Source organism: Quercus lobata, chromosome 10, assembly GCF_001633185.2.
Source record: "Quercus lobata isolate SW786 chromosome 10, ValleyOak3.0 Primary Assembly, whole genome shotgun sequence".
Lineage (NCBI taxonomy): Eukaryota > Viridiplantae > Streptophyta > Magnoliopsida > Fagales > Fagaceae > Quercus > Quercus lobata.
Window position 1 is genome coordinate 64,576,051 of NC_044913.1, and position 120,059 is coordinate 64,696,109.

The following is a 120,059-nucleotide window of genomic DNA, read 5'->3' on the forward strand; positions in this document are numbered from 1 at the left end:
TTGGTGGAACAAAAAAAAAAAGAAAAAAAAGGAGGGAATGTTATGCGCCTCATTTAAAATAAAAATAGAATTTGAAGGGTGGGTGAAAATTGTAGATGAGTTGAAAAGACTCAAAAAAGTGAACATAAAAAATAAAATACATCAAAATGGCTACACATTGACACAACCAAACAAAAGACCTATAGGTTGATAGCTACCCATACATGTCTGTCTGCATCTATGCTTCTGCATACGTATGTTTTTTCTTTTGTATATTTGCACGTAACAAATACATAGAAATATCCTATTAAATATTAAAAGACACAAAAATAAAGGTAATGCAATATCTTTTTCATGTTTATCATAATAATGCAAATAACATAAATGGCTAAAACACAAAATTTTCATCTAAAACCTCATCCGTGGTATATCAAAACCACCTAAAGACAGCCTCCTTTCATCTTGGTACAACATTATTATCTTTTTGCAGTTTTGGATCATTTCAGCTTTCCCAGAAAATATTTATTGGATTTCAATAGTTGTTACTAGTTACACCAGAAGGAGTTTATTTATTCAAGAAAAAGAAAATTGCAATCTTGTTATTTTCTATAGTACCATACAGCATCAAGACTGAGGCAGTGACCAAATCAGATTCCCCTATACGAAGTACAATAACAGAAAAACATCAAGTGCTCGACCATTGTTATGTGGGATATATCTGAATTGAAATCATAGGCAAGTAGTTGCATCACAACAGCTATGAACATCTTTGAGAAACGCTAATTCTAACCACAACTTCAGGAGTCCATAAGGCGTTCCATGACCAATTTGACTAGAGTGGGAGCATCAGCAGTGACTGCAACCTTCACTGTGGGTTTATCAGTCCATTCAGTGACTTCACCAAACCTGGTTCATTGCAAAGAAAGTAATTCGAGTGAGTCCGAGCACAATTGCTTTCTCTCCTTTTCTTTTTTTCTTTTTAATGACTAACCATTTTTTAAAAGTTAGTTTTTCTATGCAAAAAGTTCAGGATACTGAGAAACACTATTTAACTCTACACTGTTTTAATCATAAAATTCATTATTATGGTCAGAACCCAATTATCTGATACAGGAATGGGATCCTAATGCAACACAAATAAAAAAACTAACGCAATTCAGACTGTGGTCTGCAAAGGAAGTACGGAACCAAAAATCAAGCAGCTGCATCTGCTGATTTTAGGTGTCCAGAAGTCCTACCTCTTCTGTTTGTTGTATAATATTGTTAGTCCTTTAGTGATGCCACTTGTCTGGACTCTAACCACACCCTCTGTGTAAGTCATAAGTGAAGGATCAGCAGCTGCAAGAATGGTTGCTGGATCATGAAGATAAACTCCTACATCAAGACAAAAACTGGCATCAGTAAATTAAACAATTACCTATCAACTCACTCAGTTTCATCAACTCTTTAAAATATAAACCAACCTTTTATGTTGTATGCATCGTGGTGATATGAAAAATACACGTCTAAGATTTTGCACAAGTACTGAGCAAATTTTCCATCTGACCTTGACAACTTCTCTCTATCAGCATCTATAATGTATCAAAATTGATGAATCAAATTCAAAGCAAATCCAAATGACAAAAACAAAAGATCAAAGCAAAAGAGGAAAACAAATATCATCAAATTACAATTTTAAGTTATCATTTCATATTCTGATTGGCAACTCTACATACAAAGCTACAACATTGTTATAAGGCGTGCAGAACAAACATATAACCTGGATAAAAAGGTCATGGGTATATTTTTTAAATATAAAGGGTAATATCTTACAAGAAAAAAGATGGAAGATTTCTTAATTCTTACAATAAAATATGATTAACAGTGCATAATACCAATTTGCCAAAAAGTACCTGTGAAGACAACTTGATGAGTAACATTTATGCCCACAGCCACTACATCTGCTCCGCTTGTGAATACAATATCTGCAGCATCTGGATCGCCAAAAATCTGGTCATCCAATTTTAGGTTTAGAGAGGGAGAGGGGGGAGAGAGTTGGAAACCACCACAAGGCGGGGAGCATGTTGGGGAAAGTGAAAATGGACCAGTGAAAGACATCAAAGATCTGCTCAAGGAAAAATTATACAGATTTCTCCATAAACTTTGTTTCCCAGGCTTCTTTATAGTCGATAAGTATTAGAAGTATGTGATTCATATCCCAATAGCTTAAACTTTTAGGACAATTAGTAATTTAACAATAAGTTCAAGAAGAGATCAAGTTATCAGAAAAGGATTTTTAAAATTCTTGAGGACAAAGGCACCCACATTCTCTATCTCCGGCTCTTACTAAGTAGGGCAGCAAAAAAATTGAGCAATACAAAAGGCACCTCATTTGCGGGTTTGGTAGGCTTGTATGTAGAACAGATCACTGAGCAATGTACATTTTGAGTTTATGAGTTGGAAATCACAGTCTGAATACATAAATTTCGAGCAACTTACATTGGCTTCTGATGCAGGATTCACATTCCCATTTACCAAAAAAGCACCACCGAGAAGAACAATCTGCCCAATGTTCTTTGAAAATGCAGGATCTCGTTGGATAGCCTACACCAACGGATATATAATTTAAAATATAATGGATAATATTCAATATTAGAGACCACGCCAAATGATCAGGAACTCTAACCAGTGCAATATTTGTAAGTGGGCCTAGTGCCACAACCGTGACTTTTCCTGGATAAAGTTTTGCTTGCTCAATGAGAAATTTAGCTGCTGACTGTTCAATTGGCTTTCCTTTCGGTGGAGGGAAATTTTGGTTGCCAAGTCCATCTTTACCATGGACAAAATCAGCAATGCGCAGTTTTTTGTTATTCTGTAAAATGAATAAAGAAGAACAAGAAAATTCAAATCATACATCAATGTCTACTTGTAAATGAATGATATGTAAATAAAAATGTGATGGTGCTTCAAATTCAGAGTTGAAATTATGTGAGCGAAACTACATAATCTACAATACAATTTCTCCTGGAACACGTTTAGCTGTTATCGTGAAAACTCGAAGTCAGCTTCTTCTGTGAGATAACCAGCTTTAAATGATGTTTCCAAAGAAAAATCATATTTATTGCAGCAAATGAAGCTTTAACAAACCATTCAAAGAAAAAAGAAATAAAAAACAAAACCTGTTTTTTGCTCTATTTACAAAATTAACAAAGGGAAATCTCAGGTTGTCCTTTCATTAGTTTTACTCATTTATGATACTATCTAGATTCTAAACACATATCATAGAGCAGTATGAGTTCAGCCTTTCAATCATCATGAGGCACATAAGCGAAAGTACGATAGGTTCAAACCCTTTTTTTTTTGCAAAAATATAAGAGGATCACACCTGAATTCCTGAATAGATTTCCCCATATATGTTCCTGATACAAGAACAAGTTTGTCTTCTAACTACCAAAACTATTATCTTTTTTTTTTTTTTTTTTTTTTTTTTTTTTTTTTTTTTTTTTTTTTTTTTTTTTTCGATAGGTCGGTATTATCTTTTATTAAAATAATTTAATAAAAAGTCCTATCAATGTATATTTCCCACATCCTTCCTCTTTTTGAAAGTTAACATAAACAAAAAAAAAAAAAAAATCACAAAAAGACAAAAATAAATGCTCAAAGATACAAATCTAAAGAGCCACTATAACATGGGACCATGGTTTTTTGTCTGTACATACAGTGATTGAGACATGAGATCCTTCAGCCACTGGGATATCAGTCCTTCCTGCAACTTCAAGCTACATCACAAACATATTGGAAGAGTTACTACGATCAGCCTCAAAGGAAAGAAAGGGGTTGTGGGGGGGGGGGGGGGATGTATGGTGTGGTGGTGGTGTTGAGGGGAGAATGTAATTCTAATAGTACACTAAAAACAAACCCCAATTCAGCTAACGAATAATGCAAAGAATAACTCATAGATTCAAAATGCCATAAATAAAATAAACCTCATTAGCTTTACCAAATGCAATGCATTTGTTGTGGCCAGGGTTGTATAAACATTGCCATATATAGTTGTAAGTCCAATCACCTCCACCTCCGGTGACTGTAATGCCACAAAAATTGCCATGGCATCATCTGTATGCATCATCAACTCACATAATGTCAGAAAGATGATAAATAAAATAACATATATATGAATGAAAGCCATTAAGACAGATGCAAATTCTGGTAGAGCTATTTTGTTTTCTGAGTTCCCATATGGGAAGCAAGGCATGTGGACACGACGGAGACACTCTCATGCATGTCCTCAATGTGTGGGGAGTAGAATATATAATTTTTTATTAAAAAAAATTCCTTTGATTTTAGATAAGTTTTTGAAGATTTTGATAGTTGTTATTTATTTTGAAAACATAGAATACGCCTTAAAAAAATTAAATATATATATATATATATACACACACACACAAATATATTAATCAATTAATTGTTGTATCCCTACCTATCATGTCCTAATTTTTCAAGAATTGAAATGTCCATGTCTGTGTCCATCTCTGTGTCCATGTTTTTTAAAATAAAAGACCCAAGATTCATTAAAATTTGCAGACAATTTCACTCTCAGAAATAAGGATTACAAGAAATCAGAACCGCCCTTCATTAGTACAGAGTAAATTGTTAAAAAAAAAAAAAAAAAAAAAAAAAAAAAAAACCATTACTTGGAACTGAACGCATTAAACCAGTTGCAGAACTGAATGAATCTGTGGTTCAAATATGATGAAAAGTCACTGATTTTATATAAATTCCAATTCATACTCTGCTGCTGCACTCAACAACCAAACAGAGCAGCAGGCATGACTTCTTTGATATAAAATTGCTGAATTACTAGTAGTGTCCTAATTTGTCCAGAATTACAGTGTCCCGTGTTGTGTGTGCTTTTTAGTATAAAAGTCCCAAGGTTTTTATTAGAATTTGCAGACAATGATTTACTCTGTCTGTGAGAAATAAGATTACAAGAAATCAGAACCACTCTCCAGTGGAATACAGAGTGAATTGATAGAAGTAAACGAACCCCTGAAATGCTATGTGGTTTCCTGGGTTCCCATATGATGAAAAGGTCTGTGATTTGATTAGAATTCCAATTCATACTCGGCTGCTCCATTTTCTCAGCAACCAAACAGAGCAGAGCATGACTTCTTTGATATGAAATTGTTAAATATACATGGAATCATTGACTTTTTTTTTATTAAAATCTAAAATATGCAGATAAACACAATGAAATGTAGAAATCTCGGATACCCAGATACAATAAGGTCCAAAGAAACAAACTTTGAAGAAAACGGGATTGAATGAAAAGAGATAAGGTGACTTACCAATACCAGGGTCAGTATCAATGATGATCTTCTTTGGCTGAGCTGCCATGGCGTCTGAGAATGACATAGAACTAGTACACAAATTGATTGATAGGTTGTTATTAAAAATGGTATTGAGTATTGACAAGGATTGACCGTGATTTATTAAAAGGGTCATGTTAACCATTACTTTTTACGATACTGATTAAGAATTCAGTTAAAAAAGTTTTTATGTAAAAATTAAAAAAAAATAATTAATATATTGATAATTTTTTTTATTTCTCACAAAATTGATGTTAAAATTTTCTTTAACTGAATTTTTAACTAATATCTTAAAGGTACTCGGTAGCATTTATTTTATTAAAATACTAGTCGCTAACCCGTGCGATGCACGGGAAAGCTATTGTGTATAAATTTAATGAAATAGAAATGTATGAAACACAAATTTAAGTTTAAAATAAAATGAAGAATTAAATCTTTAATATCCTCAACTATCCATAAAATGTATGAAACACAAATTTAAAGAACTACTTAATCAATATTTCAAATAAATTGAGAAAAAAAAACTTTAAAGTGTTTTTTGTATCTTCTTCCTTTATTGCTTCATAATAGTCACTGAATATGTTATTTTGTTTTAATTTTAAAATTTAAACTATCAATTAGGGTCTTGCATCTGACTGATTAATAAAATAAAAATTATGCAATGGCAATGGTTGGAATCTTGCTTATAATAACCTAAGAAAAGAAGTGGCACAATTTTATGGGACTTCATACTACATTATTTGATTAATTTTGCTGAAGGTAGCATTATGTATGCAATTAATATACAATTTCTTAAATCATATGCCATGTACACCCAAATCCATGTATGTTCATTTGGTGTGCTCACTTCTATTCCTTTGCCTTTACCTTTACTTGATTTTGTGGACTTGCTAATAATCCTCCAACAAAAGCAAAACTGTGAAGACTTGACTGGCATATGGTGGCCTTAACTATTGATGTTCCCTTTAATATGTTAATGATCAGTTTAGAACCCTGCATTTATGGTTTTCACATTTTTGTTAGTTCCACATGATAAACAAAAGTCATCTTTGATCTACTTGGGAACACTCATTTGCTATTTATCTTTATTGCATTACAGATATGACATGGCTTCAAACCATTAGCAGTAGGAGTTGCATGTTCCAAAAAACACTCATTTGTGAGCTATAATAAAACTCATTCGATTGTGAACTATAGTAATTATCATTTGTGTGCTGCAAGTACTCTTACCAAACCACAAATTTACTCTATCTCAGCAAATAGAAAAAGAGGGTAAAGCAAGGAAAAAAGAAGAATGGTTCATGTGTGAGTGATTGATGTTAATTGACGTGGTCGTTTGTCTTTGTCTTATTTGTATAGACCTCAATGTACAGCTTTACGTGTTTGTTTGAATGGATGTAAGTGCTATATAATGTCTTAGTTGTTACCTTAATAGAGTAAACAATTCATTCAGCCCAAGAAAAACAATTGTCTATGTAAATTAAATGAGGTAAATGTTCAAATAATTCAAGCAAATTTAATAAAATTAAATAAAAAAGGGCCCACTGTTCTTCCAAAAATAAAATTATTGGTCCCACTATCATGAAATCATTTTTTGTTGAAGCCTAGACAAAATCCTTCCTATGAAACTTCAAATCCAACTAAACTGAAAATACTCAAAAAGAACACGAAATTAAAACTCAAGAAGAATATCAAAATTCAATGTTCAATACCAATGCCACCACAAATGCCCTATCAAATCAGCAAAACTCTAATGTAATGAGACTTTACAATTGTAGACTCACAATTCATTTCCAATAATATATTGAAAAACACCAAGCCACCTTTAAATCACACTAAAAAAAAATTTAAATACAAAAGCTGTTGCTCTTGGCCTAATAAGTGAAACTTTTAAATTACATTAACACTTTTCTTAAAATAAGTAGGTTGCCGAATTAAATAAATTCTACTCATTTTTCATATCATCATGACTTATGATTGATACATAACAAAAATTAGTCAATTACCAATAGCAACTAAAACCAAGAGTCACAAACCATAAAGTGGCTATAAACTAATGCAAGAGTAAGTAAGGCATTTTGTCAAACACATGGTGTGCACAAAATTTCAATGTCTTAGTTATTAACGTTTGTTATTATTAAAAAAAAAAAATTAAAACAGAAATACACATCCTATTGACAAATTGACAGCTCCTGTAATGCATCAAATAACACAACAAACAGGCAGAACAAACAAATTGGGGAGTATTAAATATATGGAACTACATAACTAATCAAATTCTGTCATGAATAATTTAAAGCCAGAAACCCAACTCTTCCATGGGTTTTTTATTCCTCACCAAAATGTCTAACATTTTTTTTATGTCGCCAAAGCAAATGTGGTGTAATTTGGAAAATTGACTAAAGTTGTCTAAATCAAAACATACAATGGAAAAACAATATTTCTATCAAATTAGTGGAAGGAACCAAAAAGACAGTAGTGTGACAGTGAAGAATAGATTGAGCAATAACAGTAGTGTGAAAGTGAAGAATAGATTGAGCAATAACAGTAGTGTGACAGTAAACAATGAAAGGGAACAATGAAAGAAATCAATTTACCGTAGTGATTTTGCTAGCAGACCAGTGGTGCAAGGCTACTCTGTTCTTTCTCCTTAACCTTCGTTGGGTTTCTTTTCGCAGAGAGAAAAGAGAAAGCATAAAACAGAAAAATGAAAAGAAGAAAACAAAAAGTCAACAATGTTAGTGAAGAAGAGATTGAGCAATAACAGTAGCGTGACAGTAAACAATGAAAGGGAACAATAAAAGAAATCAATTTACCATAGTGATTTTCCTGGCAGACCGATGGTGCAAGGCTACTCTGTTCTTTCTTCTTAACCTTCAATGGGTTTCTTCTCACAGAGGGAAAAGAGAAAACAAAAAACGGAAAAACGATAAAATTCACTAAAATTCAAACCCAATATCACCGTCAATACCAATCCCAATATCTGACATATGAATCATACAAAATTCAAACCCATAGCTTTGTTTCCACTAAAATTTCAAATACACAATCCCAAAGAATCAGAATTTAAAATTCCTTATGAATTTCGAATTTGCATCAAGAATTAAAAGGCTTACAAATCAACGCCTACAGAGAAACTCACTAAAATCAAGTTTCTAAGTGGTAGCCACATGAATCTAGATAAGAATTCACAAAATTAAATCCCAAAAAAAAAAAAAAAAAAAAAAACCCTAACAATACCCAACAACAGTATTTGCAAAAGAACTGAATAAAAAATCAAAATATTACTTAAGCAACAACAGTAATTCAGTTAAGGAATCAACAAAAAGAAGCAAAGCCAATGAACATTAAAAAACAAATATTTAGAAAGAGAAAGAGAAAGAGAAAGAGAAAGAGAAAGGGAAAGATTAGATACATGATATTAAGACCATCTCACCTGCTTAACTTGGCCTGCGACATTGGAGATTCTATGATGGCTATGATGGGTAACGGCTCAGTTATGGGTGGGAGAGATGGCTATGGTCATCAGGGATACAGAGAGAACGGCTTGGAGAGGCAGAGAGCACGGCTGCTTTTAGACTTTTAGGGTTTTTTGTTTGAGAGATAGTTGGCTTTTAATTTTAAGTTTTTTTTTTTTTAATACTGTGCTGACATGGAATTATGTTTTTTTTTTAATACTGTGCTGACGTGGAAATTTGTGGGAGCTTCAAAAGCTTCGGTTTTATATATATATATAGATTATGGAGTACATGGAAAAAACAAAAATGTTAGGTGGGTTGTGTTGTGTCCCAAGGCCAAATGGCAAATAATTTCGAAGTAGTTGAAGAAGTTTGAATTTATATAGAATTCTAATAAAATTATGTAATAGATTAGGATGAGGATTAGGATTTAATTTCAATTTGTATTTACATTTAAGTAGGAGTTAGATCCTATGTTTTAGGACTTGGTTGTGATGAAACTTATCTCCTTACTAGTATTTATGTACGTAGGAATTATGAATGAAGCAAGCAGAAAATTAATAAAAAAAATGTCTATTTCCTATCTCAAGTTCAGGAGATTAGTCATCTCGAATTGACTACACGATCTTTTATTTCTCAATTCACAATAGGTTGTGGGTTTGTCGATTTATGTAAAGGAATAAAGAAGTCAATTATATTAAGGAAGAAAGTAGCTGGAGCTTCAGGCTCAGAGTGGTCTCACTCTCAAGTCTCAACTCTCACCTCACTTTACTACTTCAAGCCCCATGTTTATTTTTATGTTTGAGCATTGAAGACTTTTGGTTGTGCTGTTGGCCTGTTGCTGTGAAAGGAAAAGATAAGAGAAAAAATAAACAAAATATATTTATGACCCTTCTTTTGTTTATTTTTTATTATTCTATTTTATTTATTTCAGATAATATATGATAGGATAATTAGGATTCAACTTATAAAACTTCAAATAGTTTGATTCTCAACCAAAAAGAAAAAAGAAAAAAAAAAAAACTTCAAATAGTTTTTAGTATGGGTGCATAGACGAGATTCTAAACCTAAGTATTTTATTTGACCACAAGAGATTGCCTTATTGAATTGACTAGAGCTATGATGTATTTTTCATTTGGTTTGGGACTTTGGATACACCCAATTTTTTTTTACAATAGGTGATATAAAATATTTTACAATTTTTTCCACAGTTCTTAAGTGGTATGTCTTTCATTGGTGTTATAGGTGGTTTCGTGTGAGTGATGTTGTGTAAATCACAATTTAGTGCCTTTGTTAATAACAGTACTTTTCTAATTGACCAATCACAACTTTTAGGACTAAAAATGAACAAAAATAATGGAAGGACAAAATTGTTGTTGAAGGGTTAGAAATCGCGCAACATTGGGCTTGACGGATTCAGACTCATGGGCCGACATTAAGCAAAGGCCCAGGGCTTAGCATCACTTGAAATACCTAGTGTACACGTTTGAAATCTGATGGAATCCCAGGAAATCAGAATGTCCGCACAAGGATAATTCTAGAAGATCTGCCTTAATGAGAAACTCACTCTACAAGGAAATATTTGTCCATCACGTTTGGGATTGCTGGAAGAAGAGTCCAAGAAGGAAAAGACTTCTAGTCCAAGGAAGAGAAACCGACTTTCTTCTACTATAAAAGCTTCAATACCCTCGCAAATCAAGGTACGCAAAAAACACTCTCTCTAACACTCTAGAGTTGAGAACAATTCTAACTTGACCGTTGGAGGGTATTTGGTCGACACCACACTGGTGCCCACGGCGAGATCACTTCCTTCTTCTTGCAGGTTGTTAGTTGGAGCGAGCGTGGATTGTGCGGCTCACTGGTGATTTTGCGGCATCATCAGTTGGCGCTGTCTGTGGGAAGAGCGAAGAATTTAAGCCAAATTATCGCCTCCCGGACGTAAGAGTCGCATGGTACTCACTCGCTCAATGGCTACCACCAACAACGCCCAAGAAGACGAGCCGCTGAGATCTACTGCATTAGAAAGGCAGGTCCAGACCCTCATGGCGACGGTAGAACGACTCACAAAGCAGAATCATGATCTGGAGGAGCAGCTATGTCAAAGGGATGCAGGACCTAACCCTCAGGAGCAAAACCAGGAAGGTAATAGTGCCGAGCGAAGGGAGCAGGAGAACCTAGAGGCAGCAACGCCACGAGCCAACCGAAGCGGCAAAATGTGAGCCTTTCGTCTCTCATGGATCTTGCCCCCCCACCTATCATCACGGAGATGTAGGCGATGAAGGAGCAGATGGAGGTCATGATGAACGCCCTCAAGGGGCGAGTATCTTCTGATCTCGATGATTTAGTGAACAGAACCGACTCACCATTTACCGCGTCCGTCAACTCGTTTCCCCTGCCACCAAAGTTCCAGATGCCTCAGATCGAAAGTTACGACGGGGTCAAGGACCCCCTCGATCATCGAGAGACCTTCAAGACCCTGATGCACCTTCAGGGGGTACCAGACGAGATCATGTGTAGGGCGTTCCCGACCACGTTGAAGGGACCTGCGAGGGTTTGGTTCAGTAGACTGACACCGAACTCCATCAATACTTTTAAGGAGTTGAGCGCCCAGTTCACCTCCTACTTCATAGGCGGACATCGATACAAAAGGTCCACTGCGTGCTTAATGAGCATCAAGCAGCGAGAAGACGAGACGTTGTGAGCCTACATAACTCGTTTCAACAAAGAAGCCCTCTCGATTGACGAAGCGGACGATAAGATACTCGTAGCCACGTTTACAAGCGGGCTACGGAAGGGTAAGTTCTTGTTTTCCTTATACAAGAATGACCCGAAGACCATGACAGACGTACTCTACAGGGCTACCAAGTATATGAATATAGAAGACGCACTGCTGACCCGCGAAGAAAAGCCTAAGAAGAGGGAGAGGCAGGAGGATACGCGACAAGATAGGGGGCGAAAGGTCGCTAGAACCGGGGATCAACGTGATGAAAAGCGCTTCAGACCCCCCACCGGAAGATTCACCAATTTCACCCCGTTAACCGCCACGATCGACCAAGTATTGATGCAAATCAAAGATGAAAGAGCATTGACATTCCCTGGAAAGTTGAAGGGAGACCCCAACAAAAGACCAAGAGACAAGTATTGTTGCTTTCACCGGGACCACGGGCACGACACAGCCAACTGCTATGACCTGAAACACCAGATTGAGGCCCTAATCAGACAGGGAAAGCTACAGAGGTTCGTCAGCAGCGAAAGAACCGACGCACCGGAGGAACAGACCCCACGACGGGAGAATGAGCACCCCAGACCACCAATAGGGGACATTTGAATGATAGTTGGGGGCACAGCTGCAGCCGGGTCTTCCAAAAAAGCCCACAAAACCTACCTCAGGATGGTCCATAGCGTCCAACTCACAGGATCCGTACCGAAGATGCCGCGAATAGGTAACCCCGTCATAAACTGTTCAGAGGATGACGCTCGGAGACTTCACCATCCTCATGACGATGCGCTAGTAGTCAGCCTGCAGATTGGGGATTATAATATGCACCGGGTCCTCGTCGACAACGGCAGCTCAACAGACATCCTGTACTATCCAGCATTCCAGCAGATGAGGATTGACAGGGAACGATTGTCCCCAATAAACGCCCTACTCGTGGGATTTGGGGGCACAAAGGTATTCCCTTTGGGCGCAATAACGCTAGCTGTGACAGCGGGTGACTATCCTCAGCAAATCACTAAGGAAATAACGTTTCTCGTAGTCGACTGCTCGTCTGCCTACAACGCCATCCTTGGTCGACCAACTCTCAATTCCTGGAAGGCGGTAACCTCAACGTACCACCTAATGATCAAATTCCCGACGAAATATGGGGTAGGAGAACTGTGGGGAAATCAAGTAGTGGCCCGAGAGTGCTATATTGCCATGTTAGAGATGGAGGATCAGCAGCAGACAATGTGTATCGGGAAGCAGAAAGCATTAGCAGAACTGGTTGAGAAGCTAGAAGAAGTAAGACTTGACGATGCACGGCCTGAACGGACGACTAAAATCGGCACACTAGCCAGTTGGCCAGTACGACAGACGATCACGACTTTCCTAAGAAATAACCAAGACGTCTTCGCCTGGAATCATGAAGACATGCCGGGAATCGACCCATCGATCATGGTCCACAGGTTGAATGCGTCACCCTCCTTCCCTCTAGTCCGGCAAAAGGAAAGAGTCTTCGCCCAGGAGCGGGATAAGGCCATAGCCGAGGAAGTTCGGAAGTTACTGGAGGCAAGTTTCATCCGGGAAGTATACTATCCCGACTGGCTGGCGAACGTCGTTATGGTGAAAAAGGCCAATGGAAATTGGCGGATGTGCGTAGACTTCACAGACCTCAACAAAGCTTGCCCCAAAGACAGCTACCCGCTCCCACAGATAGATACCCTGGTGGATTCGACTGCAAGACATCAACTCCTAAGCTTCATGGACGCTTTCTCGGGCTACAACCAGATCCGAATGAACGAATCTGATCAGGAGAAGACCTCCTTCGTCACAAGCCAGGGATTATTCTGCTATAAGGTGATGCCTTTTGGACTCAAAAATGCTGGAGCAACATACCAGAGGCTAATGAACAAGATGTTTGCACATCAGATAGGCAAGAACGTTCAGGTTTACGTTGACGACATGTTGGTCAAAAGCGTGCACGAAAAAGATCACCTAGACGACCTCCAAGAAACATTCGATACACTTCGATCATTCAACATGAAGCTAAATCCGAACAAGTGTGCATTTGGAGTAACGGCGGGAAAGTTCTTGGGTTTCATGGTATCCCAGAGAGGAACAGAGGTCAACCCGGAAAAAGTGCGGGCCATAATGGATTTGGAACCACCAAGGACGGTTAAGGAGGTCCAAAGTCTAAATGGAAAGATTGCAGCTCTGAATAGATTCGTCTCAAGGGCGACGGACAGGTGTTTACCATTCTTCCGCACTCTAAGAAAGTCATTTGAGTGGACGGATGAATGCCAAACGGCCTTCAACGACTTAAAGACGTATCTCTTGTCTCCACCACTGCTCAGTCCTTCCGTGCAAGGTGAAGAACTCTACATTTATTTGGCAGTCTTGCATGCCGCAGTGAGCGCAGCTTTAGTAAGGGAGGAGGATGGGGTACGAAAACCTGTCTACTTTACCAGCCGTGCACTCCGTGAAGCAGAAGAGAGGTACCCCCAGATGGAGAAGTTGGCTTTCGCGCTAGTAATAGCTGCGCGGAGACTTAAGCCATACTTCCAGGCGCATACAATCATTGTCTTAACAAACAAGCCACTGAGGAAGGCCATGAATAGCCCGGAAGCAGCAGGAAGAATGGCCTTGTGGGCAATAGAGCTAAGCGAATTCGACATCTAGTATCGCTCGCGGACGGCCATAAAAGGGCAAGCAGTAGCTGACTTCATCGCTAAGTTCACACTCGGGGAGGACCAGTTGGCAGAAGTAAAGGAACAGTGGAAAATCTACACAGACGGATCCTTAAACAGACGAGCTGGAGGAGCCGGAGTAATGATCCAAACTCCGCAGGGGGACACGATACGATGCATGATCCGACTGGATTTTCCGACAACCAACAACGAGGCAGAGTATGAAGCCTTGGTGGCGGGGCTAGACCTTGCAAAGGCCGCGGGAGCAGAAAACATAATTGTCCACTGCGATTCACAAGTGGTAACAAGTCAGATCAATGGCGACTACGAGTGCAAGAACGATAGGATGAAGAGATATTTAGAAGAAGTGAAGTACCGAATCAACAGCCTCGAAGTCGAATTCATTCAGATCCCAAGAGAAGAGAACGGATGGGCTGACCAACTAGCAAAAGCTGCATCAGCCGAATTCGTGTGGTTCCCGAATAGGTATTATCGTTCGTCCAAATATCCTCACTTATCGATGACGGAACAAATATGCAGGTGGAGAACTCTGAATATAACTGGACTACGCCATTGATCACCTACCTAAAGGCCGGGGTGTTACCGAATAAGAAGGGCGCCGCAAGGAAGCTGAAGGTCCAGGCATCACGGTTCGTGCTGATAAAGGACATCTTATATAAAAGAGGCTTTTCTCGACCGTACCTGAGGTGTTTGTGCAAAGAAGAGGCGAATTATGTGATGAGAGAAGTACACGAGGGTATCTACGGGAACCACTCGGGTGCACGATCACTAGTACATAAACTAATCCGAGCAGGATACTACTGGCCTACAATGATGAAGGATGCGCAAGCCTATGTCCAATCTTGCGACAAATGCTAGAGGTTCAACAATTTCATCAAGCAGTCGTCCAAAGAGCTAACACCTATGACGGCACCCTGGCCGTTTGCACAATGGGGACTTGATATTATGGGCCCATTCCCTACAGCAATCCGGCAGCTAAAATTCCTGGTCGTCGGCATAGACTACTTCACCAAGTGGGTCGAGGCGGAAGCTTTAGCCACCATCACGGAGAAAAATATCCGGAGTTTTGTATGGAGAAATATCGTATGCAGGTACGGGATACCCAGGGTACTGGTCTCTGACAACGGTAAGCAGTTTGACAACAGCGCGTTCAGAGACTTCTGCGTAGAGCTAGGGATCAAGAATCACTACTCGTCACCCGCACACTCATAGGCAAACGAGTAGGTTGAGGTCACGAACCGGTCCCTGCTCAAAATAATCAAGACCCGTCTTGAGGGGGCAAAGGGCAACTGGCCAGACGAACTACCTAGCGTCCTATGGGCATACCGGACCACAGCAAGAACACCCACTAGAGAAACACCGTTCTGGCTTGCATATGGAACCGAAGTTGTCATTCCCGCAGAAGTAAGGCTCACGAGTTACCGGGTGAAGAGCTATGACGAAGATGTGAACAAAGAGGCTATGCGCCTCCAACTCGATCTACTGGACGAAGTCAGAGCGACAGTAGAGCAGAGGCTGGCATGCTATCAAAATCTCATGGCAAAACACTACAACAACAAAGTAAGGCATAGGGACTTCCAGGTCGGGGACCTTGTACTACGGAAAGTAATGGGTGCCGCCAGAGACCCCTCGCAAGGAAAACTCGGCCCCAACTGGGAAGGACCCTACAGGATCACGTCATGGCAAAGGAAGGGCACTTACCACCTCGAGACAATGGATGGAAAAAAGCTGCAGCACCCTTGGAACGCGGAGCATCTTCAGAAATACTACCCGTAGAGAGAAGAATATGAGAGGAACCAGCAATTTCCCAGTTTATTTTATTCTATTAGCTACAATTTACTAGTTTTTCTTTGACTTTTGCTACAATCTTTTTGTGCCTTTTTAAGCCCAGGGGGGTAGGTACTTTTTCTTCCAACGCATTTTTCTTTAAAGAAGAATATTCATAGACGACTTAATTTTCCACATGGGTATGTATCACGAATGGATATGCTACAGGCAACAACTGTCCACCAAGCGGACGGATCACCAAAACGGTGAAATAACCGTCCACATAGTGGACGGATCACCATGAACTGCCCACAAAGTGGACGGATCACCGAAACGATGAAAATATTTACAAGTCCATAGAATGGATGGATCAATTTAAAGGTGAAAAAACTGCCACAAAGTGGACGGATCACCATGACGATACAAGAACTGCCCACAAAGTGGACGGATCACCGAAACTGTGAAATTATTTACAAGTCCATAGAATGGACGAATCAATTTAAAGGTGAAATAACTGCCACAAAGTGGACGGATCACCATGACGATACAAGAACTGCCCACAAAGTGGACGGATCACCGAAACGGTGAAATTATTTACAAGTCCATAGAATGAACGGATGAATTTAGAGGTGAAATAACTGCCACAAAGTGGACGGATCACCATGATGATAAAAGAACTGCCCACAAAGTGGACGAATCACCAAATCAGTGCAGTTATTTACAAGTCCACAGATTGAACGGATCAATTTAAAGGTGAAATAACTGCCACAAAGTGGACGGATCACTATTATGATAGAAATAACCGTCCACAAGGTGAACGGATAACCTGAACGACGAACTAACCTGCAAAGTCCACATAGTGGACGGATCTCCCAAAAGGTGAGAAAGTTTATGAGTCCATATAATAGACGGATCCCCTAAAAAATGAGAGTTTACGTCCACAAAGTGGACGAATCACCAAAGTGCAAGACTGATTATACGTCACTTCCGAAAAGGACGGATAGAAGACAGTCCTTACGGGGATAAATGCTCAACCGTCAACAAAGTTATGCATAGACAGATGTTTATGCTCCATTCAAAAAAAAATTATTATTAACTATAAAGGTTGATATAAAGCAGAAATAAAATTTAGAGTAGACAGTGACGGATAAAACCAACAGAGTATAATTGTTTAAAACACAAAAGGAGGGACAAACCGTCCTCAAAATACCAAAAACATTACAAAAAAATCAACAATCTACATTTTTTGGGTCAGCGTTTGGGACATTCTTCGGCAGGACTGATTCCCCGTCACCCTGAACTGTTTCATCTCCAAAAAGGTCCTCCGTATTTTCAGAAGCGACGGGAAGAGCAGAAGTCTGGCCTTGATCGTCAACTTTGATCATTGACACATCCATATCAAGATAGACCTTCTTAATCTGACGGAGCGAGTCATCAAAGCCTTGGAGAAAAGAGTCCGCCAGCTCGCTCAATAAGGAGTCAGAGTCACGGTACTCCTGGACGGCTACTTCTTTAGCATGACGGACCCTTTCCTTCAATTCTTTGATCTCCTTTTCCTTCATCTCCAAGGCCGTCAACGCCTTATCTGTCTTCTGCTCCAGCTCTTTCCTTGCTTGCTCCGAGAGGTCCAGCTTCTTCTCCATAGTGGACTTCCACTTGTGAAGTTGACCAAGCTCTTCCTCCGTTTGCTCCGCCTTTGCACGCACCCAGTCCAAAGTGGCCTCACGGTTAAGACAGCGATCCATTAAGCCCTTCATCATGACCAAGGACTAAAAACAAAAAGAGAGCCTGTCTCACGATGTGTGTTAAACAAAAACGGAAGACAAACAAGGTTTGACGGGCATAAATTACCTGAGCAACAGCGAAGAGGCCCGTCTCTCCCATCGCCTCCGTCGAATGACTTCCTAGATCCTCGTAGTCTTTCACCGTGATAATAGACGAAAGCTTCTCTAATGCAAACTTAGAGTCGTCATGGAGGAGAGGAGAAGGCTTCTCCTGTTTGGTGTTCGAAGCCTTCATCAAACCCTTTCCCGTCCTGTGCTTAGCTGGGGTGACGGACTTCGCACCCTCAACCATCAAACCCACGACGGGTTCAAGAGAGATCTTTGGTTGTTTGAACGGACGGTCAGATTTTGTTGACGGCTTCCTCTTCGATGATGAAGTCGTCCCCTTGGGGACCACCTCGCCAGATTCCTTCTTCTTGACGGCTTGAGATTTGATCAATGCTCTCCTCTTTGCGTCCTCCATCTCTGCAAAATATGACGGATGAAGTTATTTAAATACGGTTGAAATAAATTGGTTAAGTAAAAATTGACAGGCTTACATTTATGAACCCTCTCGTCGTATCTAATGGCCTCTTGAGTAGGCTCAGGACCGTCACAGTACCAATGTATGGATCTTGGGTTCACCAACTTGGCCCAGGTCCTTTCCTCCGGCTTGGTCTTTCTGGAAATATTCTCAAGAAAACTAAATTCCTCAAGACTAACTTGTGGGCTCCGTCTACCTGCAAAGAGAAAGATGATTAAAAAAAAAATTTATTATAATGGACGGGTATGAAAAGGATTACAAAATTTGGACGAGTGCATACGTGATTGATTTATCACTCCCCAAGTTGTGTCAACAGGCATGTACTCTGTCTCCCTTAGACTGTTCATCCATTTGTCACCCTCAAGGAAGAAGTAACGACTCTTCCAGTCTCTATTTGAGTCGGGAGTTTCAAAGATGACCTTCAACAAAGGGCTTCTACTAGCGAAACTATACATCCCCCTTAATCTATCTATCTCATCTGGACGGTAGCAATGAAGGAACTCACGCACCGTCAACCTCCTTTCTCCATCTGACATTGCACCATAAAGAATCTCCATTGCTATGAAGACCCTCCAGGCGTTCGGAGATATCTGGGTGACGGACAGTCCCAAATAATGTAAGAGTTCTCTATGAAGTGTACTTAGCGGAAACCGAAGTCCTGCCTTCAGCACGTGCTCGTATACTCCGACACCTTCTACCCCTTCGTAGTAACACTTCTCCGACACATATGGTAGACGGATGGGAATGTTGTCTGGAATTTGGAAGTTGGTTCTAAAAGTGCTGAAATGTCTCTCCTTGATGACGGATCTGAATCTATGCACCGTCCACTCTGGTAGCGTGATGAACTCTTTAAGTCCATCAGCACCAATGATGGATCCCAATGCTTGATCCCTGTCATCATCAGAAGAACCTTCTTCTTCAACCATCTCCATATCCTCATTTGCTGAGGATGAAGAAGAGGCAGACGGACTCCTATCTTCGCCGAGACTCTCTTGGTCTTTATGACAGGACGGGTATACCTCCTCGTATTCCGTCCCGTCACAAACCACTGACTGGTTACTTGACGCACTAGACATTGCCTACAATTGACGATAAAACCTAAGACTGACGGGTCCAAAAGTATTGACGGGTGTGTAGGTCTAACAAAAATGCAAATACAAAACGTAACTTGAAAAAAAAATGAAAATCAGTACTCACCACACTTAGTAAAGGGTAGTTGACGGTTGAAGTGATCGACGGGTACAGATTCTCGACAGAGTGCTCTGACAAGGTTGACGACTTCGCTCTGACAACGATTTCTAGCTGAAAATAGTAGAAATGAAGGGAGACAGGTGCGCTATATATATGAGAGATGCACGGAAGACGAAGCTACGCTTCGATCTGATACACCATCCATTCCGAGTGTGACATGTGGCATGCCTCATAAATGTTGACAACCCGTCAGCACGCATCCACATATTGTACCCTTTGGGGAACCGTCAACTTCATGAATCTTCAGCCGTCAATATGATCAATCTAGAAACGTCAATTTTTCAACCATCATCATTAAAAATCCTTAATCGTCATCCCCAAATATGTTTAACCGTCACCCTAATGATCCGACCATTGAAAAACATGACGGACCATAGGGTGAAGGGGGCAATTGAAGGGTTAGAAATCGCGCAACATTGGGCTTGACGGATTCGGACTCATGGGCCGACATTAAGCAAAGGCCCAAGGCTTAGCATCACTTGAAATACCTAGTGTACACATTTGAAATCCGATGGAATCCCAGGAAATCAGAATGTCCGCACAAGGATAATTCTAGAAGATCCGCCTTAATGAGAAACTCACTCTACAAGGAAATATTTGTCCATCACGTTTGGGATTGCTGGAAGAAGAGTCCAAGAAGGAAAAGACTTCTAGTCCAAGGAAGAGAAACCGACTTTCTTCTACTATAAAAGTTTCAATACCCTCGCAAATCAAGGTACGCAAAAAACACCCTCTCTAGCACTCTAGAGTTGAGCACAATTCTAACTTGACCGTCGGAGGGTATTTGGTCGACACCACACCGGTGCCCACGGCGAGATCACTTCCTTCTTCTTACAGGTTGTTAGTTGGAGCGAGCGTGGATTGTGTGGCTCACTAGTAATTTTGCGGCATCATCAGTTGTGATCTAAAATTTTTGGGGACTAAAAATGAACTTTAAGAAAAAATGGACTAAAATAAAACTTGGATCAAACGTACATTGATTTTACCATGTTATATCAATAAAACATCATAAATCTTGTGTGTTTAAACTCTTGACAATTAGTAGCCTACTAGTAATATTATGGATGAGGTTGCACTTTCGATTGATTTTTTTTGGTTTTTTTTTTCTTTGTATTGAATAAAATGGGGATGGGGTGATCAACCATGCTACCCTACCAATGCATGACCATAATAGCTTCTACATTAGATGAGAAACAAATGTCTGAGGGACTTAAAATAGGGATAAAAGTGGCAAGCGTTTTCTTAGATGAGCTTAGCCATAGTCATTGGGTTTGAAGTGAACCATCTCTCGAGTTGATCATGTCAATTGACAAAACTTTTGTTATCAACCTTGAAATGGTCAAACTCTAAAAACCTTAGGGCCCGTTTGGTATATGTGTTTAAATACATGTTTTTAGTTTTTAAACAACATTACACATATTTCTACACACTTTTTTCACCCACACGTATTTCTAAAAAATACAAACAACGTTACTAGAACAACATTACCAAACGAGCCTTTAATTTTTGATGGTCAATCGAATTTCAGACGGATGATGCTTTCAACACAAGTGTCCCAGAAATGAACCAAAAAAATTAAAAGATCTATGAACAAAAAAAAAAAAAAAAAAATTTCTAAACATCTCAAAAGTCAAAGGAGAGTCACAAAAACCAACACATTGAAATAGTACATTACAAAACCAAGGATAATGAAAGAGATGGAATCATGTGGATCAAGCCTCAAAAGGGACAAATGAGAACTAGAAAATAAATGTGTTCAATCTCTGGTCCAAAGGGTTTAAGTTGGCATCATGAAGTCGAAGGTGACTAAGTGACTTTGAAGGGCGAAAGGTTTGATGGATGATGAAGCAGTGTTTAGCGAGAGAGACAAAATTGAAGGGAAAATGGAATATGAGAGTTTTTTTTTTTTTTTTTTTTTGAGTGACGGAATATGAGAGGTGGAGTATGATTTATGAAATATTTATTTTCCATAAAAATACAATGCGTGTCTTTGTATATGGTTTACGAGATGGTTTATTTAAATTTTCAAGTAATATTTTTGACCGAAAACACTATTTTTGACCATTCATCGGGTCAAAACTGCTCACAACCCATTAGATCATACTCATCAATTGGGTCTTTTGGATCTTTGCTAACCCCATCCTCTTTTTCTTTTTCTTTTCTTTTTTCACCCAATTTTTAGAGTATTTACAACAGTCTTTTTATATTTTTTTACTGTTTGAAGAGTATACAGTAACTTTTTTCTTTGACTTTGTATCTTTTCAAATATATTTTCCAACCGACTCTCTATCATATTTTTTTTTTATCTCATTTAAATATAATTTCTTCATTATTTCTATATTCTTTTTTTAATCTTCCTTTATTCTTTTTAAATCTTTCTACATTCTTTATTTATCCATTCCCAACAACTATATTTTTCAAATTTTCAATCGCTATATTTTTTTAATCTCCCAAAGTTAACATTTTTGGTAACATTTTAATTTGAAATTTATTAAATCTATGTTAGTCTTGTAATTTATCGAATCTATGTAATTTGAAATAATAAAAAAAATTCAATTATTTTTCCCTTTGAAATTCATCAAAATTTTCCTAGTTTTTAATTTTAGTTTATGGTTATTATTCATTAACTTATCATTATCCCTTTCTATTTTTTCTCCTAAAAAACCTATCAAATTTTAGTTTAAATGATTATTATTATTTATTAAAAAACATCTTAGATCATAAATACTAATCAGTAATCTTCTTCTTTTTTTTGTTAAACATGCTAATAATATTAGCAACAAACAATTTGTTATAAAAGAGTTTAGCTTTATCAAAAGCTAGTAAACTATCCACCATAGACGGTGGGTCATACAAAATAAGAAGTCAGTTAACTGAATAGCTCTCATTTTAGCTAACCTATCAGCACATCTATTTGCTTCACTTTATATATGTGTTACTGTGCAATTAGGGAATGGTCTGATCAGGTTCCTACAAACAATCAAAAGAGGTTCTAACATGAGATTTATAGTGGAAAGATTGGAAAGCAAAAAAAAAACAATCACTTTTGCATCTAATTTTGTATTGATATTGTCTAATTTCAATTGTCGAGCCAGAGAGAGGCCATCCTTAAGGGCCCAAAACTAGCGATCCAGTCCCCATTACTACGGCACAGCACCCCACCTCCACCAGCCTTCTTAGGATTCCAATAACAGATCTGTCTGTATTGTGCTTCACCCAAACCGGAATGGGCTTTTTCCAGCTAACTTGGGCTTGAATTCTACTTGGTTTGCTAGAGTTATCAGGTACAATAGCAAAGAATCTAGCTCCCTTCTTGATACAATGAGAGTGTATGTTTGGGTTGGTTCTCCCAAATTGGAAGATAAACCTATTTCAATGGAGTCAAATCATCCATATAGCTTGGGGAAAAAACATTCTTCCAAGGTATACGAGGCTGGAAGAAAAACTCATGAGATTCACAGTTCCTTTTTAACCAATCCAACAATGGGGTCCCAAAGAAATCCTGCCTTGCATCACTGACTCCCAAGTTCCTCCAAACATCCTTCGCCACACTATAATCTTGTAGAACATGGGTAATTGACTCAGCAAATATACCACATAAATCACAGGTGGTATCAAGATTAAAACCCCTTAAACTTAAAACTTCTTTAGTACAGATGCTAAAAGTGAGAGCATTGCCAAAGGAAGAATTATATTTTTGGCATAGTTTTGGCATTTCAAACCCACAAGTTAGAAGTATCCAGGTTCAAAGGATTCAAAACTTTAGCAGTCAGATAGGCCGATTTAAGAGTGAAATTCCCATCCTTAGAAAAAGCCCATATGAGCATATCTTCCTGCGAAGGGTTTGAAGCAAGAGGGATCCCTTTAATTTCTTGCATGATATACTCTGGCAAAAAAGAGGAAATCCCAACATCATTAGAAAGAAATTCTTTAATAGAGATGTTCCCTTCACCCTCCATTAGAGGGCCTTGAATTTGTTTCCTAAGAGGGCTTGAGGCCAACCAAAAGTCATCCCAAACACACACAGTTTCCCCATTAGAAATAGGCCATTTTAATCCTTTGTTAAACACCTCCCCCCTTCCTTAATTCAGTAATCTTCAATAGTGAAATCTCATTTTTATGGATCTATCAATTCATCATTAAAATCAACCTTTATTATATAACTCTCCTAAAAAAAAAAAAAAAACTCATTATATAAATACGTACAAATAGAAAAAAAAAAAAAAATCACTCAAAAGACAAACCCACTCCACTGTGTACGATTAACCCACACTTGATGCCACCACTCATTTTCACTCAAAAAACACCAAGGCCACACATTTCATTTGCATGAGAGAAAAAATGACACAGACAGCGCTAGCTCCTCCCTTTCTCTAAGGACATGCTACCCAGATGGGTTAGAATTTGATTGGTTTTAAGATTATGTTGCGTTTGTGTTTTGATTGCGTATCCTTCAGAGTTTATTAGAGACGTTTGAGAGAGAGAAAGGGTTTGGGTTGAGTTTTGTAGCCGTTGTGAATTGAATGTTGAGAGTAAAAGTTCAATATTTTTAAGTGGTTGGGTTGAATTATTTATTCTGGTTAATTCTTTTCTTAAGTGTCAGACAAACAAAGTGACATTTTTTTTGGTGGGTTTTGGGCAATGGGCTGAGCTCGTACTAAATGACTCTTATACCCTCATTTATCAGCTCAAGACTAAGGACACTGCAACAAATTTGGAATAAAAAAGATGGGTAAGTTAGGCAAAGCAAAAAGTAGCCTCTTTAGTCTTTTCTTCCCCTCCATTCAATTTCAAATATTCATTAGGCATTCGGCAAAAGCAGCACACACAGTACACTGCACTACAGTAGTAGTAGTAGATCTAATCACTCTCATTTGCTCAGAATGAACCGAACTTTCTCTTCTAAGATCCCAAAGAAACCTTCTCCAGCACCGCCAAAGGTCGATGGAAGCACTGACAAGACCAAGAAAAAGAAGAAGAAGAAGCAGAGTCCCACTCGAAACCCATTACAAGATTTCAATGCCATTTCCAGCATCACCAGCAGTAGCCATAGCAGTGAGGCTTCTTCTGTGTCCATTGAAGCTCCCAGAGGCTGCCTCAGGTTCTTTCTCTCTCACCATTCTTCTTCTTCTACTTCTAATTCTACTTCAAATTCGAAAACCCCTTTTGATAGATACAAAACTGTGTCCAAAACACCCAAATCAGCCCCTAATGTGATGGTTTCAAAGCTATCCAAATCTAAGCCCTCAAGGGAGAGCAAACTGTCAAAATCAAACATTGAAGAAAACCCAGATAGACCCATATCACAGAAAGCACAGAAAATTAAGAAAAACCCACCTTGCTTGTACCAATGGCAATCTGGGAAGAAAACCAGTTCCAAAACCGGGCAAAAATTGAAACTTTCTTCTGTTCTAAACAATAGTGATAATTCTGTGAATAAGTTGTCATCTGGGTCTGAAGTAGAAGGACTTGTGAGGGTGGTTAGTCATGTAGGTGAGGCCACTGAGCTCAAACCATGGGGTGCTGCTGATGCAACTTGTACTCCTTTGAGTAAAATAGCAAGTGGGTCAGGTTTCGATAGTGAAGTTGGTAAGGTTGTGGAGGAGAACTCAAACAGGAGCAATAGTAAGACACCTCCTGTTCTGCCCTCGGTGTCGCCTGAGATACAATGTGGATCATCTGTGGTGTCTACAACGATAACGCCTTCTTGTTATGCTGCTGGCCCCATGGTTTCTGGGGTCACTGACAAGAGGAAATGTAGGCCTAGAGGGATTCTAGCTATTGGAGAAAATGATGACTTTGGTAAAGTTAAGCCTTTTGATAGTTTTGATGATGATAATGATGAAGAAAATGTTTTAGGGGTTGGTGATGAGTCACTCATGATCCCTGAACCTGCTGAGGCTTCAGTGCATTGGCTTTTATCTCCATGTAATGAGGAGGATGAGGATCAGAAGGAGAATTCTGAAAATATGTCATGTGGAGCTGAGAGGCCGGCAGGGTCTGCCATACTTCAATCTCCTTCACCCTTATCTGGTGATGGGTTTTCTTCAGATATTAGTAACAATTGTAATACAACAAGTACTACTACTAGTAGTTGGAGAAGGAGTACTCATTTAATTTCTCCAAAGGGACTTCCAGAATTTGAAGGATTTATGGAGCCTCTGTGTGACCAAGAGGCCATTATGTCTTCTCATTGTGTGACACCAAGTCGTGAGGCTGTTCCCTTAAAAGAAGGTGGGAAAAACCATAATGATATTGAAGGTGAGAATTCTCCATTCTCCAAGGGCTCTTTTAGTGGAAATGTCATGCAAACCCCACAATCAGACTCAAGCTCAGGTAGACCTGTTGGCCTATCATGGTTAAATGAAGACAGTTACAAGAAACAGCACTTTGAAGCTGAACTGAATTCAGTGGCTGACATACTTCAAATGACAAGGTTGTCTCCCAAGAGACATTTATTAACAGAGGATACTGTTGATTCAAGTTTCCAGTTTGATTGTCTAACTAATTCTTCCAACTCCATCGATCTTACCCAATTTCAGAAAATTTTAGATGATCGAGCTTCATGGCTTTCAAATTCTACTTTTGATAGTGTGTCACAATCCCAGATGAGAATATCTTGGAGGGAAGGATTAGCTAGCCGAATTTATGAGATGGATGAATTTGATTGTTGCAGATGCTTATCAGATGAAGAGGAAGATGCCAGTGGCTGCAATGGTGACCAATTAAAATCCCATTGCAGTCCTGAGGCCAATAAAGATGTAGCAAGTAATCAGATATTTACTGGCACCTCGATGTGTACTGAATTTGTAGATAATGAACTAGGAACTGATGAGAACGGTAAAGAACAGTTTCCATCTCAATTACAATGTTCCTGTGCAGAATCCATCAGCACCGATGGAGGTGGCCTTGTTGCTTCAAAGGATTCAGATTGGAGTCTATGCTACAAGAACCACCTGTTTGAAGTATAATTCATTACCTTCTCTTTTATGGGTAAGTCTGACTAACCTGAGTTGAAAGATGGTTTTTCTTTGTGGTAACTGGGAATTACTACTTTAGGATGACTCCCACTCTTTTATTCTATTCTTTGAGTCATTTCAATTGTATTTTACTTGAATTTTCTTCAATTAAAACTTTGCTCTTCATTATATTATGTAGGATGTATTATGATTTGCCGGATCTGCAGTGAATATAATCTCAGTTGAGACTTGAGAACTTCTTTTTTTGTTGGTATATTGAGAAATTCTGTCATAGTTCTTCTGTGAACTAATAATTCATGTCATCAAGAAGCAATTTAATAATCAAGATGGTGCCACTCTTAATAACTGCTAATGATTTTTTTGGGTACATAAGTAATTCATTAAACACACTTAAACAGGAATAATGGAGATGGATCTTGCAGTGCATTGACCCTCCAAGTCCAAAAGGAACATTAGCAATATATCACTAGGAGGTTCAGAAAACAAAATACAATCTTCTTATTGATAGCATCTGTGCCTAGCTAATGTGTCAGCACAACAATTAGCTTCTCTAAACATATGTTTGACCCAAATGTAGGGAACTTTGGAAATCAATTCCCTGTAACTCATAATGTGTGCCTGTAAGTTTCTGTTAGGAGTGTCAGATTTTGTAACTATGTTAACTACCACTGCTGCATCAAGTTCTACTTCTAAAGAGCTCAAATGAAGTTGTTTAACCAAGAGTACCTCTCTAAGGGCCTAGAGCTTTGTCATTACAGTTGTTGTGACCCCTATGGATCCTAAAAACCCTTGTAACCATGTTAATCACCACAAAGAATGAGCTTTGAGATTTCATGAAATTTTGTAGAGCAATTTGAATTTCGAGTTTGTTTTAGTTGCCAGATCATTTTTTTTTTTTTTTTATACCAATAGCCTTATATTTTTCAGATAACAAATCCTTAAAAAGAAGGGAGCTCAACTTCTATAAGTTCTCAATTCATTATACTTAATAAGATGCCAGGAAGGGTAGAGAGAAATATGAGGTGACAATAGTAGTATCATTTATGTCATGCAATTTAGATGATAGATCTTGTGGGGTACTAGGATTCATGATTGATCCTAGATAAGGGAGCCAGATGAAAGATATGGAATCACAATGTTTTCTCTTTGACAATAATATGTGATGGAGGAACCCAATAATTCTAGTTTGAATGACAAATTCTTTTATAAGAACATGGTGTATGGTTAAGTCATGGATTCAAGGCCCTTTTGGAGCTTATGTAACTTATTAATGGAATAAAACTAAAGAAGATAACAATGGAGGTATAGAACCAGGAGAAAAGGTAAAGCTTATTATTGTTATTATTATTAACAAAGGTACAGCTCTATAAAATATAAATTGCAGTAGCCAATGTAATAATAATCAATCTAGTTCCATCATTAAATGTAATCAATCTAGTTCCATCGTTAAATGTTCTTCATAATCCTTGTGATGTTCTCCTTTTTTTTCTTTTTCTTTTTTGATAAATAGTTACAATGGGGGTGGGGGGGGGGGGGGTGGGGAAGGATAGGAGATTTAAACTCTGGATGTCTCCGTTGAAAACTCTAGAAGGTGCTAGTTGAACTATGGCAAGTGATGTCCTATTCAATATGTTAGAATTTCCACACGTGTAACTGTAAGTTGCTAACAATACTTTGGCTTGGTATTGGCCTTAAAAGCTATGATAAAAATATAAATGGTAAACATAATCGAAGCATAAAGAAAGAGGTTCAAAGCAATTGAGACAAAATGGAAGCAAGTGGTTGAGTTTCCAATGCTTTTCAATAAGGACCTTGTTGTGGGACTGAAAGAGAAAGTGGAAAGATTTGATTAAGATTGAGAATTGGGAAAAGGTTGTTGAGAGAGCAAACGAGTTTCTGCAGTGTTTCATTTCCAACAAGCCTTAAAAGGAGCTCTAGGAACTCTGACTAGTTCTTTGAACAATGAGTTACATTTACAGACCATCAATGCTAATATGAGCATGTTTGGGACGCTAATAGAAATAATCGATTAGTCCTTCTACTGTAGGCATTATTTTTTTTCCAAAAAAGAATTAAGAAATAATCATGGTAACCATTCAAGTAGATGAAATTAGTAAAATTATTTGGGAAATGTATTGAGCAATATAATAGAGAAGTATGTAATGTTTTCTCTTTGCTCAGATGAGCTGAATACTTTACCAGATCACTAGAAATTTTTGCAAAGCTTATTGGTAATGCTTGAGAACTATGGGGAAATGGGTTATGGTTTTATTTATATAGAAGTCTACTAGTAATGTCAGTGGCATATCTTTGAGGCTAGATGGTAATATGCCTTTTATGTTGGGCTTTCTTCTTCCTGGGTTAGGTAGGTGTGTGTACCCTTCTTGTAGTATATTTAAGATGTTGGTGAGAGTTTGAAAGTGCTGCTAGTGGTATAATGAAGTTCCTGGGAAGGACTAGTGTTTTGGAATTCTGTACCATCTTGTTTTATGTTCCTTTTATGGAGAGAGAGAGAGAGAGAGAGGAATAGAAGGATATTTTGACGACCAAGAGTTGTCCATGTAGAGTCTTAAATTTCAATTAATAGGGTTGTTGTATTATTGGATGTTATTGAATGCGCCTAGACCTCCAAAGCTTTCTGTTCTCATAGTATTTGTAATTTGTAGTTTGTACTAGAAACTTTAGGGTATACATCCTGTTTACTTCATTGGTTTTTCTTGTACTTGGTTTTTGTTTAATGAAATTTAAGCCTTATGGTCTAATGTAGAAGTCTGAGTATTGCTTATAGCTAATACTGGATCTGGGTATAGTTTGGAGTCAGATAGAGTCATACTCATATCAACGGATCTAGAACTAACTCCTCAAATTTGTAAAATAGACCCAGCAAGCAAGGAAATGAGCCTAAAATTTGAAAACGACTCACCAAGCAGGAAATTGAGTAGAATTAACTCCTAAAATGTTGAAAATGGACCTAACAAGCAGGGAAATGGGCTGATTGAGCCATGGCGTACTAGTAGAAATGTAGAATAATTAGTCGAGGTTTCTAGATATAAGTTGAGACCAAATGGCCTGTAGCTGTAGGGATCTTAGTGGTCCATATGGGCAATTGCATAGGACATAAAAGGGGAGCTGTCAAGGATGACTTTATAGAGAGTGTTACTTTGTTGAAAAGACCAAGTTTGTTTGAACAGGTCTGAGAACTGAATACCTAAACATTGAGTTGTTGGAATTAATATTTACTAGTTAGTAAGTTTCTGACCATTTTTTTACTTAAAATGGATCCCAGCCTTAGTTTCTGACTATATTTGCTTACTAGGAATCAGAATTTTGATCTTTTTGTTTTGTTAGTAATCTTATATTCCCTTACTAATGTCCCTACATTTTTCAAAGACAGCATAAATCTGTTACACTGAAAATTTGCTTGTAGTAGGCCACTGTTTCTTTACTCTCCTTTATTCGAGCAAAAACTTTTGTGACATCAATAAGAAAAAGGTTGTAGTCTTTTTTCCCCTCTTCTAATTACACCTTGCTGTTAACATTTTTTCTCTTAATTGCTTTCTTAAGGGAGTATCAAATTTGTAAACAGAATAAAAGCTGGTAGTGATTTTTTTTTTTTTTTTTTTCTCTTGATTCTTTTAAATTTATTTTTTATTGCTATTTGGTTGAAGATGACAAAATTGAAAATCAGCAATTCTTCCGGGATTTGAAAAGGTAAAAAGAACTATAAATTTGATCTAGTTCTCTGTTGTTAAATAATAATTGAATCATTCACAATATTGGTAATTTCGAAGATAAAAGAGCCACAGACATTAGTTACACTTTGTTTTTGCATTTATAATTTAATGACTTGAGACTGAAATTAGAGATTTTTTTTTCCCTCTTGATTTTAAGTCTTTTATTGCTGGATCCGTAGGGAGAACTTAGATCTAGTGTAGATCTGACATGAACCAGCCAAGAGATGCCACCTTCAAGCAAATTGACACTTACAAAAAATAATTTGAGAAGGAATTCTAGTAATAAACAGGATTACTGCTACAAGAAGTAGATTTTAGATTTATTTATTTATTTTTGGAGTGAGAAGGTAGATTGAAGTTGGGACACTAAAAAATCATTTTTATATAGTCAAAGAGACCAAAGATTAGTGAAATATGATAAATGAAAGACTAGTCTGGTTTATAACAAACAGGTTGATAAAATGGACTGATGCACATTATTTTTCTGTGGGCTTAAATTCTGCTAACCCCCTGATTGAGGATGAAAAACTTGAAAATCAGCATAGCTGGGGGTTGTAATGCAAAAGAACTATAATTTTGTTACTATTCTTTGTTATAACAAAACATGAAACAGTAATTGATTCATTTAAAGTATCAATCCGTTATCTTTAAATGGGAGAAGACACAAAGACATTAGTTATACTTGATTTTCCACAGATGATATCATGACCTGATTATTGAAATGCAATTATATACTTGATTTTGTACATATGATGTAATGACTTAATATTGAAATGCAATTATATGCTGCATGCGGAAACTACTTTTACAAATGACCATTCTCTAAGCCTTGTTCTTGTTGTTGACTTCTTGTTCTAATGGATTACATGACCAGAAAACCACTAAACCAACCCTTGAGGTTATACAAGACTATTTTCCATTGGCAACTTTTAACTTTGTTTAAGTAATAGTACATTGTCTCTCTTTTTCTGCTAAAAGATATGTCTTGTAACAATTTTGCTGTTTTAAATCTTTTTACTTTCTTGATATTCATTAGGGATGTATATCTGAAGTCTGAACACCATGGAAATGATTTTAATCCCTTTGTTTCTTAAACTTGAAGAAACAAAATCTAAATCCTGTTTTGATGATAAATCAATTGTCATTTGTCAGATTTTTTTGATCCTGATAAGATAAATCGCAGCTAGACATGTAAAATATTTGCACTTATAACTTGTCTGTTAAGTCTTTAACTAAATGTTCTTAAGCTTATCTCTAGATTTTTATCTCTTTTCATTTGCCTTGTCACCAAGAATATAGATCAACACTATCCTGAAACACACTCAACATTTTAGCTATATAATTGTATTTAACGGTAACGATCATATGGGTCAAGCTAGCCTAAGCATGTTGAAATATTCCAACACTAAATAATATGTATATATATTATCTAGTTTGCGTAATCCAATAGAGAAATATGTTCCACAAAAAAAGATAAATGTATATCTTAGTGCTATTATTAAAACTAGGAGTGCACGACTTTTATTAGAAGGAAATTTCAGCCACCCCTTAAAAAAACTGTAGCAATGAAAGAATTAGCACATTAAAGAACAAATAGTCGACTATGTTTGGTAGAGATCTTAGTCACGAGGACAGATTTAGTACATAAAATACAAACAAACAAGTGAACAACTACAATCATCTGGTTCAGTCTTCAGAATCAAAATCAACTTGTATTAATTAATGTAACACATACGTGAACGAGACCGTTATAATGACAAAACAAATCATATAAAAGTTACAATTTTCAATAGCAAGTTAGATACTCCTACTGTAATAAGAAACAAAATTTGAATGTTTTAATTACCATGGCTTGTTCAAGACCAGGGTCAACATTTCTGGGTGGCTGAAACTTCCTGCTTGGCTCTGACCGAGTTCTATAACATGTATCTACTTTTCTTTAACTCTAATTATGGCAATCTGGGTGGACATACTTCTTTGACTTGGTAAATTGGTGGTCATACTTGAGCAAGAGAAATATAAAAGAAGATATGCTTGTTATACATCAAAATGCAATTTAATATAATTTTTTTGACTTTATTTGGCGTGCGTGACTTCAATATACCACAATTATATCATAGATAGGATGATGCTGATGACAATAATAAATATTTATTGATATGGTTTTCTTTAAACAAAGCCTGCTGTTGAATTTGTTGATACATGAAAAACCAGTCAAATGCCAAGTTTTAGAGTAATGGTTTTTTTTTTTCTTTTATATTTCTTTTTTATATATAACTTTTTTTTTGAGAAGGTTTTTTATATATAACTTCAATGTCATTGAGTTGTTTGTACTTGGTTGTAATAAAATATGATCCGCAACTAATTTGGTAGTTTTTTTTATATGAATTTTCTAATATAGCATTATTTTCTGTTAAAATAATAATAAGTCTATCTATACAAATTATTTTAACAACTTTTTTTTTTTTTACCAAAATATTAAATTTTTGGTACACAATAAAAATAATAGTAGTAACAAACCCATAAATAATTGATTGATACATTAATCACAACTTATCAGCTTCATAAATTTATATTTATATATATATATATATATATATATATGAAAATAAGAAATAATATTTATGAAAAGAGTCTTTTACCTTATCTAGCTAGCGTGTTTGAAAGACATTTTGATACAAATGCCCCCTCCCATTATAACTATTAAAATATCATTATATATATATATATATATATATATATATATTCCTAAAAAAAGGTCATATTCATAGTATTATTCTGAAAATACAAAAAGATATTTTTGGGCAAATGATTTGTCTCCCTATCAAAGTCAAAAATCAAAATGACGTGTAAGACTTCGATGCTTCATTGTTTCTTAGAAGAAAAAGTTGGGAGAAGTATATATCACACACCAACCACCCCAATATGCAAAAAGCCCAAAAGTCCTGCATCTTTAATTAACCTCTTGCACATTGTATTGTCTCATTCCTTATTCCTTCCTTCAACATAAAGATAGCAAGGATATCCACACAAGTCTTAGATGGAGGGTCTCATCCCCATGGTGTTCAAGGCATTCAAGAAAAACAGAGTTCGCAGCCAATACAGGTGTCTCTCCTCAGGAGCTTCTCAAAGTTACAACATAACTGATTTCTACACCAATAGCCAGAGTCATGTATACATGTTGCCTTCAACTGAAAAGGTAGGTGGTTTTCACACAGAGAGAAATGGTCACAGGAGACACAAGTCTGTTGGAGATTATGCTGTTGAATTCTCATCATCTGGAGATAACATGAGAAGAATGGAAGTTGCACCTCCTGCCCCCCAGAAACTTGTGAGGTTTAGGAGCCACAGAATGTTCTCATGTGTAACTGGTGCCTAGAATTGCAACCTTTCTTGGTATCAACTAATTCCAAGTGTTGTAATATTTTGTTGATTTTGTTGTTTGTTTTTTTGGTTATTTTTTTGCATTTATATTTTTATTACTTATAGTTACATATCATTTCTCCACAATTGTTGATATGATCTGTTGTGATTAATACATAATAAAAGTGGCATCAATAGTAAGCTGAAAGTGAAATTGATGTTACTTCGATCACAACAATGATCAAATTATGTCAACAATTGTAAAAAATGTTGTGTACTTATTACTCAATATAATTTAGATGTAAATACTTCCATGTATAATACGCAACTTTATCATGCCCAACTGAGGTTAATTAGGCAAAATTGAGTCCGATCAAGTACTCTACCCAGCCTGATAAAGATGTATGTGATGTATATAGAACTCAATAGGCCATACTGTAGCTTTTGTAATCTCAAATTTATAAGCTACACTTGTTTGGTGCCTGCAAATAATTAAGCCATGTGAAGCTGTTGACATGTATGCTTGCTTGTGAGATTCGCACACCCAATGATCAGTCCTGAGATTGCATAGCTAGAATTTGATTATTGTACAAAGTTTGGACGCACTCTCAATTATTTATAATTAACTTTGCTTTACCAACATTTTTGTTGTTATCGATAAGGCGAATGTATTACTGAAGCTAAAGTTAAACGTGCATTTTGATAAAAAAAAAATTTACTTATTGTTTATTTATTGAAAATTGATTAAAGTATATAATTCTAACTTAAGGGAATGAATTAAAAGATTGTATATAAATGAATATCGAAAAAATTGATAGTAAGAAAGACCCTAATGATATTCTTCACAAAATTTATGTGAATATCATGAAAAACAAGTTGAGATTCAAGGAACTCAAAATGATTTGGCTTGCTATAAATCTAACGAAAAGGTTGTAGATGATCAATGATGTTTGCAGCACTGTCAAAGTGTCAACCTCTTGTTTGTTAGATTATCATATTGATTGATGTTGGGAACTTTCCTCATAGTCTCCTTTTAAGAATAATTCTCTGCAATAACCAGCTAAACACTAGAAAACAAGATACACTCATTACTAATTTAAATATATTACATCAAGTGGTTTATTAAACATTAATTTTTCAAAGTTCCACAGTGAAAAGCTATCACGCCATAGTCATTCCATGATGTATTACAATAATTGTCGAACCTTTACTTACCTAGTTCAACTCAAGCATGATTATGAATAATAATTACAATAACAGGCTTGGCGTTGTTACTTTGTTTGCACGGCTCTTTGTGTGTGTGTGTGTGATATTTCGATAGTTATAATCGGAGAAGAGGGATTTAAATCCTAAATATCTCTATTGAAAACACCAGAAAGTGTTTATCAGTTGAGTTTACAAAATTCTTGTGATTGAAAAGTTTCTTAATCTTTTTTTTTTTTTTTTTTTTTTTGAGAAATGAAAAGTTTCTCATTTAACTTCTCTTGATATATTTGTTGATTTTCCCTTAACTCAAAAAACTTGTCGCGTATAACTTATTATAAAATTGTAGTGAGATAAGAACAACTTGCAAGAATAGGAAATCTAAGGTTCACAATTTCTTTTTCATTTTCGTAAATATTCAGGAGCTAAGACTATTCCAATGTTCCTTTTCACCATGCATAAACTGCACCAGATAAGCTAGTAAAAATATTATATTTATAAATAATGGGGAACAAATATGCTAATACATTAGAAACTCATTGCCTATGGCCATGGATAAAGACCTTTCAACATTAAAAAATAAATAAAAATAAAAATAAATTCTGTAATAGTGGAGGTGTTTGGATTCCGGAATCTACATGAAGCTAAAGAGAACCATCTTTGACAATAAACTTTGTTCAAAATGCAGTGTCCCAAAACTATTTCTAGAGAGAATCCTTTTAATTAGATTTAAGGATGAATCTTATAAAATCCTCTACAACATTAAAGCACAGATTTAATTTAATTTATTTTGTTGGTGGTGTGGATTTGGGAATTTGTGTTTCCTTAATAGCACCTTATATATAGGCAGCTAATACTAATAGCTAGGGTTTATAATTGTAATTAGGGATGGGCTGGCCTTTGAGCTCAATTCTCACAACACAGTCCCAGACTGAGGTGTTTTTTTTTTTTTGAGAAGGATTTTTTACTACTAAGTTAAGTGTTGGGTTTCTTCTTAAAAAAAAAAAAAAAAAAAAAAAGGTTAAGTGTTGGGTTATTTATTTATTTACAATGGGTTGGATTGCATTTCTTTGAATTGGCCCTTTAATTTTTTAAGATAATTTTAACTTATAGCATTTGCTCATAACGATAGTTCTTTATTATTAGACCAAAACACCAATTGATTTTTGGTGTAAGCGAAGATTAAACTTCAAATCTCTTATTTAACTCATCAGAGACTTTACCAGTTGAACTAACTGAAACTCACAATTGGCCCTTTAATTTAAAGATGTGAGTTTGATTAAAATTATTTTGGTTGAACCAATTGGACCTAGCAAATGAAGTAAGGTTTCCTTGATAGGGATCGGGTTAGGATAAATAAACCTAAACCCCACACTTAATTTTCTCTCAACCTTAAGTTAAACTTAAATCTCTCTCTCTCTCTCTCTCTCTCTCTCTCTCTCTCTATATATATATATATATATATATATATATATATACACTTTTTTAACTTGCAGTTTTCCAAAAATAGCTCATTAACCTAACTTCCCTGTCAAACATAATTTTTGGGAAAGCCATATAATTTGGTGATCTATTGAAATTAAAATCTTGGCCACCTTGGAAACATTAATTGGAGGTTTAGGACCAAGAGATGACATGGGCTATTTTGAAGAACCTATCGATTACCAAAAGAATTGAGTCTTGTTTCCCAAGGCCCAAGGGTATGCGTTAGTTCAAATTCACAATCCGTAATCACATTTGACCAAGGGAGACTGGGCAACTGACTTGTTCAACATTGGCTAATTAATGGTCTTTTTCTCTAGGGTTGGCTAGAAGAATCAATGCTCAACCATTCGTCATTTATTGATATGTTGTTGTGATTAAATCACCATCATTTATGGCTTATTTGGATTGAGAAATAGTACAATAGAGTTGGCTGTTGGCTGTTGAAAATTAAGTTTATATATATATATATATATATATATATATATATGCAAAACTTAGAGAAAGTCTAATTACGCGACATATGTACCAAAATTTTTCTAAATTTAGGTGCCAAGTGGGGATCACACCACAAATATACTTACATATTTCCTCAAATGATCACATGTAAAAATCAAAAAATTCAAATTCAATTAGATTTTAAATTGAATTTCAATTAGAGTCCAATTTTGCACCATAAGTCCATCTATTTTTTTTTTTTTTTTTTGATGGGGAATACTTCAAAAACTTTATTAATCAATAGAGGTAGCAACTACATCCTGGTTGAGAGCTTGTTCAAGGAAACAATGAGTCTCTTCAACCCAAATAGATAAATCAGCAATGCCTAACGCATGTCTTGCAAGTAAATGGGCTGGCCTATTGCCATTACGACCTATATATGAAAACTCTACACATCTGAAAGAATGGGACATGGCAACTGAACTATAGACTAGCGCTGCTACTGATGATGGAGGAGGAGACAGGTCTTGAAGCGCATTAATTAACGTTAAAGAGTCACTCTCAAGAGTGAAATCTTGGATGGACAAATCCCTTGCAAACAGAAGACCCAACTCCACGGCCTTGGCTTCAGCTTCGACGGCACCCAAAGGAGCTTCAAGCTTCTTGCTACATGCACCGATCAGATGACCCTCAACGTCTCTAATCAAGATCCCCACACCGGCCATACGTTGCTCCTTGAACACAGCACCATCCACGTTAATTTTGAACCATCTATTTTTTTTTAATTTTTGTTGTAAGTGAATTATTGGGTACAAAAACCTAAGAGTCTAAATATATATATATATATATATATATAGAGAGAGAGAGAGAGAGAGAGAGAGAGAGAGAGAGAGAGAGAGCAAGACTTAGATACATTACTTAGGTGTTGTTCCTTAAGTTCTTCTTTTAAAATTCTATCATGTGACTTTTTTCTCATAGATGGAAGTGTATTTTTTAAGTTAAATAGCTACATGGCAAAATCTTAAGAGGGAAACTTAAGGAATAGTACCTAAGGTACTGTACATAAGTTTTGTTTATATATATATAATTAGAAACAATTACATATTATAAAAATCTATGGTTTAAAAAATGTGTAAGCTAATACCATGTATAATTTCAACCTCTTCTAAAAAATATATATAATTTGAACAATATAATTGTTATTGTTTTTAATTGTACTCATACATATGCACGGGGTTATAAGGAAGTTAGGTTCATGAGCTATTTTTGGAAAACTGCAAGTTAAAAATGTGTGTGTGTGTGTGTATAGAGAGAGAGCGAGAGAGAGAGAGAGAGAGAGAACGAGACTTAGGTATATTAATTAGGTGTTGTTCTTTAAGTTCCTCTCTTAAAATTCTATCATATGGCTTTTTTTTAATGGATGGAAATGTAGTTTTTAAGTAGTTACAGGGCAAAATTTTAAGAGAGAAACCTAAGAAACAATACCTAAGGTACTGTACATAAGTTTTGTTCATATATATATATATATATATATAAAATTAGAAACTATTACATATTATAAAAATCTATGGTTTAAAAAATGTGTAAACTAATACAATGTATAATTTTAACCTCTTCTAAAAAAAAATTATAATTTGAACAATATAATTATGACTGTTTTTAATTGTACTAATACATATACATGGAGTTACACACTAGTTTAATTTACCACATGTGTGGAATTTCTGCAACCAAAGCTTCCATGTTCAAGAGTTTGGCAAGCTATGAACAAGGGTAGAAAGGTGCTTATATAGAGGCGTCAAATGGATTCCGGGGAGGAATAGTAACCTAAGCCTTTGGCACGATAATTGGGCTGCAAATGGGCCATTGAGAGACCTCATCCAAGGCCCCCTTTTGGAAGAAGAAGAGCGCCTTAAAGTTAAGGATATTTTTGGCCCGAACGGTTGGGATTGGTCTAAACTCTCAATCCAAATTCCTAATGCTGTCCTCATGGAAATTAAGGCCATGCCCTACTCTTTTAGATCATCAAATGAGGAAGATAGGATGATTTGGAATGGAGCTAACCGAAGTGATTTTGAAGCTTAAGTCAGCATATAATTTAGCTACAAAATGTAGTGAGGAGGAAGAGGAGTTTAAGGGCTCTTGGGTTTGGAAGGTTGACACCCTTCCCCGGATCAAGACTTTCATATGGCAATGCTTGCATAATAGCATTGGAGTGGGGGGAATGTCTTGTTAAAAGACGCCTTAGCGAAACTGACTGTTGCCCTCTCTGCCAAAGGGAAGCCGAGACAATCCTTCATAGACTTAGGGATTGTGAGTCGGCCAAAATCACCTGGAGCAGACTTGGAATTCTGTCAAACAGCTGATTCTATGAGGGTAATCTTTATTATTGGCTCGAAAAGAATTGGAAAGACAATGTTCCAAGAGTGCAAAACCAGCCCCCGTGGAGAATAATCTTTCCTTTTGTTATTTGGCATTTGTGGAAACAAAGAAATAATTTTGTGTTCAGGGATCGGCCCAGGCAGAACAACGTGCACAGTGAAGCCTTATTTTATGCAGCTGAGTTTTTTCATTGTGTCATTAATCCCAAGTTGTCGGGTAGCTGATATATAGTGCAGGTCAGGTGGGAAAAGGCTCAACATGGCTGGGTTCGGCTCAATACAGACGTTTCAGCCTTGGGTAATCCAGGACGTGCGGGCTGTGGCGGTATTATTCGGAATGAACATGGAGATTGGCTAGGAGGTTTCTCAAGGAATATTGGCGTTACCACCAGCTTTATAGTGGAGCTTTGGGCTCTTCGTGATGGCCTTATTCTTTGTCATAATCTTAATTTGCATGCTGTAGACATTCATACTGATGCGCAAGCTATTGTTGAGGCTGTTAAGAATGCTTCTTATTCTAATCATATTGTTATGCCAATTGTTGATGACTGCAGGCAGCTGATTTCCCAGCTAGCCCAACTCCGGATAGGGCATTGTTATCGTCAAGCAAATGCTTGTGCTGATTTTCTAGCGAGGAAAGGAGCCCTTCAGGCTAATAGTTTTATTTTGTATCAAGATCCACCTGTGGATCTACTGGAGCTGATAAGCTTGGACAAACTGGGGTTGTATTGTAACAGGACAATCCCTGAACTCTCTGTTCCTCCTTAGTTTTGCTGTTGAATGAAATTTCCTCATTACCCAAAAAAAAAAAAAAAAAAAAAAAAAAAAAGCATTAACATTTGAAATTACGATTTTTTTTGTCATGCCATAGTCCACCAACTCATCTATGCGTCGAGTAAAGTATTCAAAAAGAGATTGCCCATTACTTTAAAACTAGTTAATATGGGTTGATAAAGCAAAACATGTGTCTAGGCCAGTACTCATTAAATATGTCACTTTAATGTAACCTGAATTGAAAAGGCATGCAACAAAATAGAATTTTTCTATCAAAGTCTAGTGAATCAACTTTAACATAATTAATTAGTTAATTAGAAGGTCTAGTTGTCTTTATGATGTACCAATTTGGAGTTCATTATAACCTGACTTATGGATTGCTTACTACAGAGTCTTAACACTTAATTTATAATTATGGAAATAAAATAAGCTGATTCTTTTTTTTTTTAATTGAAAATACTATTAAAAAAAGTTGGAGAATTAGAATAAGTAAAACGTAAACTAATTTAATTATTACGGGACTCCTAAACAATCGATTGAAACACATTAAGTAAAATTTGTAAACCATTTTTTGAGCGTGACCTCACTTAAACTAGATTTTTGAGCAAAAAGCATGCAAAATGCAATACAAAGCCAGCTAGTTCTCTGTTCTTTGACTAAGTTTAGCGAGACTCGCATAAAACGTTATGACTAAGCTGGGTTTTTTACTAAGTTTTGAGCAATAATAAGCAAACAATAAGTTCTGAGAAATAAGTTTCAATAAGAATAACGTTATTATAAACTGCTTCTTTTGTAGGATGACTTATGTAGGACCTGCAGACAGTAGATAAGATAATCAAAAAACCAGTTTATCAACGATTCCCAAACACATGCGAGCTACTGTCTGTACATATAAGCTATTTTGACACGATTTTTTTTTGGAATTCAGGATATGATCAATACATGATGTACCTAATAGTTATAACAATTAGAAAAAAGAGATTCAAACTTGGATTCTCTTTATAAAAATGTATATATTAAATATACTATACCTCTTAATTACAACGATATTGGTTATGAGTGTGCTTCGCCTGATCAAGGGGGTGGTTATCAATTTCAAAATATAGAAATAAAGATATAGAAGGATCATCATCAATCATAATAAGGTCATATAAGCTAAGTTGCACCGATACGGACACGGGTACGGATATGACACGGGTACAGATACGGAGGTATGACAATTTTTGAAAAATAAGGGTTCGACACGGCGTGGGTATGACAATTAAATAATTAATTAAATTTTATATTTAAGCATATTTTTAATATTTTTAGACGTAAAAATATTTAAAAAATAATTAATTAAATTTTATATTTAGGCATATTTTTATTAAATAATTAATAAGGGTAACATTCCCACCACCACCACTTGCTTTTTCTAACTGAGTAACATATTTCCATAGAGGAGCAGCTGACTCAATTGATTTTTCACTTTTAGTATTCATTTTAGTAAAATCACCTACAATATTTAACTTTAATAAATAAATAAAACTATAGCAAGACATACAAAAACAAAAATCACTATATTCATAATAAACAATATAATTTATAAGGCAAAAGGCTAAGTAAAGAAACAAAAAAATTAATATATATATATATACATACATACATACATAAATACATACATACATACATACATATATATATATATATATATATATATATACAATATAACACAGTGAGAGTGGGATTTAAAAAAAAAAGAGAGAGAGAGAGAGAGAGGAGAAAGTTGGACCTATCCATGCCGAGAGAGAGAGAGATCGGAAGGGACAGAGGGCACTAGCGATTGTCTATGGATTTTGTCGACTCGCTGATCGGCCCAATCTTGTACTGGCGAGGGACAAAGGGCAGCGGGCACAAGCTTTTTGTTTTCACTTCTCGCCGATCAGTTTCTTCTCACTTCTCACTTCTTTATTTTAGGATATATCACAAAATCAACGGTAATGATTTGTCCATCTGTCAAAATCTGGGAATTTTTTTTTCACTGATGGCGTGTCCACGCCGTGTTGGAGCCGTGTCAGAGAAGCGAAAAAAATAAAATAAAAGACACCACTCAGACACCAGAATTCGATGAGTTTACTTGTATCAGTGTTCGACATATGTCGGACACCGATACTTTGTCAAAAATGGCTTGTCGGTGCAACCTAGCATTTAAGCCTAAGAAACAATTAATACTCACCAAGTAAATTAAAGGTGTTTGAGGGGCAAACATTGAAAGAAATAAAAAGAGAGGAATTAATAATTACTGCATGCAGTATATCATGAACGTGTTCGTTGATGGTCATCTAACCATAATGTCATAATAATATTGCTCATATATATATGCATCTGATTAGAAGACCATCAAGGAACATATCCATGCCTGCACAACACACGTACGTTACCACTTCAACTTGAGAGCTTCAGCAAAAACATGTTCATTTTGTTTCAGATATGGCTATCTGCAGCTTTTTGTGTTGAATAGAACATCTACACTGTAGAGAAAAAGAGTATATCCTTGGGTATCATTCCCTTTAAAACGTATATACTTTGAGAATAAACCCTCTCTTCTTAGTTCTTATTGGTTGGTAGCAAAAATAAGGTTGGTATAGAGACTATAGACATGGGAATGTTGAATGGTGGTTGCCTTTGAACTTGAAAGTTGAAACCCCACAGCAAGAGAGAGAGTGTTGACTGAAAGATACGTTGCACGGGTCACGAAGCCAACATAGTACAGTACTGTTTAATTCCAGTTTCAGCAATGCCAAAGCCCAATGTCTCAAACCACAGTCAGCCCAAGTTTCTACTGTATCCATTTTCCAACCACAACAAATACAATAAAACCATGCTACACAATTGTTTTCCCCACCTTTTCAACAATTGCTAAGATAGTTGTTTGAAAAGGAATGTATTATGTATATGCTATTCTTTAAATTAAAATTAATATGAAAATAATTTATTTTGAATGCTTATTACTATCCAAAATATAATAACAATTGGTTTGAAATATGGCATTCTTTCTTATGTGTGGTGTTTTTTTTTAACAAAATATAAATTCTACTATAACCTAATCTAAGTATATAGGTATATGAAACTCTCACTTAAAGTTTTGAACATCGGCCCTTACTCCCTACACCTTACAAATATTTATATTTGTGGATTGACTATCGCGCCAAGGATGCGTAGTAGTTCATGTGTAGTTGTTTTAACAACAATTGAAACAAATTTAATAACACATGCAATCAATAATATAATTATTCCTCTTAATCTAGTCATAATAATTTAACATTAATGAATTCACTAAAGTAATAATATATGCATATTTTTAATTATATTAATATTAACAATTTTTATTTCCTAACTCATTTTGATGACATATAATAGGGTAAATATATTTTTATTTCACGTATTAGTTATTATTCGGGGTGCATTAATAATTTATATAAATTTTGGTTATTTTTCTAAGATCTATATATATTAGAAATAATTTGTTTGGAATATGACATTCTACACATGTAAATTTAATAACACAAAATTAAAAATATAAAATAATGATTGTACACTTAATTTAGTAAAAATAATTAAATATTTATCGATTCACTTGAACAGTAGGTTTATCTTTTAGTTATATTGATTTTAAGAATTTGCAATTCCTTTCTTTCTAATGGCACGACATATTTTTTTTCCCACCAATTAATAGAAGCAAGTAACATGGATGAGAATAATAATATCTTATCTAAACATATACTTTCTTTCAATAACGCTATATCATTTTTTTCACAATATCTTTTTACAAATGCATATTTTCTTTCCAATAGTAAACTGTGAGTGGTTAAAAAAAAAAAAAGAGTTATGGTTGGTATTCAGGAAAAAAAAAAAAAATGATTGTTGGTTCATGTAAAAAGTTGTGTCCACCAATCACAGTGAACAACTTGAGCATTTGTCAAATATGTTTTGATGAGCATATTCCTTAACTACTTTTACAGCTTTACCCACTTTAGATACCACATGTTCACACTAGGCTTCGTTACAAATTTTGAACCTAGGTACGTTTGACTAGTACAAAATCTAATGCTGCCAAATGAAGGAAAATAATTGACACACAGTTGCCTAATATCTTGTTTGCACTTGTTAAGGTTAATTTATTATGCTAAGTTTTGGTACTATTCGGCAAATTCTTAGGGTCACAGCCTTGAGGTTTTAATCAAAGCTACAGAATCACTAAATAAAATAAGATAGAAGAATGAAAAACATGAGAATATTTATGCCTTTTCTAATAAAACCAAAAATAGTTGAGGCTTCATGGTTGTTATCATCTAATGGTACAAACTAAAATATCCAATCAAAACAAAGATGCCAACCATACAAGATTAACAAATAATTTCATTCATCTGGAAAGAAAAAAGTAAAGTGGATAAAACCAAGAAAAAGTGACAACATATAAACATGTGAATCTCAACTAAGAATCATACTTAGGAAAAACTACCAGGCAAGAAAAGGTTCAAACATGACTAAAAACTACCTCTTCTTGTGCTTAGTTGTGCTGCAGGTGATGCCTCATGCCTTTGTTAATGGTGCTGGAGATTTGAAGAGTGCTAGGCTATGCAGCCAGTGCTCGAAATGTGACACAAGTGAATGCCCTCCAAGTGAAGCTTACCCTCACATGACAGCATTTGATGACACTCTTATTGCCGGTGCTTTGCAATCTGATTATGTGGATTTGAATGATAGAGGTGTTTACTCAGTTCCAAATATTAAAGGTGGCGAGTCAACAACATACAATGCTTATTATGGTTGGCAATCTACTTCTGGTTCAGCTTCCGGCTATCATAGGTAGTTATAATCTTTTGTATTGTATTAATATAGGTTATATTTAATACTTATAGGAGAACATGAAAAGGAAAATGATTAAAATTGTTTTAAAAGACAAATTAGAAAAAAGATAAATTGAAGATAGAATGAAATGACATGTCATTCTGACAGTGCCTTAGTGTCCAAGGTCCAAAGGGCTACATCTCCTATGTTGATTATTTTACATTAAAGCCTGATTAGTCTTGATTTTCAATCAATGAACAAGAAGAAAAATGGAACTATTGGATTTTGTGGCTTGCCCCAGCTGCGTGTCCTTTAATTTGGACCCTTCGTCACCCGTTGCCAATGGAGGCAAGCTAGCTCCCTATGCTGGTTGCTCCTTTCCCCTTTTCTCTCTTCCAAGTGGTTGGACTGTATGCACTGTGCTTCACTCCGCAAGCAAGGTCTCCAGTTCTAAGTCCAGGATAGCCCATTTGCGCCAAGTCTTCTTTATTGATTATTCTAACATCTAAACAGCAATGCCTTCAAAGACTCCTTACACTAGCAAGAGGGACAGTACAATTAGATCAACTAGTCATTGGCACTATCTGTGGTGCTTGATGTTTGCTGTTTAAACCCCAACTCCCCCTACCCTACTATTTACCGTTAAAAAATATACATGTTGTCATTGGCTCATTGGCTTAGAAGCTGACTCTGTTATAATAGTTCTCATTCATTCTCCTGAACATTTTGAGACAAATAGTGAAAATCTACCTTTTAGACTAATTAAAAAAGACTAATCATCATGAGCCTGTATCAAAAGGTTGAGATTTTCCAGAGTTGCACAACATTATAGATTGGCAAATGTTAAAGTTATCAATTTTACTACAAATATCTTATAAACAGACTTGTCATGACAATGAATGTGATTTATGGTCCAAAATTGACCGTATCTCATTACATGGACAAGACAATATTAAAAAAACATAGACTGTGTCCTTTATCTATGACAGGTTTGGCAATTATATGGATAAATGCTCTGGGGGTCAAAGCTATCTCACAGTGGACAGGCAAGGCAAAGTGAGCCTTCGCTCATTGAACTCATTGGAGAGCTTGGCTGAGGCCGACTGGAAATCCATCAACCCACCAACCAAGTTCAACCACCGTGAATTACGATTCTGGCTCTCACGTAGTACAGGACAATGTCTAACTGTGTTTGGAGGCAAGACAAGTAAACGAACTGTGGGTGTAGCTGAGTGCAAGATGGATGGCTCAAACCCGTATTAGCTCTTTGCATTCCGCTTCCATTATCACAAAGCCTTTTGTTGTTGTGGACTTCACAACGAGTAATTTCTTGGTTATCGAAAGTCACTACCAATTTCAATCACAATACATATCATAAAATGTTATAATGATAGAAGAAAATTGATATAATTTTTATCATTGCGATGTACCTTAGCATTCATGCCTGAAAATAAAGTATCAGACCCGTGAAATTTCATGAATGGCTTCAATTTTCCCACATTTTAACTACAAACAACCATCCAGCTTCTATCGCAAAACACTTTTCTATATACTCATTCTTGTCAATACGCTGAAATGAGAAATCAGACATTACCTTGGTTCTTACCAAGCACAAGATGTAGCAAACTAGCAATTCAATAAAAGTATGATACAATATTTCTTCTTTATAAGTTTTTATAAACAAATAACACGTTATTCATCGTATCAACTACCTGCATACCAGTAAATGTAAACTATACATCTCATTTTCAATTCTTCATACAAAGGTACATCAAGAAATGTGTAAGCGGAACAACCCCATCAAAAATATTTCTTCAGCAAGCCTAGAAAAATGCACATTAGTGATCATTTCCACACATAGTTCAACTGTTATATCAGGCTATCAGCGCACTTGACCATTGATGGGAGCAGATGGGACTGCTGCTTGGCTATCTCCAAGGCCATTTAAACAGGGTGGCTTGGCTGCCCCATAATAAAAGAATGCCATTATTTTTGAAAATTCATCTGCAGTTCGAATTTCTGAAGAACAAGCATATAAAGAATTAGAATCATATATCAGGGATGCAAGAAATTGAAGGTTATCATTCAATTTTAGAAATCACCTCTCTCACGGTATAAAATCTTCCCTGCCTTTGTGAAGATAATCTCAGGGAAAACAGACACTTGTAATGCAGAGACCAAGCCATCCTCAACAACAGCATCAAGCGCAACACACTATTGATATAACAATTACAAATATTAGAAACAATTATCTTGATTATAGGAATGGATGTTGACTGAAGCAATTTATTGACTTTACTCACTCTTGGTGACGGTAGTCCGCAATTCCATATGATCTGGACGGCTTTATCCAATTCGTCCCGTATTTTTTCATTTTCCTTTGGTCTGAGAAAAATAAAAGTAGTATTATAGCTTGCAAAAGTAACACAAATGCTGGTATTAAAATACAGTTTCAGATATTATTTTAAAAGAGTATGACAGCTTCAGACACATCACCCACAGTAATTAATCAAAATGTTCCAATAGTCCTCCAAAATCTTTGATATTTATCTCAAGAACAATGACAGCTCACTTAACTCTTCTTCTTTCCTCTTTTTCTTTTTTGATAACTAACTCACTCAGTTCTTCTTTTAAATCCAATTATAATGATCACTGAAATTGATCATAGAAACTTAAGCAATCAATCTGCCATTGAAAAAAATACTAAGCAACGAAGAAATATAAAAGACTAATTTGAAAAGATTGATCTATTCAAACACTCAACGATTGATTGATCTGATACAAGTTCAGCATTTGGTATACCAGCTTAACAGCAAATGTTGATAGACATCACAAAAATTAAAGCATTTAATACTCCACCACTAACCTTATGCTCCACATAGAAAATGTCAAAGCATGAACACTCACAAAGAAGCAAACTTACAAGGAAAAACAAATTCAATTCTTTAAAGGTACATCCAATACTAGAAAGTTGTTGACAAATCGATAAAAAGTTAAAAAGAAGACCCAGAGATTTCAAGTGACGGGGGAATGAAGGGAGGTTTCTGTGAAAAATACATGGAGGGTGAAATATTGGGAAGATATAACACTGGAAGTAAAAATCCATGAGAAACCTTCAAACATGGCTCTAGTAGGGGTATTAGATAGTATTATTTCATGCCAAATGATTTTACAGCATAAGAAACTATAAGGCATCAATTTCATCTACATCCTTTTTTTTTTTCAAAAATTTGACAAGATTCTAAAGACATCATTTTGGCTGTGAAATCTCAAGAGTCAATGGTGTGAAATGAATAATATGACTATTCCTGTGGGTAAAATATACCCTTCAAAAACCAAGTTAAGAAAGATACATTACACTTGATAAATAAAACACTGAAACTTTTACTCAAATCAATCATGTGTATCCTCAACAGGAAGTTGAAAAACATAATAATTTAATGTTGGTAAGGTAATATAGGAAAAGAAACATAACAGAAAAATAAAATTACTGACCTTTTATAGCGATGATGCACAAGAATGATTAGAGGACTGATGTCCTTGAACACAGTCTCTTCCCATTCTACAGATCGTATGTCTTTGATAGGACGTATATAATTATCATCTTTCCAGACTATTTCATTGTCACTATCATAATTATCATCATCATCTTTCTTGTTGTTCTTGATAGTAATCTTGTCAAAGAACTGACCCAAGCTGAATCCCCACCCATCAGAATCTTCAGGCCACTCAGGATCATCCTCATCCACGACAAGTGGGTACTCAGCCATAAGCTTCTGCATCTTCTTCCTCTTTTCTACAGGGTCAACCTCCTCCTCAACATCTGGTGTCCTATCAATTACTTCTCTAATCTTCCTCCTCCATTCACGTCTCTCTTCAGCATCCATAAGATGAGGATCATCCACCTTCCCTGAAGGAGGTTCATCCTCTTCATCACTGTCACTAGATGCTTCCCCTCGCTCTCTCTTTCTATCATTAGACTTGAGTTTTCCTACACTTTTAGACGCTCGTAATCTACTTGTTCTGATTCTGCCACTCTGTGTTTGGACAACGATTGATTCCATGTAACAATATGTTAACAAAATTTCAAACGTACAATAAAGTTTAGATTTTAAACATGACTTGAAAACACACCGGCAAAGGAGACTTCAGAAAGTTCGATGAGGGACTAAAAAGCTCCACTCTTGAGGAAGACAAGAACCTGTTGGATTGTTTTTCTTCAGTTTCAGGACTCATACCAGCCAGTGAATTGGGAAGTCTGAACATGTTCTCTTTGAGAGGTGAGAATGGATATGACAATGGTAGCCTTATGGCCTGTTGTAGTGCCATTTCTACACACAACTGGTTCCTAATTAGCATAATAGTTTAGAGTGAGTAACTAGCAGAAACAAACATATGAGAACGACCCAAAGCAGAAATAAGAGTTCAAAAGTTGTTTGCAATTCAAAGGAGTATCGAAAGTTTTGAAAAAAAAAATAAAGGGGTGGGGGAATTCCATTCATTTCGACATTAAAGCAAACACTTGAGCAGCATATAAATAAATCTTAAAACAAGCGTACACTGTTATTGTTTTGAGTAACTTACCTTGGTATCCTTTTTTTTGCTTTCCTGGAAATGAAGCTCAAGTTAGTTACGGTTAGTTTGTTCAGGTAAAAGCCCTTAGCTATAGCTACACCCCTCCCCTCAGAAGCAGAGAACTGAGAACAGAGGTTTAAGGTTTTTGCGTGTGACACGCTGAGGTGAGGCAGCTCGCAGCTCATATGATACGATAGTTATATTATTTAGAGTCATTTTAGACCATGTGGATAAGGATAGGCCATTTATGTAACCGGACAAAGTGTTCGTGCCGAAAACATTCAAATTCCTACTTAAAAAATTAATATGGTTATAAATTTTGAAAATTTAACAATTGGACTGCATGCATATCAAATTTAGTTTAAATCAAATTTTAATTACTATTCAATTCATAAATGTATTTTTATGCATAATTTAAGAATACAAAAACTTAAAATTTAAACATTTATATATAGAGAAATTGAAAGAAATTTACTCTAAACTAATTTGAAGAAAAACTTTAACATTTGATCCATCTAAGCCACCTATCTCACCACTGTTCATTTATTGAATCACTTGGCTTCCCTTAATTTACTAAGTTATTCAAATTTTATCATGTTATTAATATTTTAAAAAAACATTTAATTAATTTTTTTTTTTTTTGATAAGTGAAACATTTAATTAAATATTATAATGGGAATGAGCTTATAAACAAGAAAAAAGGTTTGTGCCATTTTATATGAGCCAACTAAGAACAATACCCTTTTTATTTCAATTGATTCTTTATTTGCAACTCTTTTTCCCAAAAAAGTCTCTTTAATTTATTCTCTTTGTTACATTAACTTGGCACTAATGCTTAGTGTTTAATTTTGAGAGCCATATGCCACCCAGATGGAAAATTATATTATAATATTTCAAAAAAATCATCTCATATGAATAGAATACCACACCATAAATTTAATTAGTGAAACATACTATTCATATAAAATGAAGCCAAGGGCCTTATAAATTAAATTGACACCTCCCTATGCAAAAAATGTTAAGAGGTTTAGGGAAAAAAGTTTCAAACTATGGAATTAGCAACATATTAACTATAATAATAATAATAATAATAATAATAAAGGGATGACATCATTATTATACTCTTGGAGCATTTTCATTAAATAACAAGGAAAAAGGTACATGTAGCCGATTCGTGATATACCTCCTAAAATACGCAAAAAATTCTTAGGTACTCTTAGAGTTCGAAGAAATGGTGCGCCATTCCTCTCACATTCATGATGGACTTACTATGAATTTAATGAATAAACCCTACCATAACTGTAAGAGAAAGTAGCGTCATTCTCCGTGTTCTAAGAGTACCTAAGAATTACTCCTAAAATACAATACAAAAGGTAGATCAGAATTTCTTTCACTGCTAAATTATCTAGTAAGAGGAGATAGCAACATTCTCCGTGCTTCGAGAGTAAGAATTACTCCTAAAATACAATACAGAAGGTCGATCAGAATTTCTTTCACTGCAGAATTATCTATATAGTCATACGTCTAGATGTAGCCAAAAGATGAATTGGATGGACTCATAATATTGGATCAGCTAGCCGTAGTCCTAGTCCTCTTCGTGCATGTACTAAACCTGTTACTATTTATTACATAGGGAAACAAAGGCATGTCCATACTGCTCAGGTAGAACATTGCATCTCCTCAAACATGAATCTCGAGCCTCATTAAATTTCTTATATGGACTTACCATGAACACCATGTTAATTTTTACCATTAACACTTGCTACTTCAACAATTGTGAAAATTTGAGAGGAAAATTTGTCTCTAGACTAGCTGGTTTTTTAAGCCCCCCAATAAATACATAAAAATAAACAGATACACAGAGAGATGGAAATATAGGAAGGGACTTCAATAATAACTCAGGAGACCAAGCAAAAACTACAAGATTGCATTCGCTTTTTTTTTTTTTTTTTTTAAGAGAATATTTATTTTTTACAGAAATAGGTCAAAGAACATGCTAAATGGAAAAGTGAAGGATGCATAAGCAATTCAATGGTCCAGAAGTGTTAAGGCATATTCGGCAAGTCCAACATCTCAGTATCATGGCCAAATAGAGATGGAAGTAGCCAAGTAAAGAATCCAACGTCTGTTTGTCCCTTATATTTCTGGTACGAGTATTCCACCAACATATTCCACAGGTCTCCAACAGTCCATTTTTGGGACAAAATCCACCGAGTCACCTGCCCCCAATGCCAAATGAAACAGACTCGTTAGTAAGTCTCGGAACCTGGAATAATGCACGGTAAAGTTGAAGGCTAAATTGGTAGCTCTTAGATGATAGAAGACTTTGGTCAAGCCAAAAGGTAATATATTCTTTGATAAAAGCTAGACATAAAACACCAAATGCAGCACATCAAAATTAATAGCAAGACCACCACTATTTTTGGCTATTACTGGAACTGAGCATAAAAGATACTGATCATCTTATCCAAAAGATCACAATTTGTAAGTGTAGATATAATTGTTGGCAGTGACAACAGTGAGAAATTCACAAGATATAATGCACATTTTCAAAACTGTTTAATAACTTAAAATATAGAGGGAAAAGGTTGAACATTAAGTGGCTAAGAAGTCTGAAGGACACTTGAATTATGCTAGATACGTCATCTGTGACATGACTATTTACTGCTAAACTTGTGACCAGAACATTTTCTGAGAATGCACAATAATATAGAAATGGAAAGCATATTGATTTTAATTGATTTAGTTCCTTTACACTACAGTAAAATATTAATAGTATTGATTTTTTTATAAGTAAAGCAATATAATTAAACTTTTACTGATAGTAGTGTAAAGCTGTAAAAGTGTAATAGTATTGATGACACAGATGCCCTAACATATATCCCAAAAATCATTGATGGAGAACTTTTAACAAATAAAGGACAGTAAATACCTGATCTAGGTTCTGCAATTCATCCAAACCAAATGTATAGTATGAAATGAAAGGTCTTAGAGCCTGAAAGATATGAACCAAGATCATAAGAAAGATCAGTATCTGTGAGAAAAAGAATCTGCATTTATTATCACTAAAACCAATCATTATCAATTTCAGTTCCCACACAGATGTCTCTCCTTGAGCACTATTGTGCATGGGAAAGCTGAAGATTTCTCACATTAAAATACGGTTTTTGGTCTAATAACAGCTGTGAAAGAGGCTTGTGTGCAAGAAATGAGGACCTCTGCTAGAGTGAACTATTAAAATCCATGTTTTGCCCATTCAATATATGTGATTATTTGAGAGAAGCAAATTATAGCTCAAAAGGGGAGAGAGAGAGAGAGAGAGAGAGAGAGAGACAAACAAATCTATACAACTATCTAAGTTCCATGCTTTGCCAATGGCACTAAAACAGAGATCTAAGTTCGACTTCCTTCTCTATCAGATCCCTTGCATGCAGATTTCATTCCTTGATTTTCAACTAATCACATTATAATATCCAATCCAAAATCTGCCCTGGGACCTAAAATGAGTTCTTTGATATTTAGAACAGACCCTAAGCTCTTCTGTTTGATCTACTAGATGGGTTTCTGAATGAATGTATCTTTTCATTTTTTGCAGAAGAGTATTATGAAAAAAAAAAGAAAAAAAAGAGGGGGGTGGGGTGGAAGGGGAGAGGAGATGCCATTTGGTATAAAGGCAATTAGCCTTTGATAGGACATTTCTAAAACCATCACTTCCTCACACATCAGACCTTGTCTCAAATCCCCTCTCAGTTTCAAAATATAGCAATTTCACCTACTCCCTTTTTTCCCCTGATTATGTAAAAAATTTATTTGAAAGAGGTGTACAACTTATCTGCTTAAAAATATGCAAAAGAAGAGTTTAAATAATTTCATCCTGATTTTTGTGGTGCCCTCAAAAATGATACAATGATGCTTATGATGTGAATCAGCATAAATGGAACAGCCCATAGCCACAAATTAATGGGAATTATAAACTTTAAGATTGGGTGAAGCTGTTTGTCAGGGTTCCAAACTGTTAATGAAAATACAGGGGGTGACGATTACAAGAATGAACCTATATGAAGCAAATAATTAACATGTTTTATAAGAAACAAGAGAGAAAGCACATTTGTCACTAAGAGGAAATACATTAAGGTGTATTTTGTCAAAAAGAATGTAACATGGGTTTATTTCTATTCCATCAGATGCTATATATAACCATCCTTGAAAAAGAAAAACAAAAGGATCACCTATTTGTTCCTTTTTTTTTTTTATAACTCAAAGTTAAAATTACCTGAGAAGCAGCAAGCCACTGAATTATGGTCTTAAGCTCCGGATCTCCTCCAAAAGCACCACAGCCCCAATTCCCAGTCACAATCCCAATATTGTTATCTTCATGGCCCAGACTCTCACAACCCTTCTCCTCATAATTACTGATCACTTGATTTACAGATTTTTCTTCAGTTGTTTCATCAGAAGTTGAGGCATTATCATGTGACTGTTGAAAAGCAGAAAACCAATAATCAAGCAAGCAAATTGATAGCAGATGCAACAACCAATTCTAACATGCACGAATGAGTTCAAACCACAATAAGCTAATAATAACTTTAAATGCTTTCAGATCAACAACAAAAGTTAGCAATGAGAATACCACAGAAACTTGCAGAAGTGACTTAATAACAAAATCCAACCACTAGAAAAGAAGTCATAGAGGAACTCGCACCAAAAGATTACTCCTGGACCTGCCAATGGGGTCTTCTATGTTTTGATCAAGCTGAGCTCTAGAACATCCATTCTCTGGAAACAGTCTCTTGTATTGCTGATATTTAGATGGAGCAAAAAAGCCACAGAATGCCTTGTTTATCTCCCTTCCAAAACAAATAAATTGGAATAATAACATTTTCTGATAAAGAAAATATATACAAAGAGGAAAAAATGTAAGAGAACTCCTATGCTATGAGATTGCATATAAACATTAATCTATTATAAAGGGAAACCATCCCACTAATGTCAAGAGTAATGATCCATATACCAACAATGCATTAATCTAACGGGTTGGGTTGGGTATAGAAAAATGCGTTTGTGGTCTGTAAAATGTTAATGATTGACCCTTACAGTGGATAAGCACCGTGAAAGCAGTGCCTTTCAATTATCGAGACTGTGGGGTTTCCCTGATAGAGAATGAAACTGAAGGTAAAGAGTGAAAACTCTTTGGCTTCTGGTTCTACTTACTTGGGGCCCTGTTCTGAATTAAAATTGAATCGAGGCAACATAAAAAAAATAAAATAAAAAATAAAAACATTGGCTACACGTATCCCTCTGAAGCTATTCAACTTCATTTATGTCCACAGAATCTGTTAAAACAAATGTTCACTGATGTCACCCATGTCCCTTAAAACTATCTAGTCCTTGCAGCGTTGCCAAGCAGAACCATGTCTCTTCATAGTTCATATGTGCATCTAGTAATTCTCAAGGCCAACAGTCAATCCATCTCATCCAAATAATTTTTCATTCTATCATCAACTGGCATTACTCAAGTCTTTTTTCTTGCCTAGCAGGCTAGCACTTAGTAATCATCATCTTTTTTTTCATAAGCTTTAGTAATCATCATCTTGTTTCAATTATTTGTCATCTTATAAGCTCAGTGAAGCTAGACTCAAATGTGTGTCGCAAAACTATCCAGTAATTATCAAATTTTATACATAACTCTCAGAAAACATCTCTCTTCCTTCTCTCCTAAATTTAAATAAACTCTCTCTTTCTTGGCTAATGCTTTGTTTAATAGGTCTCTTTCTTTCCTAGTACCCGCCACATTGAACTCCAAATTTAAGTATTGTCATTTTACAAGCCCAAAATCCTAGCAGCAAAACAAGATTGTAAAACGAATTTCATGGGAATGACAGGTATGAAAATCCCCCCCCCCCCCCAATAAAAAAATAATAACCCTAAAAGCGTGCCCCTAAAAGGAGTAAAAAAGCTGAGCTGACTCAGCTGAGTAGTGTGGTGGTCCACTTGGCTCAAACAGACATGATGGTAGACATGATTAAGATTTCACATCATTGTTCTCCAAATAAACCTATTCTGCATTCCCATGAATTATGTTTGTTCCAGTGGTGCTAGAAGCAAGAATTATCATACCTTAGGAGGCACTCTTGTTTGTACTGTCTCATCCTTGGACTGCATAATGCATCTATAGCAATGATCCTGGTTTTACGTCTTCCAAAACAGTCTACATCTTTTTTATCCACATAATCACCAGTAAAATGGAATGAGGAAGCATATCTACACCACATATGGATGATATTTGAATTAGTTTTCCATTGCAGCACAAGTTAATTACAATAAACATAAACTTTAGATCTCTTTTTATAAGTCAAAACTTGGACTTCCATAGCATCAATATAAGTAACCACACAAACATGGAATTTTAATATGGCACTGACATCATGGGAAAATATTTGCACAAATAATTCATGACATGTCTGGAGGAGGCATTATAAAGGGTTTCATTTACTTTTTTTGATAAGTAAATGAAAGGGTTTCATTTACTGAAGTCACTTTTAACATATTTGGCTCAACAAGCACTTTTTCACAATAGAAGCCTGGTCTATGGAGTAAATAGCATTCTGAAGAACTAAGGAAAATATTCATGAGTTTTCTTAATTTAATTTAAAATTTTCCTGAAAATGAGCACCTCATTAATGTTTTTTCATTCTTTCTTTTTGGGGGAGGTACTTTTCCACTGAACACTATCTCAATTTTAAACAAGCAATTCAAAGAGAGAGAGAGAGAGGCAAATAAGTCACCCTAAAGATAAAAATAAAATCAATAAAAAGGCCTCAAACCCATTGTTATGATTATTTCATCATCTCATTTACACTATCCTTGTAGTTAAGCATGCCCATTCATAATTTTCATTACAATCTTATACTTATAAAGAAAATTATATTAATTTTGTCAAGAACTAGATAAGCATGCCCATTCATAATAAGTAAATTCATTAAATAAGATAAGACTAAAAGGGGCATAACCCAGATATTCACCATGACTACTGGTTTTTCTAGACCATATGGAATACCATGTGCAAGGAACATAGACTTCATACAAGTTTTAAACAAATCACGATACACAATTTCCTATAAACCAATTTCTATTCATCAATAATCATATACATCACATTGACATAAATTATTCTCCATAAGAAATATAAAGATTAGACAAAGCAAAAGGAAATAGATAAAATACCATTGTTCCTATTAAATCAAACTTATGATTTACATTCCCTATGTAATACTCACCCAGTATAACTTGAAAACCTTTCAGCACCAATAATTTCTATGGCCTCATTATCTGCCATGGAAGGCAAGAAAAGCATACCAGCAATTAATTCAGGATTGATCATGAAACGGATTTCTTCCTACATAAGATGATAAAAACAAAAATAATCTACATTTTGCAATAAATTCATGGCCTGCATGACATACATATGCTGTAGGAACACATATCAGGAATGATAAATCTAAGCATATGAAATTAAAATGCCTGATAAAGTACAAACAATAAGAACCCCCCCCCACAAACAACAAAAAAAGGCATGTTCTTTTAATAATATTGTAAGGCATACCTGTACACAACCCCTATGTAGAGCACCACCTCCAATAAACTTGTTTGCAAAATCCACTTCAAGAGCTTCACTGGATTGATCTTCTATCAAGCCTGAATTTTGGACCTACAAGGATATGGAAACAACACAGGGTAATCTGTGCTTATCTTAAATCAACAAAATTAGATTAAATAGATCTTCTAAATAAGATTGTTTATTACATCTGTTTATCATTACCTCAAAACAGCATAAAGGAATGACAGAATTGCTCCAAAATTCAGCCTTGGGATAGGAAATGCATTGAGGAAGATGTTCCAAAGGAAGTACTTTCCGTTCAAATGAGACGAAGCCAATAGGCATATGTGAAAATATCCTTTCAAAATAGTGTATGATGCACCGTATCTTATTTTCTTGTTTTCCATTGTAATTGTCATATAGACTCCTGGAGATCCATGAATTTCAAACATATTGAATTCAGCGTGACAAGATATAAGTAAGCCTTCAGATAAAAAAAATATAAAATTCTAATAAATGATAAAACAACTTGAAGAATATAAATCAATTGTAAATAGAATAAAATAATAAACCCATACAATTACATGGACTAAAAAGTGTATAGCTTTGTCATTTTCTACACCGATCCTTTCTATCAACATTCAACATGTGCTAAAGAAAATCAAGAATATTTGGGTGATATAGGTTATACCATCCACATGTATGTTAATTCCTACCAGACATTCAGATGCAAAGGAAATTCAAACCCTCTACTGCAGCAACCTTCTACAGCATATGGTGTTCTTCTTGGAGCAATAAAACAAGTATTTGGGATTTAAATAGCACATGGTTAGTGTTATACTCTTCAATGTCACCTCAAAACTTTTATGCATATCAGTAAAAATGGTATCCATAGACAGCCACTTGTTAGCCAAACTTAACAATGCTGCTGTTAAATTTTATATTATCTAGACCAATCAGAATTTCTAACCTATTGAATAAAAATTTCTACTTATCTAGACCAATAAGAATGGCATTATCAACTATGATACATAAAAATGCTCTTCCTCATCCATAATATTATATCTATGAAAGGGATCAGATATATACAAGTAGAAAACTGAAACATATTGTCACAAGGATGATTCATATACTATAATTTCTTGAACAAGACAGATAAAAGATTTCACAAAAGAAAGGTCAAGCTCACATACGCAAACAATTGATCGAAGTTGATTGTTGGAAGATGTTCAACACCTCTATTAGTGACTGGGAACAGACAAAACAAAGAGCATCCAAGAAGAGCACCAATCAATTCCTGGACATCAAGAAATGTATTAATTTCATAGTTCTATCATAAAGAGAAAATAGTAACAAAAAAATGGTTGAATTTATATAATATTTAATTAAAAAAGTACAATAAAACAGCTAAGTGCCCCCACTGACTTTAAAGAGAAATTCATGCCCATTTGGAAATTCAGAATTCTTTTGGGGTATTTTGCATGAGGGCTGCCCCTGAAGTCCTTCAAGAATATCTAAATCAGCCATTTGAGTCAAATTTGTAATTTCAAAAAAATAAATCAATAAATAAAGAATTGCATACTTTCATGAAATGAAAGTACTGATCCTGATTCCCATAGTAGATCAGCCACTCCAATAACTGCTAGGTATGTGAAAGCCATATAATTGGTCACTTGAAGTTATCATACATATATAATCGATGGGACATCCAGTTTAGTTCTCCTGTGTCAATACTAAAATATGGGCTTGAAATATTTATATACACACGCATTCATCGGTCTCTATCATGTAAGAGATAAAAAATAAAAAACACAAGAATCATTATGCAGCAGCAGACATTCATATATCACATTCCATTTCTCCATCTTTAAACTGCAAATGTTACTGACTCTTACCACTTCCTTCTTTCTATTTCATTCATATTACCATGTAATGACAACAAACAATTCAGAAATACAGTAATTACAACAACTTATTAATTACAAGATTACAAGAATCGGCACCCATCTAGTAAATACATGGGTTGTATGAGCTTTGGGTTCTTCTATTCTATCATCTGGTAAGCTAAAATAACATGGATACCTGGCTGAGAAACACAATGCCCGGTTCTTGTGAACGCAATAAACGAAGACCAGTGTTGACCCCATTGATATGAGCAATATCTGCAGTTTGATAGTGAGTTTGTAACAAAGAGGGAAAGCGTAGGAGCAAATCAGCCAACGCTGGGACAACCTCTTCAAACCATTTTTTTGATTCCTCCCGGGACATCAACTGCACTTACACACAAAAACCAACTCATGATTTTGATTTGAAACAATTAACTTCTGCCATGAAAGGTGTTTGAATATCATCAACAACAGAAAACCCACTTCCAATTCATTGAAAAAAAAATTAACTTGAAGTTGAAAAGTGTTTCAATATCATCAAACAACACAAAACCCATTTACAAATTGATGAAAAAAACATAGCATGGCACTAATTTGAAAAGTGTTTGAATATCATCCATCAACTACACAAACCCACTAAAATTCTGATGAAAAAACATTAACCTGAAGTTGAAAAGTGTTTGAATATCGTGAAGCACACAAAACCCAGTTACAATTTGATACATAAAATAACATTCAACTTTTCAGGTGTTGGAATATTTGCATGTGAAAGTGAAAAAAAGAATAGAATTTACCTCGTCGAAGAAGAGGGCGTAGCCTTGTGGGAAAGAAGGAGCGAAGTGGTGGTTGGAGAGGGAGAGAGAGTGTCTGAGATCGGAAATGGCGAGGAATAGGAGCTCACCGGAGTCGACATGGCTGTGAAGGGGTCCTCTTGCCATGGCTTTCAGTGCTTCGACCACCTGAGATGGCCAGAACATAGTCGAAGACCGCATCACTAGTGGCAAATACGGTAGTATCGAGTTCAAGTCTTCTCTGCTCTCCATTCTATCACTCTGTCTTATGAGAAAAGTGCTGTAATTTGTAAAGAGTAAGTATTGGAAATGCGACTGTTGGAGTCAGAGAAAGAGAAAGAATTCCAGAAGAAAGAGAAAGACGTGGGAACATTTAGCGTTGCTTAAGCAAAACTTGTTTGGTTGCTCATTTTTCTTTTTAGTATAAAACAAACAAACAGTAGTTTGTCTATGTAACAGGAGTAGACAAAAAGACACATCATCATGTTTGAAATGAGTTCCAGAGTAGTCTAACTTAACCGGCAAAAATCTCTTTGTTTTGTGATTGGATAAGAGAAATAAGGTTTAAATTGTAATCACCAAAAGTTGATTAGTGTTTTAATTTGATAATAAGAACACCTCATCATGAAATGAACGTCATAAGTTAAAATTCTATCGTATCAATCAATCCTTTAAGATCACAAATAAGTTCTTTTAAGACCACAACTTTTATACCCTAACTTTTATTACAATTTTAACGTGATAAGATTATCGTATAAACCTATTAGTTTTGTATAAAAGTTGTGGCACAAAAAAGTTGCAAATTTTCTTTTTGATTTAATGCCCTTAAGAATCCCATGTTGCCCATCTCCTTCATTTTCTCTCCATTTTTTTTTATCTCACTCCTGTCAAACGAAAAGTAGATTTGTTTGTGAAGTCAGAAAAAATGCTGTTACCAATATTTTTTCTATCAAACATCTATTCACCAGAAGTAGGTTTTAAGAAAACCAATTGCATCTTTCCTTTTTCTAACAATAGTAGATGAATGGATTTGTAAGTTCTAATTCAAAGAAAATAATACTACAACATACGACTTTCATTTAGGTCTATTTTTATTTGACATTCACTACTGTCGTTGTAATGGGCAGAGTGATGTGAATTGTGCGGGTGCCGGACCATGCTTGGGCTAACAACTAGAGTGCTTTTGGTTGGGTGAATAGTGATAATAGAGAAAGATGAGATGAGGATTGATATGCATCTAATTTTCCTTTTTTCAAAAATATAATATATATTATTTTCTTCCTAAGCCCACCATTTTTATTCTTCCTTAAATAAGAGAAACATAATAGAAAAAAAATCTTACATATGTGATTTGACAATTTTATGATTTAATTTATTGAAAACAATTCAATACAAAATATAATGGTACTTTAATACACGATTCTTCTTCTTTTTTTTTTTTTTTTTACCCCACTTTTTATACCTCCTATCAAACACCTATAATAGATGACATTAATCTCTTTTTACATGTTCTCTTATTTCACTTTTCAATCCTCCCTGCCAAATAAAACCTTAATTAGGTATTTGAATCTTTGCGTGCAATCATTGTGTTCAATAGAGGTTCATATCAGAACATTTTAGTATATCCCACCAATCCAAACTATCATTCACACAATTAATCGCACAGTTCTAAAATAAAACAAGAAAATGGTTAGGCCCAAATCTATGAATCCAAAATTGCCACCCCCATGCTACTTAACCAAAATCCCAATAATCTTTAGCTAAGTTAAATACTAATACAAATCTGAATGATCCAACTTCATCGCATGTTACCCTCCCGCAAGACATCAATCATATTGTATATCAGCTTGTCTGCCTTTGATTGAACCTGCAATTACACAATATTTGCATAATCAAACAGTGAAAATGAGAGCACAGTTAAACGGACTCTGGAGAAACACAACAATCATAATCAGAGATTCATTAATATTCTTCTTACCACTAAACATGTTTTTATATAATTTTGAGAAAAGTAATTATTTTCTAAAAAGGATATTCATATTATCTTTGATCAATGAGATATTGCCTAAAAAAAGGCAAAAGAGGTAAAGGTACAGCAGTTATAACTTCTATTAAAGTTAGATTACATCAGGGTCTACATCAATATAAAACATTATAACAGAACATAAATATTTTCTTTAAAAAAATTGTAATAGAAATAAAGAGAGGAATGAATTAGCACCTTCTTAGCAAGGAATATTACAGCATCAACGGTGCCCTCTGCATATATTGATCTACCACAAACATTATGTTGAAACTCGAAGGAAACTCTGCAGGAAAAAGAATTAAACAAATCACTCAAAGCATATTAGCTGAAACAGTAAAAGAGTACAAGCCAGAAAACAATAAAGATAAAACTGAGGATGTTTATTGTTACGTTTGATCAGGTGATGTCAGATGATACATATGAAATGCATGACCAGACAAATGCTCCTCTGGAACTCCCACCATCTCAAGTTGTCGCTGGGGATCCCGTATCATTTGTATCTGACAAAATGTTTTAAACAGAACTGAGAGGAGGATTAAACTCAGAAAACATTTTGGATAAACACCATTTTTCCACAAAGAGTCTGTTTAGATACCACTAATTGCTGAAAACTGAAAATACCGTAGCAAAATGATTTTTAAATGAGTGAATAGTACCGTGGAACCCAATTTAAAAAAAAAAAAAAAAAATTTGCAGAAATCTGTACTTGTGGGTCCCATGCACTAGGAAACGCGCAAAATGAACTTCCCAAACGTATGCAAAGTAAGTTCAATCAGAAACAATCAGTCAGTCAGAAATAACACTCCAATTGGACAGATTTTGTACCAAATTGGAAAATTAAGCTTTAAAATCAGAATGTTCTAAATTTTATGAATAGAGAAGCTTAAGCCAACAAGCTAACAAAAAATAATTTAGATATCTGCCACCCAGGCTCTTCTATTGAAAAGAACAGTTTTCCTCTAAACTGGTTTCAAGGAATCTTCTCCAGCCCATTACAAGGCCACATAGATGATTATCCATGTATACTAAATAACATGACCCTTTAAGTCATTTAAATGAATCATATGATTATTAAATAGGTCATCTAACTAGGAAAACATGTGTGAATAGTCATTTGAATTGCCATGTAGTGGGTTGGAAAAAAATTTGTCCCTAAAAAATTGGACAGGGGTGCTGTAAGATTTTATACATGTCTTCTGATCAACATAACAGCAAAGACCATTCTCTCTCCCGCTCAACATGCATCATGTGTCAAACAAATAGTGCCAAAACTAGCTAAATAGAATTCCTATCCAAAATGCCAGTGCAGTTTATAGTTTCCAATACATACACAAAAGAGAGTACAGAACAAAAAGAACAAAGATAAAGAAGGAGGGGGGGGGGGGGGTGTGATTATTAGAATTTTAGTTAAATGATTAAATTCATCATTTTCTAATAGCTTAAGCTTTTGAGACAATCAGTAATTTAACATGGTATCAATGCAGGAGATCCTGAATTTGATCCCTAGCTTTACTCTACCTCCTATTTAAAATATAGCTACATGACCACTAGATACTTGTTAGCTGTCATCATAAAAAAGTATTGAGATGATAAAATGGTGAGATGAGGCTAAAGCAACAAGGAAACTGCCCACATATTTCCCATAAAGCCTTAAACCAATACTGTGGAATGAACCTTGGGAGCTATAAAAGCGGAATTGGGCCACCTGGATTCAAGGCAGTCTAACTGAATTCTGGTACATTCCTCCAGACTTAAAAATTTGTTTATTTCAGGTCAATAAAAAATTAACATGCATAAGCAAACGCTTCCAAGAACCAAAACAAAATAGGCTAATTTAAAAATGTACTTATGCATATGCATGTTCTAGAACCACCTGTACAATTACTTATAAAAAAAAAAAAGAACCACCTGTAAAATTGATGCTGAATAAGAAACTTATGACCTAGCACTAGCATATTCATCCACTAATTCATAAGAATTATTTTGGAAAAGGAAAATTAATCAGATACTATATAAAAAGAATACTCTACATATTCTTTTAACTTACTTGGTCCACATTAAAAGACACCCCCAATTTCTGGAAGCAAGAAATAACAGCTTTAGCAGTTCCAGATGTGTCCACTTTGCTTGTTTGATGGGATTCCATCACCTAAAATTTGAAACTAATGCATCAAACACAACTGAGAATATATCAAAGTAACTCAAACTCTTCCATAAGTTTAAATTGTTTAAAAAAAATATACAATGGGTAAAGAGAGCTAAATTGTGAGACTTCTTGGTACATGTAAAGAGTGCAGTGATTAAGATACTGAGATAAGATTTATTACAAATGAATATCAGGCCAGCAATGCTAATGAGCTCTAGCTCAAATGGCACCTCCTCCCATTTTAAGAGCAAGATAGAGGGTGAGGTCATGACCTCATGGGTTCAAAACCCATTGATTGTCTGTGTAACTTATCAATTAAAAAAATAAAAAAATAAAAAATCAGGCCAAGAACGAAGTAAAGTTGTAGAAATTGAAAAATAACTATTTTTTTTTTTATAAGTAACTTAAAAGTATATTGAAAAAACATGGCCCCGTACATAGGAAATGTACTAAAAAGGCAAAAACATCAAGAAATCAAAGTACAATGCTCAAGCAACCCAGAAAGGGAAATACAAGAAAGAGAAGGTAAAACCAAACACCATTCGAGAAGAGTAGAAAAGAAAAAAGACTTAAACTCAAGAATGGACCGTTCACGATTCTCAAAACTTCTCGAATTCCGTTCCCGCCAGATACACCACATCAAACAGTGCGGCACAATCCTCCAAACAACTATATTACGATGCCGCCTGAAATTAATCCTCCTATTCTACATTTAGCTTCCATATATTGAACATGTCACGAATATTTATTCACTTTTGGAAGCTTTTGAGGAACAAATTGTTATGATCCTGATAGAATCCTGAAATTGGATTCTTGTTATTGAAGTGAACAAGTTTCCACTCTTTTTTAAATTAAAAAAAGAATCAAAATTATCTTATTTTATGGACCTATATTGCAGTCATAAGCTGAGCATTTTTCTAATTGCTAGGCTTAAAGCCAAATTTAGATAACCAAAAGCATTGAAGACTACTCATTCATTACAATTATAATTAAGTGTCCAAATAATGTTTGCAAGCATATTTAATTGCAAAATATACAATCTGACACCTTTCCAGCCTATTTTTCCATTTGCTTCAACATTTGAAAAAACTGATTATCTCATGTTTTTATCAAGTGCAACAAAAAAAATAACTCACCAAAAAAAAAAATGAATACACAATTACTGCCCAGGAGTAAGAATTGACGCTCAAGTTAAAAGAACCATTCAATCAGTGCTGAAAAGGACTCAGAAAAAAATGATGTGAGAAAGGCACCATGACTTTAGGTGAAAATAAAATATGGCCTATATAGACTAAAATGACTGGTAATTTGTACAACTAACCCTGCAAAAGGGAGTGAAGCAACAACCAGTTAAGCATTCATCAACATCTGACACCTTATAAGTTTATAACATGTTTACGAAAAGATTTAGGCAGATTTTAACTTTATTCAGCAGGCACAGACCAAACCAGTTCTAGGAACCTAGGCTAATCCTATCCACATTGCTTACTGGCTTATATAGAGTAAAAAGACACTAGTGATTTGTACAACTAACCCTGCAAAAGGGTGTGGAGCTATAACCAGATAGGCATACATGTTTACAAGATTTTAACTTTATTTAATAGGCTCAGGCCCAAACCTGGCCTAAGAACCTAGTCTACTCCTATCAAAATTGCTTACTATCAAGTGTCATGCAAAGTCTTTTTGGCTCCCTGCTCTATCTAGGACCACAATTGTCTGGAAAACTTCTGCATGAGGTACTCTTGTTGTGACGCATGATGAGTCATCTAGATCCTTATTTCACTCCCTCTGTGCATTCTGTTGTATAGTTATTTGAATGCAGCCACTATTTATTCTTTTTCTTTTCTTTCTTTTCAGTGCAGAACCCAATGTCCAACCATCAAGTGTCACCTAATTAGATTTAAAAAGCTACTAATGAAGTTCAAAGTCTCCATTTTACATCTCCAGTCTTTTTCCTAAGACAATTTTGTTTTATTATCAACAAATATTATTCTTCTTGCATAAAAGAAAACACAATATAAATGATTAAAGAACTTTGAAGACTAAGAGGCCAAAACCCTAAGGCAAACCAAGCAACAAGAAGGTCAACTTGATTTTCATACAATTTGCATGCATGCCAAGATTAAAACATCAAACTAAAAAATAGGTTAAAATAGCTACCTTTAGTCCCTCCTAGTTGTACATAAGACTCCTGTGTTTGAGAAGTCTATGAGAGGCGCTTGGTAAGCAGCCTTCCCTAAATTTTGGAGAGGCAGATTCCCAGACTCAAACCAACAAATAAATCTCAAGTCTAGTGGTTTGGTAAAGGCTATTTTGAATTCATCAAATAAGGGGCAACTGCAGCACCATTATTGTTTTGTACTTATTTTTTATAAGGACTATAATTTTGTACTTAATAGTATGGCTTAGTTGAGTAGAATATTCTTTTGAATGATAGCTTGAAATAACCATTAACAAATAAGAAATCAAAATCAAGGAATTAAAACTACTTGAGCCTCCATCTTCACCCCCAAGAAAAATCCCAAGATTGAGAGAGAACGAAACCTGTAGGGAGTAACCTGAGAAGGCCCCAGGAAATTGCTCTGCCATAATTTCCATGGCTGCAAGAAATGCAACAACCTGACCAAACCAACAATCTATAAGAACAAGAACAAAAAATTCCCAAAGTGTTAAACTAGACCCAATTAAGTGTAGTGAACTCTGGTCACCTGTTTACCCATTTGTGGGGAAATTACTGCATAAACTTTAGAGTCTTCTACTATCTTATATAACCGGTCCCTGTCTCCACCAGTAGTTCCCATCACAAAGGGTACTCCAACTTTACAATATAGCTCTGCATTATCTACACACCCACAACACAAAATTTAAAGAAACTAAACAAACTCAAAAGATACATAGAAGCATTAGAGTGTAAGTATCAATACTGTAAAGTTGTATATGATATTAAATACTTAATTAATTAATTAAAAATACAAGATTCCTAAAAATTACAAATGAAGACTCAAATGACCCATGAACTCAACTAAAGAACTACAAGAAACCCTGTCACTCATCTTGCACCATTCAAACAAGGAATGCACAAAAAATAGACTTAATTTCTATCAAATATCTCTGCACAATGTGTTGCTATTCCAGTCCCTCCACGTAACCCGCATAACACAACGAGGAATCACAAACCACAGGAAATCATTGCTTTGCCTACCATACATCCCTTTCTGATAAGAAAAGAAATATATCACCTTGAACGGCATCATCCACTACACCCGCAAACAAAATCAGATAATAGTGCTTCAAAAAAATTAATAAAATAATTAAGATTTCTTTGAAAATATATCAGTCAAGTAATGCACACTTTGCACCATAGGTATGGATTAAGCACTCTTATTTTGAGTCAAATTTCCTTAGAATAAGGATAGAACATAAATACAATTTACATTCAATACAACAACATAAAGCAACAGATGGTATAAGGAAAAGGAGACATGTTTAGGACAGCTCCTTCACCTCAAAATTTTACTATATAGCAGAAATTGTTTAAATTTCCCATGCGTGATAATATAGAATTCATATTGGAGACAAAGAAAAATGGTGACTAAGATAGTAAATCAAGCCTCCCTTTGCCACACATGCACACAAAAACACTAGATTCCAACTTATGGTTCCTTTTTCTCAGCCTTCAAATTGTATGTTCCATAAAAATTACCATTTACTGCAGACGGCACGGTGTAGTCCACAACAACTAAATTTGGATGTTCATCAAAGACAGATGCAAGAACATTTTCTCTATCATCAGGACCATGTATGAGAATATCCTTCCCACACACCTGCACAGTTTTTCCATTCTCCACTGCAGAGCCAAATGATAGAGGAACAATATTAAGTCCTGCAGAATCTGCTGCTTTGATAACAGCTTTCCCCATTTTCCCTGAACAACCATTTACCTGAAATAAATGTTGTAACACGAATCTCAACCATGAGATACTAATACTAGGCTTTTAAAACTCATAAAATCCAAAAATGTACAACTACCCCCATCACAGTAGGTTTTGAAGATAAACCAATTTTAAGCCTCTTCAATAATCTTTTTTGTCTTCTAACAATTAATAGTGAAACGGGGGAGGGGGGGAATTTGAACCCTTGTTCTTCTAATAAAGGAGAATAGGCTATGCCACTGAGCCTTGTAGCTTAGTGACAAGCCTCTTCACTAACCTTTTAAGTATTTGATGGCAATATGACTACTTAGCATCTCAAATTTTGCAATCATCTAGGTCATCTCAGTAAATCAGATAGAAGTTGGGAAACTAATTACTATGTTAATGTGGCCTAAAACAAAACAAACCCATATATATATATATATATATTTAGACTATGCTTAGCACAGTAAGATAAGTCAAGCATTAGGGTGGTTGCATTTTTTTTAATAATGTAAGGAACCTTTCTAAAGAAGAGCCCTGTACCTGGCAACTAACCCCACCCACCAGAACCAATTGCTGTGCTATCTAGGGCTAAGCAGTTTATGCTCATGCCCAGGAGCAGTGGTTGCAAATTAAAACTTATAACTGCAAGCAAAGATAAAAAGTAATACAGCAGCACAATTTGAATATTAAATATGGATAGCATTGTAAATGTAAAGAGTACCATGATGGGAATGTCGAGGTTGTGATTCGAAGATGATGACACTGTATTGCGAAGATGTTGAATTGTTGTGGGTGACTTGGAAGACATTGAGATGAAAGATGACTTGCGATGAAAGGTCCTGTTGTTGGGTCTTATACCACTGGAGAAAACTGCAAAGTGTTGCTGATGGTTCACTTTAAGCAAGGACACCATTCTCTGCAAGATATAGGGAGGTGCATGAGGCTCAGTAGGCACAATTTCTTATGTAAAAAATTTTACTAAAATGGATCCTTCAAAAAGGTAGCATATCAAATGAACTCCTGAAAAGACTGCTTGATAAAGTTAGTCCAACTCTTGCAACTCTCCAATAATATTTCTCTCATTTGTCCAAAGACGAGTGATAGCTATTAGTATTCCATAACAATGATTCACGAAACATTCAATCATATTCATTGTCAATACAAACTTAAGGTAATAGGAATCCATGAACGATAGTTACTTAAAATTTATATATAATATTAGATTCACAATACTTTCAAACTAATTTAATATCCTAAGCCACATTTAAAAATTCCTTTTTCCGAATCTCACTCAGTATTTTTATCAAATAATTTATATTCCACTAGATTACAGTGTACAAAGGTCATTGATAAATTTTTATTAAATGAATCTAAATGGGATACATCCACCATGCTGTGCGCTTTGTGATTACATCAAGGATGTCTTACCATACATCCATAGATTCAATAACCCTTGCATTGCATTTCATGTCACACTTAAGCCGAAGAGGACTTTTGTCAAACAGATGGTGTTCATCTTGTACAAATAATAATAATAATAAAACTAAAAGCAAGAACTAACATAATATCAAGTACATTAATTCATTCACCCCAGTTTTATCAAAGATCAAAAGGAAAATGCCCATGCAAACTCCTCAAAATGAAGAACAGATAACAGGCAGGCCCAATGAATGAGCTCCTTCCATACCATATAATACCCATTTGGGCATCATAGCTGAAACCCAAAATACACACATTCCTCACACTTGCAATAACACCCATTAAATACCCAAAAAGACAAAGCAAATAAAAAAATAAAAAATAAAAATGTAAGCTTTGTTTGTGCTATGCTGTTAAAGTTGTAAAAGAACAGAACCAAAATAATATTGTAGCAAAAAGAAGAAGAGAGTGACTTACCCCTCTAACCCGAACGAAGGAAGGGCTGAAATTTGGTTGAAAGAGAGAGAATCAGAGAAAAGAGTCTTTACTCTGTGTGTGTGTGTGTGTGTGTGTGTGTGTGTGTGTGTTAGACTCAAAGATACATGAACAAGAGTCACGCCCCTTATGAAGTATAAACTATAAACCAACTTTTTTGATAGGTGAAGTATCCTAGGATAAAGATAAAAGTCATAATCTTAGAGAATTCACGTTAAAAATGTGAAAATTGCTATATTGTCGTTTTAGCACCAAAACCACACCCAAAAAAAAAAAAAAAACCATCTTTATCAAAGTTGCCAAATCTAAAACTTTTGACAACTAAGTTACAGTAAAGTGTTATCTCTAAAATTATAAAAAAATAAACTTTTGACAACTAAGTTACGTGTAAAATGTCATCTCTAAAATTATAAAATATATATATATTTATATATATATATTTTTAATGTGTTGATGGTTGAGGTTGATGTTTATTATGTTGGATATTTTATTTTATTGTGTTATTTATATTATTTTAATATGTTGAATGTTAAAATGAGGTATCAAAATAGATAAAATAGTGTTTTAAGTTGCTAAAAGTTATATTTTTTAGCAACCTAATTGTGAATGCTCTCTTAAATTACTCAGCAAATATTTAAAATCAAATAAAAATTAATATCTAATTTAACTCTAATACTATTAATCTACTTGTGGGGCCCAATAATTTGTGGCCCTGGCCCATTTTTACATTGGAGTCCAAGGCCCGAGCCGAGGAAGGGAATAGCCGAGATGGGTAATAAAAGTCCAAATAGTTTTGAGACACAGTCAAGGATGATTCTGTCATCGGCATATCCAAGGTCCCCCCTGGAAGAAATGGCAAAAACGGTATAGGAACAGTTTGGGAAAAAATCTAAAATATCTATGTCAATAGAGAAGGAGACGCTGGATAGTATAACGACCAAGGACAAAGGGAAATCTGCCATTACTGCCATTCAATACTCTACACCTGACAAAGCCATACTCTTCAGCTTTTACAACCACCCCCAACCACTCTAGGTATGGGATGACAGGACAGGTCTTAAGTCCTAGGAAAGTGAGCTTATACGTGGACGCTGGTGAGAGGATAAATGCCCGTATAAAAGGATAAGAGAGGCAAGGTGAGAGGGGGGGGGAACAACCCGTCCTCCCAACCATGGAGTCCTAGAAACAAGGAGAATAAGAAGAGCTTAGAGCTCCCTAGACTCCTCGGACGAGATTCACTGACCGGAGTTAACTCAAACTACCGTCTGGTGACCAAGGCCTAACTTTTCAAACCCACGCTCTATAAGTGATATTGTTTGGGCCTTTTTACGTGCGAACCCAGCATTATTATGGGTCGTTACAAATTGTGTCCTTACACTACTCTATTTTAAAAACTTTATGGCTATAATAATGTGCATTTTTACTTTTTACCCGAAAATGGTGGAACATGGTTTCATTGACAAATTTCAATTGATATGGATGAAAATTAATTGTTGAGTTCATTGTTTTTTTTAAAAAAAATATTGTTTAAACACAAAGTAATTTTTTCGAAGGCCAAGAAAAAAAAATAGCTATCATAAATTAACGTATTAACCTACCTTCAACAACAAAAACCTAAGAACAGCAGTACGGACTCTTACAATTTTATTGGTTAAGTTTTTTTTTTTTTGCTGAATAATTGGTTAAGTTATAAGTGGGGCATGATAGGCTATTGATGAATTTGGGCTATTGGTCAAAGTTGAGTCAAGGAAAATTTCATACTGCATAATAAAAGTTAAGTTTTAAAAGTTATGAACCTGTGATTGTGTCAATTAATCTTATTTTTGCCACAAATTTCTACACTCATAATTTTTTTTACAACTCTTATTAGTTATTGAAATAATTTATCTTTGATTAAAATTTATTACCAATATTTTACTCTACGTAAGCTTTGTCACATGAGTTTCAAGAATGTAATAGAATTTATCAATATGCATTGTCAATACAAACGTTAAGGTAGTTAAAATCCATGACCGATTGTTAATTAAAATTCTAAATACTTTGTTATAATACTTTAACCATCCAATATTAACTTTTATACTCCTAACATTTTGTTGGAGTTTACGCTTTACATGCATTTGGGAGGTAATATTTACTTACTAATGTAATTATTATTGTCCATTTCAAAATCAAGGGATATCTCTCTTTCTTTACACTTTAGTTTTGAGGATTGACATTTGAAAAATTTTAGGGAGAGGGAATCATCCATTTATATTTTATATAGTTATAAAGTACCAAAACTAATGAAGTCACAACTAATTAACTATAAGGCAACTAAGCTGAATGCACTCAAATTTTGACTCTTTTATATCTTTAGGGCAAATTAAATAGTAAAGAGTGTGGTATGATGGTTCATTGGTTTAATCGTTATATCATTGGTTCAACTGTTGGATTAATAATTTAATTATTTTTAAGTATACATAAACTTGGAATTCAATTTAAACATAAATATGTATATAACAAAGATTAAAACTAATAGAATATTATTTTCAGAAAATTTATTTATTTATAGAATTTAATGTGTGTTTATATATAAAAATGACCAAAAGTTAGGGCAATTGAGTTCTTTGTTACTTTATTTCAAGTTAAAAAATTAAAAATTAAAAACTCCGTAAATAAATGTCAAAAATTGAAGGAAAATTTAATAATAAAACTAGATGACTCGAATGAAATTGTTCGGTTTGATAATTTTCTAAAAAATTGCTGATTTTCTATGATTTAATCGGTTTTTTTTTTTTCCTTTTTCGCAAATCCAATATTCTTTCATACTAACCAAAAAATTTGTACGATTTACCGATTTAAGGATTCAACTGCCAGTTCTGATAAAAATGATCCAAGAAGGCCGATGGGCTTAGGAGTGTAAGGTGTCCGAGCTATTCTCATATCCGTCTTCCAAGTATTTGCCCTACCCTTTTTTTTTGTGTATTTTGTTAATTTTTTTAATTAAATTTTTATTTCCAAAAAAAAAAAAAAAAACACCAACTTATGATCACTACTATTTTCCAAAATAACTAGTAACAACATGAAGATAAGGTACTCCTACAATTAGTTTTTTTATACCATCATGAAGAATAACATAAAATTACGTATCAAAATCTAGGGGGATGTTTTTTTGTTTTCAATAATTGAACAACTTCTCAAAAAAAAAAAAAAAAAAAAAATTTTGAACAAGAGACCTAACTATCTGATTGACCCACTGGCAATAGATGAAACTGTGCAAACACCAGCAGATGTGGTGAATGGAATATCTTTGTATGAGGCCACTAGTTCCGTGTTAGTGTTCAGATCCACTTGCAATGTTTCCCAGACTTTCTTCTTTGGGTTCAGGATATCATCAGGCTCACCACTGAATCCAGGAAATATAACTCTTTCTCCAACAGTAGCAGATTTAGGTGGATCAACCAATTCAACCTGAATTTTTTTTATTAAAAATCTCATTAGCGTTCATGTTTGATGATCCAGACTTACACAAGCAATGACAAAGCCAGAAATTTTTTTCAAAGTGAAACTTATTCAAAATCAACCATGGGCTTTAATGGGTATCATAAAACCATTTTCTGAAGCATCTTAACACCACGCAACAAATGATGCAGCCATTTTTGCGACAAAAATGCTAAAATGTGTCATTACCCACCATCACAACAATCTCTACCAAAATTATATATTCATGACCATTAAGCCATTTTTTAAAGCTATTAGATGAACAATATATGTGGTTGCTATCTTCGTGTTAGCAATCTGTATTGCTTTCCTTTTTTTTTTCTAAATCAGTAACACCAAACTATATCTTCAAGGGATGATGAAGGGTATCATCACTTCCAAAAATGGTTTACACATAAAATCAGATAAGATGCAGACCCTAACGGAAAGGTTTCATGGGTTTGCTAACCTTGGTGTGGTCACTGTCCGAAGCAGCAAGAACCATTGCTTGTGATTTTATACCCCGCATGGTTGCTGGCTTCAGGTTGCAAAGAACACATACCTTTCGATTCTGCCAAAGAATCATATGTGTGAACTACTAGACTTGCAGATGAATTATCAAGAAAAAATAAAATAAATACATTCCAAAATTATGATCTGTAAGGGAAGTGAACAAAAACCTGCATTTCTTCAAGAGGTATATACTTCACAAGTCCACTAACAACAGTGCGGGTCTGTCCTTCTCCCACATCAATCTCTTCCACATAGAGGGAATCAGCATCAGGATGCTTCTGAACACTCGTAATAAGGCCAACACGGATGTCAAGTCTTGTAATTGAAATTTCTGTCTCAGCATTGGCCTTAGCTTTGGATTCAGTTGCAGGTTTTACAGGCCGTTGCTTTTTTCCACTGCTATCTGTTCCATACAATGCCTCACCATATTAAGCAACTACTACTAACAAATTAGTAGTGCCTATGATTAATCAAGAAGTATAATGAGAGGTATGAAAAGACACACTAATCATAGTACTCCTGTAATATCAACTTGTCAAGCAAAATGTGCAAGCCACACTATCATCAAAACAAAATAGTTAGCATTTGAACAGAGAAGACCTGTGAAGAACCTAATTATAGAAGAATAAAAGATAAATTAATTAGTGCTTTTATGAACTTATTGGTTGGAAATATATAGGGGTGGCAAAATAAGCTCAAACCCATTTGTCTACCCAAACCCACCCACTCTAATTGAACCCAAACCTACCCAATTATTAGTTGAGTTAAATGGGCATCAACCCAATTAGACCCAGTGATTATTGGGTTTTAACTAAAAACCCATTAAGCCTCATTTAACCCAAAAACAATATACCCAAATTCAACCCAACCCTTCCCATTAAAAAAAAAAAAAAAAAAAAACCCCTCACGTTTCAGTGTTTGGGTTTTCATTTTCCCTCACTCTTCTTCGTCAAATTCTCTCCTCCAGCAATCTCCGATGTTTCTACGACAGAGTCGGAGCCACCGGTTTTAGTCTCAGCAGCTGCCGCCGCCGCTGTTCGCTGCTCGATTCTCGTCAGCTCAGGGAACTGCGGCTGCAGAGACGGTGAGTGAGGAGCAACGAGTCGATAGCAACGCGAAGAGCCGAGTCAACCCAGACAGAGACCGAGTCATCACGCCTTGGTCACAGGACTTCAACGCTTGGTACCTAGATGTCATTGCCAACGCTGAGCTCGCTGACTATGGTCCTGTGCGTGGCACCATGGTTATTCACCCCTACGGTTATGCCATTTGGGAAGCGATTCAGGTTAATTCTATTTTCCAATGTAATTTCATTTCTCGAGAAAAAACAAGGAATACTATTTCTTTTGATTTTTGGATTCACAGTGAAAGTTTTGCGGTTGAAATAACATTTCTTTGTATTTGTTGCACTGTTCAGTTGCCAAGAAAGTGAGAGAAAATAGAAAAGAAAAGAAAATATTTTTTTATTTGGATTTTTAATATAATTGCTGATGTAGATGTGCTTATGTGGAATTTTTTAATACCAAGAATGGAGTCTAGAGAGAGCGGAAAAGAGAATCCAAGAAGGTGTTGAAGTTTTCAATTTAATGGTATTTTGGTAATTTTGATAATTGGGTAATGGGGTAAGTTGGGGTTTACCCATAATAATTGGGTTGGGTTGAATTTGGATTAGAAGTAATTAGTTAAATGAGTTTTAATGAGTAAATGGGTTTTATATGCCCAACCCAATTATGCCCATCCCATACCCACCCATTTGACACCCCTAGAAATATAGCACATCAATGACACCCAACCATGCAACGTGTAGCAATTGAGTTGGCAAACACTAGAAGTGTGTAAATAAATATAATATCAATAAAATGCAACCTGAAACTTTTGTTTTCTTCAGTTTCTCTGCTATCTTCTCTGCTTCAGCTTCTGCCCTCACAATCCTATCAGCTTGGCTTCCTGCAAACTTCTCTCTGAAGAATTCTACTTCTTCATCTTTCTGAACATTTGTTTTTGCTAAGTTAGTAACTACGAGACAAAGCCCACAAAATCTCCATCACAATTCACAAAACAAAACATAGAAGTAGGAGAGTTATACCAATTCCTTAAACAATGGCTCTGGTGTCCCAATTTTGTGACCAGCAGGTAGGATCTCCCAAGGTCGGCTTACCCTATCAATATCTCCTTTTTCAAGCAAAATTGGAGTATCAGGAGGCAAATTAAGCTGCTTAAGTACCTTCAACACAACCAACAATACAAATATTGTTAGCATGCGCAACCATATTAGCTAACTCACGATAAAGAATACTGGCATTACCCTAAGTGCCTCAGAGAGATCTACTGGTAGGTTAAATTACCTCAAGTGAAAAAGATGGCATAAAAGGTTCTAACAAACATGCGAGAAGATATACTAGCCCAGCCGAAGTTCTTATGACAAGAGAGCAAGAAGGTCGATCATCATTGTAAAGCTTCCAGAATCGGCTTTCCTACATAGCAATCATGAGCAAAGTACACCTTAGGAGAGAGATTTTGTTTCATGGGCAGCCAAAGGGCAATTTCCAACCAACATCCTCATAAAAGAACATATTAAACAAACATCCAAATCAGTACAAACAAAAATGTTCTAGACTTACTTGTAGATATCCATTCCCTTCACTAGAAATGCTCATTGCAATTTTAAGCCCTTGCTTTAGTTTAACCTATACAAAATGCAAATAAGAATGTCATTATTATGCAAAAGCAATTAGAGAAAGTGGGCATGGGGCAGCTTCTGGTTGCATGACAGTATACTAGCCAGTATTTCAATCACCTTTTCCATGGCTTCTACATATTGCCCCACATAGTCAACAATGCTACCAACCAATTTCCTAGTTGGCTCATGTTGCAATGGATCTGGGTCAGCATCTGAAGGCTGAGGAATAATGGAACCATATCCTTGACCTGTAAAAAGAAACACGGATATGCACTTGCAATTTCTCTTCATACCAGACAAGCCCATTATAATAAAAATGGCAAAACCATTTGGAATTTCATAAATATTAAAGGTCTTGGCATAATGTAAGATGGACTATTGGCACCATTTTGAACTCTCTAAAATATAAATGCCTTGCAAAAATAGGCTTTTTTTAATAGGTAAAGTTACTAAAGACTGAACCCCAAACATTATACTGCCAAAAAGGTGGACACGCCACTAAGCCAGAAGGCCATTAGTACACATATATGCAATAGGCATTGAGAATGGTTCTAATTCAGTGAGGCACTAATTAAAATGTGCCACTTCTATAATTTGTGTTCTGTACTATAACAACAATCCAGAAATATTATAAGTATGTACCACAATCAGGAGAATCAAATAAAAAACTAGCTGAACAACAAAACTTCAAGGAACTTAAGGTACACAGCCAACCAACCTGGAGGTTTAACAATGAAACTCAAAACTCGATTTATAAAGTTGCCCAAGTTATTTAGCAACTCGTTGTTTAATTTTGCTTGCAAGTCGGCCCATGTAAATAATGTGTCTGACACCTAGTTTACACAAACCCATTCATCAATCCAGAAAGCAATTAGTAGAACCCAGCATTAATTCTTATTAAAAAAAATAAGTAATAAATATATGCTGCTTACCTCAGGCCTATTAGTTAGTAAGTAATATCTCCATACTTCTACTGGAATGTTTGTATCTTTTGCATCATTGCCAAAGACTCCAATACCTTTACTCTTAGAAAACTTTCCTACAGAAACCATCCAAATGAAAATTCATCTAGTTCAAGATGTTTGAATGAGAAACACCATTGTTATGTAAAAGAGAAGGTAATTGATCAATCATCCATCTAAATGACCAATAAATTGACCACCATTGCACATCAGCTAAACTGCTACAAAATAGTTGGCTAACCTGCTTCATAATTCAAGTATTCAGTGACACTGATAGTCTTCATTAAAGTCCAATTTTCACCAGTTCCAAGAAGTGTAGATGGAAACATCACCTAAAACAAGAATATAGTAACAGTAAAAAAGGGTGTGGGGGAAGAAAAAAAGCAATCCCCACAACCATGAGGTCCAAGCCAAACCATAAGTCTCCATGACAATGATGGAAAAAAAGGACAACCAAACATTTACTAAGCTCAAAACATCTACCACTACAACTTAAGGTTTTTTTTATACCCCAAAGGGAAGATTTGAACTAGTGACCCCCACTTCATGAGGGGAGCCACAAGTTGCCATCTTATGTACAGTTCATAAGAAATAATTAATAAATAACCTAAATTCTGAAGCCAAAAATTTCACAAGTCTTGCATGCAGTATCTATGAGACCAATTAGGTGAACTAATAAAACTCCGCTGCTCCATGCTATTGAACTTGCATTAACATTGCCAATGACAAAACAACAGTTTTTATTTTAACCATTAGTACAATAACTTCACAAAGTCTCATCTCTTTAGATTTGATTTAATAGCAATTTAGATTCGAGTTTCATGTCATCTAACTTAAGTCGATAGCAATCAATATTTGGAAAGCGTAGAGGATTTTAACAAAGAAAATTGGTCGTGTGGTTACACTAAAATTACAAGTCAACAAGTTACTAGCACAATGATACAAGATATAAATCCTCATAAGGGTGAGACAAGATTTACAAGAAAACATACCAACTTAGTGACTGCCACAAGGTTCTAAAATTATATGCAATAACTCTTGTATGTTATTGTTATCTAAAAGATACAATGGTTACTGTAAACTTTTAAAAACATTAAGATGCAATAACAAATTGTATGTTATTTACAAGATGCAAAGACCACGTACATTTCTGGAAATATCTAACCAAAAAGACAAAAAGAAAAATTAGAAGTAGCTGGCTAAAACTGAAAACATGGAAAAGAATAACATAGATGTGTGGCCGTAAGAAGATTTCTTTAAAAAATAATTGAACTTCAGTTTCTCAGCTTGGGGGAAAAACATTGATAAGCATATATCTGACAAAAAAACAAAATCTAACATTCTAACTAATCTTAGTACTTTGAGTTAGTATCTTGCCCTCTTCTGAGTTATCAGAAAATTTTAACAAAAAATCACTTACAGTGTGGAAGGGCACATTGTCCTTGCCCATAAACTGATACAACTCTACATCTTCAGGATTCTTCCACCACTTCTCCCACTCAGGTGTGTGGCAAGCAGTAATAGAAACATATCCGATAGGTGCATCAAACCAGACATAGAAAACCTATCCACCACAAGTAAAAAAAAGGGTCAATTTGCCAAAATTTGAGATAAAATTTTAAGAGGCCAGCATGAATTCAGCATGTTCGTCTATCAACTAATAACCTTATCACTAAATCTCTCAAGTGGAACTGGAACCCCCCACTTCAGATCCCTGGTTATACATCGTGATTTCAACCCTTCTTTAAGCCAGGCATTTGTTGTTTGAATGGCATTCTGGCTCCAAGATCCAGCCACCGACATTTTGTTGATGTATTCTTCCAATTTGTCCTTCAGCAAGGGGAGTTCAAGAAACAAGTGGTTTGTGTCACGAATGTGTGGTGTCGTCTGACAGACCTGTTAGCACACAAAGCTCATGGATCAACTATACAAAATGTATAAATAAAACAAAATGGCATAATATCATACATCTACTGAGAGTAGCTTTCTTTATTTTTATTTTTTAGTTTTTCTTCTTCTCAGAAAATCATGGAACAAAAATATGATGCTGAGGGCTCTGAAACAGGCCCCAAAAAGAGCTAGGCCCAAGAAACCAAATCAGGACTCCTAAAGTAAGTTTTCTGACTAGAAATTCATAAGTTAGTCAGGCAAATGATTACTAAGCACTAGTTTTCTTGCAATATAATTGGCTTGCACAAAAACGTCCTTGTTTCACAATGATTTAAATTTTGTTTATAGCTTCAAAACGGTAATAACCAGAAGGATCAGAGGATGAAAAATTTATTCATTTGAAAGAGAAACAATCAAATGTCTGAGATAAAATGTCTTTTTTGGACAAACTACATATTTTAAAAGCTGAATGCGCAACATGGATAATATTTCATACAATCAGGTTCCTCATTTAGAATTTGATAATACAAAATAGAGACCTCAATGTTAGAAGTAAGTTTTTTACCTTGCACCTAGGATCTTTTAATTCTGTCGGATTCAAAAGACTGCCACAATTTTCACATTGATCTCCTCGGGCAGACTGGTAATTGCACCCTTCTTTTGGGCAAGTACCCTCCACAAGCCGGTCAGCTAAGAACCTTTTGCATGTATTGCAGTAAAGCTGAATATGGCATGAATAAAGTGTTAGTAACAAGAGGTTAAATACATCTATCACCATTAAAGCCTATAATTGACCACAATAAAAAGCTGTAGAACAAAAAGGAGACACCAGAAACAATATCCAATAATTGGACAACTAAACAAGAATAGAGAAGTCTTCTTTTTCTTTTTCTTGCATAAAAGAAAATAACTCATACTTGCTGCATGGAATTCTCAGAAAGCCAATTGTTCTCCAAAATTTTCTTAAAAATCGCTTGGCAAATTTCCGTCTGTTCTGGAGTTGAGGTACGCCCAAATTTATCAAAACTTATATTGAACCAGTCATAGACTTCCTTATGAATAGCATGGTATCTGTAAATGCAGAACACATAAGATGGACTGATGAATAGCTTGAGAAGTATATTATTTTAAAACATCCATAAAAGCATTGAAAGAAGAAGAAAAAAAATGAAAAACATTAAAGACAAGGAATAGCTAAGAGAAACATACCACTTTATCCAATAATAAGTAACTTAGTATATTGAAAAGTATCAGCAAACAAATTGAAATTCAACATCATACATTGAATAAAGAAAGTAGAAAAACTCCAGAAAAGTAAGCCCTATTACTCAAGCTACTGAGCCCAGTATAGCATGATCAAGTCAAACAGAATCAACTTATAATAATCATGGTCATTTTTTCTCTTAAAACTCAATTGGAGTCTTGGACAAGGTTATGAAGATGAGTGTGGGGCCATGAAATCTCAATCATGCTAACATATGCAGTCGCTGTGTTTGAGAAAGTTCCAGAAAACATATTGAACCTCATTTTCTACCGATCTCTCCTTTATATTTTTATTTTTCTTCTGATCTTCAGGGACTAAAACTGAGGACAAGTTTCACATCGCCTGAGCCTAAAGCATAAATGGAGTTACAAATGATCCCATAATAATTTGATCACCATATTCATTGCAAAGTTCACTTAGCAACCAAGAAAAGTACATTTTTGGGCTGTTTGGTTGTGTGTTTTCAGAAAGTAGTTTTTAAAACAGTTTCTAGACAACAAGTAGAAGTTCAGTAACATGTTTTTAACTGTTCTCTTTTTTTTTTTAATTATTATTTATTTAAAAACAAAATACTGGTTTTAAAAACATGAACCAAACAGACCGTGGTGTCTTTTCATTTTCTCTATCTATCACACAATCTTGCACAGATACGTGTTGTGTTGTTTAAACAATGAAAACTGTTGTTTAAACAACACAACCAAACAAGCCTTTAATATGTCCCAAGAGAATTGAATGCTTAAAATGGGTACATTTGGATTGAGTATATTAAAAGAATAGTAGTAAGTGAGAGAAACAATATTGACTGAGAAGTTAAACTAGAAAAAGAAGGGAAGATTAAGAAAAGTTACTTGTCGCAAATCTGCTTAGGGGTAGAGTTCTCTTCCAGAGCTTTAGTCTCCGTGGCTGTCCCGTACTCATCAGTTCCACATATGTATAAGGCATTGTAGCCTCGGAGTCGGCAATAGCGAGCAAACACATCAGCACTAAGCACACCTGCCAACACACCAGAAAATTGGGTTTGTTTTGTTTTGTTCTGTTCCCTCCATGCTTGCTAATAGTTATGGAAAGGAATATTATAATTATTAAGAGATACATACAACCGATGATGTTTCCAAGATGAGGGACGTTGTTGACATAAGGCAAGGCGCTGGTAATGAGGATGTTCCGTTTACCCTTAATAGGAACCTTCGCCGCCATTTTTACAATTGCCTGCTTTTTTTTAATTCAATCTTCACAGAGTCAGCTTATTTATTTATTTTTCAAGGAGAGCTATATTTGTATTGGTATTTTCATTCTTAGCCGAACCCCAAATCACCAAAATACACACATTCATCATCACACTTGCAATAACACCCATTAAATACCCAAAAGAAAATGCAAAAAAAAAATCATAACGCAGTGCAAACTTTGTGGTTGCAGAATCATAGAGACCTAGACCTAGTGAATGAAATATGAATATGCATATACCAAAATAACAAAATTGATTATATATTTATATCTAACACACTATTAACCCACTACTATGAATTTATCTAACACACTCACAATCTGAAACACTCAGCAGCTGCAAAAACAAATAACACAGAGACTCCAAACACAATTACATAACACAGATTCACATATTCAAACTTAATTCACAATCACCCTCAGCCAGAAAAAAAAAAAAAAAAAAAAAAAAAAAAAAAAAAAAAAAAAAAAGAACCCACAATCAAAGATTCACAAACATTAAGGAGTGGAGAGAGAAAAAACACAGATTCACATATTCAAATTAAATATGAAAATCAATGTTAGGCTTTGAAGTTGAAGGAGAGAAAAAAAATACTTGAAGCAGATGAGATGTGGGATGGGTCAGTCACTGCCGCAATGGGTTGATCAGCTGGTAAGAGACTCGTATGGGTGGCCGATGGCGGCGGCGGCGACGTGGTTGACGGAGTCACTATCTTCTCTCTCTCTCTCTCTCTCTCGACTTTCTCTATATCTTGTCTTAAAGTTTTCTCTTTTTCCTTTTTCCTGAATTAGGTTAAGTTGAAATGTTGGATTGGGCTTTCAATATTTTTGGTTTGGGCGGCTGGGGGGTTTGGGAAGGGGGTTAAGGCTTTGGAAAGGGGGCCAATCCAATTAAAGTCTTATGAATTTTTTTTTTTTTTTTTTTTTGAAGTGTGATGAGTGCTCATTTAATATCTGATTTTGGTTGGGAGAGTGGTAATCAACTATTTATGCATTCTTCTTACTAATAGATCGTGATTTAAGTAGGTTTCTCAATGCCTCAATGGTATTAGGATGCTATGTGGAGCTGAAATTAATCCATTTTTTTTGTCCCAAGTCTATATAAGTATGTGTATATAAACATATAATTTATAATCTACAATCTAATCTAATTTAATCTAATATTATTTATACTTAAGCCTAATTATGATTAAAGGGAGTAAAAGCAATTGAAATCAATTGAGGAGTGCTGCATTTCTTTTTAGAGATAAATATGGGTGACCTATTTTGGATTTTTTTTTTAATAATAATTTTATTATACCTGTAATGTGCTCTACATTGCCACGATTGTTTGTTTGGTGAGTGAAGCACTACTTTTATAAAAGAAAGGTGAAGGGTGTGATTGTGGATTTAAGATCATGGGTACATGTGTAATCACTATCTTTTTATTTTTCTTTTTAAAAAGTGTAAAATGGAGGGTGAAAGTGTGGGTTATAAGACCAACCAAGTGCATGTGTAAATTACTAATAAAGAAAATTATTTGCAGATGTATTAGTTGAATTTTCACCCAATAGTTTTTTTTTTTTTTTTTTTTAATAATGAACCTATCAATAATGGGAATGCCTCTAATGCTGACACTTTCATTTTGGCGTATCTATTGCCTATATAAGTATAAAGTTGTGTTAATAATTAGTTGCCTCTAGTGCTCACCAGTCACCACACACAAGTGATGAGATGTGCTAGGTTCATTGGACAAAATAAAAATCCCCTGTTACATTTTATCTATTAGGAATTGCAATTTGCTACACGTAAATACGTAATTTTTTTTCATAATAAAGTAATCAAGTTTATGATAACAAAGAAAATTGAACACTCATAGCTAGTGGAACATAAAATTGAATACTCATAGCTGAACATTGGACTTTCATTCCACTTGATATCTAATGATCATTTTTCACATAGCCACTTAGATTTCTGAATGTATCAATGTTTTCAGACTTTTTGACTTCTTTTGGTTAACAATTTACCTCCCCCGCCGTGGTATAATTTTCCATTATGCATTTTCCACCATGTAGCATAATTTTCATGTAAGACCATGTCAAACGTCCAACTTCTAGATTCCTAACCAGCCAATTATTGCTATTGTTGCCACACCTGTATGGCTGTATCAGCATTCTAATCCCTCCATTGTCCATTTGTCCTTCATGTCCTTAATTACAGCGTGTAATTTGAATCCTCAAGATCTTCCAAAACTTGAGGCAAGTAGAGATTATTTACATTTGAGAATGGAATTCTTTAATTTTTAACATGTTTGATGTTTATACATTCAGCTCAAATCAGCTTGGACATGGCACCACTGGAGAGGTCTATTAGGTTATGAGCATTTTAACATTCTTAGACCAGATACGATGAATGCAAGATTATGCGAAGGAACTATATTTCATAGCCAGCAGGAAAGGAAGCAAGTTTCTGTTACAATGGTTTAGAAATTATGACAACATTGAAAAGATTAAAAGAAGAAGAAGAAGTAAAAACAATTAAGGAAAGAACTTTGAATGGACCGAGATGGACTGAAGTGGACCGATTGGACCAAATGAACCAAAGTAATGGTTGCTTTTAAAGTGTGATGAGTGCTCATTTAATATCTAATTTTTGTTGGCAGAGTGGTCATCAACTATTTATTCATTCTTCTTACTAATGGATCGTGCTTTAAGTAGGTTTCTCAATGCCTCAATGGTATTAGGATGCTATGTGGAGATGAAATTAATTCATTTTTTGTCCCAAGTCTTTACAAGTATGTGTATATAAACATATAATTTATAATCAACAATCTAATCTAATTTAATCTAATATTATTTATAGTTAAGCCTAACCCTTTTTTTTAGAGTTTTAATTTATGGCATTTGCTCTTGATGATAGCTCTTTATCATTAGACCAAGATATCAATTAGTTTTTGGTGTAGGTAGGGATTAAATCCCAGATCTCTTATACAACCATCAGAGATTTTACCAGTTGAACTAACTGGAAACCACATTAGTTAAGCCTAACCTAGTTTTAGTATTATGTTAGCTTCTTCTACAACATGTGATCAGATTTAAGATGTTTTGGACATGTCAAATATTACGCATCAATAATAAATGACAGTGAAAATAACTGAGGATATGTCATTAAATGCGCACCATCAATTCCACTAATTTTATATACCTTATTTACGTTATTTTGTGTCTAAATTAAGAAATATAAGTAAGACCTTAAAGGCTCATTAAAAAAGTAATTGGGAAAAAACACTTGCCAAAATTATATAATATATTCCATCTATTTGTTCACCTTATTATGGTATTTTGTAACTAAGTTGAGATACTTTTTATGAGTAATAAGTTTTTTAGAGATCTATGTTGTTTAGAGATTTCCCAATGTGTTAAAATCTAAAAAAAAATTAGGACATCTATGCTACTTTGAGATTTCCAAATGTGTCAAAATCAAAAATAGAGGCAATATTAATAAGAGTTTGAATTTGGTAAGGATGATGTGTACGTTTTACATCATCCAATAAGAAATTGTCACATCGGTTTTTGACTTAAAACCTGAAATATAATGTTTATTTGAAATGTTATCCTATGTGATAAGATTTTTTTTTTTGGAGAAACAGTTACAATATATATATATGAGTAATTCTACGGTACCCCCTTAAAAAAAAAGGGGGGTACGGTACCTATTAGTAGGTAACCTACTACACCAGGTTACTTTTTTCTCACATTTGATGGTTCCATCCTCACATTGTGCAGTTCCGACATCACTTGTGACAGTTCTTTTCTCACATTTGGTGGCTCCCTTACTTTTTTCTCACATTTGACGGTTCTATCCCACATTGTGCAGTTCCAACATCACATGTGACAGTTCTTTTCTCATATTGGTGGTTCCCTTACTTTTTTTTCTCACATTTGATGGTTTCATTATCACATTGTGTGGTTCAAACATCATATATGACAGTTCTTTTGTCACATTGGGTGGTTCCCTTACTTTTTTCTCACATTTGACGGTTTCATCCTCATATTGTACAGTTTCAACATCACATGTGACAGTTCTTTTTTCACATTTGGTGGTTTCTTTACTTTTTTTCTCACATTTGACGATTCCATCTTCACATTGTGCAGTTCCAACATCACACGTGACAGTTTTTTTTTTCACATTTGGTAGTTTCCTTACTTTTTTTCCTCACATTTGACGGTTTCATCCTCATATTGTGTAGTTCCAACATCACATGTGACAGTTTTTTCTCACATTTGGTGGTTCCTTTATTTTCTTTTTCTAACATTTGACGGTTTCATCCTCACATTGTGTAGTTCCAACATCACATATGACAGTTCTTTTATCACATTGGGTGGTTCCCTTACTTTTTTCCTCACATTTGACGGTTTCATTCTCACATTGTGCAGTTCCAACATCATATGTGACAGTTCTTTTCTCACATTTGGTGGTTCCTTTACTTTTTTTTTTCTTCATATTTGACAGTTCCATCCTTACATTGTGCAGTTCTAACATCACATGTGATAGTTTTTTTTTTTTTTTTTTTTTTTTTTTTTTTTTTTTTTTTTTTTTTTTTCACATTTGGTGGTTCCCTTACTTTTTTTTTCCTCATATTTGATGATTTCATCCTCACATTATGCGGTTTCAATATTACATATGACAGTTCTTTTATCATATTAAGCGGTTCTCTTACTTTTTTCTCACACTTGACGGTTCCATCCTCATATTGTACAGTTCCAACATCACATGTGACAGTTTTTTTTAACATTTGGTGGTTTCTTTACTTTCTTTTCTCACATTTGACGGTTCCATCCTCACATTGTGCAGTTCCAATATCACATATGACAGCTCTTTTGTCACATTGGGTGGTTCCCTTACTTTTTTCTCACATTTGACGGTTCTATCCTCATATTGTGCAGTTCCAACATCACATGTGACAGTTTTTTTCTCACATTTGGTGGTTCCCTTACTTTTTCTCACATTTGACGGTTCCATCCTCACATTGTGTAGTTTCAACATCACATGTGACAGTTTTTTTCCTCACATTTAATGGTTCCCTTACTTTTTTTCTCACATTTGACAGTTTCATCCTCATATTGTGCGGTTCCAACATCACATATGACAGTTCTTTTGGCACATTGAGTGGTTCCCTCACTTTTTTCACACACTTGACGGTTCCATCCTCATATTATGCAGTTCCAATATCACATGTGATAGTCCTTACTTTTTTTTGTCACATTGACAGTTTTTTTTTTTCACATTTGACGGTTAAATCCTCACATTGTGCAGTTCCAACATTACTTGTGACAATTTTTTTTTCAAATTAGGTGGTTCCTTTACTGTTTTCTCACACTTAACGGTTCCATCTTCACATTTTGCTGTTTCAACATCACATGTGACAGTTCTTTTCTCAAATCTGACCATAATTTTACATTTAGGCTTATCACCGAGGTCACTTTTTTACTTACTAATAACCGCTCATCACAATAGTAATATTTTTAAAGTTATTAAAAAATTTAGATCTAAAATTGAAAACCAAAAAAAGAAAAAAAGCATCCCATGACATTAGCCCAACCACAATAATTACTCTTGTTCAAAAAAAAAATCAGCTGGAATTATCTTGGTTTCTTCCACAAATATTTGAATATACCAATTAACTTCCTACATATCTCTCTTGGTAGCTTCCATCACATTCAGGGGCATAATTTCCTATAAAATAACATAGTTGAGGTTATTTTCTTGATGTTTATGTTTTTATTATTTATATATGATGGTGAACCAAAAATTAGACTATCTCCAATTCGTCCATAGTGTCGTTCAAGACCAGAAAGGTCATCCAAGTGCATGAAGGTCATCCAGCATGGAGTCACTTGGACAACCGCCAAACACTAAGAAATTTTTGGAGTAAATCTATATCCAAAAGCTTATAATTTGGACCACGTTCTACTATTTTGAAGTAGGAGCAAAATTCTTATTCATCGCTCTAACTTCTCACTAAGTTCTTAACTTCTGATGGCAGTTGTAGAAGTTAAGTCTAAACTTTTTAACTTCCATCCATGTTGAGGAAGTTACTAAATAAGTAACCACTCCAAAACTCACTATAAAAGGACTCAGCCATATGAAATCAAAGTAAGTTTTTCACCACTTATAGAGTTGGAATTCCTGAGTTCAAGAGAGAAAACTAACTTAAGCATCGAAGGGTTCTTGGCCAATTTACCCTGGTCATTTTTTATCTTGTGTTTCTTTCTTTTCAGGCCTTCTAAGCAATCCCAAGCCCATTGAAGTTCGAAGCATTCAGCCTACTGATTTTCTATGCATCATCAATATACACTATAAAACTAAAGATGTATAACCTTATGTGCTCTCTAATTGTTCTTATGCAACGTCTACAACTTAATCACAGTTGTGTGTTTATTGTGGTGTCTAAGGTTGGAAATAGGGTGACTATACAATTAGCAAGTTATGCAAAAAATCCAATACAAAGATTGTTGACAATTTTAAAATTTTCAGTAAACACTTGAATTGAAACTATAGATCCAGTGTGAAATAGTCATCAATCAAGGCTATTACACCAGGTTATATATTTTTTAGGCATTTTCATTAGATCCACGTGTGCGGAAGTGTCAAATGATTGTGTTCGACATGAGTATAATCACCCCAACTAAAGTGTCTATGCAGTTTTGTTTCATAAAATTATTATTATATTTAGACTCATCTAAAACAAAATAAACATCCCAAAAAATTTCCACAATAACAAAAATTACCAATAGAAAACTAAAAACAATTAAGCACAATTGACCGATTTTACCAAAAACGAACAACCCAATCCTTTTTAAAAAAATTATCAAAATAATTTTGACATTGAGAGTTTATCATATCGACCACAATGATAAGTGTGAGCCTCATTTGAGTCAGCAGTGTCTCTACTAGCTAAGTCTGGGAGAGCCCTAATAGCAATGAAATGTTTTCGTTGTTGAAGACTTATCAGTGCCACAAAGCACTTATCTCTCTCTCTCTCTCTCTCTCTCTCTCTCTCTCTCAGGGTTTCGCAAAATTTATACAAACTCGTCATTCTAAAGCCATTTGGTATTTTTTTCTATAAAATATTGGAACGTGTAATTTGAACATAATTGGCTGTTAAAAGGTCAATTTTCATCTCTATACTTTGTTTGAATCAGCATGGTGGCAAGTCGATATATTTTTTGTTGAGCAACTTTGGTTCAAATCCTTCACGCCTGCAATTTTATTTTTTTGAATTTTCAATTTTCAGTCCATAAGCTGAAAAGCCCACAAGATCCTACGCCTAAGAAAAACCCTAGTTCATCCCAAATCTTCTTTCCTTCAATATCAGTGATAACAGCCACCGATTTTCCTCTCTTTCTCTGCCCTTTTGTTCGAAGTCTCCACCGTTTCTCATCATTAAAATCTCAGTATGTCTCATCCTTTTTCTTTAGTTTTCCATCTAGGTTTTTTGCCGTTTGGCTTTTGTATTGTTGAATTGTTATTAATTTTGTTTTGTTTTTGTTTTCCTATTGGTTTTGCAGGGTCAAGGACAGACACAGGTGGGGGCTCGGCCCCTTTGGCCCAAATTTTTTTTTTTAGGTAGGTTAATTGTCAAAAAAATAAAAAAAAAAGGACTTGGGCCCCCTTACAAAAAGCTTGGCCCCCTCTGAAATTGTAAACCATTAACCCACCGGCCAGCCCACATGTAAAAATAAAAATAAAAAAAAGGTCCAAAAATGTAAACCCAGCAATCCGACCGAAGACTCCGGTCTCCTCTCCAAAGTCCAAACGGAAAAACAAAAGAAAAAAAGAAAAGAAAACCTAAGAAAAAATGCTGCTGCCCACCCCGTGACGCCGCCACCACGCAAGAGCGGCGAGACCCATCTTGCAGACCCACGCGACACCCATCTCGCCGTGACGCCGCTACTGGCTTTGATCTTAAAAGCAATGCCAGACTTCTATCAAATGATACCTTTTTAAATATTTTATGAACAGGTATTAACTTGCAACTCAGTCTGATGAGCGCCTATACATATGTAAGGTCTGGTATTACTTCAATTGTAATTTAATTTCTTCATTATCAAGATGTTTTGACATTTGAATTTGAAATGCTTGGAACCGCAAAAAGGTTTATGTTTTTGTGCAGAGTGTGCTATGGTGCCATATTTGAATTTCTTTGGGACACAACTAACTTCAAAAAAGTAAAATAAAATAACAGGTGTCTGTCTCTCTTGATGACACAATAATTCTACATGAGGGTGGGGATAAGAAGCTGATTGAAGAAAGATGTGCAGAGGTATGCGTTTGGCTTTTCTCTTTAATTCCTTATTTATTTTCAAAATTTTTATTCAGTGTGCTATTCACTTGGATGAATTGTTTGCCAATTTTTTTGATCAATAATTTTGACACATTAGAAATGCACTTAGTGCTACATGCATGGGTGAAATCACAATTCTGATGACCTCCCTATAGTGGTATAAAGCTCTTACCTTTTTTTTTTTTGGTTGTCCCATTGGCTTTTTAGTTTTTATTTTTAATACTCAAATTCAACTCAACTTTACTCACAAAACTTCATTTTCAAAGGTTTTATTTGTTGAATTTCCTCAGCCAGCGTCTACCTTGGTGTTTATTTGTAGTTAAATACTGACAATGAGCATTTTGATTTGCTTTAGGCACCTGCATTCACAATAGCCTCAAATGCTGGTTTTGATGGTGCACTGTTTATTGGCAAATTGTTGGAACAAGATAATCATAATTTGGGTTTTGATGCTGCTAAAGGTTTGTTCTTTTATTTGCTACAAGAATTACCATCGTAGCCAACTTTACAATTTCGCATCCCTTTTCTTATTTCTGGGATTCAATTCTTCTCTTATTGGCGCTCGGGCTTCTGTCTCGGGGGATTTCTGGTCTATGGTAAAGCAAAATAGTGTAGGAAATTTCATGTTGTCTGAGTTGGAGCCTTTTCTGTCCAATAAAAAGAACATGGAAATGTCTGTGTCCAGACCCTGTAGGAATGGGGAGTGTCCACAAAGCCTTGTGCATTGTATGAAAGTTGAATTATTGAGAATGGAAAACTTTCCAACATGTTTATATTGAGAATTCTTATGAAAGTTGAATTATCCAATTTATTGCACGTGGATCTTGTTTCTCTTTCTTTTCTTTTCTAGTTTTTCTATATTTGTCTCAACACCTGGACTAATATCAAGTGATGATTGTTTAAAGTTGTTTATTTAATACTTTCCTGGACATTTATTTAATAATAGTCCTTGTGCAAAATAGGTGTATATGTTGACATGGTGGAGGAGAGAATCAGAGATCCTCTCAAAGTGGTTAGAACGGCTTTAGTCGACGCTGCCAGGTAAAAATCATAGTTGGTTAAATGTGGAATCAATTGGAAAAAAGAATTATCTTTTCTTGTTTCTAAGATCTTGATTAGCTTCTGCCCCTCTCTTTGCATCTGCATTTTTTTAATAAGTGAAGGATAGAAGTTAAATAAGTAATGACTAATGAACAATGTATGCAACTAAAAACATACATACAGATATATATATCAATTGTTTTATGATTTTTTATTTTCTATTTGTTAGTTGCATTTTGAGTTTTTTGTTTTTGTCTTTGTCTTTGTGCTAAACAAAGCCCAGAGTTTGACCTTTGTATTGGTGGAAAATTATTTGTTGCATCCCTAACCTGCTTTTCGTTTCTAGATGTTATCTTTGGTGGGCCTAGGTAGTCAAATTTGCATCCATTTTAATCTAACCTAATGCAGCATTGTCTTCTGTTTGAGGATCTGACCAAAGTATGCCATTCCATACTGTTTTTATGAGGGTCAATGTATAATATGTCTCTTATTTCAGTTGAAGATATTTTATTAGTAAAGAAGTTGCATTATCAAATACTAGGGACCAGGATCTGAATGGTGGCTATGGCAGTTATTTTAGCAGGTTTTTCTGTGGTTGAAAATCAAGCAAGGGACATGTGCATTATGTGAAATTAATCTTTCCAAGATGAATTTAATGGTGTGGGCTGTGTGGTTGGGTGTTCCATGTCATTTTTTTTTCTTTTGCTTACGACACGCCAATACATCACCTTAGCATGGAGGAGCATTATGTACTTGGTTATATGTAGATTTGAGCTCTCTGTGCTTGTATGATTGAGAACTAACCTTTTTTCTTGTGAATGTTTTGTCATTGATGGAAGGATTTGCTCTTCTTCACCTCTGAATCTATCAAAAGGGCTGCTTTGCAAGCTATCAGCAATGACCAAGTTTCTGTTCCTAGCCTTGTAATAGCTGTATTTACTCATGATCTTTGGCTGGATCACTATGAGTGCTATTGTCAGCTGTTTGAAGATGTCTATGCCACTTGCAGAAGGACAACTCTGCTGTTGGTTGGCTTCTCTGCTGGTAGGTGACAAATGCAATTTCAAAGTTAACATTGAGTTGGAGCTTGGATTTGCCTAGAGTCTGCGCATTATCAAGATGCCTGAATTGATGGAGTGCTTTTTGATCAACACCACCGTTTGGCTAGGCCACTGGTGAACTCAGGAGAACGAGGCTGCCCCAGAACTCTCAACTGGTTAAACTTGTTTGCTACCAAACTGATTTGTGGGGTGGATAGAAGAGTCTTGCCGACCACTGAGCCTCTACTATGAGATTCAATGTTTTGTGAATAGCAAATTAAATCTTCAAAATATTGTCAATATTCTTACCTTACAATTAACAAAAAAAGAAAAAAAAAATCTATATAATTTTGAGATCGCATTTGAATATATAATATAGTTTTTTTCCAATTTCTTTTTCACGGTGAATAATGATTCAAGTCATTTGACTAAATTTGGTTAGCTTTGTCAATTGAGAGTCAGGGTAAAGGTGTGGGTCTCCAATCCAACTGCTCCTGCCATCTACAATTCTTGGCATATTTTGGATGGATTTGTCTTTTGCAATATCCTGATTTACTTGATTTGAGGTCTAATTAAGCGAATTATTGTGCACCACAGATGCTTTTAATGTTTCACTTGCTTTCAATTTTGGCCGTGTCTCTCATCAATTTAAGATCTACAGAAAACCTATAAGCCAAATGTTATAAAAAGAGCTCAATATTGGAATGAGTGGGCACCGAAAACGTGGGTTGATGCAGATTATCTTTTAGGGATATTAAAAGATGAACATTTCTGGTGTGATAAAAAGTATTTAGGGAGTAGATGGAATAATAAGTTAGAAGGTTGCAAAATCTTATTGACTGACTGGTAAGAAGTTTCAAAATTTTGGACGCTAGGAATCAAACGGACGCCTAAGCTAGACATCTATCTGCTTCTTTTCTTTTTCTTCTTTGGGTTGGTGAAGCCAACCAAACATCTATTTACTTAAAAGAAAAGAGCCATGGCCAAAATGTCATATAGTCTGCCAAGCAGATTGTCCAAACTCAACATCTCCAAGCAATTGATAGTGCCAAATGCATGTACTAGCTATTATCTCATCATTCAGCATTACTTCACATAACAAATACAGTGCTGGAAACACCTTTTTTTTTGGTAAAGCAGCACAAGTACTGGAAACTAGTTGGTACGGGCAGAAGCAATCAAATACATGTTCAAATGCACAATTTTGTGTTCATGATAAGAAGATTCCTGATTCTATTTTCCAAGCAGTGATTGCAGATTCCTAGTATTGACAATACGCATTGTCTTTCAATGGTACACTAGTGGAGATCACCATTCCATGGTGAGGTGTAATAGAACCAGTACAAAAATATGAGAACAAATTTTTATTCTTACCCCAAAAATGAATCTCACAACACCACAAATATCTTGTATATAATCATTATCCAGAGAAAATTATATAATAAACAACAGTATTTACAAGTAAAGCTTTTTCAGAAGCCGAATATTGTCATGTAAAAGCCCTTTCGGCATCACTTGCGTCTCTATGATTATGAGGGTTGTCAGTCCCCCCCAACCATTCCTCCAGTTTGGCTTCTTTATCAGCCTTGAAATCATCAAAGTTTTCTAAAACTAAAACTAAATTTTTGCTTGGTAAGCTGACATCATTCTGTTCTTCTTCTTGCAGTGGATCATCTTCAAACAACATAAATTGATATCTAAAAACATGCAGTGCAACTCACATAAACAAGGGTAGTGCAACTTATGAAATTCAATCTCCCTTTCAATTAAAAATAAAATTCACTAAATTGCAGCATTTTCCAAAAAATTCAGTTATCAAATTATACAAATCACTGTCATTCTAGTGACCGAAAAATATCTTGTAGTGGAGTATTTCTAGCATTTTCTATTATTTTTGAACGTTGTTCATTTTCCTTTGAAAGCACTAGATTTGATGCCAACTTGTATCGAATACGTTCTGACCAACTCTCCTGAAAAAAGTAGACATTGTTGATGAATAAGAAGCTTAAGCAAATTATGCAAAAACTGTAAAATATACTTCCAATAAATATATTACCATAAAGGTTAGATTCTATTTGATAATTTTTGTATGCATGTGCTTAATAACATACATGCCGCAATCATACCTGAAATATGAAAACAGTTAAAATTTAAAAAATCTAAAGAGTCACACAATAGTTATCATGTAAAAACCTAAATGGTCTCCCTTGCAACCCCATTTTACTAGTCTTTCTCTTGTTGTAATTCTGTCCTTTATGACCAGCTAGTTTATAAATGCATGCCTAGGAATATGACCTATGAACCAAATTAGCTTGTACACCAACTAACAGCTTGTTGGTTGGTTCTTTTTGTTTTTTGAAATCTCCTACTAAAGAAAAAGAAAAAAGAAATATGGATTGTGTAATAATGTTGTGTGTTAGGTTGAATTGGATATGTAGGTTGTTGTCTTACCTAGAAGATATGGTCTTGTTATGTAGGTCTAAATTAACGTGGACCACTTTGATACACACAATTGGGTCAAATAAGATATAAAAAGTAAAAGATAGTCATGATGTGTTAAGGCTTACACAGGGCATGACACATAATGTTTTGTTTTAGGACTCATTGTTGAATTCATGAATCTTGATGTCCTTGATTGAGTGAATAAAATTTGTACTTAAAGAAATTGCAGAATTTTACCCCATTCTAGAATAACCAAATCAAAGAAAAATTAAAATATAAACCTAAATAACCTAAATATAATTTTACCCGACTCTAGACATGATGGCCTTGTTTCTAGATATAATAGCCTAAAGGGCAAAACTTAGATACAATACCTTATGTATTAGGTTCCCTCCCTAAAAATCAGCCATGTGAAATATGAAATATTATCACAACCCCATAATCTTCTCGATCAATTCAAATCAAGCTTGGACAAACAAGTAATAAGTTTGAAAAAAACAACTCAATCCCACTAAACTGTGACTTTATGCACTTATTTCTGGTTTTTAAGCATCAAATTAAAATTACTTCTAGAACCCACTGGTTGTTACACTATTTATGAACGGTATAAAATATTGCAACTTGCCAAACCTAGGACTTGGTTCTTGGTCTTCTTTCTTTGGTTATAAATATGCACAATTGGGTTAGGCTTTGATAGTATCTAACTATTTTGTCAACTAGTTCTCCACTCTGCCTAAGTAAAAGGGTATTCAATGTTCAAAGCCATAACATAAGGCAACAAGTCCTTTCATTTCCTTTGTGTTCTACTGGTTTTTTTGTCAAAAATTTGAATTTTTTTTTCCCTGAGATGGAGAGCCTTTTGGGCCTGCTTAGGATTCATATCCATAGAGGGGTAAACCTTGTAGTCAGGGATGTCAGATGCAGTGATCCTTATGTTGTTATCAAAATGGGCAAGCAGGTAAAAACAGATTTAAGCTATTTTGAACTTACACATAACTGTACTCCTAAGTTAAATACTTCTTGTAGAATTTTCCACATTCAAACTCAAGATTATTTTATAAAAAATATAAACAAAAAAGGAAGAAGAAGAAGAAACCAAGGGAAAAAATAAACCAGAAATTGATGAAAAAAAGTTCCAATACGAGAAATTTTATTTAGCCTCAATCTCTCTGTACATTAACTTATTCACTGACCAATATTGGAACAAACCAAAAATTAAAAAACGAAGACCAGATTTTTTCTGACACAAAAGATAGAAAAACACTTGTTATATGCATACGCAGCTCAATATGAACAAACTCATTTCAACAAACGCCCTCAAAGCCTCAAAACTACTGCTGATGCTTCTTCTTCTTCTTAATTTTGGTATGTATTTAGGACACTTCAATATTTTAATATAGCACAAACCAACTCTAAAATTGTTCTTACTGCCAAGGTGGTTGGAAAAAAAAAATCTCCTAAGTCTATAGGTTCATAGTATTGTGTCCTCCCCACACTCCCAAACAAATCAGTTGAGAATTCAATCTCTGCCACTCAAAACTTGAAAATGCCAAAGAAGTTCGCAGAACCAGCAAATGGTGCATTACCCTATAATAAACTTAGTTATAAAATTTAATTTGTGATGGTTAGACTCTTTTTTCAACTAATAAGGACATCTTCTACAACTCCTAGTTTAGAAAAATCCTAGTGCTCACGTATATCTTGGTAATCAAATACTCTGCATGGAAGGCTTAACTTAGATTTTAATTAAATGGGGAAGCAAATGACCACTTTAAAGTATGTTCAAATGTGAACTGAATGATTTCTAAAACTATTTTTCAGACATTCTGATTGTGGGAGAGAATTCATCCACTAGGTGGCGCATGTTAACATCATTATGTAGCATGTACTGCAAACACCCAGATGACTCAAATCATTTATGGTCTGCATTTAATATTCCTAACCTTCTAAAGTCTTTAAAAGACACTTGTAATGCATTAATTTATATAAGAGAGGCCATACCTTGAGTATATGCTGGTAGTCAGGTTCAGCCTCAGCCTCAGCCTCAGACTATTTTTCTAAAAGTGTTAATTTTATCCCAACTTATGGATAAGGGTTCCCACGTCTCACATCTCAAACTCAAAAGTGTAAAGATTTTTTTTTTTTTCTTTTTTTTGAGAAACCAGTCTGAGAGACAGATCGATGCTTTTATTAAAATATAAGAAAACTAATCAAACAGAGCAAAGGGGGATAATGTCCCCAGGTAAGTCTTCAACCCAAACCTGACGTTCTAGTTCTAGCCCAACCCGAGATTTCTTTGCCAAAGCCCTTCGGTGTAAAGATTAATTTGTCAAATATATAAGAACCGAAATTCAAACAAAACAATAATATCATAAACCCACAAAGTTTAGAGAAATAATATAAACCCATATCAGTGTTAATCATATGTAAAAAGAGAACCTGAAGATTGTGGGTGGCGCCGCCGATTTAGAATGGAAGAGAAGAAGGGCCGCCGAGTCGTACAGGAAGAGATGAAGCACCGTCGAGTTGGATTGGATATGAGTGCGCCGCTGATTTGAATATGGATTGGAAGAGAATAAGCTAGAGAGCGGCGCCGACAAGTGGATTGGATGAGAAGGACCGCCTCCGATTTGAGGTTGTGGGTGCGCCGGGCTCTGAGTGTTTGTGGGTTGCGCCGCAGATGTGGTATCAACGATTTGAGGGTTTTGTTTAGAGAGGCTCTGTGAGGGTTTTGTTTAGAGAGACAAACAGAGCAATGGGTAGAGACGCAAACGTGAGACAGGAGAAAGGCGGAAAAGGCTGATGAATGTTTTAATTTTTTTTTGTTTATATTTAAAACCTGTTTAACCGGTAACCAAAAACCTTTAAAATTATATTAACGGACATGATCAAAATCATAAGAAATAAACGGCCCAGATATAGGTGGGTACTGTACCCCCTTTTTTTGGGGTACAGTAGAATGACCCTATATATATATATATATATATATATATATTTATATTGTAACTTTCATTAAGAAGAAAATAAATACATGGCATCTTGAACTAAAGTAGCCTCAAGCATACTAAGATTTTCCTTTATTTAAATTACATAGTTATCAATACCCTTGGCATGTTGAGCCAAGATATGTGCTTCTTTGTTTCCCTATTGTTTTACGTGGCAAACTTGTACTGTTCTGAACTCCTGCAATTTTTGTTGGATCCCCTTAATAATGGGTGCAATAGTCATTGGTGGGTCACCGGCCCCTTGAACAGCTTTAGCTATAATCTTATTCAAAACTACCGTCGTAGATCCCCACATCCCATGCAAAACTAACACCTTCCTCAAAAGCCTTAGCTTCTACATTTAGAGGGTCGAAAATGATATGTCTTTATTAGAGGATGTAAACTAAAGAGTTTACACCAAGTTCTAATCAAATTTAATTTATATATATATATATATATATTTATACAAGATATAAATTCTTCTCTAACATAATTTAAGTGTATATTTGTGTGAAACTCTCTCCTAAAGACTTGAACCCCGATCTTTGCCCCCTCACCTCTCACAAGCACTTATACTCGTGGAGTAACCATCGCGCCAAGATGCGTAGTGATAATTTATATTTTGTTGACATCCCATCCGTTAAAATGATTTTACATTCAATGAAGCATTTAAATTAGAATGAAGCATTCCTAATTAGGTGCAAAATACATTAAAACATTTGAATAGTATTTTAGCCCTCATTTTTAATATGTGATGGAATTTTTTTATTATTAAAGTGACCATTAAGTTTAACCCAAAAATCCTTGAAATTTTCTTTTAATTTGTATTAATCGGAACACGCAATACACATCTTAAATGGCATAATGCACTAAACTTAATACCAAATCTGTTCCACAAATTTCAAATCAAAATATATGAATTATGTCATCAACATATATACGAATGTGCATATACTCAAGCTCGGTTGTCGTCGTTTGCACAAACTGCTGCCGTGAGGAATCTGATGGGTTCTGTCACCAATACTCAAGCTCTTCGCTGTGCTGTGGTCACTCTCCACTCTCCACTCACTCATGTCAAATTAATGTTACAAATTTTTGTTTGTTTGAATGAAACATAACATATATATAATAGAGAGTATTTTGATTATTTGAAGGTTGTGGCGCGGTTTAATGAGATTATCACTAAGCGGCTGTTAGAGGGAGCTTTGTCTACTTTCAATCATTACTCCGTTCTGGAAGACAACATTGATGTATGCCATTTCTCATTTCATGTCTTCTCTTCTACCTGTGTAACCAACTTTTTTAATTGATAATCTCTTTGTGTCGATCCAATAATGTTGTTATTACTCGTTAGTTACTGCATTATCTGTGGAAAATTACCTTTCTATGTAAAGTCTTGTATTTCTGTGGCCAAATGTGGGATCTTTTTATATTAATACGGTCATATTTGTAATTCGATTCTCACGAAGCTGTTATGTTGTAAATGGGGTGTCAATATTTACTCTTTTTAGTAGCCAATGAGCTGTAGCTCAATTGACACCTTCTCCCCTTGTAAGTGTTAGGTGGAAGGTGAGGTTGTCTATCCAACAATTAAAGACCCTTTGGGTACATGTATAACTTTCCATTTTTTTTTAAATGTACTCCAATTGCTAGTTTTGATTATTGATTATTTAGTTGATGAGTTCGTGTTGTGGTTTAGCCAGTCATTCTAGTTTATGTTCTGAAGTCAGCAGTTTTGATTGTAACTTGTGTGGTGCTACTCTGTATGTGCAGCCTGGGGTCATGTTTGTAATTGTTACTTTCTTGAAGTATTACTTTTGGACAAGTTTTATTTCTTTAATTTTTATCACTGGTTTATCTGAGAAAAAATTAAAGTCATCAAGGGGTTAATTTCCATGATATAATAGTTATTGTTGTTGGCAAAATCCTCCCCCCCCCCCCCCCCCCCCTTCCCCCTCCTTTTTCATAGATGAAAAACAAAGATCAACATAACAGTCACATTCTAGTTATAACTGTTAATATTTGTCAAGGAATATTTTGTTTTAAACCGTTTTGTTATATTAGTAACCCACACAATTTCATGCATATGGGTAAGTACTTGTGCTTGTATGCAAACCTTTCAGTCATAGTCTATTTCAAATTCAAGGTTCTGAAGCATTGCTGATCATAATACTTTAATTCATTTTACTTTGTAAGCTGAATCTATACTTGTGAGCTTAGCAACGGATGCAAAATCATTTCCTTTTTGTTGGTTTCAATCCTAAACACATGGATCATCTTTGCTCTTCCTAAAACCTAAAGTTAGATAACTTCTAAAGAAAAAGAAAAAGTGAAAATCTCTTGTACCATATCTTAGCTTTGCACAATTTAGACTCATTTCATGATATTATTATTTGGGGACATTTCTCACCTAATTGATTACTTATGATCATTTTTTGTTGGCTTTGTATATAAATGCTTCAAAGCTTACAGGGATTTTATGCCCTGTGATTGTTAGCTTGGTCTACAGTTTTGACTTTGCATGAGCAAACTTTGACAAGGCATGATTATTTTCTTCACTGTATCCATCAGGTTGTATGGGTTCCTGGTAGTTTCGAAATTGGTGTTGCTGCAGAAAGGCTAGGGAAGTCCCAAAAATATCATGCAATTTTATGTATTGGAGCTGTGGTATGATTTCTTTTCATTATACCAGTTAATATATTTTGATGAGATATAATATTTCTTCATGAGAGTATTCTTTAACTTGCTTTGTTGAGGACATGCTCGTAACTGGTGCCTAAATCTATGAACCATTTCTATTGTGATTAGATTAGAGGTGACACATCCCACTATGATGTTGTTGTTAACTCAGCAGCATCTGGAGTACTTTCAGCAGGTTTAAATTCAGGTTGGTCTTTCCATTAGTTGATGAATTGATTTCATTTAATAGCCATACATGAAAATAAAATAGCATTCATCTTGCTTATAAATTATAGCAATATTTTGGAAATTGTGTGCTTGTTCTAATGAGCTCTTGCTCAAATGTTACTTCCCCCAACCATATGAATAGGATGGAGGGCTGTTTGAGACCCACAGGGTGCATATTATTTTTCATGTTGGAAATAGACTTTACATATAGAACCTTTTGTCTCTTTTGTCTACTTGAATATACAATACTGGGGTTGAAAATTTGTCTTTGTTTACTGTTAACATAGGAAAGAAAGAATTTGTTCTAAATGTTATATATATATATATATATATATATATATATTTATAAGGTTTATTTATGAAATAGGTTATGCAAGCTCACCATGATGAGCACTCCATAACCAAAAAGAATTACAAAACTTATGAACAAAAATGAAATGAATCTATGAAATCTATGAGTGTTACTATCTGTGAGACCCCACAAAAAGGACTAATCAAACAAGGTGCAAATTAGCATAGCTTCTAGCTCGTTTTTTGATCCATCTTTAGCCTCGAATATGCAATTGTTCTAAATGTTATTGTTGAGAAAAGATAGAAAATCTCCCTGGTGTGCCCCTAATCAAATTTACTTATCATCTAAAGACTGCAAAATCCTAATCGATTGGGTTGGCTGAGAAACAAATTTTCACTTCATTAGACTATTCTCTTTTAAAGTTATTCAATTGTGGAAGTTTATTTTACCTTTATAAAGTTTACTCTTTATATTTTTCTATTAAGAGTTAAATAACTTTGGAATGTGTCAGAAGCTCCCAACTTTGTATGACTTTTTAAAATTTCAAACGTATGTATGTGCACATACTTTTGTTATGTTATTTAGATAAAAATATCTGTAGTCTAAACTCTAAAGTAATTTAGTCAATTGAGTGTGATTGCGGTTGATTATTCACTTATTATTGCTGAAGGCAAGGTGTAACTATACATCAATTTTCTGTCTTTTTTCTATTTAGTATGTTGTTGAGCAACCTACACATCAATTAATGGGAATGCATATTAACAATTTGTTGAGAAAATATGCAGATTTGCTATTAAATCAATGGACTTGTCCCTACTGTCATTCTATTCCTGCTAATCTATTTAATGAGCTTATACTTCCCTTGACCAAGAGTCTTGTAGTTTAGTGGTGTAGCCAATTTATAAGGAGAATCAGGGTTCGAATCCCCCCTCCCCTATTGTTGTAACTACCTGATTATATTTGCCTCCTAACAATAGACTGAAGCATTACCTATTTGACTTTATAGGAGTTCCATGCATATTTGGTGTACTGACTTGCGATAACATGGACCAGGTAATTTGTTAAAACTTTCTATTGTGGTCTCCCCCCCCTTTTTTTTGTGTTCACTAGATGAGATGGGATATTTAAATGTTGCCTTTTACAATTATTGTAGGCATTAAATCGTGCTGGCGGTAAATCTGGCAATAAGGGTTCTGAGACTGCTTTGACCGCTGTAAGTTGATGTTAAAGCTATCTTACAAGAGAATGAAAGGAAGTTGTGTTGTTGTGTTATGTCTAATTAATTGCTAATAATTTGATTTGTGGTATTATATTTTTTTTATCACTCATCTTTCTCTCTTGCTTTTCCCTTGCTTTGTTTCTTTATTACTCTAGGTCTATAAATGAAATTGTGTGATATTAGCTAACATGAAAATTATCAAAGTTTTCATGTTGATTAATTAATCTTGTTCCTCCTACAGATTGAGATGGCATCTTTGTTTGAGCACCATCTGAAGTAAGAGATATTTTAGCTGCCGTTGGACATCATCCATGTTGTGCCAGATTTTCTCTTTTTCTGTGGCTTGCAGTTTCATCTGACAACTATCAGAATATCTTTATCTTGAGAATTCTCAGGAAATTCCAAATGGTCGTCATATCATTCCAAAGAATAATGGGTTATTTGTTGATTGCTTTGCTTCCCCTTGAAAAAGTTTAGTGCTGAAGCTACGTAGACACAATAGGAGCAAGGTTCTTGAATATTGATGTGAAGAATGAGAATTGAGAAGTATCTTTGTACTATGCTCCCTTGTTGTTCTATATGATTGGACATTTTGAATAACATATGCTAGTGATTTTTTTTTTTTTCAAGTGCAAAGTGCAAACCATTAAGCAACAATTCTCGGTAAAAAGCATATGCATATTACCGTCCCACCTGGATGGTGTGGTGGCTAATGCTCTTTAATCCAATTTACCTACAAATATTGCAGATGTATTTGTGGTTTTCATCGATTATTTTGCTTGATGTCATAGTTAAACCATGGCATTTGCCTTTTGCATTTTTTTGTCCAAAGCCATTTTATGAGTTTCTGCTCATAAGCTTGGACAATGTTTCATGTGTCTTTGGTGGGTCAACTTGAATTGGTTTGGTTTGGTTATAAAAGAATACCAAAAGTTGTACCAATATTGATGATTAGATCAGTTTTACATACAGATCATTTGAGATTATTGTAATTTAGTTCCTTAGGACTTTTTCTTGTAGTTCATAGGGCTTGGTAAAATGGTAATGCTTGTAACTAGTATTTTCTTTGTGATCATGTAACTTAGGTATCCTAAAAATAGATAATATAGATCAATAATAATGCATAATGCATTACCTTGGATCTAATTTGATGTTAAGAATATGAGGCTATGGCATGATAAAATAGATCATAAGATATATATGGTTATATACTATTCAAGTACGTAGACACTAGACACAATAAAGCTCAAAAGCTGGGGGACATTAATGCCTACCTTAAGATACTACTTAACTTACTTCCCAAATAACCAACATCAAAATCAAAAGTTGCTTACAGGACAAAGGAAATCTTGCAGTTGCGGCTTTCTTTTCTGTCTCTCCTCCACAGAAGTATTTTGTTTGTGTACCTGTTCTACGAAGCATAAGATGTGGATCCCACACGACATACCTGTAACTGTAACTGTAACTGTAAAGATAATTTCGTAAAATTATATATATACATGTGTGTATACTGTTTATTGAAACCAATTTTATTTATTTATAATTGAATAATATGAGAGAGGAGAGTGGAGGTAAACAAGCTTTGAGACCCAAAAGCTAAGACAATAATGCCTACCTTCCTTCGACACTACTCTATTCCAATATTTGGTGACAGACCCTGACCTGACTAGTGTAGTGACTACTTCACTATTTATTTTGACCAAAATCCCCTTCTACTTTTAGGCTTCTACTCCTCAACCCACCCCAAAATGACCAAAAGCCATTTTAGTATGACACAATCACGTGTTTCATGAGTAATAATGTTAATATTATTGACACAGTCTGATGTGATTAAAGCAATCTCTTTCACCTGGTTTCTAATTCCCTAGTTTGTAGTATTAGACGTGTGTGAGGGTAAAGTGGTCCATTCAAAGTGGCCTTTTATATGGAACCTGGTATTTTAGTCTTCTAGTTCTAGGACATTTACTAACCATGATTCTCTTTACATATTCACGAACAAAGTGAAGGAATTGCCAAAGTATAAAGAAAAAAAAAAAAGCAATAAGAAGCTTAGAATCAAAGTTAAACATAACACAACTCAAAACAAAGATCTTCAACAAGATTTATGCTGGGAAGGGGCCAAAGCTTCATGTTTATGGATTTATTTATGCATGCTTATCTTTAAAAAGAAATGTTAATTAAGTACCACAGTATTCGGTCGGAAATTAGATCCTAGACACTAGACATGCATTGGAAGATTTCTCTGCAATAGCCATGAGGAAGAAGAAAGCAAAATATTCCCTTCTTATTCTCTCTATTAAATCTCAATTGCAGTAGAGAGGAGAGAAGGGGCACATAACTATTGTTACAACAAAAGTTGCGTATAATATCATAGATATCATAGCTTTCTATTGCTCTATCTTGTGAGTTGTGATGGTGATATTGCAGCTTTCTCTTCCCACCCATGTAAATCCTCAAACAAATGGTGCCATTACTGGATTAACAAGAACATGTCAAAAACGCTCATCAAAGTTTCATTCTACTCTTCCTCCAAGATTGTTCATAACCAATTCACATGAATCTCAATACCCCTTTTCACTGTTCCATCCAGCTAATGAGGTGTCACTAAAAATCTTTGAATGATATTCCTAATGTTCTTTTTTTTTTCTTTTTTTCGTGCATAATCATATAAATTCATCATGACAATTGTTATCTTATTTGTTTTTCTAGGCATTAGTTGTAATCTGTTTAACCCGTATTCCTTGGCACCGTTCTGGAAGAGTGGCACCAAGTATTTGTGATTTATATTTCTGATTTAATTGTTGACAGGGTGTAGCAGCAATTGTGTTTGGAGATGGATCGGAGTCAAGGCTTTACCCATTGACTAAAAGAAGATCAGAAGGGGCTATTCCTATAGCAGCAAATTACAGACTTGTTGATGCGGTTGTTAGCAACTGCATTAATAGTAACATAAACAAGATATATGCTCTTACACAATGCAACTCAACTTCTCTCAATTCCCACCTTTCCAGGGCTTATTCTGGATTAGGCCTTGGGAGAGAAGGCCTTGTCGAAGTAATTGCTGCTTATCAGAGCCCTGAATATGAAGGCTGGTTTCAGGTTTAAATGCATACATTTCTCTATTACAAAGATTTAAATTCATAATACATGTATGCATAAATTTATGTTTTTTTGGCTATTCATGATTCTATGAACTCAATGTTAGGGAGCTGCAGATGCTGTTAGAAGATGCTTGTGGGTAATGGAAGAGTATCCAGTGTCTGAGTTTCTGATCCTTCCTGGTCACCACCTCTACAAAATGGACTACCAGAAAATCATTGAGGCTCATCGAAACAGCAAGGCTGACATAACTATTGCAGCATTGGGGGCTTCGAGAGATCAAGACCCAGGTTTTGGCTTTCTGACCGTGAATTCTGAAAATCAAGTTCTAGAGTTTAGATTGAAGTCAGAGAGTAAGCCAATCAGTTTTGTTTCTGTAAGTTCTCTCCCGCTCTACTCAAGCTCTCCTATGTTTAAATTTTGGTTTTATAATTATTCTGGGAATTTTATGAGGAGATTCAAATCTGAAATTCAGGAGGAAACCTCAAGAAAATGCAATGATATTGCTTATTGTTATTCAAGTATGGGAATATATCTCATTAACAAAGATACAGTAGTAAAGCTCCTAAGAGAACATTTTCCCAAGGCAAATGACTTTGCAAGTGAAGTAATACCAGGTGCAATATCCATAGGAATGAAGGTCAGACTTACTGTGCATGCCCTTCCTCTTTGTTGCTTTTCTTTCCAAATATGAAAGTGCTCTCTCTCATTTTTTTCTTTTCCCATTCAAATGTGTTGTAGCAATTGTTTCTCTTTATACTTGCAATCAGTGATAAGATTCTCCTCCTTTGTGAGGTTTAGGTACAAGGTTTTATCTTTAATGAATATTGGGAGGACATGAGGAGCATTGAAGCATTCTACCAAGCAAATATGGAAAGCACAAAGAAAGCAAACATAGGATTTAAGTCAGTAACTTTAATACCGGGAAAGGCTGAAAGTATAATGGCAGTTCATCACTTTAGTGAATGTTTTGCCTAAATTGAACACCTCACCTACTAACACAAACTTCATCCTTTCATAGCAGTTTCTTTGATAAAGAGTCTCCTATGTATACTTTGCCAAGGTGTCTGCCTTCAACTCTTATAACTGATGCTGTCATAACAGATAGTGTCATCGGAGGTGGTTGCATTCTCAATGTAAGGAACTGCTTTATTTGCCTCTTTAAGTTTTGATAGTAAATTTTGATGGTAATCAGTTACAGAGTATGAAACAATTACATATACATAAAACAAGGAAACATTCACATCATGCAAATGTTTTCTTAGTTGTAAAGTTTGTTTTACTCTGCTGTTTCTAATATATTTTTGACCTTTCTAAGAGTAGAGGTGCAAGATCAAAGGTACGGTAGTTGGTATGAGGGCAAAAATTCGAGAAGGGGCAGTAATCGAGGATTCAGTGATCATGGGTTCTGATGTCTATCAAGTAAGAGAGATCTAAATCATTTATACATAGATCACTTTGTACATATTTTGGATAGTTTAAAAGAACTCAAAAATGAAATGTTTTAGCTCTTTTTCCCATACAGACTTCAAGTAATTTCTTTCCAAATCCTCATTAATAAATAATAATCTAATTTATTGTGCAAGTGTATGTTCTCAACAGATGGAAGATATTCAGTGTGGCATGAACAAGAAGGGCATTGACATTCCTATAGGAATTGGGGAAGATACTCAAATACGGAAAGCCATTGTAGATAAGAATGCAAGAATTGGCAAAAATGTTTTGGTATGTAAAATACAAGAGATAGTCAATAGTTCTAAAGAGCAGATTGAATCAAGCTCATGAGCATTATTAACTTTCATTCTAAAGCTAATTAAACTGTCAAGAAATTTATTCATATTCTTAGAATGAACGCAATAAACAACTTCATTAATATATTATTTGTCATCCATTTTCAGATTTTTCTTTAATATTTGCACTTGCATTGTTATCCCCAGCATGCACGCATTGAACAATAAAGTTTTTTAAGAGCAGAAGAGCGAAAGAGTTATCTGTTAAACATCTTTTGTGTTCATGGCTTTATCTAGAAACCACCATACGAATTGTGCCTTTGTCCCTCCAACCTGCAATTGAATTAATATGTGGTTCCTCTTTTTCATAGTTCATTGTCCATCATGTGTTCTAAATTAGAGGCATTTCTTGTCCTACTATTGGTTTGGTGCAGATTATTAACAAAGACAATGTCCAAGAAGGCAACAATGAAGCTAATGGCTTCATCATCAGTGGTGGAATAGTGGTCGTTCTTTGTTGCGCAGTGATCCCAGATGGCAGCATTGTATGAGAGTTATGAGTCAAACTTATTTTTTCCAATTTGATTCTTCACTCAAAAAAAAAAAGAGAACAATGTCCTGGTAGCTTAGGAGCAAATGTATACTGCATTGTTTACCAGAGGCATTGCCAACAACAAAGGAAGAGCTTAATGGCATTGCTCAATTGTCCCATGAAAGAGAACCTAGGTCTGAATCACCCCTCCCCATTAATTGAAAAAAGAAAAGAAAGTCATAGTCATTCACATATTTTATTTTATGTAATTTGCAAATTCCACATTCCTTCATTGTTTCTGTAAATTTCGCATGAGGAGAATATGATTCAAATCCTCCTCCCCATATATTGTAAACAATAAAAAGAGAAATGAATTTCATTGTCATTCACAGATTTTATTGTGTGTATTCCTTCATTGTTTCTCTATTACATAAATCTGTTAAAATAATTCAAATTTTTTTTTTGGTAAAATAAAAGTCCTTTGGACCCATTAATCACATTTTGTCAATGTTAATCCCTTCATTTAAAAATAGAGAAACAAATTGAGGGAAAAAAAATATATATATTGTTGGGTTAAGATAGCTTGACCCTAGTTAATTATTCAATTACCCAAGTTTATTAATTAAATTCAATTTACATGCAAAATGTGAAGGCATCAACAAATACCACAAATGCTAAGTGCAGCGGAAAATAAATTAGACGCGATGATTTGTTGACAAATGGGGAAAACTTCACAAGGCAAAAATTTCATCAAGTGGTTTTAAAGTCACTACTCCCAAGAATTCACTAATCAACAATCAATCGGTTACAAGTATAAGAAATCTTACCAACTATCCTGTCCTATCCGGATATCAACTTACAATTGAACCTCTATTCTAATACCCAATTGGACTTGATTTTGTGGTAGTCTCATTTCCTTTGATGCACAAACCTTCAATTTGTGACTAACCCTTTGCATTGATCCAAAGTACGTGACTAACTCCATAGCAACCCTTTGATTGTTGTAGTTGATTTACATCAACTTCAGAGAAAAACGCCAATAAGATCTTCAATGTTGGTGCTAGAGAATTTGTTTGGTTACAGAACCTACAAGAAACGTATCAAGAATTCTTTGGTTTGGTAAAATAGAGAAAACTTGGTTACAAAACCCTAGTCACATAAACAGAGTATTCTCTCTCAAAAAAAACTCAAAAAAAAAAAAAAAAAAACCCTCTAATAGATGACTTATGATATCTTTTAAATACTGGTTCAAATGGATCTTAATTCGGGCTTTAAACGAATAAGTTATAGGCTTTTTCGCGTTGCTGATTTTTGCTGATATGCAAAGCTCAATCTATCGAGATGCTATTATCGAGACTTCTATCAAGGACAAAATCTTGATCTATCAAGCTGTTATTGAGGAGACATTAAGTTTCAACATCTATCAAGTTACTATTGAGACCTCTATCAAGGTATATGTTTAAAATGTGTTTTTCTTGAACTTTTCTTTAGCAAACTTTGTATCTTCAATTTGGTCTTCAATTACAACTTTAAGACACATTAAATCTCAATAAAAGATATATATATAATTTGACATGGTTGACAATACCAAAACATATGACCCTAACACATATCCCTAAAATAAATAGTAGTAGACAAAAACGACACCGTTTACTTTGCAAACTACAGCATAACCAATCTCTTTCTTTCTTCTCTTATCCGTTGTGTTGAGCCTTGAGAGAGCTTCAAATATCTGTGACTGTGATATCATTTCTTCTGCTCTGTTCTACGCTCCAACTATTTGCTATAAAACAACATCGAATTAAAGGGTAGAGCTTTGTGGGGCTTTTGCTTTACCGCTTCCGTTTTCTCAACACTCTGAGTAATGGGTATGTTTCACTTTCTCAACAACTTGTGAATTCTCTTCATGGGCAAGTAATTTGAATTGCTTGCTCACTGTTTGAATTAGTTTCTTTAGTGTTTATCATTTTGCTTAGGAAAAAGAAGAAGAAAGATATAGGAATTAGGAAGAGAAACAATGGAAGGGTTGTTAAACACATTCCCTAACCAAACTTGCTTTAAACCCTTCATTTTTTATCCTAAGATAGTTCATAAGCTTCCAATGCTAAAATTGAGAACTGGGTTTTTTACTCGAAAACCCGAGCTAGGTTTTGTGAGAAGAAACTGTATAAATTTAGGTAGAGATAGTCATGCTATTAGCTCAGTGAGTGTTGATGGTGGTGATGAAGAAAAAGAAAAAGAAAGTAGTATGGATTGGGAATTGGAGTTCCTTGGGGAGCTTGACCCTTTGGATGTTAAACCTCCTAAGAAAAAGAAAAAACAAATTAAGTCTAGGTTGTTGGCAGATACTGATGGAATGGATTGGTGTGTGAGAGCAAGAAAGGTTGCCCTCAGATCAATTGAAGCAAGGGGGTTGAGTCATAAAATGGAGGATTTGGTTGCCGTCAAGAAGAAAAAGAAAAAGAAGAAGAAGAAATTGGTAAACAATGAGAAAATTGATAGGAAGCTCAAGGAAGTTGAAGAAGATTTGGATTCTGATTCGGAGGATGACTTTGAATTGCAAGATATGGAAAATTTGGATGATATTGATGATCTAAAAAGGAAGGTCAGTATGATGGCGGGCGGGATGTTTGAAGAGAAGAAGGAGAAGGCAATGGAAGAACTTGTTCAGAGGTTGTCCCAATTTTCGGGGCCCACTGATCGTAGGAAAGAAATTAACTTGAACAAAGCTATTATAGAAGCACAGACTGCAGAGGAAGTGTTGGAGGTTACTGCTGACACAATCATGGCCGTTGGGAAAGGCTTAAGCCCCTCACCTCTCTCTCCTTTTAACATTGCTACTGCTCTTCATCGTATTGCTAAGAACATGGAGAAGGTTTCAATGACAGAAACACGTAGGCTGGCTTTTGCCCGTCAAAGAGAGATGTCTATGCTTGTGGGTATTGCAATGACGGCCTTACCAGAATGTTCAGCTCAAGGTATCTCGAATATATCATGGGCATTGTCCAAGATTGGAGGTGAGCTTCTTTATCTATCAGAAATGGATAGAGTTGCAGAGGTGGCCTTAACCAAAGTTTCAGAATTCAATTCTCAGAATGTTGCTAATGTTGCGGGTGCTTTTGCTTCAATGCAGCACTCTGCTTCTGACCTCTTTTCAGAATTGTCAAAAAGGGCATCGGATATAATTCACACTTTCCAGGAGCAGGAACTTGCTCAGGTCTTGTGGGCTTTTGCTTCTTTACATGAGCCTGTTGACCCTTTGCTTGAATCTTTAGATGATGTCTTCAAGAATGCTAGCCAATTTAAATTCTGTGAAGATAGCAGTTTGGACAGCAATAAAGCTCTTGATTCTGATCAAGCTTTAAGATCTCCTGTCCTCAATTTCAATAGGGATCAACTTGGAAATATAGCTTGGTCTTATGCTGTTTTTGGACAAATGGAACGGAATTTCTTTTCTCATTTATGGAGAACCCTGAGCCACTTCGAGGAGCAAAGGATTTCGGAGCAGTATAGGGAGGATATCATGTTTGCTTCTCAAGTTCATCTTGTGAACCAATGCTTGAAGCTAGAGTACTCACATCTTCAGTTATCTCTAAGGAGTGCTCTCGAGGACAAAATTTCTCATGCAAGAAAAACTAAGAGGTTTAATACGAAAACAACTTCATCATTTCAGAAGGAGGTAGCTCGTCTCCTCGTTAGCACTGGCCTCGATTGGGTCCTAGAATATGTTGTGGATGGGTATACTTTAGATGCAGTTTTGGTTGATAAGAAGGTTGCTTTGGAGATTGATGGGCCAACTCATTTCTCAAGGAATACCGGTGAGTGTTGCCTACTTTTATTACAGTATAGCATGTCCTCTCTGCTGATATTTGAGTGAGTTATTTGAACAACTAATGATTTAGATTGTCATCAATCATATCTCTGCAGGGGCACCTTTAGGGCATACCATGCTGAAACGCCGCTACATTACTGCTGCCGGTTGGAAGGTTTATTCATTGTCAAATCAAGAGGTGAGTTTTCATGTTTTACATTCTCCTGAAATTTGATAATATTTTGCTTTAGCAGATATCTCTCAACTTGGTTTACATGGCATAATAAAACCATTTTGAAAATCATAAGAAGGCCTTGGCCAAAAAGAAAAAGAATGGTGATAAAAGTTAACATCTTTAAGAGACTTTTATGGCTCAGTTATATTTCTGCCCTTGCTTAATAATCTGTCTGCAGTTATATAAATGTTTGCCATATCAACATATGCACGTCACATGTACATGCAGTGAAAGCATGTGTTTTTACTTATATATTATAAACCTTGAGCACTATACAGATGGAACAGCCCCTCATCTCCAATCAAGATGATCTTTGGTGTGCATGAAAGCAGTGGGAAGAAGTAATCAACAGTGGCTCTGGCAAAATATGAGTCCCACAAAAGTTATGGAGTGTATTTCTAACAAATCTTACACCACATCTAATTAGGCACTCACTTTATATATGTACAGATGCACATGCATGTCTGTTTATATGGATATACAAAGAAGAAGATTATCTTCAAATTAATGATAAATATAATTTAATCATCATTTATGCATGTAGTGTGATATTATTTGTGTTATGCTAGACCCTTTTCTTTTCACCTTTGAGTACCACGTCAACACAACATGACATGAGTAGATAGATACGGCTGTCAAACAATTCAAAATGGTGGATGTTATACTGTAACAAACAAACATGACAGTTGGGCGTATATGTGATCACCAAACACACATAGCTAAGTCCATTTTACATAGAAAAGGTTTATGCCTATATTTGTTGTCCCTTTCATAAACTTCACTTATGTCATGCTTTGTTAACTAATCTTTTGCACAATCAATTTCAAGCCTAGAGAAGGGAGGGTTGAGTAGATTGATGGTTATTATAATACTTATTCACCATGGATGAATATAGATCCTTTGTTGAAGGTAAGGCTTAGTTGAGTTCAGTATAATATCCATTTTATCAATTGAGCCATCTTATCTAGACTTTGTTTTTTGGATAATAATGAATTTTTTTGAGACCAAAAAAAAAAAAGTCACCAACTCCAAGAATACAGGATGTATAGAACTGTGGACAATACAATCAAGCACACAAATTACAATGATCTATCAAATCACAAACCAATCATAGTCTATAACTTCCTACAACTGTCATTCAATCCAATATAGTTTAAAAGAAAAATAATTTAAGATCCAGCAAGGTTCTCTCAAAATCCTCAAAGCTTCGGTCATTTCTCTCCCTCCAAAGACACCACATCAAACAATGGGGAGCAACCATCCAAATAACTCCATTCCAATGACAACCAACCCTCCCTTGCCAACAAGCTAGTAAATCAACAACTTTGGCATTACCCAATTAACTCCAAACAAACTGAACACCATAGACTTCTTGTTTACTTATTTTTCTATCTGAATAGGCTCTATGATAAAACAGTGTCCTATAAATAGGAAAACATTTGAGCAGTATATTTTTGTGGATGAACACAGTTTCCCTGGAGTAAATAAGTTGCATAGCTGGAACCAATGCCCGTTGTTGAAGGCCTTACTTCTATAGCAAAGTCCAACCCCCTAAAATACAGACATACAGTGTCTTGCAGTCAACCACCAGACTGCATTAGAAATATAGGATTGAGCAAATGTGTTGGAACAAGACAATTTCCATTTTTTCAAAATCTGATATTTTGATTTCCACTCATACATATAATTCTCATCTTAAAATATGAAAGCATTTCCCAGTATCACTTTGGACATTTTGTTCATAGTCAGTAGTGGTAAAGACACCTATGTACATATTGCACAACCAAGTGAAAATGGGCATATTATTAGGGACTTATTTAGATCTCTATTTGGTAGTTGCTTATTATTGGGAAACCTGCCATGCATCTTTGTGGCCAGCTATTCTAGAACAGGGAATCTACTCAATGGAAAGAATTCTTCAATCTTCGTACACAAAAATTAGCTTGGTTTTGTCGTCACTGCCATTTATGTAATTTTTTTTTCCCAAATTGATCAAACGATACAGTATCTACTAAAATGATTTGGGCACAAAAATTGCCCGCATTAGAGGTTGTATGCCTCGATTGAGATATCTTTGGTCTCGCATAAGAGAGAGGGCTGCTTGACTTGGACATGAGCAACTACTATGTGTTACACATCTTCAAATATTTGTTGAGCAGGGCCCAAATTTAGCCCATACAATTTTTAAATTGCCTCATAAACATGTTGATTCTGAGTGATGACTATCTCATGAGAACAAAACACGACTTTGTAATGTCTTTAAATTGAATTGTGGATTATTATCAATGGCATACTATTTCTTACATGTTCTGGACAAGGTAATTGAAGTCCTGATGGAGTATTATGGTCCATCTATTTTTGTTTTTGTTTTTGTTATCTGTTTGTTTCTTCCCAATTTAAATCAACTGATAAAATGGCTTTCTTGGTCTATTTTTTCTAGTGGGATGAACTTCAAGGCAGCTCCGAGCAACTAGACTACCTAAGGGAAATTCTCAAAGACCACCTAGGAGGAAGCAACAGCAACATTGCATGATCAGAGAGAATTGAAGATTGTCAATTGAGAGTTATTGAAATTTTGGTAGATTTGTATTCATGACCCAAAGAAAGAAAGGAGAAGGCAGATATGTATCTTTGAGTGGAGTAGAATCAAAGTTCCTCGTATAAATTAAAACGTGTTAGTGAAATACATATTTGTAGATAATTTCCATGCTTGTGGATGGCATGAGTTACACATCAACAACTATAGTGTTCATAATAGTCTGCACTATGGGCAAGAAGCAAAAGCAGTATGGTTATTTGACAGAACCTTGATAGGTCTTCAGTAAGACCCAAGAGTTTGGGTTTTGGGTCCACTCCATCTCCGTGGCCCAGTGGGGGCATATGGGCCTTCCATTGCGACCCATCTCTTTCACATGGTATACGTCCACTGCTCAGAGATGGATTCTAGGAGACTTTTAACATTCAATTTTCCTTCTAAATTAATCTGTTTCCTCTTTTACCCATCCAAAAAAAAAAAAAAGTAGGAAATCAAAAAAAATAAATAAAATTAGACTTTAAATAAATAAATAAAAACACCTTCAATGTTGATTGACAAAATTTGATATAATGTCTCTATCGATTAAAAACCTCTACTTACGGTTCATCTATTGAAGTGTGTTGCATTGAAGAACTTTGCACCAATTATCTATATCAATCTAGAATTGCTTTAGGAATTCAGTCACGATGATATGAAATTTGTGCAACCGTTAGCTGCGTTGATAGGAGATCCGTGTTAACCAAAGAAGGCTTTGGTAGACCCTAAAGCCTTTTCTAAAACTTCTAAAGGTCATTATCGTTAGAGCTACTACCCATATTAGGAGTGGAATTCTAGATTATTGAATCTTCCAAAAGAGGAAAGTCAAGGATTATCTCACTTAGAAAGTATCATTCTCACTATTTGTCCCATGTTCAATCAAATTATTTAATCTTCTAAAAGAGCTAAGCTAAGAGGTAAGTCGGGGATTATCTCACTTGGAAAGTATTATTTTCACTATTTGAATCATGTTGAATCAAATTTAGTCAACCCTATCGAGATGTTATATTGTGTATCTGACATATATGCCATCTCGCTCACTATAAGTGGGTCCCACATATTGTGTATCCGACATATATGCCAGATACAAGATATAATATTTCGACCCCATCAATTGTTTAGAGAAGTGTTGGGAAAGCCATTAATGCAAATCATATTTTAGGCCATGTCTAACACTCCAATTGGCTCTCCTTTCTATGGTTGTGCATGGATCATTTTGGTGGTCAACTTGACTATCTTGTTATATTTCATAGACACCAGATCTCGTGACTTCAAATTAATTTCCATTCGGATTTGGTTCTTGACCATTGATCTTGACTCTAGTCCCTCCATTTTTAATATGTGAATTAGTTATACATAAGAAATGAACATGTAATCTATATATATATATATATATATATATATATATATAACTGAAACTTTTGAATCTCCCATAATTTTCCACGTCAGCACAATATTTAAATTAAATTAAATTTTCCACCTCATCACTGTTTTTTTTTTCCAATGCAAATTAGACTTCTAGCCAAATAAGGACAATCTCCCACCGGCTCTACTCTCTCCTATTTAAGAATTGCTTGCGTAGAAAACCTAAGCCCCAAAAACTATTCGCAGAGAAGATGATGTTTGAGGACCCTCACCACAAAGTGAATATTGAAACTGACGCCTTTTTATAAAAGTTGGTCAATATCTTATATTTATATGTATGGCAGTTGGTCACCACTATTTTTTTTATTATTTTTATTTTAAATTCTTTTTATTTTAGATTTTATGATTAGATCTGCTATTATCTTCTTTTGCCGCAACACAATTTTCTCCTTAAAACTTATTTTTCTTCAAGATTTTTTTTGAGGGCGGCTCATGCTTCACAATTCACATATTCCACTTATGTATTGGACTCCTCTCCTTCTTCGGTCAACGCATCAAGGTTAGGGTTATTTGATTTGTTGCTTTTTCTTATAAGTTTGTCAATTGTTGTTTTGTTTATTTAATTGCTGGGCCTAGATCTTTTAATTATATCTTCAAATTTTTTTAACCTTTTAAAAGTTTTAATATTTTGAATTTTAATATTTAAAAGGTAACTCATATTTCTCTAATATTTCTATGTTGTGTAGACATTTTTTTTTTTTTTGTTTATTATATTTCTCCATTATGTAGTCACATAATTTTTGTTTTGTTTTAATAAATTCTTGGCTCAAAATCTTCTAATTGTTTGGTTTACATATGAATTTTTAAGTTCATTTTTTGCAATACATTTAATTGTCTGGCCAATTTTAATAGTAGAAAAGTTATAATCATGGATTCCCTGCTTTCTATTGTATTTCTCTATTGCGCAATTATATATATATATATATATATCTCTATATATGTATATATATATATATATATATGTATATATTGTTTTATTTCAATACTTTTGAAGCTTTGAATCTTCTGATTTTTTTTTTTTTTTTTTTAATAATGAATCCTGTGTTTTTCATGACTTTAGTGAGTCATATTCTTAATGATCGAAATGGTTTTGTTTGACGTGGATTTTGTTCATATTGGTTTCAAAGTTTATTTCTTGGCTTATATTATAGATTGTAATATATCTATTCATCAAACTATTTAGTTGAGTTTATTTTCAAAATTGTTTTCAGTGTTGAACATTTTCTTGAAGCATGTTGGTATCATATATTAGAATACTGTTAAGTTGATGATAATAATAATAATAATAATAATAGTATAGTTTAATAAATGTCTGAAACGTATAGCTGTTAACAAATGTTTTAGTTATATGATTTTATTTTACAAATTCAATTTTGGTGTTGTAGTAAAATAAACAAAGATTAAATTATATATTGTACTTAATACATTTTTCATGCATCGCACGAGTTAGCGACTAGTTGGTTTTATTCTCCTTGCCTAATTTGAATTTTTGTAGAAGAATGAATTAAGGGCATGTTTGGTAAACTGTAACAGGCACTATTTTAAAAATTGGACTAGACCAATTGGTTTAACTGAAAACCGAACTTGGAACCAATTTGATAAAATTGACTGTTGAATTGGAGAAACCGTTGGTTCAATCGGTTCAATCGGAAATTGAACCTATTTTCGATTCTTTAACCATTTTGATTTTTAAAACTAAGGTAATAGGCATTGTAATAATGTAATGTAATAGTTATTTATTATGGGAAATAATAATTCCTTAGAGCATCCGCACCGGCTCTTGTATACTCTTACATAATAGAAAAAGAGATCAATTTTACACATTTAAGCCACAAAATTTTCCACATCAGTCATTCTAAAACTGTGGATATTTACATATTTGCTACAGCAATAGTGTATATATACACTGTTACTATAGCTATGAATACTATTATTTTATTAATTTCCCAATTTTGCACTTTTTTCTCTCTCTCTTCTTCGTGTGCAAAACGAACTCAGTCTCAAACTTCTCTCCTCATCTTCTTTTTCCTCGGATATACACAAACACAAACACACCCACACAAACACATCCATATAGACGAATCGACACAAAGATATACAAACACACCTATATAGACAAACCAACACAGAGAGAGAGAGAGAGAGAGAGAGAGAGAGAGAGAGAGATTGGTGTTGGTGTTGGCCGCTTGTGGATCGGTGGATTGGTGCTGGTGATGGAGATCAGGGTTTGTGGGTCGATGGAAGTGGGTTTGGATGCTTGTGGATCAGTGTTGGCGGTAGAGATCGGTGCTTATGGGTCGACGAAAATGGGTTTTGATGCTTGTGGATGGTGCTGGTGGCAAAGATTGGTGCTTATGGATTTTGATTCTTGTGTTGGAGATTGGTGCTTGTGGTAGAGAGTTGATTTGACTATAAGAGAAAGAAGAAGAAGAAGATGCTTGTGGAGGGGAGGTGATCTGACACATGAAAGGAAGAAGAAGAAGTGGCCGTGAAAGGAAGAAGAAGAAGAAGCAGAGGAGGGACAAAAGATTGGTCAGAGATAGATAAGGACAAAGATAAAGATAAAGATAAAGAGATAAGTACAAAGAAAAGATAAAGAGATATGAACAAAAGAATAATAATAAAAAAATTTAAAAAATTATTATTTAAATAGAATAGATTGTAAAATAAATGAACTAATGTGTGTGTTTTAGAAAAGTGATAGTATAAAATAGAAAAAGTAAGTTCATAAAATAGACGGAAAAATTTGGCATGCAATTGCTTTTATGAGCTAAATGTTTCAATGATGAAATAGGTGAATAGGCATAGCTTTAGAGATCAAGCATTGTTTTTGAATAATGAAAAGGGCTCTGGTTTTTGCAACATAACTAGATGGAAAGGTAGCCAACAACCTTCTAATTGCATATAAGACGTTGGCTGTGCAAATGGCAACTATACCTTACATTATTTGGATGGTATATATCCCAATTTTTTCTCGATTATGCGAAGAAAATGTAAGTGGAATCAGTGACTTTGCAAAGTCTACAAATGAAGAAGGTCAAGAACACACTGTTCCAATGATCACTTGAGTTTAAATATTATTGAGACTTAAAACGATGATGTTTGTCTAAATGGTAAACGACATCGTTTCTTCCTTATGTTGGCATAACTTATTCAAGGCGTCATTTTATACAACTGTTCTTCCTCATTGAGCAAGGGCTTGACTTCCTCTGTTTTCAACAAGATTGAGCATCATATATTTTTGGGTAGAGTGGAGATATTTTTTTGTATAGTTGTCATTTTCTATTATAGAGTTTCTAGAGTTTGTTAGATATGATCCTTCTAGAAGCTTTTGTATACTATATATTGAGATGTATGTGCATGAAACTAATTAAGCCTGAATAACCAATTCAGAGAGTTCTCTTCCTAACTTTTCTCTCCATTGTTGAAGCTTCAAGCTTTTCCTAATTCTTACATGGTATCAGTGCTTGAATCCATGGCTTCTTTACTCCTTCAAGCACCACTCCACCACCACTCCACCACCACCACAGTTACTTCTACTCAGTCTCCTTCACCATTGTTACTTCTTTCCAATATGTCAAATCTAATGTTCATAAAGCTTCACTACGCCAATTATATTCCATGGAAGCACCAGTAGATTACAATTCTAGAAGCTTATTTGTTGGTTGAACATATAGATGGCTCATCTGCTCAACCTTGTCAATATCTTCTTGATACTCAAGGAAACTTGACCAAGAATGTGAATCTAGACTTTTAGACTTGGAGAATCAAGGACAAAGCTTTCTATCTTTGATCAATTCTACTCTCACTCCTCAAGTGTTCTCACTTGTAGTTGGAATTACCACTTCTAGAGAAGTGTGGAATACCCTAGAACAGAGGTTCACCTCAACCTCAAGGGCAAACATTCTGAATTTGAAACTTAAGCTGTAAAGCCTCAAGAAAGGATCTGATTCAGTTAATGGCTTCTTGCAGAAAATCAAGATTACATGAGACAAACTTCTTGCTGTTGGAGTTATTGTTGATAATGAAGAACTTATTTGTATTGTTCTTCGTGGTTTGCCTAAAGAATTTGCTCACTTCTGCTCTGTAATTCACACCAGGAGTGATCCAATTACCTATGAGCAGCTCTCTATCATGTTGCAGAGCGAAGAACAAGCTATGGCAGAGAACTCTAATAATTTTTCTCATTCTCTAGCTATGTATGCTTTTGGTAATAAGCATTCCAACAACTCTCAGTTTCACTCACATAATAATGGTGGATCTAACCGAGGAAGAGGCAAAAACAATGTTAATAGAGGTGGAGGTGGAGGAAGGTACACCAACAATGGTGTTGGAGGACAACACCAACAGTTTTACACTTCTCAACAACAATAGCAGTTTTACTCACCTTAGCTTCAGCAGAATTACTCTCCTACACAGACTTCTCAGTTTGGTAGCCAAAACTTCAAGGGTGATAGGCCTATTTGCCAAATTTGTGAAAAGGCTGGTTATCAAGCACTTGACTGTTATCACATGATGGATTTTGCCTATCAAGGCAGGAATCCACCAACCAAACTTGTTGCAATGGCTCGAGCTTCTAATGTAACCTTGACAAATAATCAAGATCCTTGGCTAGCTGATTCTGGTACCTCAGATCATCTCACTGCCAATCTTGATAATCTTTCTAGGCATAAATGCATTTTTAGTCCCTACATTTTGCACTTTTTCCATTTTGGTCCTTACATTTTATTTTTACCACTTTTAGTCCATAAACCAATTAACGCCTAACGTTTAGGTCCTTTCTGTCACCCTAACTCATGGCAAAAGCTGATGTGGCTGACGTGGGCATTAAAATATTATAAAAAATGCCACAT

At 35.0% G+C, this 120,059-nt stretch overlaps 11 protein-coding genes and 2 long non-coding RNA genes across 23 annotated transcripts; 6 read left to right on the top strand and 7 right to left on the bottom strand.

Moving 5' to 3' along the window:
- Positions 1 to 387: 387 nt before the first annotated feature.
- LOC115963077 (probable uridine nucleosidase 2) lies at positions 388 to 5,413 on the bottom strand. The gene is made up of 9 exons (XM_031081966.1): positions 5,307 to 5,413; positions 3,959 to 4,074; positions 3,678 to 3,737; positions 2,645 to 2,830; positions 2,458 to 2,562; positions 1,872 to 1,968; positions 1,443 to 1,550; positions 1,218 to 1,353; positions 388 to 885 (listed from the first exon to the last, which is right to left on the bottom strand). Exons 1-9 carry the CDS (start codon positions 5,371 to 5,373, stop codon positions 777 to 779), a joined length of 984 nt encoding a protein of 327 aa, XP_030937826.1. The 5' UTR covers positions 5,374 to 5,413; the 3' UTR covers positions 388 to 776.
- Positions 5,414 to 6,176: 763 nt separating this feature from the next.
- On the bottom strand, positions 6,177 to 8,789 carry LOC115965236. Its single transcript, XM_031084409.1, has 4 exons — positions 8,764 to 8,789; positions 8,144 to 8,214; positions 7,925 to 7,995; positions 6,177 to 6,320 (listed from the first exon to the last, which is right to left on the bottom strand). The coding sequence occupies exons 1-4, from the start codon at positions 8,784 to 8,786 to the stop codon at positions 6,177 to 6,179; spliced, it is 309 nt and encodes a 102-aa protein (XP_030940269.1). The 5' UTR covers positions 8,787 to 8,789.
- Positions 8,790 to 24,221: 15,432 nt separating this feature from the next.
- Positions 24,222 to 26,736, top strand: LOC115964113. Its single transcript, XM_031083440.1, has one exon. The coding sequence runs from the start codon at positions 24,403 to 24,405 to the stop codon at positions 26,488 to 26,490; it is 2,088 nt and encodes a 695-aa protein (XP_030939300.1). The 5' UTR covers positions 24,222 to 24,402; the 3' UTR covers positions 26,491 to 26,736.
- A 6,537-nt stretch (positions 26,737 to 33,273) lies between these two features.
- Positions 33,274 to 33,612, top strand: LOC115965237. Its single transcript, XM_031084410.1, has one exon. The coding sequence runs from the start codon at positions 33,274 to 33,276 to the stop codon at positions 33,610 to 33,612; it is 339 nt and encodes a 112-aa protein (XP_030940270.1).
- A 12,682-nt stretch (positions 33,613 to 46,294) lies between these two features.
- On the bottom strand, positions 46,295 to 49,495 carry LOC115966093 (thioredoxin-like fold domain-containing protein MRL7L, chloroplastic). Of its 2 annotated transcripts, none has more exons than XM_031085432.1 (6): positions 49,289 to 49,495; positions 48,839 to 49,052; positions 48,200 to 48,741; positions 47,008 to 47,089; positions 46,807 to 46,918; positions 46,295 to 46,723 (listed from the first exon to the last, which is right to left on the bottom strand). In XM_031085432.1, the coding sequence occupies exons 1-6, from the start codon at positions 49,462 to 49,464 to the stop codon at positions 46,587 to 46,589; spliced, it is 1,263 nt and encodes a 420-aa protein (XP_030941292.1). In that variant the 5' UTR covers positions 49,465 to 49,495; the 3' UTR covers positions 46,295 to 46,586. The 2 variants fall into 2 exon arrangements, with proteins under 2 accessions (XP_030941292.1, XP_030941293.1); XM_031085433.1 differs by having other exon boundaries at positions 48,839 to 49,035; positions 49,289 to 49,380.
- Positions 49,496 to 51,079: 1,584 nt separating this feature from the next.
- Positions 51,080 to 59,955, bottom strand: LOC115965900 (poly(ADP-ribose) glycohydrolase 1-like). Of its 3 annotated transcripts, XM_031085198.1 has the most exons (11): positions 59,557 to 59,954; positions 58,959 to 59,147; positions 58,070 to 58,173; positions 57,099 to 57,303; positions 56,883 to 56,987; positions 56,557 to 56,675; positions 55,397 to 55,540; positions 53,982 to 54,126; positions 53,553 to 53,756; positions 52,212 to 52,274; positions 51,080 to 51,498 (listed from the first exon to the last, which is right to left on the bottom strand). In XM_031085198.1, exons 1-11 carry the CDS (start codon positions 59,803 to 59,805, stop codon positions 51,325 to 51,327), a joined length of 1,701 nt encoding a protein of 566 aa, XP_030941058.1. In that variant the 5' UTR covers positions 59,806 to 59,954; the 3' UTR covers positions 51,080 to 51,324. The 3 variants fall into 3 exon arrangements, with proteins under 3 accessions (XP_030941058.1, XP_030941059.1, XP_030941060.1); XM_031085199.1 differs by lacking the exon at positions 55,397 to 55,540 and having other exon boundaries at positions 59,557 to 59,955; XM_031085200.1 differs by lacking the exons at positions 58,959 to 59,147; positions 59,557 to 59,954 and adding an exon at positions 58,302 to 58,418.
- A 1,084-nt stretch (positions 59,956 to 61,039) lies between these two features.
- Positions 61,040 to 69,659, bottom strand: LOC115964141 (4-hydroxy-tetrahydrodipicolinate reductase 2, chloroplastic-like). Its single transcript, XM_031083480.1, has 9 exons — positions 69,539 to 69,659; positions 68,364 to 68,558; positions 67,429 to 67,666; positions 66,434 to 66,567; positions 66,270 to 66,344; positions 63,627 to 63,728; positions 61,970 to 62,079; positions 61,775 to 61,862; positions 61,040 to 61,420 (listed from the first exon to the last, which is right to left on the bottom strand). Exons 2-9 carry the CDS (start codon positions 68,553 to 68,555, stop codon positions 61,352 to 61,354), a joined length of 1,008 nt encoding a protein of 335 aa, XP_030939340.1. The 5' UTR covers positions 68,556 to 68,558; positions 69,539 to 69,659; the 3' UTR covers positions 61,040 to 61,351.
- Positions 69,660 to 72,618: 2,959 nt separating this feature from the next.
- LOC115963775 (methionine--tRNA ligase, cytoplasmic-like) lies at positions 72,619 to 82,387 on the bottom strand. 3 transcript variants are annotated; one of them, XM_031082936.1, is made up of 18 exons: positions 82,147 to 82,383; positions 81,422 to 81,533; positions 81,173 to 81,317; positions 79,978 to 80,131; positions 79,626 to 79,781; positions 78,836 to 79,066; positions 78,591 to 78,734; positions 77,412 to 77,502; positions 77,141 to 77,247; positions 76,927 to 77,041; positions 76,326 to 76,456; positions 76,150 to 76,215; positions 75,874 to 76,002; positions 75,615 to 75,752; positions 75,395 to 75,515; positions 73,696 to 73,931; positions 73,485 to 73,586; positions 72,619 to 73,006 (listed from the first exon to the last, which is right to left on the bottom strand). In XM_031082936.1, the coding sequence occupies exons 2-18, from the start codon at positions 81,519 to 81,521 to the stop codon at positions 72,776 to 72,778; spliced, it is 2,397 nt and encodes a 798-aa protein (XP_030938796.1). In that variant the 5' UTR covers positions 81,522 to 81,533; positions 82,147 to 82,383; the 3' UTR covers positions 72,619 to 72,775. The 3 variants fall into 3 exon arrangements, with proteins under 3 accessions (XP_030938796.1, XP_030938797.1, XP_030938798.1); XM_031082937.1 differs by having other exon boundaries at positions 81,422 to 81,536; XM_031082938.1 differs by lacking the exons at positions 72,619 to 73,006; positions 73,485 to 73,586; positions 73,696 to 73,931 and adding an exon at positions 74,463 to 74,782 and having other exon boundaries at positions 82,147 to 82,387.
- Positions 82,388 to 89,287: 6,900 nt separating this feature from the next.
- LOC115963128 lies at positions 89,288 to 92,348 on the top strand. 3 transcript variants are annotated; one of them, XR_004085707.1, is made up of 6 exons: positions 89,288 to 89,601; positions 89,707 to 89,856; positions 90,233 to 90,338; positions 90,840 to 90,918; positions 91,758 to 91,841; positions 91,928 to 92,348. It is a non-coding gene; the product is annotated as an uncharacterized LOC115963128 (long non-coding RNA). The 3 variants fall into 3 exon arrangements; XR_004085709.1 differs by having other exon boundaries at positions 89,288 to 89,555; XR_004085708.1 differs by having other exon boundaries at positions 89,291 to 89,555; positions 89,779 to 89,856.
- A 992-nt stretch (positions 92,349 to 93,340) lies between these two features.
- Positions 93,341 to 97,196, bottom strand: LOC115962499. 2 transcript variants are annotated; one of them, XR_004085445.1, is made up of 3 exons: positions 96,840 to 97,196; positions 94,015 to 94,084; positions 93,341 to 93,928 (listed from the first exon to the last, which is right to left on the bottom strand). It is a non-coding gene; the product is annotated as an uncharacterized LOC115962499 (long non-coding RNA). The 2 variants fall into 2 exon arrangements; XR_004085444.1 differs by lacking the exon at positions 94,015 to 94,084.
- Positions 97,197 to 97,611: 415 nt separating this feature from the next.
- Positions 97,612 to 102,402, top strand: LOC115965238 (6,7-dimethyl-8-ribityllumazine synthase, chloroplastic-like). The gene is made up of 8 exons (XM_031084411.1): positions 97,612 to 97,630; positions 98,345 to 98,430; positions 98,539 to 98,634; positions 99,956 to 100,051; positions 100,193 to 100,271; positions 101,590 to 101,636; positions 101,737 to 101,796; positions 102,044 to 102,402. The coding sequence occupies exons 1-8, from the start codon at positions 97,612 to 97,614 to the stop codon at positions 102,080 to 102,082; spliced, it is 522 nt and encodes a 173-aa protein (XP_030940271.1). The 3' UTR covers positions 102,083 to 102,402.
- A 1,803-nt stretch (positions 102,403 to 104,205) lies between these two features.
- On the top strand, positions 104,206 to 107,264 carry LOC115965862 (inactive glucose-1-phosphate adenylyltransferase small subunit 2, chloroplastic-like). Of its 2 annotated transcripts, XM_031085153.1 has the most exons (9): positions 104,206 to 104,400; positions 104,611 to 104,901; positions 105,008 to 105,277; positions 105,377 to 105,541; positions 105,703 to 105,806; positions 105,926 to 106,037; positions 106,225 to 106,323; positions 106,504 to 106,626; positions 107,066 to 107,264. In XM_031085153.1, the coding sequence occupies exons 1-9, from the start codon at positions 104,215 to 104,217 to the stop codon at positions 107,180 to 107,182; spliced, it is 1,467 nt and encodes a 488-aa protein (XP_030941013.1). In that variant the 5' UTR covers positions 104,206 to 104,214; the 3' UTR covers positions 107,183 to 107,264. The 2 variants fall into 2 exon arrangements, with proteins under 2 accessions (XP_030941013.1, XP_030941012.1); XM_031085152.1 differs by having other exon boundaries at positions 105,008 to 105,541.
- A 1,556-nt stretch (positions 107,265 to 108,820) lies between these two features.
- LOC115963776 (RAP domain-containing protein, chloroplastic-like) lies at positions 108,821 to 114,164 on the top strand. Of its 2 annotated transcripts, none has more exons than XM_031082940.1 (3): positions 108,821 to 110,981; positions 111,091 to 111,173; positions 111,488 to 113,619. In XM_031082940.1, exons 1-3 carry the CDS (start codon positions 109,181 to 109,183, stop codon positions 111,533 to 111,535), a joined length of 1,932 nt encoding a protein of 643 aa, XP_030938800.1. In that variant the 5' UTR covers positions 108,821 to 109,180; the 3' UTR covers positions 111,536 to 113,619. The 2 variants fall into 2 exon arrangements, with proteins under 2 accessions (XP_030938800.1, XP_030938799.1); XM_031082939.1 differs by lacking the exon at positions 111,488 to 113,619 and adding an exon at positions 113,650 to 114,164 and having other exon boundaries at positions 108,823 to 110,981.
- The last annotated feature ends 5,895 nt before the right edge of the window (positions 114,165 to 120,059 follow it).

Excerpts from the sequence above, each read along its gene's own strand:
- LOC115963775 (XM_031082936.1), bottom strand. The coding sequence starts at position 81,521 with ATGGCGGCGAAGGTTCCTATTAAGGGTAAACGGAACATCCTCATTACC. Across the intron at positions 76,003-76,149 it reads AAGGGAATGGATATCTACAA|GAAAGCCGATTCTGGAAGCT; the intron begins GTAAGTCTAGAA and ends ATTGCTATGTAG. Across the intron at positions 73,587-73,695 it reads TACCTCTTGAAGAAATGCAG|AATCGAAAGGTATGTGTTCT; the intron begins GTTTTTGTTCAC and ends ATTCTTTGGCAG.
- LOC115966093 (XM_031085432.1), bottom strand. The coding sequence starts at position 49,464 with ATGAGCTGCGAGCTGCCTCACCTCAGCGTGTCACACGCAAAAACCTTA. Across the intron at positions 47,090-48,199 it reads GTGCATCATCGCTATAAAAG|ACCAAAGGAAAATGAAAAAA; the intron begins GTCAGTAATTTT and ends TATTTTTCTCAG. Across the intron at positions 46,724-46,806 it reads GATTTTATACCGTGAGAGAG|AAATTCGAACTGCAGATGAA; the intron begins GTGATTTCTAAA and ends CTTGTTCTTCAG.
- LOC115965238 (XM_031084411.1), top strand. Across the intron at positions 100,272-101,589 it reads TTCAGCAGGTTTAAATTCAG|GAGTTCCATGCATATTTGGT; the intron begins GTTGGTCTTTCC and ends TTGACTTTATAG. Across the intron at positions 101,797-102,043 it reads CTGAGACTGCTTTGACCGCT|ATTGAGATGGCATCTTTGTT; the intron begins GTAAGTTGATGT and ends TTCCTCCTACAG.
- LOC115965900 (XM_031085198.1), bottom strand. The coding sequence starts at position 59,805 with ATGGAGAGCAGAGAAGACTTGAACTCGATACTACCGTATTTGCCACTA. Across the intron at positions 58,174-58,958 it reads GCATTGTGTTTCTCAGCCAG|GAATTGATTGGTGCTCTTCT; the intron begins GTATCCATGTTA and ends CTTGATGTCCAG. Across the intron at positions 57,304-58,069 it reads AACTTCGATCAATTGTTTGC|GAGTCTATATGACAATTACA; the intron begins GTATGTGAGCTT and ends ATGGATCTCCAG.
- LOC115963077 (XM_031081966.1), bottom strand. The coding sequence starts at position 5,373 with ATGTCATTCTCAGACGCCATGGCAGCTCAGCCAAAGAAGATCATCATT. Across the intron at positions 2,563-2,644 it reads CACTTACAAATATTGCACTG|GCTATCCAACGAGATCCTGC; the intron begins GTTAGAGTTCCT and ends CCGTTGGTGTAG. Across the intron at positions 1,969-2,457 it reads ATCCTGCATCAGAAGCCAAT|ATTTTTGGCGATCCAGATGC; the intron begins GTAAGTTGCTCG and ends TTGGATGACCAG.
- LOC115964113 (XM_031083440.1), top strand. The coding sequence starts at position 24,403 with ATGAACCGAACTTTCTCTTCTAAGATCCCAAAGAAACCTTCTCCAGCA.
- LOC115963776 (XM_031082939.1), top strand. The coding sequence starts at position 109,181 with ATGGAAGGGTTGTTAAACACATTCCCTAACCAAACTTGCTTTAAACCC. Across the intron at positions 110,982-111,090 it reads TCATTTCTCAAGGAATACCG|GGGCACCTTTAGGGCATACC; the intron begins GTGAGTGTTGCC and ends ATATCTCTGCAG. Across the intron at positions 111,174-113,649 it reads ATTCATTGTCAAATCAAGAG|TGGGATGAACTTCAAGGCAG; the intron begins GTGAGTTTTCAT and ends TATTTTTTCTAG.
- LOC115964141 (XM_031083480.1), bottom strand. The coding sequence starts at position 68,555 with ATGGTGTCCTTGCTTAAAGTGAACCATCAGCAACACTTTGCAGTTTTC. Across the intron at positions 66,345-66,433 it reads CCCCACAAATGGGTAAACAG|GTTGTTGCATTTCTTGCAGC; the intron begins GTGACCAGAGTT and ends TGGTTTGGTCAG. Across the intron at positions 61,421-61,774 it reads TAATATTCCTTGCTAAGAAG|GTTCAATCAAAGGCAGACAA; the intron begins GTGCTAATTCAT and ends GTGTAATTGCAG.
- LOC115965236 (XM_031084409.1), bottom strand. The coding sequence starts at position 8,786 with ATGTCGCAGGCCAAGTTAAGCAG. Across the intron at positions 8,215-8,763 it reads TCGCAGGCCAAGTTAAGCAG|AAACCCATTGAAGGTTAAGA; the intron begins GTGAGATGGTCT and ends CTCTGTGAGAAG. Across the intron at positions 7,996-8,143 it reads CTGCCAGGAAAATCACTATG|AAACCCAACGAAGGTTAAGG; the intron begins GTAAATTGATTT and ends CTCTGCGAAAAG.
- LOC115965237 (XM_031084410.1), top strand. The coding sequence starts at position 33,274 with ATGGAGGGTCTCATCCCCATGGTGTTCAAGGCATTCAAGAAAAACAGA.
- LOC115965862 (XM_031085152.1), top strand. The coding sequence starts at position 104,215 with ATGGTGATATTGCAGCTTTCTCTTCCCACCCATGTAAATCCTCAAACA. Across the intron at positions 104,401-104,610 it reads TGTTCCATCCAGCTAATGAG|GGTGTAGCAGCAATTGTGTT; the intron begins GTGTCACTAAAA and ends AATTGTTGACAG. Across the intron at positions 105,542-105,702 it reads CAATATCCATAGGAATGAAG|GTACAAGGTTTTATCTTTAA; the intron begins GTCAGACTTACT and ends TGTGAGGTTTAG.